The sequence below is a fragment of the Brassica napus genome, chromosome A9 (genome assembly GCF_020379485.1).
Source record: "Brassica napus cultivar Da-Ae chromosome A9, Da-Ae, whole genome shotgun sequence".
NCBI lineage: Eukaryota > Viridiplantae > Streptophyta > Magnoliopsida > Brassicales > Brassicaceae > Brassica > Brassica napus.
Genome location: NC_063442.1, coordinates 26,247,918 through 26,392,096, shown reverse-complemented (window position 1 = coordinate 26,392,096; position 144,179 = coordinate 26,247,918). Strand labels below are relative to the sequence as shown.

The 144,179-nt window shown below is 32.8% G+C and overlaps 12 protein-coding genes, 1 long non-coding RNA gene and 1 other non-coding gene across 23 annotated transcripts; 6 read left to right on the top strand and 8 right to left on the bottom strand.

Annotated features, from left to right (window-relative positions):
• Positions 1–17,968: 17,968 nt before the first annotated feature.
• On the bottom strand, positions 17,969–22,003 carry LOC106352361 (probable zinc transporter 10). Its single transcript, XM_013792006.3, has 3 exons — positions 21,028–22,003; positions 18,510–18,659; positions 17,969–18,389 (listed from the first exon to the last, which is right to left on the bottom strand). Exons 1-3 carry the CDS (start codon positions 21,799–21,801, stop codon positions 18,084–18,086), a joined length of 1,230 nt encoding a protein of 409 aa, XP_013647460.2. The 5' UTR covers positions 21,802–22,003; the 3' UTR covers positions 17,969–18,083.
• A 23,873-nt stretch (positions 22,004–45,876) lies between these two features.
• Positions 45,877–49,141, top strand: BNAA08G30350D (O-fucosyltransferase 29). Its single transcript, XM_013882248.3, has 10 exons — positions 45,877–46,325; positions 46,393–46,483; positions 46,654–46,730; positions 46,845–46,933; positions 47,025–47,214; positions 47,305–47,486; positions 47,565–47,667; positions 47,755–48,083; positions 48,368–48,714; positions 48,790–49,141. The coding sequence occupies exons 1-9, from the start codon at positions 46,134–46,136 to the stop codon at positions 48,705–48,707; spliced, it is 1,593 nt and encodes a 530-aa protein (XP_013737702.1). The 5' UTR covers positions 45,877–46,133; the 3' UTR covers positions 48,708–48,714; positions 48,790–49,141.
• A 102-nt stretch (positions 49,142–49,243) lies between these two features.
• LOC125577613 (pheophorbidase-like) lies at positions 49,244–50,716 on the bottom strand. Of its 2 annotated transcripts, XM_048739081.1 has the most exons (4): positions 50,141–50,649; positions 49,824–49,878; positions 49,750–49,769; positions 49,244–49,664 (listed from the first exon to the last, which is right to left on the bottom strand). In XM_048739081.1, the coding sequence occupies exons 1-4, from the start codon at positions 50,516–50,518 to the stop codon at positions 49,383–49,385; spliced, it is 735 nt and encodes a 244-aa protein (XP_048595038.1). In that variant the 5' UTR covers positions 50,519–50,649; the 3' UTR covers positions 49,244–49,382. The 2 variants fall into 2 exon arrangements, with proteins under 2 accessions (XP_048595038.1, XP_048595037.1); XM_048739080.1 differs by having other exon boundaries at positions 49,750–49,878; positions 50,141–50,716.
• Positions 50,717–51,439: 723 nt separating this feature from the next.
• Positions 51,440–52,310, top strand: LOC106442655. The gene is made up of 2 exons (XM_022712970.2): positions 51,440–51,448; positions 51,801–52,310. Exons 1-2 carry the CDS (start codon positions 51,440–51,442, stop codon positions 52,086–52,088), a joined length of 297 nt encoding a protein of 98 aa, XP_022568691.1. The 3' UTR covers positions 52,089–52,310.
• Positions 52,311–52,910: 600 nt separating this feature from the next.
• Positions 52,911–54,209, bottom strand: LOC125577612 (60S ribosomal protein L15-1). The gene is made up of 3 exons (XM_048739079.1): positions 54,068–54,209; positions 53,783–53,949; positions 52,911–53,510 (listed from the first exon to the last, which is right to left on the bottom strand). The coding sequence occupies exons 1-3, from the start codon at positions 54,069–54,071 to the stop codon at positions 53,067–53,069; spliced, it is 615 nt and encodes a 204-aa protein (XP_048595036.1). The 5' UTR covers positions 54,072–54,209; the 3' UTR covers positions 52,911–53,066.
• A 6,903-nt stretch (positions 54,210–61,112) lies between these two features.
• LOC125577611 (eukaryotic translation initiation factor 3 subunit E-like) lies at positions 61,113–65,436 on the bottom strand. 4 transcript variants are annotated; one of them, XR_007316025.1, is made up of 6 exons: positions 63,220–64,667; positions 63,029–63,141; positions 62,728–62,954; positions 62,596–62,640; positions 62,314–62,473; positions 61,113–61,768 (listed from the first exon to the last, which is right to left on the bottom strand). XR_007316025.1 is itself a non-coding variant. In XM_048739076.1 (6 exons), the coding sequence occupies exons 4-6, from the start codon at positions 62,827–62,829 to the stop codon at positions 61,394–61,396; spliced, it is 804 nt and encodes a 267-aa protein (XP_048595033.1). In that variant the 5' UTR covers positions 62,830–62,954; positions 63,029–63,141; positions 63,220–63,460; positions 63,563–65,416; the 3' UTR covers positions 61,113–61,393. The 4 variants fall into 4 exon arrangements, 3 of the variants coding, with proteins under 3 accessions (XP_048595033.1, XP_048595034.1, XP_048595035.1); XM_048739076.1 differs by having other exon boundaries at positions 62,314–62,640; positions 63,220–63,460; positions 63,563–65,416; XM_048739077.1 differs by having other exon boundaries at positions 62,314–62,640; positions 63,220–63,821; positions 63,904–65,416.
• A 9,645-nt stretch (positions 65,437–75,081) lies between these two features.
• Positions 75,082–78,961, bottom strand: LOC125577610 (protein argonaute 2-like). Of its 2 annotated transcripts, XM_048739075.1 has the most exons (4): positions 78,352–78,961; positions 76,958–78,158; positions 75,372–76,844; positions 75,082–75,217 (listed from the first exon to the last, which is right to left on the bottom strand). In XM_048739075.1, exons 1-3 carry the CDS (start codon positions 78,797–78,799, stop codon positions 75,380–75,382), a joined length of 3,114 nt encoding a protein of 1,037 aa, XP_048595032.1. In that variant the 5' UTR covers positions 78,800–78,961; the 3' UTR covers positions 75,082–75,217; positions 75,372–75,379. The 2 variants fall into 2 exon arrangements, with proteins under 2 accessions (XP_048595032.1, XP_048595031.1); XM_048739074.1 differs by having other exon boundaries at positions 75,082–76,844.
• Positions 78,962–79,915: 954 nt separating this feature from the next.
• On the top strand, positions 79,916–81,312 carry BNAA07G32070D. Its single transcript, XM_013796990.3, has one exon. The coding sequence runs from the start codon at positions 80,546–80,548 to the stop codon at positions 81,215–81,217; it is 672 nt and encodes a 223-aa protein (XP_013652444.2). The 5' UTR covers positions 79,916–80,545; the 3' UTR covers positions 81,218–81,312.
• Positions 81,313–84,990: 3,678 nt separating this feature from the next.
• Positions 84,991–85,141, bottom strand: LOC125578885. Its single transcript, XR_007316963.1, has one exon. It is a non-coding gene; the product is annotated as a U4 spliceosomal RNA (small nuclear RNA).
• Positions 85,142–94,637: 9,496 nt separating this feature from the next.
• Positions 94,638–97,360, bottom strand: LOC106393394 (transcription factor bHLH49). 3 transcript variants are annotated; one of them, XM_048739073.1, is made up of 8 exons: positions 97,124–97,360; positions 96,043–96,823; positions 95,752–95,964; positions 95,600–95,665; positions 95,446–95,514; positions 95,112–95,354; positions 94,923–95,022; positions 94,638–94,834 (listed from the first exon to the last, which is right to left on the bottom strand). In XM_048739073.1, the coding sequence occupies exons 2-8, from the start codon at positions 96,733–96,735 to the stop codon at positions 94,797–94,799; spliced, it is 1,422 nt and encodes a 473-aa protein (XP_048595030.1). In that variant the 5' UTR covers positions 96,736–96,823; positions 97,124–97,360; the 3' UTR covers positions 94,638–94,796. The 3 variants fall into 3 exon arrangements, with proteins under 3 accessions (XP_048595030.1, XP_013689550.2, XP_048595029.1); XM_013834096.3 differs by having other exon boundaries at positions 97,074–97,359; XM_048739072.1 differs by having other exon boundaries at positions 96,043–97,020; positions 97,124–97,359.
• A 7,071-nt stretch (positions 97,361–104,431) lies between these two features.
• On the top strand, positions 104,432–108,311 carry LOC106349171 (protein argonaute 2). Of its 2 annotated transcripts, XM_013789099.3 has the most exons (4): positions 104,432–105,041; positions 105,235–106,435; positions 106,549–108,021; positions 108,176–108,311. In XM_013789099.3, exons 1-3 carry the CDS (start codon positions 104,594–104,596, stop codon positions 108,011–108,013), a joined length of 3,114 nt encoding a protein of 1,037 aa, XP_013644553.2. In that variant the 5' UTR covers positions 104,432–104,593; the 3' UTR covers positions 108,014–108,021; positions 108,176–108,311. The 2 variants fall into 2 exon arrangements, with proteins under 2 accessions (XP_013644553.2, XP_013644552.2); XM_013789098.3 differs by having other exon boundaries at positions 106,549–108,311.
• A 3,709-nt stretch (positions 108,312–112,020) lies between these two features.
• On the top strand, positions 112,021–114,130 carry LOC106349170 (TLC domain-containing protein 4-B). Its single transcript, XM_013789096.3, has 8 exons — positions 112,021–112,376; positions 112,540–112,695; positions 112,770–112,858; positions 112,938–113,076; positions 113,149–113,223; positions 113,304–113,501; positions 113,593–113,652; positions 113,787–114,130. The coding sequence occupies exons 2-8, from the start codon at positions 112,564–112,566 to the stop codon at positions 113,919–113,921; spliced, it is 828 nt and encodes a 275-aa protein (XP_013644550.3). The 5' UTR covers positions 112,021–112,376; positions 112,540–112,563; the 3' UTR covers positions 113,922–114,130.
• A 7,792-nt stretch (positions 114,131–121,922) lies between these two features.
• Positions 121,923–125,107, top strand: LOC125577609. Its single transcript, XR_007316024.1, has 2 exons — positions 121,923–123,543; positions 123,643–125,107. It is a non-coding gene; the product is annotated as an uncharacterized LOC125577609 (long non-coding RNA).
• A 1,745-nt stretch (positions 125,108–126,852) lies between these two features.
• LOC106352359 lies at positions 126,853–131,043 on the bottom strand. 2 transcript variants are annotated; one of them, XM_022690939.2, is made up of 2 exons: positions 127,722–131,043; positions 126,853–127,322 (listed from the first exon to the last, which is right to left on the bottom strand). In XM_022690939.2, the coding sequence occupies exons 1-2, from the start codon at positions 128,491–128,493 to the stop codon at positions 126,967–126,969; spliced, it is 1,128 nt and encodes a 375-aa protein (XP_022546660.1). In that variant the 5' UTR covers positions 128,494–131,043; the 3' UTR covers positions 126,853–126,966. The 2 variants fall into 2 exon arrangements, with proteins under 2 accessions (XP_022546660.1, XP_013647458.1); XM_013792004.3 differs by having other exon boundaries at positions 126,853–127,362; positions 127,726–130,945.
• Positions 131,044–144,179: the final 13,136 nt, after the last annotated feature.

Here is a 144,179-nt window from a genome sequence, read left to right as displayed (position 1 = left end):
CCATACAAATATTACTCAAGCTTAAGACTTGTGTTTCTTCATTAGTCTGTGCATTTGGCAGATTCGGTACAGTGTCTCTTGCATAATACCAAGCTTGACACTCTCCCTCTACATACCTAACTAGCTCCAATGGATCTCTGTCTATACCTCTAAACAGTTTGTCATTCCTAGCTTTTCAGATGTACCAAATTATCCAAGGATAAGGATCTCTATCATCATCAGGCTCCATAATACTATTCTTTCTCCAAAAAAGGTAGTCCATATTAGCATAAATACTTGGTACCGGAAAAATTTCAGAACTCGACGGCGTTGATGATAATTCCCATGCTTGTAAGGCCGGAGGGCACTCGAAGATAGCATGAGTAACGGTCTCTTCTGGTGCTCCACATCTTGGACAGTAATTGTCACATCACATACTACGGCGTACAAAATTCCTTGTTACAGCAACCTGTCCAGATATAGTAGCATTTTCTTGGTAAAAAATATTCTAAAATGTTGTTAATAATCATTTTCTTTGGCATTAAATAAAAGTTCAAATAAACTATCACTTTTCTACTGTAGACATTCTTCAGAGTTCGGTGACATCAACATTGGAGCTCCCTTGTTATGGGCAGGCATATATAGAGCATAAATAAAATAACTAACACTAATCTTCAGCTGTGTTTAAATCGGTATCATGCCAAGCTTCTGAATGTCTATGGTGCGCATCGTTTCCTAAAATCATACCCCAATTAAATAGGATTATGAATTTTGTAATTACTAGCATAATATTCTCATATAATTAATTAGGTTATGATACTATGTTCATTGAACAAGATATGAGAGCAATACAATTCTTCCAACATATCTGTCATCACATTCCTTCAATTCCTTTTGAAGGCTGATTTCATCCAGTTCCAAATCCGGTTTAAAATCCGACCCAATAGCTCAAAGACCCAAAGAGAACGACATGCCCATAAAAAACAAAGACTCATCCCCAGCTTGGAAAAGAGTTAATACCTAGAGTCAATACAAAATGTAAAGAATCAATTGCTCCAGTGCTCCTGTCCGAAAAACAAATTATCTACTACTTCTGCCCAAAAAATTATTTAAATAAAACTTTATTTAAATCCAAAAAATAGGACCACTAAACCAAAAGAAACCTGCTTATTACAATCCAACCAAGGGCATGTCGTGGACTATCCAGACCCGATCCATAAAATTCAGATCTATTTTTCCATAACTTCTGAAAAATTAGTAAGAGTTGGTGTAATTGTAAACATTTGGTTTACGGTGCAACTTAATAAAACTTTAACCAAGTCGCACTTTTAGTAATTGTACAATTTAGTAAAAGTTCAACTAATTTTGATTGTATCTTTTACATTGGCAATATGTTCTATTTGGGATACAATGTTTTATTGATATATTTATTGAAGTTAAAATAAATAGAGATAATTTTATGAGGAAGAGTAGAGACATTACATTATGAAATGTATTTTACATAAACTTAGTAAAAATAGACAAAAATTACTTGTCATAACTCATAAACACACAACTAATCTTCAATTGGCCAGTCACGAGCAGTCAAATGAGTTTCATTGCAGAAGTCCCAAGCTGCACATTGCCAGAAACAACGATCGCATTTCCATCGTGTTCTTGATCCATATATGGAGACTACAAACATTGGTTCTATTATTGCGGAGCACCATCAATCATATGAGACGTTGCGATCTATTCTTCTCAATAAAGACATAAACATCTCAGGTTTATCGGAACTCCAATGTCCAGAGAGTGCCAAACTAGTGATCATGCGATACATCTGATCAACATATTCACAAGGAAAAGCATGATAGTTGTGAACCAATCCTCTATGATGAACGCTAAAAGCTAAGTTCATCATACCATCTACATATTTGGCCAACATGCATCCTCTCTCACCAGCAAGATGAATTTTTTCCCTTCCTTTATTAAGTAAATGTAGGATGAAGTATTCATACATACCTCGCAAGTAGATGGCCTCTAGATTACCCAGTTGGTAGCACCTAAGCCTGAATGTTATAACAGCATTGACGTCATCTGTATTTTGGTAACTTTGTGTGGCTTATGGGTTTCAATCGGTCTTGAAATATGCTTGGACCACGTTCTGGCATCACTGTCGATCGACACCAATGCTGTGTTATCGATCGAAAGTCCTTCATCTCCTCGACAGCTTCCTTTCGCGAGGCAGACTGACCACACTTCAGTAAAACAAACATAACTTATGCTACAGGATGCTGATTGACCTCAAACCGGTGGCATTAGAAATCTAACTCAAAGCTCTATATTGTGTCAAAAGATGGGCTCAATCTAATGGTGGGAAGGTTTCCAAACATAGCTAAACATATGACGCGTTTGTGTAGCTCTGCACATCAAAAGGCTACAAAAGACACCAAAATTACCACATTCCTCCAAATCGTCTCTGAATCTGTAAATACTCTAAATAGACTCTATATAGTACTAAATCTCCTATATATTAATTGAGGAACATTTGAAAAGATGTAACCTCAATTTTGTAATAATTAAAAAGACTCTTTGCTTATGTGTCAATCAATTAGGTAGTTACTTAGTCATACGTGTCAGCCTCACATTGAAATTGAACATGTTGGTTCAATTCGATTTTTATATATCACTAGAAATATTTAATACCAACTATATGATATTATATGATATTAACTAAAGCAAAGTGACTATTTATTATATATTATTTATGATATATATAGTAATTAATGATTTTAAATAATGAAGATTTGCTAATAATCTGTATGTTTTCTATCAATTTTGTTTAATTCTTTACTATTAAAATAAATTACACTATTACATTGATCATATATTAAAAATTTAGATTTTTTTTGTATATGTTGTATTTTGACTTTTTCGAAACGAGTATAAATTATTAAAACTGTTAAAAGTCTCACATAAACTTTTGTGATCAATGTTTAATTTTTTTCTATAATAAGATACAATAATAATAAAATCATATAAATAAATAATCTTATTTTAATAGGTGTTTATGTTAATATATATATATATATGTATATATACTTCATATCGTTTAAATTTAATTATATATCATATAAGATAGATAATATTGATTGTTTTGATTTATTTATGAGTGATTTACACTGCAGGGCAGTTTACAAGTTTCAATTTCACAATAAGACAGTTATTGCTACTTGGACAGTTTCTGAGTGAAATGTCTTAACTTGTCCCTGAAAAAGGTGTAACTGGTGGGGTAAACTTGGGAAAGGGTTTTTAGTTTTTTGGTTACGTTTTTGAATTTTAAAATGAGTGAGTGGACCTAATGAAAGAGACTTTAGGAGTTACCGGACGTATGAAAAAAATATTGTATTTTAAAATCCTAACTTTTGTTGGAGGAATTTAAATCTTCAGAGAATAGTTGCTTACAATTTTTTTTAGGTTGGAGGATGAAACAACAGAGATAGAGGACGTGATAGGAGAGCCATCGGAGAAACTAATTTTTATATATATTTTTCTTGGTTTTGGGTTCTAATATATTAATCTATATAATATGTACAAGTTCTAGAGGTAAAACGCAAAAACAATGAAATTGCATGATAAAAATCAATGGCGGCTGTGAGTTATATTTGCAGGAAACACAGAAAATCCTAATAGGAAGAAGATGAAGTTATTACAAAATTGCCACTCATTAAAAAAAATTAATTGATGACCACGTGGATATGTACATAATGCTAGTGTACACATGTTCCTGTACAAGGGTACATTGGATGACTACGTAGACGGGTACATAATGTTAGTGTATGCATGTATATGTGCACATAATGTTAGTGTACGCGTGTACATAATGTTTGTCTTTGGAAATATAAAGACAAGGAAGTGTGGTTTACGTCTATTAAACAACATGATTATATATGTACATGTGTACATATTTACATGTGCACAAACACAACAAATATATCTTTTATATGTGTACATTGTATATTACTAAGGCAATGTTCATAAAATTGTGTATTCTCACTAAAATCTTTAAATCATTTTTTAATTCTTTAATGCCCTGAAAAATTATAGGGAAAATTACTAAAAGAGAACAAAAAAACAAGGTTGTTGTCTCATTGGTATAAAACCAACATAAAGTTGTCTCAAGAGTATAATTTTTCTCATAATCCCAAAACTAACCCTATATTTAATCTAATTAAACACAATTTAAAAGTTAATTTGAATATAAAAAAAAGTTAATGGAAAAAAGGAAAAAAAAAACAGTTGAAAGGCAATCGAAAAAAAGAGGTATATATATATATATATATATATCATAGAGAATAAGAGTTTATGAGAAAAATCAAAAGAAAAACTATGGAAAAACCATAGATTGATGAAAAAGAGAATGGAGAACTGTTTTTTTTAAATTTTTTCAAGTAAAATCGACCATAACACGTTTTAGGAAGTTAGAATATTTCTAGGAGATTTTTAGAATATTTTCTTAACTGAAATTTCATTAATTTTCGCAAAAAATCAGGTATTCTTATATGTAGAAGGCGACTTCTAAAAGTTTAGAAGAATGATAAAAATCAGGTATTCTTATATTTTCTTATACTATTATTCTAAAATGATTGCGAATAAACAAGAGTGGTCATTTGATTTATATCTACATGTCAGTTTATTACATAATAGTAACTGATTTCTTTGTTATTTAATATATATAACTAGTTGATGTCCCGCACCTTTTGCGGATAAATATATCTGTACATCTAACCATTTTTAATTCTATTCTTTATAAGAAAAGACCTTTAATAGAATGCTAATGAAGCGACAGTAGCCACACAGGCGATGTAAGAGCATCTCCAACCCATTGCTATTTTCACCTCTATAATAGCATTTAGAGGTGAAATTGCTCCAACCCACCTCTATTTCTTCCTCTATAATAGAGATCTCTATATTTTCCTCTATTTATAGAGGAAGAAATAGCATTCCTCTATTTTTTACTCTATATGTAGAGATCTCTATTTTAGAGAAATACATTGGAGTAAAACCCACCTCTATTATAGAGTTCCTCTATTTTAGAGGTAAAAATAGATAAATACATTGGAGATGGTCTAAATGGCGACAGTACGGACCGAGTGTACGGCTCCTCCGTGCCGGCTCTTTTTTGGCCTGAAAACAACAGATCTGGATAGTCTCTGCCTCACTGATTCTTCCCCATCATCCCTCGCTCTTAGCAGCTGAAGAGTTTGGCGGAGATCTGTGAAGCTTGGACACCAAAATCCTCATTTTGTCACTGGTGGCCATCTTGCTGGAAACCAACTCCGTGAAAGCCACCGCCTCCATTTTCACTCTCTCCATTGTCTTAATCCAGATCTAGCGAGGTCCTTTTCAAGTTAGAGTAATTGGCTTTCCTAGAAAAGTTAAGTCCGAGCTCTTAAAAAGGACGGTGGTCTTCGCCGGAGCTCCGCCGTTCTGCTCGGGAATCATTTGATTTTACTGTTAAAAAAAAGCAACGTTTATAAGTCGTGGGTGACTAAAACGTTTTGCTTTCTTCGATCTGAACAAAGTTTATCAAACTTCAAAGATCTCTTCGTAATTTCAAACTCTCGTTAATGAGTAACCATGGTGAATCTTATTCTAAAGAAGAATAATAATGCAAACCAATCAGTCTCACGGGCAAGAGGAAGAAGATGATGACTTGATTTTCTCAGATTTTTGATTCTCAAAAGCTGATTTGTAGTTTGAAAAAAAAAAAGAAAAAGAAATTACTATCTCTTCGCTCAAGATTTCTTTTCCTGGTGGTGATTGAATCTTCGTGGAGCTACGATAAAAACTACGGTTGCAGCAACAAAGCTTGCAGGTCTTACATCCCGGTGATAAAGTCCATACAGGCTTGCTTCCATATCAACAAGTAGTTTATTCTGGCTCATTACATTAGTTTTTTAACCGATGTTGATGTGTCCAGTATACATATAAATCTCTTGAAACCAATAATTTTAAAATGAATGCGGTGGCATAGAATTGTCAAGGAGTGGGAGCTGATCTAACGAAGGAACATCTTGATGAGTTGTATCATTGTTTTCTTCCTAGATTTTTATTTCTATCAGAGACAAAAAATAATCGACATGTTCTGCAAAATTTGCAAGTATCTTATGGTTATGATCAAGTTTATACCGTTGAGACTCGTGGACGAAGTGGTGGTCTAGCACTTTTTTATATGGATGATCCTTCGGTTACTATCTTGTATGCGGATGCTCACATGATTGATATTGAAACAAGATTTGAAGGACATGATATTTTCATGACTTTTGTGTATGGTGACCCTGTTGTTAGGCATCGAGACCTAGTTTGGGAACGATTGTCACGCATGAGTACAATAGGTAGTAAAGCTTGGTTTATGATTGGAGATTTCAATGAGATCACTGGAAACCATGAGAAGACGGGATGAAGACGTCGTTTAGAGAGCTCTTTTCTCCCTTTCCGAACCATGTTAGAAAATTGTGGAATGCTTGACTTCCCTTACAAAGGAAACTCATTCTCGTGGGTGGGAAAAAGACGATCCGGGAAAGTTAAATGTAAACTCGATAAAGCAGTGGCAAATGAAGAATGGCATGCTTTATTTACTCATTCTGTTGTAGAATTTCTACAACTGTGGGGATCTGACCACAGACCGGTCCTAGCACGGATTCAGTCTAGTGTTAGGAGGACACGAAAAAATTTCCGCTTTGACAAGAGATGGATCGGAAAACCAGGATTCAAGGAAGCGGTAATCTCGGGATGGGGACAATTTGATGAAATTCCAATGAGGAATTTTCATCAAAAAGTTACCTCATGTCGGAAAAAAATTAGTTCGTGGAAAAAGCAAAATCCTTCAAACTCTTCTATTTTGATTAAGGAGTTAAAGGATAAGATAGACTTGGCACAAGACGATGAATTCACCACAACATAAGAACTGGAGGATTTGAGGAGACAACTGATTTTGGCTTTTCAAGAAGAAAATTATTTCTGGGAACAAAAAAGCAGGGATCAGTGGCACAAAGATGGGGACAGGAACACAAAATTTCATCATGCCACTACAAAACAACGAAGAGCTCAAAATCGGATAGTTAGTATCAAAGACAAACATGGGAAGCTGGTAGAGAGTGAAATCGAAGTGGAGAACGTGGCTGTTCAATACTTTCGAGACCTTTTCTCTACCTCCTCGCCAACAGAGCTAGATACCTCCCTCCGTTTTATGTCGGAAAAGGTGTCTGATACCGACAATAGGTTACTTTTAGAGGAACCGTCGGAACAAGAAATTAGAAGAGCTCTATTCGACATTAACCCGGATAAAGCACCCGGTCCAGATGGCATGACTAGTAAATTATTTCAAAAAATTTGGCGGGAGATGCGGCAAGACATTATTAGACTTGTCCGAGATTTCTTTGCGACGGGTAGTTTTGACCCATTATTGAACCAAACCAATATCTGTCTCATTCCGAAGAAGAAGAAACCTCGAGACATGTCTGAGTTCAGACCTATTAGTCTTTGTAATGTTAGCTACAAGATTATATCTAAGCTTTTATGCAAGAGACTTAAGAGAGTTATCCCGCGATTGATCTCAGAGACACAATCTGCCTTTGTGGCAAAACGTTTAATTACTGATAACATTCTGATAGCACAAGAAAACTTCCATGCCCTACAGACAAACCATCGATGTAGGGAAGACTTCATGGCTATTAAAACAGATATGAGCAAAGCTTATGATAGAGTGGAGTGGAGTTTCTTAACAGCTTTGATGCTGAAGATGGGCTTTGATGAAAGACTGGTTGACCTCATTATGTGTTGTGTCACGTCGGTCTCATATCAAGTCTTAGTCAACGGGCAACCAAGAGGGAGAATCCTACCAAAGAGAGGTTTAAGACAAGGAGACCCCCTCTCCCCCTTTTTGTTCATCCTGTGTACAGAGGCGTTGATCTCACTTTTGAATGGAGCGGAAGCAGAAAAAAAGATTGTAGGTCTCCGTGTTGCTAGGGCGAGCCCAAGGATCTCTCACCTTCTTTTTGCAGATGACAGTCTTTTCTTCTGTAAGGCGGAATTAAGCCAATGCAAAGAGATCATGGACATTCTAGATATATATGGGAAGGCATCAGGACAACGGCTAAATGCGTCTAAATCATCGATGTTTTTTGGAAACCGAGTGGAGTATTCCCGGAAGCAAGATATAAAACATGTCTTAGGTTTCTCTTCAGAAGGAGGCATGGGGATGTACCTTGGATTACCAGAACAAATCGGTGGCTCGAAGATGAAAGTATTCTCCTTTGTACAAGATCGGTTCAATGGGCGAGTCAACACTTGGTCATCGAGACTCCTTTCCAAAGGAGGAAAAGAAGTTCAAGTCAAGTCTGTGGCTCAAGCAGCCCTGACTTTTGTTATGTCGTGCTACTTGCTTCCACAAGGCATTACCAATAAACTAAGGAGCACAACGTCTAATTTTTGGTGGAGTTCAAAACAAAACAGCAGAGGTTTACATTGGATAGCATGGGACGAGATCTGTACCCCTAAGGATTTGGGGGGATTAGGTTTTCGCGATCTTCATGATTTCAATATAGTGCTTCTTGCAAAACAATTGTGGAGACTAATTCATTACCCGAACTCCTTATTAGCGCGTGTGCTAAAAGGAAGGTACTATAATCACACTTCTCCTTTGGAAGATAGACGTACATACTCACCATCATATGGATGGCGTAGTATCATGGCAGCAAAACCTCTACTCATATCTGGTTTACGGAAAACGATCGGCACAGGTCAAGATACGAGAGTTTGGAGTGAGTCTTGGGTTCCAGATACAGTGGCTCGACCACCTAAACCCGCCGACCACATTGTATACAGACTACCTCAACTTCTTGTTCAGTCCTTTATTAGGAATGATACCAAGGAGTGGGATATACAACTTTTACGTGAGTTCTTTCACCCAGATGATATCCATTTGATACTTGGGCTGAAACTTCCTCGCTCTCGTGTTCCGGATGGATATGTTTGGAACCACACAAAGTCAGGAGTTTATTCAGTTAAAACCGGCTATGACCTACTCCAGATGACCAAGTTGAGTCTTTCACAGGAAGGGGTTTTGGAACCAAGTATCACGAGCCTACAAAGTCATGTGTGGAAGATAAAGGCCCCAAGTAAGATGAAGCATTTTTTGTGGCAGGTTATCTCGGGTTGTGTGGCGACGGCCGAAAGGCTCATGTATAGACACCTGGGCACCGATAGGAGTTGTCCTAGATGTGCTGGCCCAGTGGAGTCGATTAATCATCTTCTTTTTGAATGTCCCCCTGCTCTACAGGTTTGGGCTTTATCGGACTATCCGTCCCTTCCGGGTTACTTCCCGAGTACATCAGTATACCAAAACATGAACTTTCTGTTTTGGAAGAGAAAAGAGGGGGCTCCGCTGAGACCACAATTCGATACCTTCCCATGGATCTGTTGGTACATTTGGAAGGCGAGGAACGACAAACTCTTTAATGGTAAAGATGTATCTCCATTGGCTACTCTCCAACATGCGTCTCTCGAGGCAGAATGTTGGAAGAAGGCTAATGAGAAGGAGGAAACAAATGAGGATCATGATGTTCCCCTTACTACAGAGGTTGAGATACAGCCCTCCTGGATACCCCGAATCCCTACCTGTCAAATTGATGCATCATGGATCAATAATGGCAGCGTTAGTGGCTTAGGGTGGAGTCTTAGGGATGAAATGGGCTCGGAGTATTGCGGATTACGAGCGTGTAACCGGAGCCTCTCAGCTTTGCATGCTGAGATGGAAGGTTTACTTTGGGCAGCCTCATGTATGCGAGACAGAGGAATAACCTCGATACGGTTCGAGACGGACTGCTCAGATTTAGTGGACATGACAACAAACCCGGTGGATTGGCCAGCATTCGCAACAGAGATTGAGGTGCTCCAGAGGTTACAGGAAAACTTCGAGGATGTGAGTCTGTCTCATATTCCTCGGAGTAGAAATAGCCGAGCAGACGCGCTAGCAAAAGAAGCAAGAATGAGAGGCTATGCTTTTTCCCATATAGATCAGACCCGGACGGATGGAGATGCTCTTCGGAGAATCGACACGTCTGTTCTCCACTTGATCTAGTTTAGATGGGTAGACGACAAAAAAAAAAAAAAAAAAAAAGATAATAATAATTGAATTAGATACAAATTTTAAATTATTATAAATTATAATATTTCAATATTCATATTGGTAATCAATGTATTAAATTTTATTATTTTGTTTCATATTTTTATTTATGTGATGTTTATTTTGGATCAAAATATTTTTGTAGTAATAACTAAATTAGGAAATTTTGTATGTGAAACTAACACATATTATATTTGGATTGAAAAAAAATCATGTGGTACTAAAAAGATTATAAAAAAATCACAAATATAAAACATTAACAAATAACAATAGTTTAGGAGTGTTCAGTAAAACCAAACCATTCAAAACCGAACCAAACCGAAATAGAAAAAATAGTCTGGATTTGAAAGTACAGAGGATGTTATGTTTAAAAAGCATCAGTATATGAATATGGTTCAATATATTAAAGGATCAAACCGAATAAACAAAAGAAACCGATTCATTCAGATATATTAGTATATTTATATATAAATTTTATAATAATCTATATTTGATCAATATTTTCAGTAAGAATCAGAGAAATTGGCTATAATATTAGTCATTAAAATTATAAAATAATAGAAAAGTAATGCTGATATTATTGGTAGATATTGTTTATATCTATTTATTAATTCTTAAATATCATGATAATTATATATTAAAATATATTTAAAAATAATATTAGTATATATATATATTGGTAAAATATGTTTGTGTGTATTAATTATTTTAAATATCATCATAAATATATAGATATCAAAATAAATAAATTAAATAATAATATTAATTAAACTAATGATTTATCATATAACTATGGAAAATATGAAAATAAATAAATTAACTAAAGAAACTGATTAATTCAGATATATTAGTATACTTATATATAAATTTTATTATAATCTGTATTTGATCAATATTTTCAGTAAAAAATCAGAGAAATTGGCTATAATATTAGTCATTAAAATTATAATTGAGAGAAAAGTAATGATGATATTATCGGTATATATTATTAATATTTATTTATTAATTGAATATCGTAAATATCATGTTTATGATATATTAAAATATTTTTTAGAAACTATTAGTATATATATTGGTAAAATAGGTTCATGTTTATCATGATTTTAAATATCATGATAAATATATAGATATCAAAATTTTAAAAATTAATAATAATATATATTAAACTAATGATTTATCCTAAAATCATGAAAAATATTACAAGTAAGCAAATTAACTAAAATCATGGAGAATGTGACAAATAAGCCAAATCACTTCATAAATAATAGTATAGATTATTATTTTATTATTTCATAATATGCAGAAAAATATAAAATAAGTATTTATTCTACACAAGGTACATATCTTAACCTAAGTATGTATCTCTTTAATAATTTTGAATCTTTAACATTTCCTAAATGTCAGACCAAAATAAAAGAAAGAAATGAGAATAAATTCAAAAATCAATATTTATATCGAGCAATAACAAAAACGACACAAAAAAGAGAAAAATGCCAAAGATAGATAGGATTGGCACGTAAACGTAAACTTCTCATAACCATAATTATCTTTTAAATTTCTAAATCATGATATAAAGCCGAGCTGACATAGTTTCATTGTAACCAAATAGTAGGCATGAAATTCTTCGCCCTAAACGTTAAATTTATATGCGATAAATAGTTTTTTGACCTAAAATATTTTTTAAAATGAGATCAGTTCATTACTAAACAAATTATGTAATTAACAAAAAGGTTTAAAAAAATTTTTTAAGAGCCAAATATATTAATTTGATCAATAGTATAAATTTTTTCCATACGATATTTCTTAAATAATTTTCATATAAATTTACCTTGCGCAAGGCGCATGTCTTATCCTATTATATATTAAAATACTTATAGACCGTGGCTAAAAGTGGGTAAAATCCATGGTCTATCAACTTTGTTTAAAAATACGTATAACTTTAGTTGATAAAAATATATAACTAATTTAGATTGTCTAGATATATGAAACTAAGCAAAATTTTAACGATTTAGATAGTCTAAATATATGAAACAATGTAAAATTATAAGAAATTTAGATATTTTATTGTTATATTTTGCAAGAAATGATAGCAACAAGTAGTATCGGAGACAATATTCTACAATCCTCATTTGACGTGACACGAGTTCATCATTACACTTGCATTTAAATGCCACAACACTAAACCATCTACAATCATCATTACATTTGCGTTTAAACTGCACCGCAGTAAATTAAAACGTCTCCTTCACTCCGGATAGAACATTTCTATGCAAAATTCACCAAAAAAATATTCATCATCTCTCAACAAACAATATGATACACTACAATAAGCTTTATGAAGTTTCTTATAACGAGGAGATCACGTCTTGGCGTTTCAGAGTCAAAATACACATGATCTACCCTTTCTATTCCTATGTTACCGGCAGCAGACCACACTGGATTTATAAGATGTAAGTTTTAAATCATCATCATCTCTCAAGTTTCTAATATCATGTAACAATGAAAAATAAAAACTTGATCCTTGAACTTTATTTATGCATGGAACCAAGATGGAGATGACCATTTATGAAGGATATGAATATATGTTTAGAGGCCTAGAGAAGCAAGAGGGAAAATGGGTGGAAATCTTTCGGGTAAAAGTTCACTGTGCCTATCCAAGTTTACAGGCAACAAACTCTCGGTTCACACTAAATGCTACACGCCATACGCAAGTCCACATCATCGATCCTCTGAACAATCGGCTGAACTTCAAAAACATCCATGAAATCCCTCACATGAACCACATGGACCGAAACTATCTCATAGGTAAGAATGCTAACTACTAAAATTAAAATATATTTCAGATATTTAGATGTAAGTAACAGAAGCGAAAACACTTATCTGATAGATGCAATGGGAGTAGTCTTCAACATCGAAGTCCATTTTGATGACCCTGCAAGGCCAAATATGGTGATTTACATAAGGGACAACATGTAAGTAGAAAGTAACATATGATCAAAGCAAAATTTATACATTAGTGTAACTGAAACACCTTGTTTTATTCATCATAGTGAGAGTTGGATAAAATGTATGGCAACTGGCGATTATGGTTACTCCTTCTGGGATGGTCTTAAAAACATGAGAGGTCGTGGACAAGTGATTTTGGTCCTTAAGATGTGGAGGGTCTGGAGATTTTCCAGTAAGTGTTGTTTATGTGTTTAGTTTTAAATGTGATAGTTGCATAAAACGTTTACTAAACTCATTTATACAAGTTATTTCGGTTCTAAACTATGGCTTGAGACTGAGGGGGGGGGGGGGGGGGTTATCTTACTTCATGTTCAATCCGCTTTTGCCGCATGTTGAAGAGTGACAATCGGTCAATAACAGTGATCCTTATGTTCTGAGGCACATGGTTATAGGGCCTTTGTAAGGTTTTATCAACGTTTCTGAAACTTGTTAGTGTGTGCTGAAACTTGGTTTGTGATGTTGAATGCTCTTATTTCATGTTGGGTTTGTGCTAATGTGTCTTAAAGCTGGTTTTCTTAACTTTTGTAATTATCCAACTGCGTAAAACTAAGAATAACTTGAAGTTAACATGAAGTTCGTGTTCGTATAAGCATATCAAATTTTGTGTTAGTTTTACTTTCTCAATTGTCCAACATCGTAAACATTAGATAAAAATTTTCAATTGACCAAACTTCGTAGTAGTCCAACTTCACATAACTTAAGGGAAACTTACGAAAAACTTAGAAAATTAGAAAGTTTAACTTTGTCACTGGCTTTAGGAATTACTTGTACATCAAAATTCCTAGAACTACAACGACACTGATGATAATAACACAACCTCCTGATATCATTATTTTGGGACCTTCGCTCCTTATTGTTGCTTTGAGCAATTGAACTTCTTCTTCTAGGATTCGAACTTGGTTGTCCAACTGTTGAATCTCATAAGTGAAAGCTTCATCAACCCATTTGAAGACGTGATCGTCATTCTCGAGCTACAACATTTTGTTTAAAAAATTTAAATATACAGCTCAAGAGAAAAAGGCTTAAGAGAACTAGCCTTCGATAACTAAAGCTAAACAAACATACCCTCCTTTTATACGCAAAGAGACACCGATAATACTGGCGATATGGATTTGGACCGGATTTGGAGATGAGCTCGATGATGCTCTCCCCGCACCAACACCTACTAGGTATTTTCGGAGTTCTTACTCGTCTCTGACCATCGGTAATACCCCCAGTCGTGGAAGTGGAAGATGAAGCATGCGTTACTGGGTTTGACATTATTTCTTTTTTGGGGTTGAGATAGAGAAATGGGGAAGAGAGAGAAATGGGGAAGAGAGAGAAAGTGGAAGATAGAGAATGAGGAAAACCAAAAAAATAAGGGTTTTAATACTTAAGCCAATTGGGAAGGGGGGAAGACTGAAATTAGAAAAGCTGGTGGGCAGGAAATTTTTAGCCTAGTATTTTTGTGATTGAAGTTTCACCAAATTTGCAAATTTACATAAAACATCTAAGTTCTACTTTATATTTTTTTTTCCATTTATCTTATTTTTACTCTACTTGAATGCCTGATCTTATGGTTATATCAGTTATGTTATGTATCCCAGATTCATTTCTCATATGATCATGTAAGCATAAACTCGATTTAATGCCCTAGTAAGTTTCCAAATGAGACAAGGTGAATATTAACAAAAAAAGTTATAAGAAGACAATGTAAATCCGACTACATGATTACTAATAAGCAACGAGATGTAATTTTTTTTGTTCTGATTAAATCATTAACACAAAATAACTCATAAAAAATGCCATCTTAGTACTTGACTTATTAACAATTTTAAAATTTACAATCCTATTACTCAGTTTACCTATCGTACTTATACTAGTAAAGAAAAAAGTTTCACTTAGTTGCACAAACACAAAACACAAATCTCACTTTTCAACGTTCCCATACAATAAAAACATTCAAACTGAAAGTGAAAGGTTTACAACCTACTCCTCTTGTGTTTTTTGTGGGGATGTTCATTGTGTTCCTTCTGTTCCAAACCCAGTGCCCACATTCTCTTCTTCTCCATATCCACTCTCACACTCCCAATAGTTCCAACTACATGAGCTTTCTTTCTCAACTCTTGATAGTTGCTCGGTTATTTGAACTATTTTCAATTATTTTATGTCCTCTACATGCAAAATACTTCTTTATCCACCGATGTTAGATAAACAAACACATCTTCATCATCCAAAATATATGATTGCCTCTTAGGTTCCACTACCAATGGAATGTAACCCAAATTCAGCCTCTTCGTAAACGGATCTATTCTCATTTTCCTGCATATCCTCTCCTTAACAACGAATAAGTCATCTCCTCTAATGATGATGTCTTAAAGGATATAGCATACAAACGAGCATCGGTTGGAATCCATTCATAATCATCTCCAGACTTAGAATAGTGTCAATCATAATCAAAGTGTATGTTTGTGGAAGAAAGACACATTTGCAATACAAAAAAAAATTAAACTAAACCATTAAGTTATACATGGTTATACAATTATAGCATTTAAGTTATACTAACTTACTAAGTTATACCTTGTTACACAGTTTTTTCAGTAACCAACTTTGCTCAACTTTGCCCAACTTTTTCCAGTTCTTGCTGTTTTCTCCTCTTCAATTTGTTTCAATAGTTATCTCGGAGTTATCAGCTTTGATTCCCGACTTTCTATCTTTTCTTATGATTATACAGTTGATGGTTATACAATTCTCTAATAGACAGACCATTCACCCTTTCTGATTCTCGATTAGTCTAGTCCAATTACAACTACGAATCTTCTAAATCGAAATCTCTATAAATCGATCATCTATGGTGGATTTTTAAACATTGACTTTAACGACGATTTAAGATACATAACCTGTAAAACGAAATCAATAGCTCAATGATTCAGCATCCAAGCGACGAAACCGAGTTAGCTCAATCCGATGATAGCGAGAAAGAAGAGAACGCCCAAAGAACCCGAAGAAATCCGCGGGTGAGATGAGAGAGAGAAAATAACAGATTCGACTACTACCGATTTGGAAATGAAATAATAATTTTTGATTGGTCATTCAATCGGTCAAGTAGAGAAATGGCACTTTCGACATTAACCATCCATATGAAGAGTATCAAAATAGATAAGAGTATGACATAATGAATTTTGCCTCATTAAGAGCATCTGAGCGTTTCACCCAATTGTAAAGAATATCATAATATTAAAGATTATCTTAATGGCATCAGATACTCATCGGAGATCTCGCTGTTCCGATTCTCGTCCAAAAAATTATAAAAGGACGACAAAGGTGTGGAGATACAAACTCCTTGCAACAAAACTACACACATTAATCCACTCTTGAATTCACTTGTATTCTCTTACAGATTATTCATCGATATTGTATCATATTGGAATATCAGTTATAAACACATTTCAACCTTCAAATCATTGGCCATTGGTCTCTCTTTCATTACTTGCTAACTACGTTAGATCGAATCCTACCCTAATTTCTAAGTGGATCTTGAGATCCATCAATTCTCGTTGCTAGTTCTATCATCATGATCAAGATTGCACTGTCTATGGAGAAACTTGAAGAATGGAAGGTTGAAGTGGTTTCTCTAAGAGAGAACAAAGTTGCTTATGCAACTCGTAAAAACTCACAAAGGATAAACAATATTGGATAAAAAAATATAAAAAGTGAAAAGAGAGAAGGAGATGATCTTGTTTATAAGTGGTATAATTTTCATTTTTAATCAAGATTTAATCATAGTAATATATGTTTTGTTGAAAACCTGTTAATAATTCTTATACGGGAAGGGAACGCTTCTCTCTCTCTCTCTTCTTCATGTTCTCTCACTAAAATCTTTCACAGGGAAAGAGAAGAGATCAAGTTTTTTGGTCTAAAGTTCTGATCTTTCATTAGATCAGATTTTTTGTTTGTAAATTACTTTCGATCAATCGATCAAACTTTTCTTTCGGGTTAGCCAATGTTGTTCTTCGATGTGGCGATTTTGTTGTGTCTTCTCGGTTCTTCCTCGAAGCTAATCTGCAAGCTATTCTTCTATCTTCGATGGAGAATGATCAAAGCGCTTTCCGCAGATTTTAACTGAACCCTGTTGGCTACTGATCGGATATTTTCTCTTACTGATTCATCTAAATCACTTCTCAAGAGAATCAGTCTTTCTCTATTATAGCTATATATGGCGTTTGAAGAAAGCATCTCTGTGTGGGAACTGATTGGATTTAATGGAGTTCTGCAGTCATCTTGAAAGAGATCAAGAAGAGTTGGCGTTTACAACGGTCCAACAAATGTTCTTTTCTCAAGCTGACTAAATCCTCCTCGGTTTTAATCATCGGTGAAAGTGGAATCTCTGGTCGGAAAGTTGCGGTTGAGGTGGAAAGCAGAACGAGTTTGGGAAGAAATTTGTTAATCGCGATGAGGCACTAAACCTGAGAATGGATTGGCACTGAATCAAATCAAGACGAAGAAGAACTGTAGTGGTGGATCAGTGGCTGAGCGGTGCCGGAGCTTGCGACTGGTGCATGAAAGCCACATGTCCAATACGTGTCACTGGAAGCCCTAGAGTCAAGCATGTGTCTTGAGTTGTGTCGTTTTTTTCTTATAAATGGGTTTAAAGTTGTAATTTATTAGTTTCTTTTGGGCCTAAATCCCGACTCTTTGTAAACATGCCATTGGGCTGTTATAATCAAATGAGTTGACAAAAAAAAAATTTATACAGGAAGGTTTCTTAATCATATTATTACGGAGAAAACAGAATGAAATTTATTTATATATATATATATCATCTGCATCACTGAATATTTAATCCATCATAATTTTAACAAATTTTTGATCAACTGATCACATAACTTGGATAGTATCATTTTGGTTACATTAACTATATATGCTATGAGTCCATAATTAATGATGTAGATCAAGCCCACTTAGCCATGACGGCCATGCCACCGGCACCAAGCAAAACAGCGGCATAAGACTTTAATTGAAGTTTGATGCTCCGTTGCATCTTCTGTCCCATAAAATCAGCAGCGAGAAGGTCGACTAGAGCCATGTAGATGAGTAGTCCAGCCGAGGAAGCGTTGAGAAGTCCAACGGTAATGAGCGAGTCAGGGCTATTCTCTTTGTACGTTTTAGATAATGCCATCCCTAGAGCCACTCCAAAAGGTGTTGTCACCGCGAAAAAGAAAGCCATCACCCCTTTTTTCACCCATCCGTATTCTGCCTGCGCGTGTTCACAAGTTCTCATCAAATGATTTAGCAAGTTCTGAAGAAACTTATTTTAGCCATATACTGGACATGACTAAACCGGACCTAAATAGTTACATGGAAGGGATGAATTCACCTGGAGGATGCAGCCACCGAGACCCATGCCTTCGAACATTTGGTGGAAACAAAGAGCAGCGACGAGGCCTTTGATGGTGCAAGTATTGTTAGTGGCTCCTACAGAGAGTCCTATCACTATCGAGTGCACCACTATTCCTAGCTCCAGTACCTGTTCCATTTTTGCTCATTTCAGCTACTCACTTATCACAATGCTCATGCCGCAGTGGCTGCAATCAGTCTCATGATACTAATCAACTCTGTTTTGCTAGATTTTTTTTTTCTCCAAGGTATCAAATTTTTAGGCTCTACTTTGAAATAATATTTACCATTTGGAATAAAATAAAATGTATTTTAAATCATAATCAATAATATTAAAAGGGAAAGAGTCTAAAAAAATCTACCTATAAAAGTTGTTTGGACCCTTTCATTTAATTCATTATTTTTTTGTCTTACCTAAAATATATACTAACAATATGTTACCATATATTTCTCCAACAATAATTTAGTCAATTCTTTTATTTATTTAAATCTCACTCCTAAATCCTAATCATTACTATTACTATATTTATCATTTTGATTTTTAATCGTAAAAGCATTGAAACTAATGTTTTATATTATCACTTTTATCATATAATATATGATTTAAAACAAGATAAATTACAAGACATATATGTGTACATTCTAACTTCCTCTTTCATTTATAATAAAATAATCATATCATATATAAACTTTCCCACTAAAATCTCATATCATATACTAAACTTTCAACCGTTTATAGTTTGATAATATTTTCATATTTAAAAATGATTTTTCTGAATATTCATGTTACCTTCACAAAAATGAAAAAAATCATTGGTTCTATTAAAGCTAACATGACTTCACGATATCAGTATTGATTATTCAAGATTTTGAAAATTATTTATTTAGATATTATACTTTTATATACTTTTCACTTAAAACGAATCAATACTATTAAAAAGGAAAGAGTTTTAAAAAGTCTAATATAAAAAAGTTGTTGGAGTTATGTATAACTATTTATTATTTTTCTGATAATAGATTAATTATTCTAAACATACAATATTTTAAATATTTTTAACAGATCTTAATATTATTTCTTATGATACTTTTACTCAGAAAAATATTTCATCAACCATGTTTATATCAAAAGGTTGTTGGACCTGATATGGACGTAATGGGTCCACATATGTTCGGGTATTTAAGATTCTAAAAGAATTTGAAATATATGAAAAATCTGAAAAATATCTGAAACATGAAAAGTATTTGAAACTCCAAACAAATACCAAAAAAATTCAAATACCTAAAATTTTAAAATCTTATTCAAAATCTGACACGATGAACTGAAAAATACCCAAAATTTTATCAAAACACCCAATTTTTTTTTTTAATTTGAAAAATTTACGTGAAATCAAAACTCTAATCGTAAACCAAAAACTTAAAAACAATATCCATAATACCGGAAACATATTCGGAATATCCAAATATACCTAATAAACACATATTTATGTTCGGGTCTAGGGTAGGACCCACTCAAACAAAGACCTGCGGGTCAAAAAAACCCCAATATGTTATCTTCTCTGGACCTGAACTAAACCTATAATTTTGGGTCGGTGTGGTTTGTTTTTTTGATCCGGATATAATTCTCATGTCAAAAAGAAACTTACGTAAAAATGTACATATAAAATCTCAAATAAACTAATTTGTAGATTATATAGCTGTTAAAAATTATGTTTTTCGATATAATAAAACTTTGTATTATAATATAATCCAACAACCCCGCGCTTTCCAAGCGCGGATCAAAATCTAGTTAGTAAATTAAAGATGGATTGAAAATTTTCTAATCACCAATCTACTATATAAAACTAATTGATAAAAATACGGATGGATGTATGAGTGGTCCAACTTCCCATACCCTTCAACTATATTTTCTAAAACCATTTTAGGCAGTTAAACTGTCTAATATTACTACTAAATTATGTCATTTTTATGATCAATTTTTTAAATGTCATTTAAATTAAGAAATCTCAATCCAGTACTGCAACCTACTTGTGATAAACCAAAACCATAAAGAAAGGCCGATCGGAAAACTATATCAAACAAAATTAAGCTACTGAAAATAAAATAAACCAACTAATTATTATTATTTTTTTTGGTAAAATGTCAAACGATAAAAAAATTTGCTAAAAAGAGACTAAATTCAAACTGAAATAGCAAAATAAAAATCATATTATCAAAGATACTTGTGTCTATAATTCATAAATAAAGTAAAATAAACAAAAAAAGTCAAACCCGAGAAGCGGGAAAAATGGACATATTAAAGCCGTATTATGTGAATATTAATCAATCTAATTCATTTCTTATCGGATGTAGATCTAAAATCGCTGACTATTTTTAGTATTTTAATTTTTTTTTCAAAACAACAGAAATTTTCCCAAGTGTTAGATTAAAAATGGATCAAGATCAAGTTAAGAGGTTTACTTTTGAACTTAAAAGAAAAAAAAGATTGAAGAAATACTAACAATGGCAATAACTCTATATCGCAGAAGCTGTAAGGAAGAACCAAGCTCCTTCTCATTGTCTCCACGAACGTCATGATGAAGACCATGACCGTGGCCATGATGAAGACCATGACCGTGGCCATGATGGGGTGCGTGAACCTGCACGTGCCCTATCTCTTGGTCAGGAGTCTCAGCTGACGTCACCTCAGGGCGCAAGTCCTTCCTGCCAGACTTGGTGAAAACACTAGTGGTGATAGAGTCAACCATGAGTGTGAATATGGCGGAGATCATAGCGACGAAGCCAGTGAAAGGAAACTTGTGCCAGGGGTTATCGCCAAGACAAGGAGACGAGAGCATATCAAAAGAATCAGGCAAGACATGCATAAAACCAGTGGAGAGGATGATTCCAGAGGCGAATGATTTGACGATGAGGAAGTGAGATTTCTCGGGCTGAAAAGCGGGAACGGACCGGGCGAAGAAGGGAAGGCAAACGCCGATAAGGCTAGTGATAAGGATGCTGAAGATTGCTATAAGTTTGAGATCTAATGCTTTGTTTTTGTCGATACATGTGTTGTTGGATACAGGTTTGCAATCATTTTGGGATTGAGATAGAGCTACGGGGAAGTGGAAGATGGAGAGGAGGAGGAAGATGGCGATGGTGACAGAGAAAATGAAAGGACTTTGAGTCTTTCTCATTTTTGCGTTCTTGAATGTGATAGCATATTTCTTGTCATCCTTATATAAGAGAAATTTGAAGCATATCTCAATAAAAGAGAATGTCGACATTAGTGACATTGCTATTTAATTAATTACAACATGTTTTGTTTAAAAAAAAAGAAAATTGCATTTTAAACACTCAAATTATCACTTTCTGACACTTTAAACACTGAACTTTTTTGACTAGCATTTTAAATCTTCAAAGTGACATTTTTATCATAATAAACCTTCAAAAACGTTTTCATTTTCATAGACGACCGGTAATGTTCATTTTAAAAGTCAAAATAATGATGTGTCAGTTTTTCTTTTTTAAAAAAAATACAGAAAAATTCAAATGAAATTGGAAAAAATTGCAAAAAATTCTAAACAAAATTAAAAACAAAGATCTAAAAATTTTAAAAAAGTAAAATTAAAATTTCAAACTTAAAAATAAAATAAAATATTCAAAATTCTAAAAATTCAAAAATAAGATCTAAAATTAAAATGTCAAATTAAAAAAAGAGAAAATAAAATTTTACAAATTCAAAAATTCTAGAATGAGAGCTAAAATATTAAAAAAAATTGAAATTTTTCTTTATTTTTTGTATTTATATATTTAGAGCATAAGAGTATTTTGCATCTTTAATGAAACATTTTGGTCATTTTCTTTCTTAGAAAATCTTTTTGGGACAAAACTAAAAATAATCTATTTGAAAGAATTATTAGCCCTTTGTAGCCACCATCAATTAACATGGGGTGAAATTGGCAACCCCCGAGATGCTTTCTGCGAAGTGTACTTAGGCGTTAGTCGGGTTATGTAAGGTGTCAGGATATCTGAATTATCAAAAAAAAGTTTTTGATGGTAGCAAGTTTTGATATATTGTTTTTGATGATATATTGTTTTTGATGGTGGCAAGTTTTGATATCATCATAAATGACATTCACTTTCATTGGATGGAATTTTAAAATAAATATAATTTTTTGGGTTAAATATTTACAATTTTAATTTTTAAGTTTGAATTTTTAATTTTAGATCTTATTTTAGAATGTTTAGAATTTTTAAAATTTTATTTTCTTTTTTAAATTTGACATTTTAATTTTAGATCTTATTTTTGAATTTTTAATATATTATTTTAAGTTTGAAATTTTAACTTTTATGTTTTTTTGAGTTTTTAGTTTTTTTTAAAAAAATTTGTTTTGAACTTTTTATAATTTTTTCCAATTTCATTTGAATTTTTATGTATTTTTCTGTTTAAAAAAAAACCGACACATCATCATTTTGACCTGGAAACTGAACAGTGTTGGTCGTCTATGAACAGAAAAACGTCTTTAGAGGTTTATTATGATAAAAATATCACATTGAAAATTTAAAGTGCTAGTCAAAAAAATTCAGTGTTTAAAGTACTAGAAAATGAAGTTTTTAAAATGCAATTTTCCCGTTTAAAAAATATCGAATTGCTAGCTAACAGCGGCAATGCATGTTCTCGACAGACGCATATCAACTATTTGAATTAGCTCTCACTTGGAAATAGCACAATCAAGAACTTTTAGACGAATTAAGAGAGAATATCTTTTGCCTTAAGAGTTTTTCTTTATTAGTTTCAAAAAAAAAAAGAGTTTTCTTTAAACTTGTGAATAATATTTCAAACCTTTTAGATTCTTTCATCTAATAAAAACAACACCTAAAATGAAATTTCCTCTCCTTAGTAGGAACGTATTAAAAAACGTATTCCATCCTTTACCAGTTCTTGTGAAATTCCATTGAAATCATTTAAGCTCTAACTAGTGATTATTAAAAAAATTACAAAAAAGTGATTATTAAAAGAATAGCAGAGTGAAAGCATCGTGACCTAGTGGTTAAGGTTTAAAAGCTTCTATATCTAGGTCTAGGGTTCAAATTTCAGACAATGCAATTTCTACAGGAAAAGGTCCGGGTTTCAATTCCCGAAGAATGCAAATTATTCAGAAAATTAGAGAAAATGCATACAAGAGATCTTCAGCATGGCGCAAGGAGTACCGTCAGAAATGGATTTCATAGGGCTACTCAGGGTGATGCAGTCAGACATGAATTCTCATAAGGAGTAGAATTGCCGGCTGTAATATCGTCTATGTAATGTTTCTCATACATAATAGCATAATTAACGAGACAAAAAAATAATAGCATAATGAAAAAAAAAAGAAAGAAAAAGCATAAAATAATAAAAATGAAGAGAAATATATAGGGAAAATTCTAAAATACCCTAAAAGGAGTTTTTTTTTACTAAAATACTCAAATAAGAAAATGACCAAAAATGTTTGAATAAGGAAATAAAAGACACTTATACACTTACTCTATAGAGATATAAATATAAATAAATATATAAAAAATCAGTTCAAAAAAATTATCGATTTGTTTTTTATTTTTTCAATTTTATTTAAAATCCAAAATAAAATTGGAAACTATTTTATAAAATTATTATTTTAAATTTTACTTTAAAAAAAATCATAACACCCACCCCAAACTTGCTCATTAAACTCTAAACCTTAAATCTATATTAGTGTACTATAGGGGTATACGTATCTTTTGTTTCTTCAATAAAACATATTTCGATCATTTTGATTCTTATATGTTATATTCGTAATAAAAAAATTTGTATTGCTATCCTATGGTATTTCTCATGTATATTTTCAAAAGAAATTGACAAGAAATTTAAGAGACTACTCAAATTTGTCGATAGTAATTTCGTGGTAAGAACTAAAAGATGAAACTTAATCAACTTTATGGTGTGATGTTTAAGACCAATTATTACTACCGGAAATTGTCATTGAAATTGTAATTGAAATGAACAAACCTAAAACAAATCTATAAATTGACGCAACGGATTAGGTTTAGTGGGCGGAATCTTGTTAAGCTAAATTTTTTTTGTGGTCGAAATGTTAAATTTGTAAGCTAAAGTTTGATGGACTTAGGTTTGAGATAAAATCTCACTATGTTGACAATGCCAGCAAGAAGTAAATCACAGAGGGTTATGAGATTTACGATGGATACCCACCAACTAGGTCGCTAGTAAAGGCGCCGAGATCAGTGGAAGATGTACATCCAACAAGCATTACGATGTAAAGGAGCCAAGATCAGAGGGTTATGAGATTTACGATGGATACAGGATACCCACCAACTAGATCTGCCCCTATGCATTTCATTAAAAAAAATTGTTTACTATTTATAATGGATTTTGGAGCGATTGGTCAAGTTTGTCTCCCTTAAAATCTCAAACGTAATTGCCATCACTCTAAATAAACTTAGTTCGCTCATGATAAATGATTTGAAAAGAGTAAAAAGAGGGTTCAGGTTTGCTCTCCAAATTCTTCTCCAAAGCGTGTAGAAATAGATCCTTCTCCCTTACAAGATTGTTCAAAATTGCAAATTTTTCAAGTATCTGTAAAGTAATGCAAAAACAAAAATGTCGCATAAAAATAAAATAGAAAATAATATATTGCAGGTCTGTGCGGCTTTAGGGAATGTAGTATCCCTAGGTAAAATCCCAGATATTTGAAAACTTCCTTAAAATCTGGTTTACAGGCGCAGACACTCCTTTCGTAAATCAGGCTGAGAATTTTCCAAATGCATTATTTTCTGTCTGTTTTTCTCCAAATAATGCACAAACCCAAAGCCAACTTTAGACTTTTAATTACTTAAAAAAACTCTAAAAAGATTTGAAAACACTTTAGAAAACATTGTAAGAATGTGTTAATAACACAATAAATCATCTGGATCGCTTAGCTTCTAGAATCTGCTTACCACTTTTAAAAAAGTTTTGGTAAAAAGTTAAGGATTATTTTGTGTATTTTCTGTAACATTATTGATTGGTTTAGTTTTAGAATCTCTTACTCTGTCGTTCTAGGCCTCTTTTATTTGAATAATGATTCTCATTATTGTACTACTTAATGTACTTGAGGATAAGCCATTCTCCGTAGTATATTATTTTAATATATGCTGTTCTCATTTCCCAAGTATATGAACTTGTACGATACTTAGTCGTAAGTTGACTTCCAAAGAAAAAATCCATATTCTATGTTAGGTGCTAGTCGGGCGGTAATCTCGGACCTAACGAATTACCAAAAAATTGGGACGTATTAGAAAATTACACGGAACCTAATTTTAAATACAATTTCATATATTTATAATATATTTAGTTATTTTTAAACATGATGACACATGTTCTTAAGCATAATTATATAATTTTTATATAATTTTAAATATATTCTTTCGATTCGTCGAACATTTAGATTATGGTGAGTTTGGTATAAAAAATCCTTAAATAAAGTAATTATGTTTTTGTTTTGGGTTTGATAGCTAATTATAATTATTTAGTAATGAATAATTACACAAAATCTGTCAATAATGAATAAAAATAATCAACTGTATCTCAACTTTACATGGACAAAAAAAAAACTTAGGCGGTCTAGGCGGTAGGCCTGGGCATTCGGGTCGTCGGGTCGGATTCGGGTCGGGTCCTTTCGGGTCCGGATCTTTCGGGTCTAAGAGTTTAGGACCCGATAGGGTAATTTCAAATTTTCGGTTCCGGGTCGGTTCGGGTCGTGCCGGGTCCTGGTCGGGTCGGGTCTTAGATAGTTAGACCCATTCGGGTAATTAGAATTTATCGGTTCGGATTTGGTTCGGTTTCGGGTCGGGTTCGGTTCGGGTTCGATCTAAAAAAGACTTAAAATACAAAAAAAATATCTGAAAATATTTATATATCCGAAAATATTCAAAATTTTATTCAAAATTTGTGTTTTTATTATATTAAAATGTGTCTATATACTAAACTATGCAAAATACAACAACAATTCGTTGTCTCCTAGTGGTTGACCCCATGTTCTCTAGACAAATAACCCGTCTTCGATTCCCCCTTGATGCATTTTATTTAATTTACATTATTAATTTGGGTACCCATCGGGTTTCGGGTTCGGGTCGGGTCGGGTCCAAGACCCGCGGGTCCTCTACAACAAGACCCGATAGGGTAATTTGATCGGGTCGGTTCCTACCCGAACCGGGTTTTTTCGGATCGGTTTCGGGTCGGGTCTTCGGGTCCGGGTAAAATGCCCAGGCCTACTAGGCGGTCTAGGCGGTCAACGCAGGAATTAGGCGGTCTTACGCGGGTCAACGCGTAGCTACACCAATTTGGGCATATTTGTCACGGTCAACCTCTGAACAACGTATAGATGGCTAGGCGGCCACATTTTTGAACAGGACGGCCTCGTTTTTGAACAGGGCGGCCACATAGGCGTTGTTCATAAAACTTAAAATGATTGATTTGGCTACCTATATCATCAAAGTTGATTTATATTTTCCGTCACACATCCGTTAAGAACTCCAAAGTTAAGTGTGCTTTGGATGGAATAGTGAAAGGATATGTGACATATCGGGAAGTGATTCGCGATACTGTGCGAGTGAGGTCACAATACGAGAAAAGGTCGGGAGGTAATTGCAAGGTCAGTAAAAAACGATTTTGAACCTTAGAAAAATTAGCGCACCAGCCGTTGGAACGGGATGGGGCCCACGGTCAGGCGTGAATATCCCATTAGTTGTGGACGGTCGGGCGTTATAAATGGTATCAGATCTGGCTAGCCATCTCGGTTCTGACCCGAGAGGCATCTTGAGATTTGTCGTGGGGCACAACGAGGACGTTGCATTCATTGAGAGGGAGTGAACCGTAACATCCCAAGTTGTGATATATGAATTTTTTTAAAAGGATTTGAATTGGCTATCTATGTCACCAAAGTTGATTTACTCACATCCGTTAACAACTAAGCGTGTTTGGGCTGGAGAAGTGAAAGGATGGGTGACCTATCGGAAACTGATTCGCGATACTGTGCGAGTGAGGATGGGTGACCTATCGGGAACTCTAAAACACGGGAAAAAGTCGGGTGGTGATTGCATGTCTGTAAACAATGATTTCGAACTTTGAAAAAATTAATGCACCGGCCGTTGAAACAGAATGGGATCCACGGACCGAGAGAACGGACGTGGATGGCCCATTAACCATGGACGATCGGATCGTTACATATTTAAGTTTTGATATTTGATTCAATTAGCGAACTTTTAGACCCAAAAAAATGAAGATTCAGTTTTTTTAACGAAAATCTATAACATCATAGATATTACTGTCAACTAAATATTAAATTTGAAAAAAGTTATGTGCGCCTCATTAACGGTTAACTTTTATATGTATAGTACACATCAATAGCAGCCCTACATATTTTATTTCGTCAACGTTTACACAAATCAATGGTTGGGCATAAGAAGACAAAGACGTTCCAACGTCAAGATAGGTTAACTCTTTTCGGGTTAAGATTGGTACAACAGGTACTTAAAACTATGTCATATAAGTCTGTTATTAGGGGAGAGAATCAAGATATAGATAAACATAGTAAAATGCAAATGGAATACTTCCAGTTGACCAAAATATCAAAATAATTCGAGTCCAATTTCTATAGATGGACACATATCGAATATCCAAGTTTTTTAAGGTATTCAAGATCTGATCCGTTTCGTCCGAATAATCAATTATCAAATTCTGATTTGATCTGTATAAAAAATACTAATATTTTATAGATATGTACTTTTAAAATTCTAAGAACTAAAATATTAATAAATATAAATATTGTAAAAATATATAAAATATATTATTATATAATTAATATATATAATTATTTAAATATATGTATATATATGTATATAACGGATCAGATCGGATATCCATTCTTAAAAATATTAGTATTTGAAATTTGTTTTGTTTCTTACGAATATTGCATATTAGTCTTTGCTTTGTTTCGTAAAGTTATGGATACCCATAAATTTTGGTTCGAATCAAGACGAATAACAAACTGATTCAAAATTTACGGATATTTTAACTAGCCCTACCAATTGGTGTATGTTAATTACTTGTGCATTAAAAAGAGAATATGTCTTGAATAAGCTACCACTTTCCATACTAAATTATTGGAAATCTTTTTGTTGGGTCTTAGATCAATTTTATTGTAAAGGTTTTCAAAATGGGTTATAGACAATATAATAAAATATTTTAATTAAATTTAATTCAAATTAAAATTTAACATTGAAAAGTAAATTGAACCACTTAAAACAAGACAATTGTGTTGAGAGTTTTCATGAGGTTCTTATAAATTCTCATTTGAAAACTCTTTCTTAATTTTTTATTATTGTTGAGATACTTAGTGAGATTTTTCCCATTTGAATATTCTTAGAGACGATGCTATCTCGATCTGAGATCTCAGGAAGAGGGATGAAGATACCTCGCTCCAAAAAGTGTATGTCATGTTATATATCGGATGTGGTTTTTATTTAGTCACTATTATTATATTTATATATGCGAGTGCATTAGTTTTAGGACTTGAATCGGGATAAAAAATTTGTCTCGACCCTTCCATAGGTTCTTGGGGATTATTCTGGATCGTTGGAGATTAGTCTGGGTTCTTGGGGATTACTATGGGCCTTTGTAAATGAGATGTGTTTTTCCATAGATTTTACATACTCCCAGGTTAACCAAAAACATAATCGGGATAATTTTTGAAAATTATATTCATCTCCGTTTTAGATCTAATAGAACTGTTCGGATTAAAAGAAGTTTCATTAACTGTAAAAACAGAGTATAGCAACACTTCAATAGTTAAATATAACGAACAAACAACTAAACCAAAAAAATAAACTAAACGACTCAAATTTTATATAACCAACATTAAACTGATTCATGTATTTCATTACTCCCCCTCAAGATGGAGAATAAAGGTGATGAATTCTCATCTTGGACAATAGATGATTGAACTGAAACCCAGTGAAAAGTTTGGTGAGTAGATCAGGGAGTTGATGTTGTGTTGCCACATGAAGTGTCTTCAAGAAACCTGAAGCTACTCTTTCACCAACCATATGACAATCTCTTTCAACATTTTTGGTGCGCTTGTGAAAAATAAATTATTTGCAATGTGCAAGGCTGATTGATTGTGACAGTAGAGAGTGACCTTGTCTTCAAGTGTGATCTGCAAATCCTTCAACAAAGAATGCAACCAAATGGGTTCCTTAGTGTCTTTATCCATGCTGCGGTATTCTACTCCAGTTGCGGTCTAGCTCACAATGTCCTGTTTCTTGGATATCTATGATACTAAATGAATCACCTAAGAAGATACATATTCATGAGATTGAGCAACGAGTGTCTATACAAGTTCCCTAATCTGCATCAGCAAAATCTCTTGTATGCATCCTTGTCTCATTTTTCTTAGTGGTTGACGCAAAAGGTGATGAAGATTCTTCTAGTACGTCCTTTAAACCAGTGGCTAACAGATGCGCTATCATCCTCTTCTTCAACAATGATAAGTCTCCCTTCCCATCAAGCAACTCCACCTCAATGCTTGTGTTCACCATTTAAATCAAATAACACTTGAGATCTAATACCACTTGTTGAGACTGGATGGCTGATATAGTTTGACCTATAACAAGAATCAAACTCACAAACTCGATGACACAATCTATAGTGAGCTCGTCAACATTTGTATATTATAAGTTTGTAGAATTGAGAACAATAGAAGAAGAACGAGAAACATTAGAAATAGACACAATGCAATTGTTTAACTAAAGTTCACTTAGAGTGGCTACATCTATGGATCCTTGCAAGAGGTAATCCACTGTAACCGTCAGAACAAAGATTAAGCACATCTTCTCTTTCCCTCAAGCTTAAAAATTGGCTTAATTGCATAAAGGAAGAAGAGACCACACAAACTTTTCTTATAAGAAACAAAGGAAATAGGGCGGATCTCGATGATATAATCATACAATTAAGATATCTCTAGATTTGGAAGTTATAATCATCAGTTTTTGATTCGGTATGTTATCTATATCACTCTGGTTTAATGTGGTGGATTTGGATTTGGGTGTGAAAAGATTTTAGTTTCCGATTTAGTAAGATTATGGAATAGAGATATGATTCACTGGAATAGTATCAATTACGGAACCCCATTATTAGTAATGTGTCATCAAGGATCTAATGGATTGAGGGCAAGAAGGAAACCGTAATCGAAATCAAAAATCTTCAAGATTTGATTGATGATAATATCTTTATATGGTATCTTGGGTTTATTGGACCAAAGGGATCTTGTCTTTAGTGGCTCTATTATATACAGAGATAGTAGTGCAAAGGTTTTTCATATCACTTTTCATAACCATTATATCTATTCTAAAAGTTCTTACATTTTATTTTGCTTTTGGTTTTGTTATGTCTCAAGGTCAGTGGATTGCGAAGTCTGGGAGAAAAAAAGGTGAAATGGTAAAGCCAAGTTTACGTGTTACAATTCCACAGTTTGATAACTGCCAGGGATTAGGTAGTAGTTGGACTTTCAGTTATCTAAGAGAAATTTGGTCAAAACATAAACCAGTTTTTCTTTTTCTCTCGGAAACAAAGCAACAATTTGATTTTGTTCAATCAGTTCAGTTTCATTTCGGTTATAGTCATCTTCATACGATAGATCCCTGAGGTAGAAGTGGTGGTCTAGCTCTCTTTTATGATTCTTCCAATAAGTTTAACATTATTTCACCAAGCAATTGAATTATTGATGTGGAGACAGAGTATGAAGGGAAACAGATTTTTATATCTTTCATATATGGGGAACCTAACCAAAGTCTAAGGGACCACGTCTGGGAGAGAGTAACACGAATTCGCATCGCTCGCGATGAACCATGGTTTACTATTGGTGATCTTAACGAGATTACGGGAAATCATGAGAAACAAGGTGGTGTTCTGCGTCATGCAGATACTTTTTTGTCTTTCAATAATATGATTGAAAATTGTGGTTTGCTAGAATTTCCAGGTTTAGGTAATACCTTGTCATGGAGTGGGAGGAGAAAGAAGCAAGTGGTAAAATGCCGGTTAGATCGAGCACTAGGGAATAATGAGTGGCATAATCTGTTCCCATGCTCCCATCTAGAATATTTGGGGATGATTGGTTCAGACCATATACCTATTGTGGCCTCTATTGATAACAAAATACTCAAATTTCGTCGGCGATTTCGGTTCGATAAGCGATGGATAGGGGAAAAAGGTCTTATTGAATCTATCACAAGAGGTTGGAACTTGAGGAGTTGAAGGGGGAAGTAGGGGTCGCTGAAAATATTCATAATTGTAGACATGAGATTTCGGTTTGGAGAAAGGCTTATCCGCCATCCGGAAAGGAAAAAAATAAATACATTACAAAAGGCACTTGAGGAAACTCAAAATGATTTCTCAAAGACAAATGAGGAGGTTCTGGAGGTCTCTCGAAAATTACAGGAAGCATACCAGGACGAGGAACAATATTGGGAACATAAGAGTATGACGAAATGGCATACTTGCGGTGTTCGGAACACAAAATGTTACCATGCTCTCACTAAAAAAAGGCGGATTCAGAATAGAATTATTAGTTTATATAATGAAGATGGTAACTAGGTAAATTTGGAATCTAAGGTAGAGGAAGTAGCAGTTAAGTATTTTACTGATCTATTTCGTACGTCTTCTCCAGAAAAGTTTGATAGCTTCCTGGAGGAAGTTCCGACTTCGATAATGGAAGCTTAAAATCAAAAAAACTAATGGCTAAGGCAACGGAGGACGAGGTGAAAACATCACTTTTTATGATGCACCCGAAGAAAGCCCCTGGTCTGGATGGAATAACTGCACTTTTTATCATCAATCTTGGTCAATCATTAAAAAGGACTAGGTGCTGAGACCCCGCGCAAGCGCGGGGCTGGTTACTTTGGATATTGGTGGGGCGGTATGATTTACGGGATGTTGGTGTTGTTTAAGATTTGTGCAAATTAAAGAATAAAATTTATCGGAAGTAAGACAACAAAATTGATCCTAGATTTTGACGATTAACTCAAGTTAGAGACATCTCCCAAAACGGAAGGAAAATTCAAAAAGTATAATTAAGGTGAAATATAGAGAATATAAAAAAGCCCTAAACATGAAACAGAGAGCTAAACATGAAACAGAGAGCGTGGAACAACGGAAAGAGAAAAAGAAGAAGATGAAGAAGCTTAAAAAGACAGATATTATGACAGCGCAGCACCAACTTATTTGGGAATCCATATCAAGTTATCAACTTTGTATATATCCGTTGTTTGAATAAATACTCAAAGTTTCAAACTACTTGCATTACAAAATTATTTTATTTTTTCAAAATACACATTGTTTGCTAGTACTTGTTAGGGAGCTCAAGGACCGTAGTAGCATATTTTAAAGCTACACTAATTTTCATCGCTAAGATCACACATTGTCTACATCCTCAACGTTAGGACTTAGGATATTCCAAGTAACACTTCTCCTCGTCTTCTTCGTCACGGGTTCCATCTTCATCTTGTAAACTCCAAGTAACCATCTTCCAAAACGCAGCACTCCACTTCTCTTCCCTCTTTAGGCTTAGGGGTGGTTTGTGACAAAATCCAGCCATTGGATTGAAACAGAGCTCTTATATTGGCTTTGTGGTTTATAAGAGTTTCAAGAATGGGGAAACTGGAAGCATCGTGGCGAGTGGCTCCCCTTCTAAGGAGATCTGCCCTTGTGTGAAATAGTTTAACAAAACATAAAGATTAAAATAGTTTAACAAAACATAAACGAAAGTTGACGTTTTTATATTATGAAAAAGTAATTGTGGGTTTAAAATGTTTGGGCTCAAATTATGTTGGGCTTTATGTCTAAAACATGATTTGAACTTAAAAACTAAAAATAAAAAAAACGTTAGGTTATCTTTCTTTTTTTTTTCTCCGTCGTCGGGACAGCATGACCTGTGGGATCCCTGGCATGATTAGAGCTTAAGTTTGTGAGATTGGGGAGCGATAATAGTGTGATGTGTTATTGAAGAGGAGTTTACTTACATCAGTTAGGCTTCGTCCGCATCATTCCATTGTCGTCAGTCCTCGGGTGCTTCGTCGTCGTCGTCGGAATCTGCAAAAGAAAAGGTTTTAATTTGTTAAGTAAGATGTCTTTTATTTCTTTTAGATTCGGTTGCTAAAAACATAATTCATTCAGTTTTCCTGTTTTGTTTGGAGATTGCAGAGATGAAACCGTAGATCACAAAATCCTGTAAGAAAAACAGAGAAAAATCATTAGTTGTTCATAAAAAAACTTATAGACAAAACCAAAACAAAAAGATGAAGACATGTTTCATATATGAACAAAGAATAAGCAAAGAAGAGTTAAAGTGATAAAAAATAAGTTAGAAACAATCATCACCAGTTCATCAAGGAGGAGAATGGTGATGCCCATAAACTCTCCATTCTTGTTAATGTTCCTGAAATCCTAGAATCGGATGAGCCGACCAACACTAACGCCGGAGGGAGTTGAAGGTGGAGTAGGGAACGACGGCTGAAGCGGCTGGAGCAGCTGGATAAGTCATTTTCGTGACAGATGTGAGAAAGTAAAGCGATCGGAAAACTGAGAAAGAAAAGTTTGAGACAAGATGGAGCTTTTACCTCGAGCGATTCTATATATATGAGAGCTCTGAAGGCGTTAGAGGAGAAACTAAGCATTTGGTAGGCGCAAAACGTGCGTAGAGACTTAAAGATTGACCATAATAGTTGATTGCCGGAAGGGGAATCGCAAGCGACGAAGGAGATGGTGAAGATGGCGACTTCCCTAATCTTCTTAGCTTTGTCCGTATCACCACTTTGTGCAGATACAAAGCCTAATAAACATAAAATCAATAAGCCCAAAGCCCACTTTTTGTCGAAGTCCATTCGTTACCCATCACTTAAAAAAAAAAAAAAGAGGTGGAGACCACAATGTTATATTAGTTTTCCACCTTTCTAATATATATTAGTTTCGACCGTCAATGTACAAAGTATCCTTTAGTGCAATAGTATAGTTGTGGGTGCTTATATCTCAATTACCCGGGTTCGAGCCACATATTTGACATTTTTTCATACTTTTAAAAAGTGGGACCCACAAACCGCTGACGTGTCGCATCAGGAGGAGAGAAACTCTCCTATTATATAATAGATTTGGTGGATATAGTTAATAATTTCCTTACGTCGGGAGTTTTTTTATGTCAAACTAAACATGACAAATATCTGTCTTATCTGAAAAACGGCTAGACCAAATAGGATGACTGAGCTGAGACCTATCAGTTTATGCAACATTGGATATAAAATTCTTTCAAAGATACTATGTCAGCGGCTCAAAGGTTTATTACAAAATTTGATATCAGAAACTCAGTCTGCTTTTTTATCTGGAAGATTGAACTCTGATAATATCCTCATTGCTCATGAGATGTTTCATGGACTCCATACAAACAATTCATGCAAGGATAAATTTCTGGCAATTAAGACAGACATGAGTAAGGCTTATGACAGAGCGGAGTGGTCTTTTGTCAAGCGGTTACGGTTGAAGATGGGTTTCTATATTGATTGGGTGGCCCTGATGATGCAATGTATTTCTTAAGTTAATTATAAGGTCCTTCTAAATGGACAACCAAAAGAGCATATTCTCCCGGAGAGAGGCTTAAAGCAAGGTGATCCATTATCACCATACTTATTTATTCTTTGTACTGAAGCCCTTATAGCTAATACTAGGAAACATGAACGAGAGAAACGACTAACGGGTTTAAGAATTACACGAGGAAGCCCATTTATTTCTCATCTCCTATTTGCGGATGATAGTTTATTCTTCTGTAAGGCTACTACGGAAGAATGTGGTGTTATATTACAACTCCTTAAAGACTATGAGGCAGTGTTTAGACAACAAATTAATTTCCAGAAATCCTCTCTGCAATTCGGTCACAAGGTTCCATATAATATAAGATTGGATATTCACAATATCTTTGGTATTACTAATTTGGGAGGCATGGGGAATTATTTGGGCATACCGGAGAGTCTAGAGGGAACAAAAATACAAATATTTAGTTTTCTAAATGAACGAGTAAATAATAAAGTGAATGATTGGACAATTCGTTTTCTAACAAGAGGAGGAAAGGAAGTATTAATTAAATCAGTGGCCTCACCGATGCCAACACATGGCATGTCATGTTTCAGACTTCCTAAAGGCGTAACGAAGAAAATAACAAGTAGTCTTTAGTAGTCTTTCCCATTTTTGGTGGGGCGGTGTAGTGGAAACAAAAAAGGAATTCATTGGCTTTCATGGGACAAAGTATGTGTCCATACGAAGGAGGGGGGGGGGTGAGTTTTAGAGATCTTCAAGATTTCAATACAGCCTTGTTGGCTAAACAATTCTGGCATCTATTAGACAAACCAGAATGTTTGTTCTCAAAGGTTTTCAAAGGACGATATTTTCGGAATATCGATCCTCTGGACGAACACAGATCTTACTCACCCTCTTATGGGTGGAGAAGTATCTGCTCAGCTAGATCTCTGGTTAAAAAAGGGCTAATCAAAAGAGTGAGAACATGACAATCTATCTTTGTATGGATAGATCCGTGGATCGCCGCTCCTTTCCCGAGGTCAGCACTACCAAGAAATACTACTCAATTCTTAAATCCTTTTTTAAGGGTGGAACATCTCATCAATCCGGTTGATCGTTTATGGAATGTGGATTCGCTCAATGCTTATATATATCCTGATGACGTGAAACTAATTAGGGGTCTGGCTGTCAGTAGATCCCCCAAAAAAGACACAATTGGATGGAGTTCTACAGAGTATGGTAAATATTCAGTTAAATCAGGGTTCATGGTTGAATATTATATCCAAATAGAGTTCAAAGAACTCTATATTTTGGACCAAGTGTAAAACCTTTGTTGGCGTTTTCTTGGAAACTGAAGTGTCCTCCAAAGTCGAGACATTTTGTGTGGCAAATATTATATGGTACGCTACCAGTTTCAAAAAACCTTAAGGCTCAGGAATCGATTGTGACACACGCTATAGCATGTGTGGGGCAGATGATGAGTCCACTAACCATGTGATTTTTGAATGTCCACCAGCACTACAAACATGGGCACTTTCCAGGATTCCCTCCTCTCCGACAATTTTTCCATCGTCTTCGGTTTTCACCAGTATTGATTATCTATTTTGGAGACTGCCGAAGGAGGATGACTTTAGTTATTTCCCTTGGATATTATGGTATATTTGGAAGGCAAGAAATGATAAGATCTACTCAAACAAGAATGGAAACCCGCTGGAGATTCTTCGGCTGGCTGATGTGGAATGTACGGTTTGGACGGAGGCTCAATTAATAGTGAACCGATCTTTTGAAAATTCCCAGCATGGGAACTTACAACAGCCGGATTATCTATCCTTGGAAAATACCAGAGTTTTTTATATTGATGGAGCCTGGAAAGAGGATGACATATTTACGGGACAAGGGTGGTTCTGCCGAAAGAGTGGCTCGACAGATGTTATGATGGGGCGATGTATCTTCGTAGAAGCCTGTCACCCCTGCATGCTGAGTGTGAAGCACTAATTTTGGCAATGGAGTGCATGAAAACCCTCTAATTTTCTGATGTAGTTTTTGCGACGGATTGTTCTCAATTGGTGAAGATGGTGTCGACACTTGAAGAATTACCAGCTTTCTCTACACACATGGAAGAATTTAGCCACATTAAGACTTTCTTCCCTGACTTCCGGATCAGACATATTTCAAGAACACAAAATACCTTGGCGGATAAATTTGCATGTGATGCGAAGAATTCTCCTTCATCTATGCTTTATGTATTCTATTCAACCGATTTGGCTTGCTTTAATAGTTCTAAATGTTGTTGTCAAAAAAAAAACGAATGTGATAAGTCAAGTGGCCTTGCATGAAATGAAGTTACAATACTAGATTTATGAACATACACACTACGCCTATGTACGGTCAGTAGTACATATACCGTAGTTTTTGGGATTTCAGGTCAAAATTATCCCAAAAGGAAGATGAAGAATTAATTATGAGATATGGCTGAAAATCATATTAAACAAAAAAAGTCAATGGAATTATTGAGAGACAAGATGGGGATATTGTAGATTTTTCTAGTAGGTACATATATAGTAAACGAGTCATTATTGATTAATATAAAAATTCATTACAACTAACACAGTTTAGAAATAAATAATAATAATTTAACTTAGCTATGTTGATGTCAATATTAATTGTTAATACAAAGTTGGAGGGCGTTATTATTAGGTAATTTATAGACAAATGATATACAGTAGAACCTTTATAAATTAATATTCGATAAATTAACAATCTCTATAAATTATTAAATTTTATCAGTCTCAACTTGGACCGGTTCAAAATTTGACATAAATCGATAAAATAATAAAATAATATTTTTTTAGAAAATTCTATGTAAATATATGGTCCCATTAAATTATAAATTAATAATTTATATGTATACATAATTTATATAGGTAAGAACATATTATTATATTATATGTTTTATATTCACCATGGAACTATCTTTATATTTCTTTAAAACTTAATATATTTTTGATGAGATTTAGTAATATTATATCTAAAATCACATTTAAGTTCTATGCAATATATATTACACACAGAAAATAATATAATAAAAGTAATATAAATGTCAAATTTCAAAAAATAATAATTAATTTCTATACACTAAAATCGAATATTTTTATTATCTTAGAATACATATATATTAAAATAATAAATCTAAATAAAGAATTTTTGTAAATTAAAATCTTTATAAATTAATAAAAATTTAAATTCTCAATATTAATAATTTATAGAGGTTCTACTAGTAGGTTTTAATATTCTTAAGAGTTTGCGTTGTTTAAAAAAAAAGGGTTTTCAGATGGGGAATTATTTCTTTTCATTATTACTTTATCATTTTTATTATTTTTCAGGGGAAATTTCTTATAAAAACAGTGAATTTGAAGCTTTATGCACAATTGAATATAGACAAAATATGAATATATCGAATTTAAAGGATAATTGTTGATGGCCAATCGTTCAATTTTCTCTCGTTTCCTCCGCTGTTCCAACATTCTCTCACCCCTCCGACCATCGTTTTCCTTTATCAGAGGGGTGTCGGGTCTTTATTTTTCTTTCTTCTCGCACAAACATTTCTTCCATTGGTTCTCTTGAAGCTTCAGTAGCATATTTGGTAGTGGCCTTTTTCCTTCTTGGTGTGGACGCTTTGGGTCTTTCGGAGGTTAGTTGTTGTGGTCCTTTGGTAGCTCAGATTCTTCAAATATGTGATCTGGTTTTCTGGGCTTCTCTCTTTTGCTTTGGGTAGATCATTATGTTTTGGTGGGTTGGCTTTCTATCAGTGTCAATGGGTTGGCCCGTTAGTCGGTGGTAGTTGGATCTTTCCCGTCTCGCCAACATGGAAATGGCGATGGTGTGCTAAGGTTTTTTGGTTGCATGAACCTCATTCTGAATCCCCCATTTTGGGTCCGGCGGGGCTCTTGAATAAAGGCTCGATGGCGGCTGATTATGGGGACGATCCATGAACAATCAGTGTCTAGCTCTATCTTCATTCGCGTGCTCCTTTAAGCGGTCCTCCCCCTTTGTGCTTCGTCTGTAGTTAGTTCTCTCTTTTTCAAGGTGGTGTTCTCATCGATCGGGCTCTAGGTTCCTAGCTGCTCCGTTGGTGGCTTCCCTCATGTCTTGATGGCTGTTTCAGCTCGGTTGGCTAGAGTATAGCGTAGTGGTGCTAGGGTTTTTCCTTTTATAGTGATTCAGGGTTATGGGCTCTTATTTATTTCTTTTGAAACTGGGTTATGGGCTCTTATCTATTGGATTGTTGTTAATTAGGCCTATATGTATTTTTATTGTGGGCTTTTTGTTGTCTTTTATTTTGGTTATGTTACCATCTTTCGTAATTTATAAAACCAAAAAAAATATATGAAGAACTTTAAAAAAAATTAAAGGATGATCAATTCGTTCACACATAAATTGATTAATTATTGTCGTTGCTAAAGTGAATGCTACGAGAGTAATTATTTTTGTGGATGTGATTTACACATAAATTACTTTATGTTTTCTACTTCCTCTAAAAATATATATTCTCCAACGTCTTGAAATCAAAATAAACTTTCCACTGTTTTACAATTTTAGTAAGCCAGTCTTTTACCATGTGAAAGATTTGCAGAGGGCTCAAAATTGTTGTAATCATAAATTGTTTTAGGTTTTCTACTTCCTCTAAAAAGATATATTCTCCAACATGTTGAAATCAAAATTAACTTTTCACTGTTTTACACTTTTAGTAGGCTAGTCTTTTACCATGTGAAACAAGTGTATTTGCAAAGGAACCAAAATTGTTGTAATTTTTAAAAGGCATCTCCAACCACTAATACCATTTTTAGTGTCAAAATCACACTATTTTACTCTAATTTCAACACTAAAACCAAGGTTTTCTCCAGCCATAACACTAAACTTCACACTAAAACTATTTTATAATATTATATGTATTAAGTTTTTTATTTATCATTTATCTAATTGTATGTTTTAATAATAAAATAAGTGAATAATATTTTAGTGGGATGAATAGTGTTTTAGTGTGGTGAATAGTGTCATATCAAATTTGGTGTCAATTTTTAGTGTTGTGATAAAATTGTGTGATTTTTGCAGTTCCATTGAACATGATTTGGTGTAAAAATCATACTAAAATAGTGTTTTGCAGTTAGATTGGAGATGACCTTAGAACTTAGAGTATATTTGGAAATTTAAGACCTTTTGGAAAATTATTTAATTGTTATAGAAATATAAACTCTTTTTGAAAAATTGCTTTAATTTGTTCTTATAAATGAAAATTTAAGAGTCTACTAAATCAATGAGACAGGCCTGAATTTTAGAGATCTTATTGGATTACGAAACATACTGCACACCAACCTCACTAGAGCCCACCTTTAACAAGATGGACGTACGTTTGAGAGAGCATTAACAAATTTGATGGCATCTGTTTGTGATGAATTTGGAGGGTCGAAGTTTTGGCTTTGAGCATGTGTGACATTTCATTACAGGTTTCGTACGAGTTTTATCATTGTCCGTAAGTCTTGAGTGAATGATTCACAACTTCATATCCACCAACATAAATGCTATTGCATTTTTCCATTGAAAGTTATCAAGTGATGTTACAAAGAAATTAATAGCATTTCAGATACTAGCTAAGACTTTCCTTCCAACTTAGGCTCATTGAGAAGCTTATTCAGGATCGAGAGAATTATCATTAGAGAGAGAAATTTAATCATTATTATATGATTCCTTTCATGGTGACTGACTTGTTATACATACCTGAAAACATCACAAACTGAACTGGAGGATAATCTATGATGCTAGTCGGCTTTTACAGATTTTTTTCAGCCTTATTATTTTTTTACTACGATCCTCCGTGTTTAGTTAGATATCCATATAGCTTGTAAATGTTTTACCTATTATTTTCTCTGACCAATAAATTTGAAAGTTCATCCAAAGAAAAAAACAGAGATAATTATTAGCAAACATTTTCTTTTAGAATATTTCATTTTTATTGTAAAATATAATGAAATAACCATTGGAGAAGGTTTTAAATACAAAATCTAAAAATAGATGTCTAATTTTAAATAGAAATTAAAAATATTATCTGAAGATATTACTATAAATACTCAGATATCTGAAATTTTTAAAATGATATTAATAGGAGTATATCTTCTATTTTATTTTTTAAGATACTTACTTAAGATACTCCTCTTAAACTATTGAAGATATTTAGGAGTGAGAATTATATTTACTACTTGGTCGGTATTTGGTCCGAATAGTCGGGTATTTGGTTTGACTAGATCGAGTATCAAGTAATCTATTTGAATTAGCAAGTACATGATAAGTATCATGTATTGAAATAAAAGTAACTATTTAGCGTTGTTTGGCTTGTTACTCATTTTTGTTTTTAATAAACAAATATACATTTTCCTAAACCATAGTAAAATAACTCATTTATACTTCATTTCCATAAGTGATATATTTATATAAGCATCTTGAAGTTTTCTCTTTTTATAATTTTTTTCCCCGTAATGACTAAACAATAGGAAAAATAAATGAGATATTTTTTTTTATAAATAATAAAGTTATTTAGCTTTGAATTCTAATGAGTCATCAAATATCTTACCAATAATTATCAAGTAAGTTGCCGTCATTAGATATTACTTATGTAACACCATCTCGTGTGTTTATATATTTATAATTATCAAAAATCAACATATAATTTTGATAAATATTATGAAAATACATGCACATTTAACCGAGAAATAAAACTAATTTGATTTAACATAATTAAAATAAAATATATTATAATTGAGTTTTAATTTGAAATAATATATGTACCTCAATATATATTCACAACATGACTAACTCGACTAATCCAACTTATATCCAAAATCAAAGATATCTAACTACAATAAGAAAATATACTTGTATAATAAGAATCTATTTATTTTTATACATAGAAATTACAGGATGACCCAAAACATATTAATAACTAAAAATAAAATATTAACTAATTGTTACAATATAATTTTATATATATGCATGAGACTTCAGAATATTATTGTTATATTCATTAATGTAATTTGAATCAAACATTTCAGTTTATTTTTTGTTTAATTCTAAGCACAATATATATTACATTATACATAATCTTACTAAAAATATATTTACATATCTAAGAAAATAACCAATCTAAATGAAAATAAGTATTTAATCAAAATTAACTATATTTGGAATAAAAATATTATAGTTGAATTCGTAAAAATAGATGCAATCCAATATATCCAAGAGATAAACAAATCGATTGTTGACCCAAGAGACAACCAAACCAACTAGATATAACATATCCAAAATCATATGTCTAACTAAAATAAGATAATATTAATAATATAAATTATAAATTGATTTAAAACCAAAAGTAAATATCAATTAATTCTAATTATATTAACTTTTTAAATATTTATACTCGTGCATTAACACGGAAGAATCACCTAGTTATCAAGTAACTTGCAAGCAATTTACAAGTAATATGTAATAAACAAGACAAGTAACTTGCAAATCTGTCATTTTTAGTAAATACTTGAAACTGCAAATACTTGTTTTTAAGAAACCAAATACGAATCCAAAATTTTACTATTCATACAAATCAAACTGAGTAACAAGTATACCAAAATACCAAGTTTTCGGTTTGTGCCCACCTCTAAAGATAGTGTTAGTTTATAGTTTTCATTTACAAAGTGTATGTTTTTACTAACACACATGAATCGAAGATTCATATTGGATGTACTATGTTGTTGTGTTACTAGTTTTTTTTCTTTCAACTGAAATTTATTAATGGGACAAAGACCCAACTAACGACAAAATCCAACACAATAAAAACAAAGCAAAATGCCTAAATAACGGGTCAACTATACAAAATTCTTTGGGCCTTCAGCCCAATATAAGAAAACCGTAGTGGAAGCAAGTCGACATAGTCAACCACATGTCTGGTTGCCCAACAACCAATGAACACGCGTCAAGATGACGGCAAACATGCTTCTGCCGGCGAAAAAAAGTGGCAAGATGAACCTTCACCGATAGCGGAGTTTTAATGGAGAAGAACTGCCCAACCCGAACAGTCTTCACTGAATCCATGTCACCCATTACACCTATGATTCGGAAAGAAACCAATCAACATCAATCGATCAACTAACTATTACCTTTCCGGCATGCAATCCAGTCACCTTTAATGATAAAGGAAGAGCTCGAAGATGAAATAGCCTCAGACGAAGAGAGGAAAGAAACTTATGGTGGAAAGGAAGGAGAGTCGATTGGACTGAGCCATATGAACCGTAGACCGAAACCTAAATCAGAAAAACTTTGTGAAACCGCCGTCAACACCAAATACAGAGTATGGCGAGGAGAAAAAAGCCAACCATTATTTTCCAGAGAGGAAGGTGAGAACGTGGAGGCAAAAGTTGTCTGTCGATGAAGACATAGACAACGACGGAGTAAGCCGATGAGAGGCTTGACGTGAACGAGCCACCGTAAAAAAAAAACCAGTCTCTTCTCTCAAAGATTTTGAGGAGAGAAGAGAGAGACCTTCAAAAGTCCTTGTATTGTGGTATTAGAGCAACATTATCGGTAGGAATCTTTAATATTTTTTTTTGTCCGATTAAAAAAATTAAAAACAAACCAATCGCGGACCGCCACATGTCAGTGGAGTCCGCGAACATTACAAGGACCAAACTAAAACGCCTCTTATTTAGGGATTTTTCTCCTCGGTTTTGGTGTTTTTATGGGTCTCCTCCCCTTAAAGGACCAATCCAAAAACCCCAATAATGTTGCTCTTAGCTGATTTTCACTATTATGGTGATTATATTTTACTATGCTGGCAAGGATTAATATTAAAAGCAAAATATAAATGCGGATAAGTAAGATTTTCATGTTCCTTAGTAATTCAAACTCCAACGTAATCTATACTATACTAAAAGGGGGATATAAGCCATGGAGAGGGTGTCCACATAGGATAGAAAAATCAACCAATCAGAGAACCCGAAATTGCCATGTCATCTCATTTTTTTTCGTAAAAAATAAAAAAACAATGCGAAGGTGAGGATCGAACCCGGGTTAGTATGATATATATATAGGACAGTTACCACTAAGCCATTGAAACTTTCTTGGACACATATACAAGAACCACTAAGTATATAATCACAAACTCTTATGTACATTTACAATAATATGAATTCAACTTTCAAGACTCCGATACTTTATTTTATAAAAAAAAATAAGTAAGTGACTAAGCTAATATATTCTTAGAAAGTGTGAGAACGTTGACAAGTATGAAAAAGCATAGATTTTTGTTTTCGTGACAAAGTTAAGAATTTTGTAAAAGTAAGTTTAACATATAAATTTTCGTGACAAATATGAAAAACCATAGATTTTTGTAAAATTTTGACAAAACAACTCATAACATACTTCTCTAATGTCTTAATAAAATATTATTTAAGGGTGCAATAATTAAATATATTAATTCAATAAATTTTGTAATTTATAGACAAAACAATAACAGAACAAATTTTGAAACATTTGTTTAACCTATCGATTTTTTTTCATGAGAATCCAACTAAACAAGATAAAAAAATAATCAGATTTACAAATATTTAATTACCATTTTATTCAATTTTGATTAATTTCAAATTATCATAATGTATCTTTTTGAAGTTACAAATATGAAAAAGCATAGATTTTTGTACAATTTGACAAAACAACTCAAAACATATTTTTCTAATGTCTTAATAAAATATTATTTAAGGATGCAATAATTAAATATATTAATTCAATAAATTTTATAATTTATAGACAAAACAATACCACAACAAATTTTGAAACATTTGTTTAACCAATCGATTTTTTTTTCATGAGAATCCAACTAAACAATTAGATTTACAAATATTTAATTACCATTTTCTTCAATTTTGATTCATTTTAAATTGTAATAATGTATATTTTTGAAGTTACAAAAAAATAATGTTCTTTTTTATTACACTAGAATTATATATAGATTATATATACACAAAATAAATATATTATAACAACATAAATTTACTTTCCCCGATTCATATGAAAACTTTTTAAGTTATCCACCAAAGCAAATTAATTAAATCAATGAAATTGTTAAAATACAGCAAATTAATATATTATTTTATTTTAAATTAAATTATTTAAAAAGTGTATTTTGTTAAAACAAAATAATAAATAAGTAAAACTGATTTGATGGTAATTTTTATGATATATATATATCAATTCTGTGAAAGAAACAGAAGCTTAATATGGAAAAAAATCTTAAATACAAAAACCTCTAAAAATTAACAAAAAAACTAATAAATTAAACTATGATATCACTTAAAAGCTTCTTAGACCATATTAATAAAATATTTAAGCGATAATTAGACAAATTTGATTTTTTTTCCAGCAAAAAGTTTATTATTAATTAGCATCAGTTATTTCAAGATGTTTAAGAAATGGTGGACAAAAAAATAGGATGGACATTAATGATATATGAACTATGAATAGTACTTTGTGAAGCAGACTTAGATAACATATATGCACATACATTTTCAGTCCTTTTTGACCTTGGAATATTCGGCGTGATTGTGTTGATTTGGTTATCGTGAGTAGTAGTTAACTAATTTAATTAATTCAGGTGATTAATAATTTTCTCAAGAATAAATACTTTGCTCGCTTTCTGAAAAGAAAACAAATACTTTGCTCGGACAAAAAGGCTACGCCTGCACGCACTGTCTCTTCACCATCTCTAAAAATCTCAAAACTTTACAGAGTGAGAGAGAGAGAGAGAGAGATCCTTACACATACTTTACTCGCTTTCCTCAAAACCCTAATCCTCCGATCTGCACAACCTCAGATCAAGAACATTCCCGATTCTTGGTGGGTTTCGGGGGAGGATGGCATTTCAGTAATAATGAAAGTGGTGGTGAGAAGTCATTTGAATCAATGGGGGTAGCTCAGCTCAAGAGCGGGGGGTTATGGAAGTGGAGATCTTTCTCGGGGCAGCCCAAGAGGACCGTAATGTGTAAATGGGTTTGCGGTTTCATGCTTTTCTCCTTGGGTGTCATCTCTCTCTTCACCGGCCACGTTGTCTCCCACCTCGAGTGGGCTCAGCAGCTAAGCAAACGGAGCTTACTGGTATACCCTTTCTTTACTTTCATCACTCACTCTTCTGTTTCTGATTATTGAGATTGGATGTGTTCAGGATATTAGCCGTAAGGAACCTATTGATGTGTGGAAGTCGAAGTACTCCAAGTTCTTCTATGGATGCAGTGAGAGAGGAAAGAGCTTCCCACGTAAGTGTTAGATCATAAAGTGAAAAGTTATGTCTTTTTTCGAATTAATTTTGGATTCTAGTTGGAGAAAGTCTGTGACTTTATTGATCTACTAGCAAATTTGGCTCTGCCCTTTTTGAGTTTGGTTTTAAAAAAGGCACAACTTGCTAATTTGTTTTCTCATCATGCAGCTGCTGTTCAGGAGCATAAGTCTAATGGGTATTTGCTGATTGCAGCCAGTGGAGGTCTCAACCAGCAAAGAACAGGAGTAAGTGACGTTATTTCTCAAAGATTAAATGTGTTAGGATATGCCCAATAGAAGAGTATACATGTTTGTATTGCTCATTGTCTTTTCGAAACTGAATGCTTTCTTTATGATCAGATAACAGATGCAGTGGTTGTTGCACGGATTCTTAATGCTACTTTAGTTGTACCTGAGTTGGATCACCACTCTTATTGGAAAGATGACAGGTAAAAAACTCTAAGCAAGTTTTGCTAAATGGAGATGTTCAGTTACCTTATTAGGCATCATCTGAGTTTGTTTTTTTTGTTTTCTGTGTAGTGACTTTAATGACATTTTTGACGTTAACTGGTTCATCTCTTCCCTCACAAAAGATGTAACTATAGTAAAGAGAGTTCCTGACAGAGTCATGCGGTCCATGGAGAAACCTCCTTACACCATGCGTGTGCCTCGGAAGTCTACTCCTGAGTATTATCTCGACCAAGTATTGCCAATTCTCTCGAGAAGACATGTAAGACTCCGCTTCACCCTAAGAATCTATTTGTTTATGCAGTCACCAAAAGTTCTATTGTTTTGTGGAGCTTATTCATGTTTCTTGCAGGTTTTACAATTGACAAAGTTTGACTACAGACTAGCAAATGATCTAGACGAAGACATGCAAAAGTTGCGGTGCAGGGTCAACTATAATGCTTTAAGATTCACAAAGCGGATACAATCAGTTGGAATGAAAGTGGTCAAGAGGATGAGAAAGATGGCCAAACGTTTTATAGCTGTCCACTTGAGGTTCTCCCATTTTAGATTTTTCTTCTTAATGGTCTTTCCTTCATGTGATGACTTCATTCATACATTCGTTTATTGCAGGTTTGAGCCTGACATGCTAGCCTTCTCTGGTTGTGACTTTGGGGGCGGTGAAAAAGAGCGAGCTGAGCTGGCAGAGATAAGAAAACGATGGGACACTTTGCCTGTGAGTGCACCAATCTCTTCTGCATAACTTTCTTACAATCCCAAATCCTTTTCTTATGTAAACATCTCACTAAGCAAATCAATGCAGGATCTGGACCCTCTAGAGGAAAGGAAGCGTGGGAAATGCCCACTTACCCCTCATGAAGTGGGCTTAATGCTGCGTGCTCTTGGTTTTGCTAATAACACATACATATATGTTGCTTCTGGAGAGATATATGGCGGTGAAAAGACACTGAGACCACTCAGAGAGCTGTTTCCAAACTTTTACACAAAGGAAATGCTTGCCAATGATGAGCTCAAGCCTATGCTTCCCTTCTCTTCACGCCTTGCTGCCATTGACTACATAGTCAGCGACGAAAGTGATGTCTTTATTACTAATAATAATGGAAATATGGCCAAGATTCTTGCAGGCCGAAGGTAACAGTCCTTCCTACTTGTTCCCCCATTAGAGCTCTTGCGTTAACACATACTCTCTCGTTCCATTAAGATAGATGTTTTAGAAAAAAATTGTTTCACAAAGATAGAATTTTTTTGTGTGTTTTGTAAACTTCAAGAAAAATAATTAGCTAAAAGTTATTGACAATAGTATGTGTTTTTTCAATGTGTGAAAGCACTAAAAAAATCTATTTTGTGTTGGAGGGAGGGAGTATATTATTAATCATCAGACATGAGAATAACCACTTTTGAGTATGTGATCGCAGGAGGTACATGGGGCATAAGAGGACCATAAGGCCAAATGCGAAGAAGCTTAGTGCATTGTTCATGGACCGGGAAAAGATGGAGTGGCAAACATTCGCCAAGAAAGTGAAATCTTGTCAGCGAGGATTCATGGGAGATCCTGATGAGTTCAAACCAGGACGGGGTGAGTTCCACGAGTACCCGCAAGCTTGCATTTGTCAGAGACCTTTCTCTTACGACAAAACCTCAACGGATGATGAAGAAGAAGAAGACATACCAGGAGAGGTCCACAACAACACCAGCTCTGGACATGGTCATTTGTCTTCAGCAGACAGTGAGCGCGACGAAGTCTTTCCAGACTAGTAGATTGGTTCGTTGGATTTTACTGTAACATACTACCATTATAATCTACATGGTTTTAACTACAAGTGTTATTTTGTTTCAGCTGTGTAAGGAGAGTTGATCAACAACACATTTAGAGGAGAGAGGTATATAGGAGCTTCCCATGTAGCTACTTGTTGCTTCAAAGTGTTTATAGATACTTCTATCGAATAGGCATACATAACCCACCTCTCTTTTGTTTCTTTACTGGTTTTGAACCATCTAAACTATCTCTTGTCTTGTATTTTGTCTTATATTATTACTTCAAATCTAGTTTTTTTTTGTCTTCAACCGTTTGTTTTTTTTGTATTTCCTAGATTTCCTGAAGTGTAAAATCAAGTTTTCCTCTCTGATCCCTAACATTTTCTGTTTGTATTTTTTTCTTTGGAATCAAAGAAACATGTTGGTTTTGTCAATTCAAGTTTGATTATTTTATTTTGGTCCTATCTCAAGAGTCTTTGGAAGCACTGTGACATGGTTTGTTTTCAAGCTTATTTAAACTCAAATGAGACGCATACTAAACGAGAAACTACTTGATAAAATAATAATCTCACAACAAATCACCTCCCAATAGTTATTCCCCAAGCCATTCCTACCATTGAATCAACAGAGTGTACAGAGAATGAGGCATGGTCAAACAAAAAATGAAGTTTGAAATTATAGCTCAGGAGAAAATACAGCACGGATGAGACAAGTGAACAAGGTAGTTGGGACAGAGAAGAAAGCAGAATGGTCACTCTCCTCCAGTGTATACAACTGAGACGGTGGCCACTTCTCCACCATACGGTCTTGGAGTATAGGGTCACATAGGTTATCCTTAGCAGTCTTGATGTAAACTCGAGGAACTCTCTCTGCTTCAGGGTTTGGAGGCAGCTTATCAATACCTCGCAAAGCCCTTACCGGAGACGGTCGCAACAGCTTAGACGCCAAAATTACATCCTACCAACAATGCAACAACAACCATATATATATATATCTGATCACCGCACTGAAACATGATTAGAGAAGTAAGTAAGAGAGTAACCTCAAGAGGACTTTGGCTATAGAAATAATGCCGTCTATATTCTTCTTTCATTTGCGCACTAGTAGGTGGTTTATCATCGCCTTCACCATATGTAAACTCCCATATGTCTTCCTCTTCTCCCACAGACATCTTTAAAATATTCACAATAGTTTAATACATAGATTTAAAATATGTCATTATCAAAACCAGTGTTATAAAATTAGGTTAATATGTAAACTAACTTTTCAAGACGGCCCCTGGACACTGATTACCACTTAACAGGTTTTTAGACATTGATCAAAAGATTCAAAACCAATTAGTGCAAATGTTTTTTAAATGATTAGAAAGTCATGGGCTCGTCCTACATAAACCATGTCTAATAAACTGATAAGTCAAGAAAAGAGTCACTCACTATTGAATGAGGAGGAGATGTGGTTCCGGGTTGAACCATGTCAGCAACGAGGTAAACGGCCATGGAGATTTTGTCTGAGAACTTGCAGAGAGCTGCGGTGACACTTGCTCCGCCGATGCTATGTCCCACGAGTATGATCTTGTGGTGATGAGGGATATCGGAGAGGAGAGAGAAGAGAGGACGGTTATAATGGTCGAACTCGAAGACGGTGTTAGCGTCGGTGAGGTTGATGCCGGCACTGGTGAGGTCGACGGTGGTGGCTTTGAATCCGGCGGACAGAAGAAGAGTGGTGAGTCTATACCAACACCAAGCACCGTGGCAGGCTCCATGAACGAGTACAAAGTGAATTATTGGCTCATCACCCCCGTCTCCTCCCATCGCAGTCACTCACACACTTACTCTAGAGAGTAGATGTTTGAAGTTAAGTTTCGTCCACTTAATTTTAACACCAAAAGTGAACGTGGTTTGGTTCACATTTTGGAGATAACGATTACAACCCCTTACCTGTTTCTCCGACCTGTGGGACCAAACTTATCGTCTCTCTTATAAAAATTGTCCAAAGGTCCAAAACAAACAAAAAAATGAACATTACAAAAGATTATGTTTCGATAGTGAACTTGAAAAAGACTAATAAAAAAAAAAGGGCAATTATCAATAGCACCTTTTGAAGTTTATGTCTCAAAAATATCACTAGAAGGAGAAAGTCACAAAAATAACATTCATTAAAGGGTAAAATTTCCCTAATATCATTGATTTAAAATTAAATAAACAAACAAAAATAAATAAAAATAAATAAAATAAAAATAAAAAAAATGAAAAAAAATAAATTTTTTTATAGTTTCAGATTATGTGTTTTCAGATTCGAAATTTTTATAATTTTTTTTTTTGAATTTTTTTTCGAATTATTTTTTAATTTTTTTTTCAAAATTTTTTTTTATAATTTAAAAATACTTTTTGAAACTGTTTTTAAAATTTTATTTTTTATTTTAATATTTATTTTTTATAAAATTTTAAACCCTAATTCCAAAACCCCACCCCTTACCTCTAAACCCTAAGGAAAAAAAAAAAAAAAAAAAAAAAAAAAAAGAAAACTCTAAACCCTAAGGTTTGGATTAATTAACCCAAGGGGTATAAGTGTATATTTACCTCTTTAATGAAACCTATTTTTGTGACTTTGAGCCTTGAGTGCTACTTTGGGAACAAAAACTTGGTTTGGTGATATCCTAGTCTTTTTCTCAAAAAAAAATCTAATAATACATGAATACTGAAACAAAAAATTCCTCTATTTCGGATTAATAGATGTTTTATGTTCTCAAATATTTTTTTTTGTCACGAAGTTCTCAAATATATTAAAATAAAAGATTAATTAATAAATTCATCATTTTATTTTTAAAATATATTTTTACTAATTTTAAATTTATAGGGATTCAATAACATAATTTTAATTAATAGAATATATAAATAATATATATTTTTTTTGACAAAAAAAAATCTTGTAAAGACATTCATGAGGCAGTATTATATTATGGGATCCAAAACTATTAGGCTCATTAATTAGGTTTCGGCTCACTAAGAAATTGTAGTAAGGATATATTGGGCCGTAAAGTAAAGGCCCATTAGAAAAAAAGACGATTCTCACCGGAGAGAAGTCGTCATATAGAGAGATCTCTTCGTTTGGTTTCGTCACCGGGCGGCGAAAGGTGAAATCCTCTTCTCCCGACGTTATTATAATGCCGGTAAGTTCCTCGCTCAACGCGTAATCCCATATCTCACATTATCTGAGCCTCGGAGTATATTCCGGTACTTGATCGGAGCGGCGGTTATGATGATCGGCGTCGTGTTACCGGTTGGTTACATGATGTTCCGCAACAAGCGCGTCCCCTCCTCGTCTTCCTACTCTAAACGCTTGTTTAGGGTATTATTATGTAGAGGAAGGTTTGCTTGCTAGTCAAGTAACTCTGAGAGTTTTATCATCCTCAACGATTGTTACTAACAGTCTTGGCTTTTACTTTTCAGGAACAAAGTTTTGATTTTTGACTAGGATGATGATGACATATTGATATCTACGATTGTGTAAAAGTCATAAACCTAAGAAAATGTTGATTTTCTTCTTGGTTAGGTTATATTCGAGATCTGTTATGTAACACAACCTCTTGTCTTTGGTGGAAAGATAATATTTTTTTTTTTTTTTTTTTGTCATCCTGGAAAGATAATATTTGATATTGAGATTCGTTCATTTTAATGTACCTTCTTGTTTTGTAATTTGATTCTTCTGTTTTTCTGCGGTGTTAAAACTAGAATTATATTCAAAGCTTCAAAATAGTAGATCAATAGGGGTAGGAATATAGGTCAAACTACAAAATCTGTTAACTAGAACATGTCAAAGATTTGGAGTAAGAATTGCACCTTGTTTGGTAGGATGACAATGCTAAGAGACTAATGTTTGTGATTGTAGGAACAACGAGTTTTCGATGCTCTTGTCAACTCAGTGAGCAGACAAAATGTCAAAACTCAAAAGACACCAAGTGTTTTGTATCAAGAGTAACTCTGGACAATGTGACACAGATTCATATTTTTCATAAATAGCAAAACCTTGTTTGATAAACATTAATTTGTTGTTTTTGTTACAACTAGAAGAAAAATACAGTATATTGATCTAAAACTGAGTTTTTCTACTAATTTACATACTTGTTAAAAATTATGGAGTTAGTCATCGCTGATATATTTCGATTGCCCATATATATATATATTTCGATTGCCCATATATATATATAAAGGTATTCGTTTAAAACCATAATCCGAAGGCAATTGTATAGTCTCCAAAATTTGCAAAAAAACACAAAGTCATCATCAAGCAAGAGATAAAACAGTAACACAACATGTAACCTAAACGAAGATAGAAGTAACAACGATCGCAAAAGAGCAATCAACGGTAACGGCGAAGGGAGAGAGAGTTGTTCTTCTTCCAGGTTGCTCTGCGAGACGGGCGGTTCTTGTGGTTGTTGTGACCTTTTCCGCGCAGTCCTCTGTTCTTCTTTCCCTCAGACGTAAGTCCTCTGAGCTCACGGTGTTTGTGCACCGGGTTGCAGATCCAGTTGATTCTCGGGTCGTTACGCACTGCGTTGTGCGCCGGGTCAACCAAGATGATCTCGTAGTACTTGTAGGTTGAATCCTCGTTGAGCCAGTAGGAGTTGACGACTCTGAGGCCGCCCAGTTTCCTTCCAGCACGCTCCTCAGCAACGGAACGCTTGCTCCTCTGGAACTTGAGTTGGGTGACTCCCTGGTTTGTGGGCTTACCATACACAATTCCCTTTGGCACTGGCCTCTTGCGTCCACCACGTCTCACTCGGACACGGTACACCACAAACCCCTGTCATTCATTAAAATCCCAACACGATTAGTAACAGAGTTTAAGGTACCAATCAGAACAAGAGCTAGATTTTCAGACAAGTGTAAATCCAGCGAGTGAGTAAGAATAAATGTTTGTTTAAAAAACACAATAAACATCAATATCTCTCCACTAACAAGGCAACTTCACAGGAATATCAAAAACATGTTGTAATTATCTACACTCCTTTTACCAATAAAAGTCATGTTTTATAGAAAAACAAAACATATTTTGGAAGCAGAACTAAAAATCACCTGTTTGGCTTTGTAACCCAAACGACGAGCCTTGTCGGGACGAGTAGGCCTGACGAGACGGACGATCGAAGGCTGCTGTCTGTACTCCCAGCACCTAACCCTCTGCACGAACCTCATGACGTCGGACTGCTTCTTCCTCCATAGCTCAGACACATACTTGTAAGCACCTAGTGTTCACCAAAATCCATCTAATTATTAAACTAGCTCGTAATTACAGATCCATAACACAACACATCATTTGAAACGCTAAATCGATCTAAAGGAAAAATGAGAAGAAGGATTTACCCATTTTCGAAGTTTGCGCAGAGCCGCACAACAAAGAGTTTTTCCCTGGCTTTAAAGAAAAGGACTAGGGTTTTAAAGAAACTGGGCTTACTGATTAATGATATAAAAGCCCATTATGTATGGGCTTGAAAGTTTGGATTAAACCATATAAAAGCAAGAAGTATACTAGCATGGTTGATTTGATGGTTCGGTTCCCTCGTGATAGATATTTATTTACGTTTACATGTTAGCTAAATGACACTGATTAGAATAATCTGTGTCTTGGTGTTCCATCTTTTTTTTCTTGGAATATTTATTCGGCGTTCTTTCTCTTGTTTCCTTGGATCCATTTTCCAATGCACTTTTGATTTTGGGAGATCTTGGTGTTGCAAAATGCAAACTATAGTTTTTTGCCAGCATTTTTTTCAAGACTCTATTCTGCTGAGTTTCGGTTCCCAGTGTTTTTATATTGTTTTGGGATTATTATGGCAACAACTACGGAGAGAATAGCTATTATGAACAACTAGATCCTTGTCCGCGCTATGCGCGGATTCTATATTATAAAAAATTTAGCTTTTAAATTATTTTGAATATTTAAAATTATTTTGAATTAATTTAGAGAAAAAAAGCTTGGAATGTTTAAAACAATAATGCAGGTGATTATAGATGAAATATTTCATTATAACTTTTAAAGGGAAATTTTCATATTTACCACCTGGTACATTATGCATGTTTACCTTCAATAAAAAAATATTTTTAAAAAAGAAATTTTCCACGTTTACTACATTATTGGTATCACTATTCATGTTTACTTTCACTAAATAGACATTTTCAAAAATACCATCTTCATTAAGAATCAAAAGACCTTGCTTTGTATATATAATAAATAATTATTTAACTAAATAAAAAATTATGTTTTTGAATTATACTTTTTCAAATTTGAACTTTATAATAAATTTTTTTTGAATTTGTTTTTTAATTATCTTTTGGAAACTACTTTTTAATTTTCTAAATAATTATTCGTTTATATATTTATTCGAATCCTAAATTCCATATTCCGAAAACCTAGTATTAGGAATGTGGTATTTTTGGTATTTCCCTTTTTAAAACATTGTTATATTGATAGATTTTGTATTTCAAAATTTTATTTATTTGTTTAATAATTTGATGTTTTTATTGTTTTATTTTCAATATTTTCTCCATGTATCTTCTTTTCTCTTTCACTTTTATCAGGTTAATTATATTGACAACTATTATTTTATTTTGATATATTCAATTTCCGTATGTTTGACATAATCTTTGATTCATTTAAAAATATTTCATGTTATTTCTTCAAAAATTTAGCATAGATATCAACTAATTTTAGATGGTATTTTCCTTTTCTAATTTATTTTTACATTGATTTTTTCTTTTTGATAAATATGATTATTTTTAAGTTGTGCATTCCTTAAGACATGTTTAAAAAAAAACTATTAGCTAAACATTTTCATGTTTCTTTTTCAAAGAGCTTCCATATCAAGTTAAATTTCTTATTGATGTTTTTTATTTGTTATTTTTTCTAATTTAGTTTGGGAATATGATTATCATGTAATCTACAGTAAAATAAAACTTGTTAACATTGTTTTGTTGTTTTGTTGGACTCTTTTGAAGTTAGTTTCGATAAGTTAGTATATATATATATATCTATTATTTTTTTAGATATTTTTTTTAGCAAAATTTTTTTTTTAAATATTTTTCTTTTGATTTCTTTGGTAGCTTATTTTGAGAAATTGTTTAAAATATCATTAATTAGATACTACATTTAAAGATGATTTTGTCAATGAATCATATAGTGAGAATGGGACTTGAACATGTCTTTGCTTGAGTGGTTGCATAGAAGTTGGTGAGACTGTATAAGAAGTTTGGTTTCAGGCACGTGAGTAACAGTTGCCTTTCAAGGCGTGGACAATGTTTGGGATGGAAACTACATTAGTTGTTAATGTGTTTATTATTTAGAGAAGGGATGAAAGGGAGAAGTTGCATACATGTTTGTTGTTGCTAATATTATTAGAGCAAGATGAGTAAACCACTTTTGTTTGATTCTGCACTTTCCATAAACAGATGACTCCCAAATCCAGTTTTTCATTGCATTAGTCTGATTTGACACCACTGAAAAAAATTGTTTGCCTCTTGATCTCACCTAAAAAGAATCCATAAAACCTTACTTGAGTGGTCATCTCCTTTGGCATCTTCGTACCAGTGTGGATACTGTAAGCATATAATAAAATATCAAAACAACTATAACAGATACATATCATTAGCAACATGAGACAAACTACTTTAAACACTTTAAAATTAACCTGCGATTTATAATTCACAATGCATGTTATCGTAAGAGCCAGCTAATTGTTCTTAAAGGTAAAATAAAATGCAACTTTATTTCAGAATAAAATATGTTGTTATAGTGTTTTTGATTATCAAAAGTTATGTCATAAGAGATCTTACTATATGGGGCTTGTGGTCGAAGAAAATCATGCAAGTAACTACCACCCATTTGCTTGACATTCGTGCTTCTTGTCTGTAGGGCATCGTCAATCTCGTAATAATCAACGAAAGCTGTCGTGTGTTTCCAGAGAAACCTAAATCCTCGATTTCTAAATTTACTAAACTATACCTTCAGGTCATCATTTGAGACACTCAGGCTTGTTCTGCCCACTCAGAAACTCTTGCAAGGTTTTGCCTGCAAAAACAAAAGGTCCATCAGAAAGTGTCACGATAATATCATTACCAAGAATAGAGTCATGATAACATATGAAGCATCTCAAGGAATTTAAACACATACCAAAAATAATTTCAAGAACATTTTCACTAATTCATATCAATTGCAATTAAGGGGAACAAATTTATTGGTTTGAGAATATGAGGCTGTACCTTATCGTCAAGGAAGAGCAGCTCAATGCCAATGAGCGTCCCAAATTTCACTGGAAACTGCCGATGGAACCATGAAGGTTGATTTTGAAGCCATAAAATCTGGAATCTTTTTTGCTGGCCTATGGAGTAGTGCAAGATCGATAACCCGAGGAATATATATATATATTGCTGGGGAAATCGAAGGGGCATCTGACATTGGAATGTTTAATTATTAAATAAGGTTTTCAGGAATCTAAGTGGTCATTACGGAGCTGCTGAACGGTTGTCTTTAAGGTTTTTGGATTGTCTTTAGGAGCTATACTGGAAACGTTAGAGAAATGAATAGATACAGATTTAATGGGGTTAGATGATGACATGTAAATCTTGATGATGTGGCACTTTTATTGGATATAAATATTTTGGTTGATGTGGCATAGTCTATGAGTCTCAAATTTAGTACCTTTTATATAGTAGGATTATTAGTACTAGATCGTTTTTCCGCGCTACGCGCGGATAATATACTTTTAATTTTTTTTTCATATTTTTTTCACATGTAAATTATTATCTTAATTTTAGTTTAAGTTTTTTTATTTAATCAATTGCAACTTACTATTTTTACTTTTATGGTAAATATTTTGTATAAATGAGGAAATTTAGTTTTAAAATTTTATTTATCGTTTTAAAATTTTATTTATATTAATCTCAAATAAGTTTCAATGATATGAAATGAAAAAGAGTAACCTGACGGTCATTAGGCGCTAGTTGGATCCTCTCGAGGCTCAGAACAAACAAATTTGTTCAATAATGCACCTGCATTTATTATTATTGTTTTACGTAAATTTTATAAAATTGATGATTGATAACTGTTTTAGAACTGAAACTGTTTAAAATTTATCTATGCATTATTAAATAGTAAAAATATTAAATTATAAAATAATATTAATATTAATTAGAAGTGACGTAAAAATACTATTATTAGTGACCAATAATTTAATTATAAAAAAATTATTGATCCGTACTTTGATATTTCTTAGAAATATTATTTATTCACCAACCAATAAAAGTCTGCAAGCTCATATTCAGTAGTTGAAAAAAAAGAAACAAAATAATAGAATTTGCCAAATTATATCATATATTTTTTTAAGTAAAAATAAATAAAAAATAGTACAAACCTTTTCTAACATTGTTAACGCCGTCATCAAAACAATAAACCTTAAATCCTAAACATTAAACCCTAAAAACTAAACCTTAAATTTTTAGGTAAATCCTAAACTTTTGGGTAAACTCTAAATCCTTGGGTAAATCCTAAATCCTTGGGTAAACTCTAAACCCTTAGGTAAATCCTAAACTATAGGGTAAATCCTAAACCCTAGGGTTTAGGGCTAAGTTTTAGAGTTTTGCTGACGGCGTTTAGAATTTAGTGTTTAGGATTTATTGTTTAGTTTTTACGATTTAGTATTTATGATTTACCCAAAGGTTTAGGGTTTAATGGTTAGATTTTAGGGTTTAGTGTAATTTTACTGACAGCGTTAATAATGTTTTAAAAAAACTCATTTTTTGCAGCTTGTACTATTTTTTTAAAAAAAAATTTTACTTTTTATTTTATTTTAAAAACAAAATATGACTTAGCAAATTTTTGTTATTTTGCTTTTTCTAAAAAAAAAAATATGATATGACAGGCTCTAGGGTAAACAAAAAAAAAACTCTTCTTAGAGTGTATAAATGTTGTTTTTGTAAATTTGTTCTAATAGAATTTTGATAACATTATAGTAAATAAGTCTTATGTGGCTTTGGACTTCTGTAAATTGAAATACAATTATATATGGATAAACTTTTTTCTAATTAATTACAACGCATAATAGTGTATGAACCAAAATTTCTTTTGAAAATATAAATTTAAATATATGGAAGGAAAAAACATTAGAAGCTGCAATCAGACAAGAACATCCTTTTTTAGAATTTTTGGAGAAACAAATGTATGTTATGATTTCTGAGAGAATTTTAATTTTAGCTTTTACCCCAAATTTGATATCATTATTTAAATTTATCTTTAAGATATAACTATTTTCATAAATGCTTTAAATTTCTGAAAAAAATAAAACTGACATTATAAATCATTTAAAAATGTATAAAATCATTTATAAAATATTTTTAAAGGTTCATAAATTCAAACCCAATCCATAAATAATGTAACCTTTATATTTATAGACTTACTTTTAATTTTTAAAATATTAACTGAGATACTAAGGCAGCATAAAACAAAAACTGATAATATATTTTTGTCAGCCGTGACCATGACTGGAGCAACATCAGGACCACGACTATTTCTCTCTGTATCTTCAATAGTGCTCTGGAATCGTTTATCCTCAAAGATGACGTTATTGTCATCAGAAACATAGCTTGTGTGTGAACGCGATGAAGCCAAGCTTGACTGTTTCTTGAGCTGAACAGCTATCGTTGACATCATCTTTAATTGGCTGCTGCTTTGCTCTGCCTATTTTAGCAAAGGAATCATTCTGCCTCATCTCCAATGAGTTATCTCGAGAATGACCTTTCTTCCATGAAGCATGTTATGATTGTTCATCAACATTTTTCTTAGAAAGCTCTGCCCTGGTAGTAGATTGATCTTCTTCTTCCCTGCAACTGCTTCTTGGCATTTCTTCTTTAACAAAACCTCCGCTTTGCACATTTGATCTACTATGTCTATGTGAAGGTTCATTTCTTATATTATCATAAGAGGATGAGTTCGGCGACTCTGTGAAACTCTGCATCGTCATCCTCATCCTTTCTTTGCTTGAAAGCTCAGCAGCTGCACGTGCAGCAAAACTTAACTCGCTCTTTCAGCAGACTTCTATATATTATAATTTTGTAATCATTAATTTGTATTTGTTTATAAAAAAAATTTAAACCATGGATCATAAAATTTGAATGTTAGATTTTTTACAGTTTTAATAATTTATATTCGTTTTTAAAAATTTAAAATATAACATATACAGAAAATTTATTTTTTATTATATGGTTAATGTGGTTGTTTAATTTATTTTAATAGTTCAAAATTAAACAAATAAGATAGACGATAAAGTATTTTTTATCAAATCTTTATTATTCAAAATCATTAATTGTCATATATACTTTAGCCACATTAGGCAATTTCATAAGTTCTAGTTAAGGAAATAATAAAGAACATTAATAATGAATTTATGGTTAGTTTAATAAAAAACTTATTAATAATTAGATGAACCAATATATTTATCTTGTGATTTTAAGAATCATCATAATGATGACATGTGGCTACAAAAAGAAGTTATAAAGTTTCTCAATTAATATATAAGGGATGTTATTTTTACAAAAGAAAGCTGTAATTTTTGCACAGTGTAATTTTGTTGCAGTTGATTAAGTTTTTTTTATTGTGTTCTAATTCGTAGGGAATATTTACCACATGTTAAAAATTCAAATATTTTTAAAAGGGGGAAATGCTAATTTCAGTAAAATTGAAATGCAATTTCTTTTGTATGATAATTTTTTTTTTGAGCCCGTATAATTTAATTTAAATGTTAATGATGCAAGTGATAATTTTGAGTAAACCATACATCTTTTTAAAATGAAACTAAATTCATTTAAATTAATTTTTTGGAAATGAATTTTTCCTAATACAACCTAAATGTGCGTGAATTTTAAAATATCAATTAGGTAATCTAAAGTTTTAACCCATGTAAATTATTTAATATTTATCCTAAACTTCTTATCCTAGTTGTTCTCAAAAAAAAAACTTCTTATCCTAGTTCCGTCGACTCCTTTGTTCCATGCTGCGTTGTCTACAGATATAGAAAATACATTTCTATGTATATGTTTGGTGAAAAGTTAAAAACACTGAAAGTTAGAAATGATAAGGTTTATGTTAAGAGACAGACAAAACATATGATAAAGAAAAATGTCTCCAGTCACGTCAAACACCACCATCTGATCATGAATTACCATGAATTCATAAAAAGAAGATAGGCTTTAGGAAGATAACTCCAGAAATATTACGTACTGAGACTGAGATTGGTTTTCTGATCATTGCAGTTTCAGTTCACATGCGACTCTGCTTGGCTCGTGAATGTAGTAAACAATATAATGTATCACTAATTTTTTTTTATTTAAAACTCCTATTGGATTTATCCTGTGAAAAAATGTATAAATGAATTGTTTGTTTGATAAAGAACTTCTAAACCGAAATTTGGAAAACTCGGTTAAACCAAACAGAATGAAGAATCACGTGAAACATATCATACTTCTCAGGCTTCACATGCCACAAAAAAATGCTTCTGTACTCTCTTCACTCTCATCTGCAATTGCTTATACCTACGTTCCAATATAGACATCAAAATCTTCTTCAAGTTGGGTATATCTTTCTCCAACACAAAAACCGCAAACGACTCCCACTTCAAAACCTCGAAGAAAGGTGGCACAAAGTTATCAGATATGATTACTGGAACACAACCATAGAAAATAGTATTTGCTCGTCTTCATGAACTGAAGATAGTTCTTGTTTCCTTTAGACCTCAGAAGCTTCCCGAAAATTTTCAGGTCAGGATCTTTGTTGTTCACCCCAGTAAGAGAGTAGTATTGGCCTAACGTACCCGTGATCGGGTTGACCAGCAAATTAAAGAAAGCTACTGTTGGCCTTTTGGACGCAGACTTGCCACCGATGTTACTTAGTGGTTTCTTGGGATATCTAACGTATGTCTCCGGTAGAGATGTGTCCTTTCCAAAGACAAAGCCTTCTTTAACATCCGAGTTACACAACGCCCTTATAGTCTTGGAAAAATGCTTGCGTGTCTCCGATGGAACCTGAAAATGTAACAAAACGACATACATTTATTAGTAAATGATCTAAATGATCCAACCGTTATAACCTCATATAGACGAAATGTCACAAAACACCATATAATATTCTAAAAAAATGATCTCAAATCTCACAATATTTACAATGCCACCAAAATGTTACAAACGACATGCATTCGTCAGAAAAATGATCTCAATGATCCAACCTTCATAACTTCACATAGATCTCAGAAAAATGATCTCAATGATCCAACCTTCATAAAAATGATCCCAAAGCTTAATTACAACTCCATAGCATAATGTCACAAGACATACATGTATCAGACAATGATCTCAGTGATCCAACCTTTATAACCTCGCATAGATAAAATGTCACAAAAGACCATATACTAATTTGTTCTCAAAAACTCACATATTTACAACTTACATAGAGTAATTTAACAAAAAGACATTACGGTTTCAGAAAATGGTCTCAAAGATTGCATCTACATAACTCAATAGATATATCAGAAATGTCTAAAAACATTCTCATGTCAAGGAGGAGACGTTACCCAGTCATGGCAGGCGGCAAGGAAATGATCAGCTCCAGAAGTTCGATTCCAAAAAGGATATTTTGTGGAAATGAAGTCAATATAGTCTTTTAGATACTTAATGAGATTGCGGTGTCTGTGTGAGTTCTTTACATATAGTGTCTCCTCGAGCATCTGGGAACTGAATGGTAAGTAGAAAAGATGAGCTTTTGTAGAGAGAGAAAGAATCATCATGAAGAATGATGCATCTCTCCTACGAACATCAGAGAAAGGAAAACAACAACACAAGCAACCAAAACTCACCAAGCGGCTCACACCAGAATCGTGACTTCTGCAACCCAACAGCAGCTGAAACAAAATCTTTGCCAATTAGTATCTATAAAATCACATCAACAGGGATCTCTCAAAAGGTTGGAAAAGCTAGAAGAAGCAGACTTTTGAGTCAATAATATCCTTGAGACGGTTGAGCTCTTCAAGCGCAATGTCCCAGTTCTGCATCAATATCTCAGATGCTAGCTTCCCCCACAAGGCACTCATACTTCTCTCAAGGTTAGAGCAAAGAGTCCTGTACTGGAAAGATAATCAGCGGCACCTGAATAATTCCCACATTCAAACTGAAACTTGGCGTACTGATTCAACGCCTCAATCTGGTCTGGACCAATCTGATAAAAAAATATTATACATCAAAACTGAGTTCCTCATACTAAACACAAACGAAACAACACAAAATCACAACCTGGTAACGTTCTTTCAGCATCTGGAGATTGTATTTCTTATCACCTCTTAGCTCCTGGACAGCATTAGGGTTCAAAAGGAACGTCACGAGCAATGCAGCCGCTTCCTCCATATCTATCACCAGAAACATTCATGATAAACCAATCAACCAACAAAGACGAAAGAGGCAAACTTTCACAGAGATTATTATACCTTGGGGAGCGTCTTCTGTGTGGTCGAGACTCTTGTGGATGTCCATGGCGTAATCAACCATGTTGGTCTTGTTCAGAAGCTCGATCTTGAACTTGAGGATCTGCTCATCAGGGTAAAGTTGATGCTCTTGAAGGAACTCGAGTATAGGGAAGACCAGGTGTCTGTACCTGGCCATTTTGGCTTGATTGACCTCTTTCTTTGAATTTGCATCCCCACCTTTTGCTGATCCCTTTGTGTCACCCTATTGATAATTAAAGAGAAAATGAGCGGCTCAACTGCCATAATTGACGTAGTCGTTTTTGGAGGGTGAATGACAATTTCGAAGTTACTTCTTTTCTCTCACCCTTCGTCCTTCCTTTTATATAAACCTTCCTCTCCTCGTCCTCTTTTCTCATCTCCTCAAGCCATTTCAAAATCAAATCTAGTTTGAGAGAGATAACACAGACGAAACCAAGCTTCTTCCATCTCGTTGCCGCAGATCAAACTTTCCTATTCCTCGGATAAACCTCTCCTTCTGCGGCGGCGAAACAGAGGAACAAACCTCACAAACCAACAAAGGCAATTCAATAAAAATTGATACTTCTCTGAAAACTATCAAAGATCTGCATCACCCAAAAGATTTTCTCAGTAAAAAGCCTTAACTACAGAGAATTAGAACACAAAACAGGATCAAAAGACCTTAACTTTTCAATCAACCCACCAAACCGCAAAGGAGACTCGTCAAGGGAAAAACACATTTAGTTTCTTCACCATTCCTCATCTCAACACCCACCGACTCGAAGGTATCGTCGGAGGAGGTTCGGAATCAGGTTCGGGATGGCCTTGTGGATTCATCATTGGAAGAGAGACATAGAGAGAGAGACAGAGAGGAAGAGATAGAGACAAAGAGATGTTTGAGCAAAAAAAAAAAGAGACGAAGAGATGAAGAGAATAGACGGCTCTTCCACACCCTAATTAGGTAGGACCGTAGGAGGCGTTGAAGAATGAAAACTTGAAGAAAAAAAAACAGTTGGAATCGAGGAAGATGAATCACAATCGAAGTTGGTTTCCATGTTTTGGGCTAAAATAGCATACGTGGTAAAAAGAATAATTCTTATTGGCTGATTTAAATTGAGGACGTGGACACTCTCCCTGTTGATTATATATCCCTTTTAATATAGTATAGATTAAAAAAAAGAAGAAAATCAGCATTACTAATTTGAAACAACGTCGAGTGTTGAATTATAGGAGTACAATCTCAATCGAAATTTTTGATAGAAATAATTGGATACAAAAATGTTGGTATACAATATTTTTTTTTGGCATATATTACAAGTATATTTTAAAGAAAATCAGTAAAAAAATTGTAACTATCCAATTTTAAACGAGAGGAATTTGCTAAAAACAACCTAAATATTCATTTTAAATCAAAAAGTAGCACACATATTCAATAAAATGCAAAATCAACCTAAAAGATGGTAAAATATTATTTAATTCTTATGACCAAATAAAAAATAAAAAATTATTTTATGATTCTGTAATTCATAAGTCTACACGTAACCAAAAAAATCTAAATATCTGTAGACCTTCAGAGAAATCTACTTGGTAGACTTATTTTATAGTCTACATCATAATTTGATCTAATAAATCAAGGGGAATTGCATCATACATCCATCAAACAAATTATAATTCATCCACTACTTAAAAATCATGGTTTTTCAAAATACACTGTACACATTATAGATTATTGACATATTACCCTTTTCAACCTACCGGTGAAACATACTAACAAAAATAATTAAAAAATATATAAAAAAATTTTAGCCACATCTTCTAATCCATCACCACCACCGCCACGTCTCTACTCCACCATCTCTTTCCAGTGTTTCTCTTTCTTCTTCAGATTATCAACAAAATCATACATTTTCTTCTGTCACATAATTCTTCTCTTTCAATACTTCACCAAAAGAACAATCAATTGTTCTAAAGAAAAGACAACGATGAAGTTATAGACGGTGAGCACACACAATAACTCTTTTATTTCTTTTTTTTTAAAATCAATTGATTTTCACAATCATGCTTTTGTTTTTATTTATGTTTTTGTTTTAAAGATCCACTGGTGAAGAACAGACAACGATGAAAACGTAGACGGTGAGCACACACAACAACTCTTTCATTTTTTTCTCAAATCAATTGATTCTCACAATCATGATTTTGTTTACATACTATGTTTTCGTTTCTGTTTTTGTTTTACAGATCCAGTGGTGAAGAACAACGACGGCGATTCGGTAAAAGCATCATCGTGTCGGGAAAAAGAGAGGAGATGAAGACGATCTCTATATGGTGGTGAAGAATAATGATGGTGAACAAAATGAATGTGTATCAGCCTGCCTAAAAAGAATAGAATTGAAGAAGATGAACTCGCCGTCTATACTATATTTGGTGAAATGAATAGTATAGTATATATTCTTAAGTATAGCTACCTATGTACGGTTACCATACTATTTGAGACATATTTCTATACTACTCCTTAAAAATGTAATAATATGTCATGTTTTTAAATTTGATAGGTCTCTTCTTTGTCATTTTGTGTGATTGATTGTAATATGAAATTCATTTTTCGAGTGTTGGACAAATTTGATTATTTGAAATATTCGTTTACTATACTACTTAGACTATATGGAGTATAAGATATGCAACATGCTAACCAAGTAAATGTGCTTTCAAGTGTTTAATATTGGAAAACAATTTATAGATTGTATTTGGATTTATAGGTTCCTGCCTAGGGTTTAGATTTACTAAGTAAATGTTTGGATATAGTAAACCTTATTATATACATTCTATTTGGGTTTATACTTCCTTGATTAGCGTTTAGATTAATCTATTTATTTAGGTTTAGGGTTTATGGTATATTTGGATTAGGGTTTAGTGACTAAAATTTAGGGTTTAGTATTTAGAAGGTAAGGGGGTATGGTGGGGTGAGCATTAACTTCTTTCATGCACTCATAGAGATTTTATAGTTTCACCAATATGTACTATGTTATTTATTTTGTTTCATTCTATTTGAGTTTTGTGTTTATATTTGGATTTAGGGTTTATATCTGAGTTAGGGTTTAGTAATTAGAGTTTAGGGTTTAGGGTTTAGTATTTTGAAATTTATGTTTGGGTTTTGTGTTTATATTTGGGTTTAGGGTTTATACACTTTTTATTTTTAAAAAATTTATGTTTCTATCCACTCATTCTACTGCATATAGTATATAAATATGTTGTAAATAAATTTGTGACATGAGTTATTTTAAGTGATGTGTTCGTAAATAATAGTGATTCATTATTGACCAGCAATATAAATTTCTTAGATGGATTAAATTGGTATGTGGCTGCATGTGTTTCAATCAAATAAAATACTCTTAATTTAATCTTCACCCTATGTTATTTTAACTAAGTCATATCTAACAATACAATATTACCGGATGATTACAGGAATAAAGAGCAGAACCGGATAATAATTGACATAAATGATAGCTATTACATTACGTCAAAATCAATGCCACTCACTTAATTTTGATGCCAAAGTTGGTTATTCAGCAAATTCACCCATAAATTAATTTTAAAAATGTAAGAAAATTTTTTTTTGTAAATTTTTTAATTAATCATCAATATAAAGGTTAGTATGAAGTTTATTAATTAACTTTATATAATTTAACAATTTAAAAAATATATATTGATTCGGTAACCATGTGTTAGATAACTTTTTATGGTTTAGCAACAAAATGTTCTAACATGTTTTATCTTTAAGGGTTAGATTTTAGATTGAGATTTTTTTTTGTTTTATTAATTTAAATTTGCATATCAGTGTTGAGTAGTTTATATTTTGTATAAGTAAGATTAGCGACTCGTGGGAAACCCACGGTGGGACGTCGTAAACTTTGATTTCACTACGGCACACACTTCTTCTTTTCTTCCTCGTGGTTTTGTGCATCCGCTGCAGATCTTAACCGTGTGGTACAATGTATATACTTATTAGACACAAAGTATTACTTATCGGTAGTTGGAAGAGATCCTAACTAATATATAAAATAGATGGGTCAATCCACTTATTACCAATTGGTTTTAGGTTGAAAGCCATCAAGCTTAACATGGTAACAACAAGCATTATTTTTGTCTAAAATAATCATAAAATAAAATTTAAACTTTATATACATATTTCAAATCAAAATAATAATTTAAAGGTGATTTATATTAAAAAAATGATTTAAAATATACATATATTCAAAAATTTATTTTTACTAAAATATTTTCCAATAACCATTATAAAAATAATGTTTTCAATATATATAATTAAAATACAATAAAAAGTCCAATTTCATATACCAACTTAAATTATGGTTTTTATATTTCACATTAAATTTTAAAAATATTATATATTATTTTATACGATGAAACATATAAAATACTATTAATTATATAATTAAGTATATGATGGTACATATAAAATACGATTAATTATATGATGACATATATATGATATATAATAGTGACTAGGGGTAGGATTTCGGGTATCCATTCGGATTCGGTTCGGATTAGTTTGATTTCGGGTTTCCGGGGTCAAAGATTTCAGACCCATTCAGATATTTCTAAATTTTGGTTCGAATTATTTTCAGATCTTTGCGGGTTTGGGTTTGGGTTCGGATAACCTATTTAAATTATTTTTAAAAAATTTAAATTCATTATATACTTTAAATTTCTCAAAATCTGTAAACAAAATAAAATATTACATATAAATTTGAATAACATATGTTAGAATACCTAAATTTAACATATAAATTGGTTTGTTTTAAATATTTGGATCGAGAATCAATAATTATTTTAAATATTTTTGGTATTTTGAGTATACTTTAAATATTTTAGATATTTATTTTTGACTATTTGTAGATAATCTCAAGTATTTAAACCAACTTAAAAGTATCATTTGTATTATGGATGTCTTTATATACATTAAATTTAAAAATAATTAATATGTATAAGTATGTAAACCTTTTTCGGATACATTTGAGTATCCGAAATACTTCGGTTCGGATCAGATTTTGAATCTTTAAATATCAAAATTTTGAATGATTTGGATATTTAATCAATTTATATTCGGTTTTGGACTACTTTTTCGGATTGGGTTCGGTTCAATTTTTCAAATTTGGATTTTTTTATCAAGCCCTAATATTGACATGAAAACCAAATATTAACATATTTTGAAAAATACATCTGCGCGGGCGTGCAGGTCAAAATTTAGTGAGTCTTTACGAAAAAAAAATAATAAGGAAAAAGAAAAGAGACGGAGCGAAAGGAGAAGTTCATTTGAAACACTAGTTTTTCTATGATAAACTTCTAGCACACGTATCTTATATCCACTATAACGACCAATGTTTTTTTAATGTTAGAATTATTTTATGGAAACTCTGCGATGCTCTGATATAATATATTTATCTTGGTCAAATTTAAAGCAGCAGGTACTAAATTGTCGGATTCAGGAGTTACCATATTTAATTATGGTGTTCCAATGAACGGACCGAGATAAGTTTGTTGCAAATCAAGTTATCAATCACCATCTTCAATTTCAATGTAGAGAATGGACGCTCAATGTGCCGTCTATTTTTACGATCTCGACTGAAACCTAATGTATAAACTATAAGATGTGAATGATAGAGAAGACAGAACTGATAGGGCCTTGAGTGTCCCATGAGATAATAACGTGACGTCTTTGCCCACATGTGCTTACTCGTTACAACCACTTCTCTTAGTTAAGTGGTCCAACAAATTTGCTCGTCATTTCTCACGGAAGACAGAAACAAAACGATCTTATATAAGATGTACCCATCTCTAAAAAATGAATATTTAAATATTGTTTTTCCAGGATAAATTCTCTCAAATAACATAAGTTTTTAATTTATTTATTCTTAAATCAGTTATTATCAATAAGCCACATTGTTAAGACAATCATCAGAGATATCTACTTTCTCTTCTTTTCCTCACATTCTCTGTAAGAGCATCTCTAACATCACTCTATTTTTCACTCTAAAATATAGTTTAAAGTAAAAAATACTTCAATGGTACTTTATTTCTCACTCTAGAATAGAGTAAAAAATAGATTTACTCCAAATATAGAGTAATTTATTTATTTTTTGTTCATCATTCTATTTTCTACTCTAAAATAGAGTACCATTGGAGCAAACTCAAACTCTATTAGAGAGTTACTCTATTTTAGAGTAAAAAATAGAGTAAGCCATTGGAGATGGTCTAACATTCAAAGACAATTTTTTTTGTTAATTAGCATAGAGTATGTGTGACATTTTAGAGTTTAATTTTAGTAATATATGACCTTAAATCTTAGTTTTGACAGTGTACAATTTTTCTTCTCAAACCAAATGTATTATCAGAGGAACCGTGTGATTAAAGTTTAAAGGTATGTTTATGTTAGTAACATGCATAGCCGTGCGAACACCTGTGACTAACAGAAGCGTGGGTAGAACAAAATGTCCAAAATTTTAAATTACAGTTACAAAATACTACTGTTACATAGCAATCTGTTTTTAAAAAATCAACAATTAAAATGTTCATTTTAAATTTCTAATTATAAAATTTTCTTTTCTGTAAAATTAATAAAAAAATCAAATGTTTTTGAATCATTTTTAGTGCAAAAATTAACCAAAATTACTTAATCTTTTTCTTTATCTTAAGTTTTATAAGATTAACAACTTTTTATTTATTTATTTTGGTTATTTTACTATTAAAACTAGGAGAATGTCATTAGGTAGCCATTGGAATATTATAACCATAACAATCGACATCTATGATTCTCTTCATCTAGTCTGTATTAAGCTTACCCAAATTACTGACATAACCCATATATATATTTCTATTATGTAGGATTAAAAAAATAAAATTAATAAAAGATATGATTTAATCAGATTAATAATTAATGAAAGTTACCCTGATGATCCAAGAAAAGGTGCCCTATAAATTTCGTAAAAACTGATGCCCTTAGCGAAAGCTTCATTTTTAACAATGGATGCGCAGCTCTGGTAACATGTGAACTTGGATTATAACTTTAACAGTGGGAATTTTATCTATTTCTTAAAATCAATTATTTTAATATCCAATTTATTTTAAGAAAAATCTAAATCAATTTTGCACGTTTTCCATCTTATTTGTTTGTTTTATAAAAAAATATGATGGTTATGCTTTTAATTGTTTTTATCTCATATCAGATTTGAATATCCATAAGATATTTCTTACTTTTATGGATATTAAATTTTGGATATCCAAAAAAATTGATCTGGATCCGGTAATCAAACTGAAGATCCAATAAAATTAGAGATGGGTACTGGAAGTTTTTTGAATATTCGAAATGTTTCTATTCCTAAGCCATCAAAGATAGCGTAATTTAAATATCATATATACCAAAACTTTAATAGAATTAATCCCAAATAAAAACTTATGTTAAATATGGACAATAAAAATGTGTAAAACGAAAACTATAGGTACGTGATTTTGCAATCTATAAGAGAAACATATATATTAGTTTCTTTTGTCAACGATATATTCATAGTTAGATGAATAGTTATGATTTGACCTACGTGGAGAGTTGGTCCTTAGTAGAAGCTGCTAGCTGAAGCATGCTGTGTGCATGGGCTTGGAGCCAATAGGTTATAAATAGATTTCAGCCGATTTCTATGTGGAATATGAGACACTGTTCATAAATATACTAGAGGTTGATCTGCACATTCGTGTGAATATTTTTCATTTTATAAATATATAATTTCGATGTTGTCATAAAGGTTTTAAATAATATATAACTTACATTTAGGGTGTTATACATTGTAGTGATCTGTTATTTTTTGTTATAGAGTGATTTGTTTTATACATTTCATATTCTTATTAATTGTTATTACTTATTCATATATTTTTGAGTTTGATACATAAATTATAATCTGATCAAATCAAATATATAATCTCCTTTGCTATATCATCTTAATTTATATAATTTGCATACAATACATTTTAAAATTTATTTAGTTATAAAGTAGAGAGATATTTGTTTATGATAATTTATATTTCCATGTTGTGTTTACAAAATAATACTTTAACATTTATCACTTTGGTATTTTGCGAGATTTTATAAGTAAATACATTGTTATGTTTAAATAATATAGCTCTATTTTTAGTAAATTGTATAAATACAAGTATCTATCATATTATTTTAATAAATGTTATCAATATATGATCTTTTTGGATGTCATGGTATTGAGTTTTCTGATTTTTTATTATTAAATTAATATAACAAAATATTCTATTACTTTTAATTTTTACAACATATTTTTTGTGTTACATTTCAAAACATTATATTTTAGCATTTATGATTTTATATTTTATAAAATTTGGAATCATTTTGAGTTTTTAATTTTATTTTAAAATTCTATATTTGGTCAAGAAAAATATAGAAAATTACAAAATTAATTTTTTAGTTTGGAAAATTAAATGATTTTTGAAGTTTTTTGTCACTAAACTAGTTCAGTATTATATAAAAATATATTTGAATTTTTGGTAAATGTTTTTATATTTTCTCAACAAATTTTGTTATAATGAAAATAAACATTAATTTATAAGTAAAATTAATTTGTAATTTATATTTTTAATTAATTATTAAAAATTCAATATTTTCTAGTAACAAATTTTGTAAAAAATACATGAACTAAGGGTTAGTTATATACAATTATATTTTATATATAATTATTTATATATAATATATTGCCGTGAATTTCAAGTTAAATAAAATGATAATATATAAATATAGATATAAAAGTTAAACATATGTTAATAATTTTAGTTTTTGTATAAAATATTATTTAGTTTATGAATTTTAACACGTTTTTGGACGTTGATTGATGATTTATTAAAATGAAACCGTTTAAAAAAATCTGTTATTCTACTAATTAAATATAATTTTTGCATATTTAATTTATAGTGAATGTATATTTTAATATAATATAGACTATAATTGTAAAATTTATAAAATATCAAATAATTTTTATTTTGTGACAAATGTTTTAATTATTATTAATTTTTAATAAAATTACATTAATAATTACGAAATTATAATGTGTTATTTTATTAAAAATGAAATGTTAATTTATAATTAAAACTAAAATTGTTTTATTATTAATATATTTATAACATAATACCATGACATAATTCTTTGTTTCCCATATCCCATGGGTGAAAACTTCAACGTTTGTATGCGTTGCCATGTCCTTTGTTTCTGTCAGGATTTAATTTATCTACAAGGATTTGGAAATAAAGAATCCTAATAGGAAAACTTGAGTAGAAGTTGAATAAACGGTTATTGATCCCATTTACTAATTGATAATCAACAGATAATTTATAATTGGTTATTCTTTTTTTTCTTTTTAAATATGTTTTGTAAAAAACTCATCCACTGTTATCAATGATTAGGAAATATATTAATTAATCATAGTTTTGCCAATTGGTCTAGGAAAAAAAAACTATTTTCTTCCTTACGAGCAACTGTACATTTCTGATTATTATCATCTCTAGAATAATAACAATGATGCACTAATATTGTAACAACATTTCAATAGGTAAAATTCATAAGCAAATGCGAGAAGAAAGCTGAGAAGAAACAAGGTAGGAGGTTCAACTTACCAAGCTCTAGACAAAATATTTCACTAGAAAGGGAAAATGAAAAAGAGAACAAAATCTGACATTGGCTCGTCCAACTCAAAATTTGGTGTCGACTGGATTTCAGGGTTTTGGTGCTATCAGTTTGAGGGAAGAAAGAAGCGTTTTGATCAAAATAAAAAAAGGAGTTAAATATTTCAAAAATAAAATGTTTTTTTTTCAATATATAATATTTGTTTTGGTTTTTTGATATTCGGTTTGATTTGGTAATAGTAGTTCATTGATTTGAACTTAAAAAATCAGTAATTAAGGTTATATAAGTTAAAAATATTTTAGTATTTTTGGGTGGCTCATTTTAAAAATAGTTTTAATTTATAAAATTAATATGTAGTTAAAAAACAACAATAATAAATTATTATTTATGATTTCATTTGAAAATTCTTACGTATTATATATCTTTTTGAAATTTTATTTGTACACTATATTTATTATTAATAAATAAATCTTAAAATCACTCAATATTATCTTTTCAATTATATAAAATTAAGAATTTAACTTGATTAATATTTGGTTATGTGTTTTAATAAAACATCTTTTAATAAAAATGTTAATGTTTTTAACAAACATAACTAAATATTAATCAAGTAAAATTCTTAATTTTATATAATTGAAAAGAAAATATTGAGTGATTTATAAGATTTACTTATTAATAATATGTATTTTGTCTAATTGTTTTTTTAAATTACAATATGTAATACTTTTCAAATGAAAACATAAATAATAATTTATCACTATAGTCTTTAATTAGTAATGCATGTATTAATAATTAATTATAAAATGTTTATGCCTGCATGCGCGGACGAAACACCTAGTATTTTGTATTTACCAAAAATAGAATAGTATTATATACTATATTGTTGGTAAAATTTAGTAACACATATATTATACTCTCAAAGAGAATATTGTCCTCTCAAATTTATACCAGTCACATGTAAAGTATATAGTTATTTATTTAATTTTTTTCTCTTATGTATATTACACTAATTAACCAAAAAACAACTATGTAAAAAAGCTGACAGTTAAATACTTATTTTAAAATTAAAAGGCTAGAATTGGGCATTTAATTTGATATTTCCAAAAATGTATGTTTATAAATATATTTACCTTTTTGGGGTAAAATGCTATGACTGATGAAAATTTGTCAAACTTATGTTAATGGGTGAGAAAAACAAAATTTGTCAAACATAAATGAAAGTAATAATGTATGTAACTGGTAAAATGACATGAACCAGACACTAACGAACCGAATGAAAATAAAATAAGCATAAAAATATTATTATACATAATTCGATTCGTGTGAATCACTTCGACTACCATGTCTTTTTCATTTTCTTGGTGCATCTTTCTTCAAAAGATTTGGTTCCATATTTTTCTATATAATATACGAAGATAGGAAGCTTATAACAAAATAAAGAAGAAGCTGGTATTGGTATGTTATTAGATAATACACTGAATTACACCCAAAAAAATGATTTTCGTTATATATATATACATATATATTTTTTTGGCAACGATTTTCGTTATATAGCGAGTGAAAAACGGCATGTGACACTTCTTATAACATACAAAAAAGCATATGACGAATCCTACTGAAAATATAACATGTTTTTTTGAAAAAGGGCATGAAGTATAACATGTTAAGAAGAATAAAAAGTTAGTGTACACTGATGATGGGATTTGGATGTAGTAGATGCCATTTGTGCAAAGCAACAAACCAACCAATCAATGAGATTCTTTTTAGCCCCATTCTAAATTTTCAGTAATAAAACTTATGGGATAGTCCAAAACCACCATCAATCATGTATATGAAGTCAACATCTACCTCATGGTTCATGGTCCCATGGAATATCAGAAAAAACAGAGCCCATAACTGAATAAAATCTATGGCAAATGTGTTATTTTGTGTGCATGTCTCTCATAGACTCATCCTCAATGTGATAAGACATTGCATGATCAAACGAATGATCATAACCACAAGCAAATTCTAGCAGAAGTTGTAATTTAGAAAATGCAGAAAGCCAATCAGTATTCAGACACAAACAAACATGCAACAGCCTTCGTCCATCTCCCAGACTCTAAAGCTTTAGCAAAACTCATAAACAGAAATGCGAGGGATGATTGCACAATATGAACTAATTACGAAACTCAGATTCTTGATTATAATAAAACACCATGACATAAGTAGTCTCCGCTCAAAAGAGTAATACAATACCAAACACAAAGTGCTTTCAACACAACGACCGAAACAAAGAGAAAGAAAAGAAACACACTGCAAGAAACGAAAAAAACCCAATTAGATTCACGCACAAACTCCTTGAGATAAAAGGAGTAAAACTGCGTTATTGGGACTATTCCGATATATTCAATAATAGCAATTTTAAAGTTCAGCTTAGGGACCCAAAACACAAATATATAACCCAAACCTTTTTGTTCACACGAAGAACATGACGTTCTCCAGCTCTTTGTGCAGCTTGAAAATCGCGTTGTCGTCCACAGTCAGAGAAGAGAACGAAGAAGCAAGTGAGGAAGAAGACGCTCCCCGTGGCTGCTGCTTAATGTTCTTCTCCCTTGAACTCGCCTCGTGGTACATCCTTCCTCTATACGCGACCATGTCAGCATAATAAACCGGAGGAACGAGAGACACAGGTTTGGTGCAACGAGTAAAAGTAAAGCACATCTCGAAGATGAGCTTCTGAACCTGATCGGAAGTGAATCCAAGTTCATCCCACAGAGTATAGTAATGCGTCGGCTTGCTCGTCCCAATGCCTCCATGGTGACTGCAAAGGTAGAAATCATACTCAAAGGGGTGAATCACTTTAGTATCAACCACCGTACCCGAAGGCACGTTTCCCTTGTCGCTCCCATCATTGTCTGTAGCAGGGAAGAAACGAGTCTGGTGACGTTTCTGCGCCACGATAACAGTTATCTTCGGATTGTAACCATTCTTCTCAAAAGTGAGCTTCACGTCAAGCAGCTCCACATTGAGAACCATATCGAACTGACCATCACTGACACCATCACGGAAGATCACAATCTTGTTAGGCCGTTTCCCAGTGGACTGAACATGAGCTTTAACAAGCTCCAAGCACGTTTCACCAAATCCTTGTATCTCCTCTTTCCGGTGCGGCTGGGCAATGACCCTAGCTGCGTAACGGTTAGCTTCAGGCCAGTTTAGTGTGCCCACTACAGCAACGATGGACGGGCTCATCTTGTCGCGAGAAGCTGGATGGTTGACGTCAGCGCCGATGAACATGACCTGATCATCTTTTCTGAAGAAAGAGAAAGTATCCATCAGCTCAACGTTGCTTCCACCGACCTTTGCATTGATCTTGAGCGCAAGGTTTGCCCGGTACTGATCACCTCCTTTAGTCGCCGAACCGGTTAAGAAACACTGAGTAACCAGACCAAGTTTGGTCTCAGCTATCCATTTCAGAGTCTTGTACCCATCAACCCTCCCAGTCATTGCACAGAGAATAAGAGTCGGACGAGCACCACCATGGTTACGATGAGCCTCATCAATCACGCTTCGAAGCAGCTCCTCGAGAGCATTAGCATTAGAAAGCGTATCCATTCTCGACGATTTGTAAACGATGGGAGGCTCCAGCTGCATCCCAAGCGTCCAGCAACGGTTGATAAGGTTGTTCACAAAGTCATTAGGCATCTTGTTGAACCTCTCAGACGCAGTGAAGTCAAGCACAGCCCAGTGTTTGACTACCGAACCCCTCGTGACTCCTTTCCTCATGAGGTTCCACTGATTGTTCTGCCTCGGGTTAGGTTCCTCCCGGACAGCTCTGCCTCTCTCTGCCAACTTCAACGCCGGTGCCTTGAGAACCCGACCTTCTACACGTGTCATGTTTGTGTCAACTTTCATTCCAAAGTTCCCAGTGATTTCTCCACTGCCATAGAAACAAATACATAATCAAATTTATAAAACAAAAATTAGTTAATCTTTAATAAATAATCTATAGGATATACGCAAAAACTATAGGATATAAACAAGTACACATACCCGCTTGGTCCTTCTTTAGACTTAATCATCTTGAGTATATTATCCTTCCTTTGTCGTGGATTGACTAGTGACAACTTCTTCAACCACAAGGCAGAATTTTTATCCAAGTCGTCCTTTGGATAAATCTGCCCTTCGACCAAAACGCAGAACTCCATGGGAACAAGATTTTGCCGACCGTTTTTCCCCAAATCCAAGCAAGGGATGTCCTTGTGAACAATGTCTCTTCCGTACTTGATCCTGAAATACTCAACGATGGACGTTCTCCTCGGCGGCTCGTTACCCTCCGGATCTATAATATCGAACTTGATATCCTTTGTGTCTTCTCTACTCAGTCCTACGATAGTGAGCTTCTGCTTGTTCTTTCTATGAGTGACGGTGACTTTCAACCCAGTCAGTTCCTTCTCCACGTTACGTCTAGCATTCCTAAACTGACGCAAATCAGGCCAGTCAAAGTAGAGTTTCAGATACTCGATGACTGACATTGACTTCCGGAACGCCAACACTGAGTAGTCCAAACACAATGATAAGCCTTGTTGTGTCGGCTTTAGAGTGTGTCTGTACCCTTTGGCAGCTGCAATACCATACCCAAGTTCCTCATCCCGCTCAGTTTCACGAGTGAAGAAGCTTTTACCGACGGTTATCATACACTTGGAAGGGTGCTCCTTCATCACAACATCCATCCCTTGCAAGACATCGCGAGGGTTGAAAGAAGAACCTCCCGACATGTACTCTTTCAAGTCACGGAGCTTAAGCTCATTCACCCGGTTGATGGTGAACGTATAGCTCCGAGCTCTAGTCTCATCCGTTTTAGGGAAGTCCACCTTGAATGACCCGGTAGGCAACTCAGCTGCACTGAAGATGTTCTTCTGACCATCGTATGCTGTCATGGCAAAGGGAAACTCGTGGGGGTTGTCGGTGAACAGCTTGTCCCTGACCATAGATAGCTCGAATCTTGATATCTTCTTGGTGGGGTTCTCTCCTTTTATCTCAACATCGTAATGTCTTATGACAGTTTGGGGATTGATGTTCACTTGGAAATGGTTGACAAGGAGGTTTACACGTCGCACAGCTACAACACCGCCTTTGTCAGGACGTTTCATCGGTTCTTTTCTAGCAGAAGAAGAAGAAACAACTTGAACTTTCTTGTCAGAAGAAGAAGAAGAAGCAACCTGAGATGGCCTTGGATTCGTAATTTCAGAGCCTGTCAGATTAAAAAAAAAGATAAACTCGCTTGAAAAAAATATATTCAAAGAAACATTCCTCAACGGAACAAAAGCTATGGACTGATTCATATAAATATAATGAATCATAACAAGTTCCAATGTGTATCATAATGAATCAGCTAACTCTTGAAATAATAATAATTAAAATTTAGGTTTAATGTGCATACATACCACGAGCCGTTTCAGAAACCGCGACGGTTGACGATGCAGAAGGTGGAACCGCCGCCGTATCAGGAGAAACCTGCAGCTTACGACCCCACGCGCCTCTACCTACGCCTCCTCCCGCAACGGATTGACTCACTTGAGCCTGTGGCGGCTGTTGAACCACATGTGGTCGAGGTTGCTGCTGCAACTGCGTCCCAAGGCCAACTTGACCCGGAGGTGGTCCCCACTGACTCTGGCTTCGGAAATCCTGTTGATCCCCACCACGGCCACCGCCTCGCTCAGAGGCACGACCTCCATAACCACGACCTCGATCTGCGCCGCCGACGCCGAAACCACGACCCCGGTCACCACCGCCGCGGCCATAACTACGGCCTCCACCATCCCCGTCACCGCGACCTCGGCCGCCTCTGCCGCGGCCGTCAGCACGACCTCCTCGGTAACCACCTCTCTCCATTCGATTTGTTGATTGGATCTGATCGGGAAAACACTATCGTACGATAATTAGAGGAAACTTGTCAGATCACTTTTAACTTGTGAAGTAACGAATCAGAGTGTTTAAATAAAAGGAAGAAGACAAAGGTGTGTGAGAGAAGCTTATTAGCGTACAAGAGGAGAAAAGTAAGACTTCGTAACGTTTCTCGAATGTTCCTTGAAATACCCAATAAGTCAGGGTAGTACAACCGTCTTTTAACTTTTGTTTTAAGCAAAAAATAATTTTACAGATAAACACGATTAAATACTGTATTTAAAATTTATTAATATGGCTTTTGTAAGATTAATAGTAAGTATTTCTCCCAAAGTACTTTGGAAAGTGTTTGTTGTGTGAGCTCAAAGACAGATTAAGCTAACTAGATTTTTTAACCGCGCTACGCGCGGATAAGATATTATATGTATTTCTCAATTCTAAAAAATAATGTATAATATTGTATTATATTATTTTAAAAATATAAAATATGACTACATAACATAAATATATTTTTTAAATTTTCTTTGTGGAAATCATTATGTTGATTTATGCCGGATTAAATAAATGTTGCATAGATTGTTTATTAGTCCAAATAATGCAATCGTTTGTCCCCGACGACGCCAAGATCAGACAGTGTTAAGCTCTGTTGCTACACCAAAACAGTATTTGTCTGCTAAAAGCTTAGCTCACTCTATTCTACTAATGTATGCATCAAAAATATTATCAAGCTTTTAGATAATATTTGCGTACACAAACGCTAAAGTTTTTTTTTTTTTTTTTTTTGATAACTCTGGTTACTGGGCAGCCACATTCTCAACTATCCCCCGAAAGGAGTCCAGCGCCCCAACAACGGAAGGGATGTTAAAGGGGTACACAAACGCTAAAGTTTCTTCGTGCATGTGACTTATCTCATTTTCATGTGATTCTCTACCATTTGCCCAACTTTTTGTATTTCAAATCCATGAAGCTCGTAAATGTATGTATGTCTGTGGATAAGTTTGTTGCTCTTTTACTCTGGCGGCGCGTGACTTTCACAAGTCTTTTTGAAACTTTACAAGTGGCTTCATGGGCTGCAAGCCTCCAACTGCTTAAACAAGTCCATGTCTAGTAAACTTTCACATGTCTTTGAATATTTTGTTAGAAATGGGATTGTTAAGTTATGGTATGTTGAAATATATTGGGTATATTCAGTATTTATACGATAGGAAACTATATTTTCAATCTCAATTAATTATGGAAATTTGGCAATGACTAGACAAACTAATCATTGTTTTCATAGACAAGAGACAAAACATTGCAAGGAAAACAAAAAAGAATTCTCCAAGTTACTACATTTCATATATTTAAAATATTAAGAAAAATGAAAAAAAATTATGTTGCTACCACTATTGGTTGAATGTCCACATAAAACCATATACTAAAAGTTTTATATTATTTAAAAAAAAAACAAAAAAAATATTTTAATTAAACATTTAAATGAAAAGAGGCATGCATTTAGAACGGTCTATAAAAATAGGAACCTGTATCAGTGATCTCCCTCCCCAATCGAATATTCTACCGATCGCTTTACTTTCCCAAATTCAAAAATTTCCCGGAAAATTTGTAAAGAATCGTTACTTTCCCGATTCATTTCCCCAGTGATAACCTAAGATCTTCATCGTATTCAACCTTTCGTACATAAAAACCAGAGCATTAGCTTTTTCAATCATCACACGGTAACAAAACAAACAAAACATGACGACGAAGCAGCTGGATGACGTGGAGGCGGAGAAAGCGGAAGCGATGAGGAGATACAACAACCAGAAACGTCTCAGGAACATCGTACGAGCAGCCGCCCTATCTTTCTTCTGCTACTTGTGGTTTCCCACGCTACAAGCTGCCTGCGATTGGTTTAACCGAACCGGACCGGTTATTAATTTAACCAATCGCGCGCTCGTTTTCTTCTTCGTTAACGTACTCGTCGGTTCCATCTTCCTTCTATCTCGCGATCACGGCGAGGAAGAGAGTGGGAGTGTTAGGACCAACGAGCCAGATCTATACGATCAGTACACCTCCTTCTCCGCCGTAACCGTAGCCGTAACCGCCTCCGATGATGATGATTCGAAAAAGAAAATCGTTCCGACGTTTATCACGGAGGTCCACGAGGAGGTGGTTGCGGAGAAGCAAATCGTTTCGGCGGAGGAGGTGGTGGTTGTAGAGGCGGTTACAACGGAGAATAAGGTTATCCGGAGGACTGAGTCGGCGAACTCGGCGATCGAGAGGTTGAACAGCGAGGAGTTTCGTTTGAAGGTGGAGGCGTTTATAATGGAGAAGAAGAGATGTCTTGTTCAGGAGGAAAACGACGTCGTTGGATGGCTAGAAGATGGTTCTTCTGGACTTGAGCTCGTTGGTGCTGACTCTATCTAAAGTAGACGTGCAGTAATGTGATGTAATAACCTCAATTGACTGAGAAAAAAGTTGTTCTCTTTTTAGTCACGAAATGGATGACCACTTATAATGTAGTTCTCTCTTATATTAAAACTAACTAGGGGTATTCCGGCGCTACGCGCCGGGTTCGTACGTTTTGTTATCTAATAAGTTGTTAAGGATTTGGTTGAGTCATTTGGTATTTGATTAGTGATAGTAATATATTTGTCTCTTTTGAAGTCGTTCATCGAAAAGATGAATATTGTAGTTTGCTGGAGATTGGGGTGAAAGTAATTCTTAGATCTGTTGGAGCTTGGGTTGAAAGTTATTGTTTTATAAGGACGTAGGTTCAGAAGATATTAGAGCATCATTATTGGTGGGACTTATTTTTGAGCCTTTAACATTTTTTTATTATTACTTTTATGTTTAGGGACTAAGCTAAGGACTTTTCTAAAAATAAGTAATGACATATATAAAAGAGAAGTTTAAAATAAAACATATAAAAGAAAAGTTTAACATTAAAATTGAAAACACAAGAAAAATTACAAAGTGACAAAAAAAAAACATGCGTTTGAAGAGATCGATTTCGAGATCAGGTCTTCGCCATCGAAGCGAACCGACGCAGGTCGACTGAAACATCCCTTAATTAAGGCCCGTTTGCAACGTCCTTTTATCTTTTTTGATTTATTTTCAACCCAAAAACGATAAGGGTCGGGCCCAAGGGACGCCGATAATGATGCCCTTATATGGGAACAGAAAGAGAAGGGTTAGTAAGTATAATATATTATTGATTAATTGTAGTTTTGTTTGAGCACTTTATAAGGGATAGCAAACAAAGCATAGCGGTACAAAGTGAAGATCAACAGAAATCTAGAATTCGGTAGCATCGGTACAAAGTGAAGATCAACAGAAATCTAGAATTCGGTAGCATCGATCCGTTATCATAAGGATACGATGTCATTGTTTGAGAGCTTAACTTGGTACTTCGTACATGCTGATTATACCAAGATAGATTTTATGGCACTGGTGATTTATATTTGTGGTATGTAAATTTGAGTTTCTGATTTGAAAACGGAGTGGTTTAATAAATATAGAAATTTGTAATTTTGAGAAAGTAAAATATCTAAATGGTGTGAAAGGGATAGAAAATATTAAAAAGAAAATATCTTATTGAGGACAAAAATGGCAGAAGTCATATTGTAAATGAGAACCCAATAAAGCCTTTTATTTTATTTTTATTAGGCAGACATCATATAATAGTTGAAAGCTTATAGTATCTGCAGATGTTATGTTGCGTTTTGTTTTTCGCTTTTTAGCGGATAGAGCCAGTGTTGTTCTAAACATTGATAATATCATAATACATAGAAGTCAGTATAAATAACACAGATCCTTAAGTTCTAAACGTATAGAATAATGCAAATGGTTGACACCTTAGAGTAAAAACGATCAAAATCAAACAAAATCAAAAATTTATTATATTTAGTTAACCGTTTCTAAATCAAACAAAACAACAATCTAGTATAACTGTTCTGAACTAAATAAAACTAATAAATATGAAAATTATAAACAGATCTGATTTCAGTTTTTGTAATCATAGAATGAAAACAAAACGAACCGAGTTTTGTACCCCACGTTTCTCCATGGGGAAGTGAAGAATAACAGCATCAGAATGAGGAACAAAAGGGGTCCCTGGGAGAGATACCTTGCCAAGGAAGGAACGTCCATTAGTAGGTCTGTTTTGACTATAAGCCTGACCTTCAAGAGTGAGATAGTGAAGTCCAGATGGATCTGAGATGTTGAAGAAGAAACTCTCGTTCCAAACCGGGGCTAAGTCTCGATCGTTGATGGTTGTTCAGTGCTTCTGACCGTCGAAGTATAGTTCAACGAAAGCGTTTGTGGTTCCTTGACCGTCTCTTGGGAAGAGATTGTGTGATCCGATCACGTCTACCCCTAGCTTTAGATTGCTCGTCTTCATGAGATCACCGATCTTATTTTGTTGGATTTGATGAAAACTTATGAAAACGATTGCTCTTTGGTATGTTCTGTAAATAAAGTTGCAGAGCATACATTGTGACATGTTAAGTCTGTTTGGAGGGTCAGAGGAAGAGCAGCAGCGTTAGATTGAGTGCGGGTCGAGTCATCTACGGTCTGAATCATTACACAAATGTCATTTAAAATGGAATTCTTGACATCTTTTTTTTATATACGTTCAATTCATATTTTCCTTTAAGCAGAACATTTCTGACTGAGTACCAGGGCATAAGCATATGAAAGACGCAGATCAATTATGGAGCAAGGTATGAGCAGTCATGGTGCTTAAACATATAACAGCTGTTGACATTGTCCACATTAAAGAAATGTTTGAAAAAATTCATAATTATATCCGTTGTTCAAAACTTCCACTATCAAAACAACATCTCTATTGTGACTCCACCGATCTTCGAACATGGGACTCGTAGATGTATCTTGAAATTAACAAAGAATATTTAAGGATGCTATCTATTGTTTATTGGTTAGATCTTTAATTATTGGAGCAGGATAGTATGTGACTTACTTGTACTGGAAGACGACGTTACGGCTCGAGAAGGGGGTGGTGTTTCGTCAGGGTGTGGGTTAGGCGAAGAATCAGCCGGGAGAAGAAGAACGATAGGATCCCTAATTCAAATGGGGCACAAATAGAAAATGGGCTCAATTTTTTAAAAAAGAAGCCAGGCCCAATTCTAAAACACAGCATTTCACCGCAAAACGGATCGCACGTGAACGGTAGGGATATCAACGCTGAGAAACACCATTATCACAGGATGTCGACAGGTGGCACAAAATGCCCCTCCCTTCATGCTGACGTGGCAGCAGGAGGTGAGAGAAAACCCTGTTTTATATATATAGATACTACCTTTCAATGGTATTTATAATGAACCTAATAACGTAGCTACCAATCAATGTTATCTTTGTATGAAACGACCAACTCGTAATCTTGTGAACTTATTGTCATTAGCATTTCCACTTTGTTTTTTTTTTACAATATTTCTCAGAAGTGTTATCGAGGAAGAACCAAGGGTGTTCTGTGTTCCCAAAGAACAACCAATGATATTTGTCGTTACCAAACTATTTGGCATCGATTTTCTACAAGTACATACTAATGTTTTGTTGCACGAAACAAATACATATTTAAAACTCGTAGAATAAGCATGTTACATACACATTATTATCCTCGGATTCTTACCAACTGCTTGATCGTTGAATTTTATTTTGTCACATAACTTGTTTATGCTTTGGGCTTTTGCATGTGATTATATAGATTAATAAAACTTTAGGGCAGGTTCATTATCCACTTACGAAAACTGATGAAGCAACTCATTGGGGTACTACATAAACAAATAGCAGCAATCTGAAGTACAGCTTAGACCATCTCCAACCCACCTCTATTTTTATCTCTATATTTTCCTCTAAAATAGAGAAACTTTATTATAGAGGTGGATTTGCTCCAATGTATGCCTCTATAATAGAGTTCCTCTATTTATAGGGGAAAATATAGAGATTTGCTATTTTCATCTCTAAATATAGAGGTAAAAAGTAGGATTCCTCTATATTTTCCTCTAAAATAGAGGAACTCTATTATAGAGGCATACATTGGAGCAAATCCACCTCTATAATAGAGATCTCTATTTTAGAGAAAAATATAGAGACATACATTGGAGATGCTCTTAGAAGAGACTACTGAAACCTAAGTAAATGCAAGGCTACGTTAAAAAATTTAACTTAGAAAATTGTAGGGCTTTACCCCGGAGGGAGCCCTTCCAGAAATTCTCGAAGGCCCAAGACAAGCTTAGGCCCAGGAGGGGGTTTGGAAATAGTTTTCAACCAGCAATAGACGCGCCTCGGTTAGTACCTCATTAGCTGCGTCATTGCCCCAAGCGCAAAGATGTTTTTTAAGAAGGCACGCGAGTCCTTATTTATAGCGCATGTTATTGAGTTAAGAAAGTCTCACAAGCGATGTGGGATATATTAACGCACCGTCTCATATACACAAACAGGCTTTATACGTCTTGGGCCTAGGATTCGTCCCATTAGTTTCTTTTAGGCTTAAGTGGTAAAACAAATAGAGATGGGTTCTATTGCTTTTTACATTTCTTTGCAATTAATTTAACATGAAATTTTGATAAATCGCTAGGCGCTGTTTCTCTTGTTATTATTTCAGTCATTTTGTTCTAATGGATATTTTTTTAATTTTTAAGATGTTTATCATGAATTTGACAATAAAAGATCTTATGGTTTTTGTGAATCAATAATTCAAAACTTAACAAAAAAAAATCATAAATTAATAAGCTATGCACACATTAAGCTACTTATATATTTTATACATTATATACATTGTTTTATTCCGGGACAATGGGTTAAGTGTAGAAGTAGTGTTCCATCTCGAAACTACACTTCATTCTTCCACTATGATCCCTATAAATACTTGTTAATATGTGTATTTCCTTAGGTTAAGCTTGGTTTGTAACTGTTCAAAATTAACTCTCCACTCAGCTGTAAGAGCATGAGCATCAAAGGTTCATAAGCGAAGCTTTCACACATAAAAAAAATATATTATAATAATAGAATCTGATGAACTCGTCTTGTAGGGATGCCTCCGGATAAACCCGTTTCATCACTGTTTCGCAGACTCCACGCCATGTGGCAGCCCGCTATTGATCTGCGTATTTTTTTATTTTTTTTAAATCAAACGAAAAAGATTAATAAACAATTAAAGTTTGTGAACCTCCGGTTCGTTGATGCGCATGCTCTATGTCCTAAGACAACAATGTACTAATCTTAGACCAAAATTTATGAAAGCTACATGGAAATACGGATCACTGATTTATATTTTTGAATAAATCTTAGTATTAACTTACCAGCTTCATCATATCGCTCTTTATTAACAGCGCGTGCATATGTTTGTACTCTTTCGCATCAAGGCAAGCCTCTGCCCATTTGGTCAGTTTCCTTTTGTTTGAAGCAAAGCTAATTCATGAATCTTTTATTAAGAAAAATAATTATATTCAGATGCGCGTATATATGTGATAAGGTTTTTTCAGATTTTTGCCACTTTTAAAGCTTCGATGTCGGCTGCTTCTATGCCTCCCTCACCCACTCTCAAGACTATCCTCTCCCCCATTTGTCTTTTTTTTTTTTTTTTTTGTAAGTGTCCCCCATTTGTCTTTCTTTCTTCATTTGTTTTTTTATCACTTAGCGTATTTTTACATTTCATTTTTAGCTTACATAGAGCATCTTATGTTTAGGTAACTAGGTTTTATATAAACACACAAGAGTATCATTATAACCAAATCGTTTCTCTAAAGTCCAAGTTGGGTTAATTACCACACTTTTTTTTTGTCTAAATTTAATTACCACACTTGAAATGACGCTACCGTATCGATACATAATTAGGACGGGATGGTGACTTAAAACAATTTCTTATTGCGTAATATATTATTGGACTGGACTAATTATATCAGCTAACTTAGCTATGAAACAATTAACAAGTTATCATTATATGCTTAAATAATGAACTTGATATATCTACAGAGCCAGTCCTTAGAGTCTGAGGCTATAGAAGTATAGACCGTGTAAGAAAGATTTCTACAGTTTGGAAACCTAAAATTCATTTTTTATAAATTTAAAAATCTATTTATATATAATTTTTAAAAAATTTTGGGAATTTGAAACGAATGTTTCATCTGGCAACCCAGATGGCCTTGTATATCCATAAACTTCGACAACAGTCTCAGCGACAACAAAATAGTATACCTTATTTTTTTAGAAGAGCATGAACCTCATATCACGAATACGTTGTCTTTTTGACTACTTTTTAAAACAATTATTAGAAAATGATTAAGGCTTTATATTTGATACGTCGATGATACTGTCTTACTTCTGTCTTCAACAATCATGAGACACGAATTCTAGCCACAAAAACGGAGACAAAGGCCATGCACAAGTTTGCAAGGAACCACACACCGTTATACGTAATACCATTAATCATATGATTTGTATTATGAGTATTAGTGTATAATATATATATATTACTATAGTTATGTCATATGTGCATATAGCATATATAAGGGCAAATTTTCTGTGTGTATATTGTGTATATGTTTAGCTCGCAATCGAATTTTATTTTAATATTCAAGATATGATACTATGATAGGATCAGTGTTTCGAAATCCGATACGGACACTGAACCGGATAATTTACCGGATCACCAGGTTATTGGGTCGACCGCGAATTAATAAATTAATTAATTTTGTTATATAATAATATATTAGCTATTGAAACATATAAGAAATTTTTTATGTATTATAAAACATTTGGAAAAATACTTAAATTTAGTTTTTTCCATTTCACATACAAAATATCAACAAAAAAATTAGACTATTTAACAATTTTGTAACAAGTTACGAGTTATGACATATAATAAAAATATATCAAGACTTAAAATCTGTAAGTATCTAAATATTTAATGTGAATAATTAAATTAAATTCAAATCCAAAATAAGCCAAAAGTTAAACATAAAATTTAAGAAATTATCACTAATAAACTAATGGTAAATCACATCAACTAGTTTTGTTAATAAATTCATAATCCACATGATTATATGATCTTTTTATTTTTGAAAAAAACTAAAAATTTAGCTTTTTAATTAGAATTGAAATCAGATTCTAATAATTTAACTAAAAAAATAAAATTAAAATTTATGTAATGTTTTAACCGGTAGCCGGGTTTCGAGTTTTAACTATTTTTTGTAGGTTTTACCGGGTCTTTATATATATAATGGGTTTTTTTCTTAAAATCCAAATTGGATTACACACCAAGCCACCATATTTAGCGGTTCGACCGCATGTCCATGTCCGATTTCAGAACACTGGATAGGATCATTCATGTCTGATATGCTGGTGTCTGGAACTTGCTCCTCAGAGATTATCTTGGATTGTTAATTTTCCGCTTAGTTATTCTTCGTTCTTGGTTTAAAAAGAAGGCTTCTAGAATTCACATATCCTTTTAGAGCATGTCTTTTGACCAAAAGAATATCCCTTCCAATTTTTTTAATAGGTAATTCGTTAATATACCTTAAATTATATGAAAGCACCAATCATTAATTTGATTATGTATTTTTCTTTTGATATCAACATTTTATTAGGGGTGGATCTTTGATTTTCCCTAGTATGGTATTGTGGCAAATCACATTGGTAAGCTTTTCATCACATGTGCTATCTTGGAGAATGGATCAAGCTTAATCGATTTTGGAAAATTCTATCCATTAGTGTAATTATGAGATGATAGGACAGTAAAAGTAATTCTTCACATTTTCTGTTATTCTTTTCACGCCAAATGTGATAGTATTGGAATAAGTTAGATTTCCTAATAGATATATGCAAATATGTAATCTTACCTTATTTCCTAAGATTTAGGATTCTCTGTATTGTATAAATACATGACCTTATGGTCCGTGAAATACAAGTTAATATTCTCTAATTCATAACTTGACATGGTATCAGAGCACAGATCCTAATAAAGTTAAACTCCTAATTAATATTAACCCTACCCGACCGGGTATATAGGTCGTAATTGACTCGCTCGACCGAGTATAACTGTCTTAAAAAGTTTCCGAGACTTCTGGCCGATAAGAGCCATCATCTCGAGGAGGGGTATTAAGGGATATGTATCCCACATTGGAAAATCAATGGGACATTAAGTAATATATAAAGAGTTTAGGGTCAATCCACTAATTGCCAATTGGTTTTAAGTTGGAAGCCCATAATAAACCCGAATCTAACATGGTATCATATTATTAATCGCACGCCCTCTGCCCTTCTCGACAACAAGACTCCATTTGAAAAGCTCTATGGCTCTGCTCCTTCTTACAAACATCTTCGCGTCATTGGTTGCTTGGCATATGCTCACAATCTTGATCATAAGGGTGATAAGTTTACATCAAGGAGTCGTCGCTGCGTGTTACTAGGTTATCCATATGGTAAGAAAGGCTGGAAGCTTTATGATTTGGAGCGTAAGGTTGTGTTTTCTTCTCGTGATGTGGTGTTCCGAGAAAAGATATTTCCCTTTGCAACCTCGACTCCATCTTCTCCTGTTAAAACTGTTGTTAACGCTCCTGTTGTTCATATGGATGATAATGACGATGATGATGCATCTGATAGTGTGTCTGATCAAACCCCTCCGTTGCTACCCGAACCAGTTGTGGTTCAGACGAATGATCCTGCTCCAGCTCCAGAGCAGCCCACAGAACTTCTCGGCAGAGGACACCGAATAAAGAAACCTTCTACCCGTCTGCAGGGTTTTGTTGCTAATGCAGTACGTATTGATCCTTCTCCTCTCTCTCTCTCTACACCTTCATCCGCACCACAGCATCTCTCAGGTCCAGTGTATCCTATCTCTGACTATCTCTCTGCAACTAAATTCTCTGACAATCATCGCAGTTTTATATCTGGTTTGTCAGCTCAGGTCTTACCACGATCATTTCATGAAGCAATGAAAGATAAAGTTTGGCGTGATGCTGCTCAACTTGAGATCGTGGCATTGGAAGATCAACATACTTGGGATTTAGTTGACCTTCCCCCTGGTAAGAAAGCTCTTGGCAATCGCTGGGTATGGACGATTAAATACCTTCCTGATGGAACTGTATTACGACATAAAGGTCGCTTAGTGGTGTTTGGAAATCATCAGAGAGAGGGTTTGGACTACGACGAAACTTTTTCGCCTGTAGCTAAAATGACAACGGTTCGTTTGTTCTTGGACTTTGCAGTTAAAATGAATTATGAAATCCATCAAATGGATGTGCATAATGCATTTCTACATGGAGATTTACATGAGGAAGTCTACATGAAAATACCTCAAGGTTTTGGTTCTCCGAATGATACACGAGTTTGTCGCTTGCGCAAGTCTCTTTACGGCCTTAAGCAGTCTCCACGGTGTTGGTTCTCAAAATTAGCTGATTCACTTCGCGCTTATGGTTTCAAGCAAACACGGTCAGATTATTCATTGTTTGTATACTACAAAAATGGGGTCTCTCTTCGGGTGTTAGTGTATGTTGATGACCTTATAATCTCGGGTAACACACCTTTTGCGATTCAAGAATTCAAGGACTACCTTTCTACATGTTTTCATATGAAAGATCTTGGCCATCTCAAGTATTTTTTAGGCCTGGAAGTGGCTAGGAGTTCTCAAGGTATTTACTTAAGCCAGCAGAAATATGCAACCGATATTGTGTCTGAAGTTGGTCTTCTTGGCTGTAAACCGGTTGGGTCTCCGATAGATCAGAATCATCGGTTGGGTCTAGCTACTGGGCGTCTTCTTGATGACCCACAGAGGTACCGACGCTTGGTGGGTCGGCTTATTTACCTTTCTGCAACTCGTCCGGATCTTACATATGCGATTCATACTCTTTCGCAATTTATGCATTGTCCACGGGAGGATCATTGGCTGGCAGCGTTAAAAGTTGTTCGTTATCTTAAAGGAACACTTGGTCAGGGAATTATTTTTAGTGCCAAGTCGTCATTTCATTTTACAGGCTGGTGTGATTCGGATTGGGCAGCCTGTCCTCTAACAAGACGTTCTCTCACAGGTTGGATTGTTCAGTTTGGTTCTTCTCCTATTTCTTGGCAAACAAGGAAACAAGATACGGTGTCATGTTCCTCTGCAGAGGCAGAGTACCGAGCTCTCAATGAGGTTACTCGTGAGTTGAAATGGGTCAAAGCACTGCTAAAGGAGATGGGATATGATCATATTGGACCTATGTCGATCAAGTGTGATAGCAAACCGGCATTGCACATTAGTTCCAATCCAGTTTTTCATGAACGAACAAAACATATAGAGGTGGATTGTCATGCAGTTCGAGATGAGATACTTAAAGGAGTTATTCGACCATGTCATGTCTCCACCAAAGACCAATTGGCTGATATTCTAACAAAGGCTTTGGGAAGAAAGGAATTTGAGGCATTCATTTTCAAGTTGGGCATTACTAACTTGTATGCTCCAACTTGAGGGGGGGTATTGGAATAAGTTAGATTTCCTAATAGATATATGCAAATATGTAATCTTACCTTATTTCCTAAGATTTAGGATTCTCTGTATTGTATAAATACATGACCTTATGGTCCGTGAAATACAAGTTAATATTCTCTAATTCATAACTTGTCAGATAGGCAGTTGTTTGATATACATATCTTACTATGAATGTTTTGAAATGATAAATCCACGCTATAAAATTTATATGTCAACATTTTTGCCTTACTACCGAAGGAAAAGTTCATGGCCGTACAAAGCTAGGCAAGAAATCTCGAACCCAAAGTTGCAACATCAGATTTGATGTGATTGTAAACAGAAAAAAGGTCACGTAGGTTTTTCTTTATAATGAATGGCAGTATGTAAATGATGTCAACTGATATCATAAAGTCGTTTTCTATATATTTGAGGCATATTTATGATCTGCAACGTGTGTCCATAAATGTTTGAAATTATCTTAGGATTTATTTTTGGGAAATTGTAGCGATTAGTCTACCATAAAATAAATATTTGTGGTCTATAGCTACGGAGAACAGCTAGGAATTCTTATAGAATCATCCAATTTTACCTGAAATTTAACTTCATTAAATCAAAAACCATGTTTTTTTGGTCCACTCTATAAAAAATTACTATACTTAATAAAGAATCATTGTTTGCAACCTAATGATTTATGCTAATATCGTAATGATGTAAATTTAATTTCTATAATTTGCATGTGTGAGTTGTGACAAATATAAGAAATTGCAATTTATTATAAACAAAGAAAAGAGAATCACTAATTGAGTAGAACAGTCTAATAAACAAAACATAATGATAACACCATTTAAAGACACACAAATATGGTATCATGACCTTGTTTTAAATATTTATATATTTATTCCACATAATTCTTATCAAATTTAAAATATACTATTTTCTTCATAGTATTGTAGTTTTAGAATAATTAATTTTATAAATTCTAATTATTAATTTAAATATTTAAATATTCTAAGAGATCGAATTATGTTAAAAAATACACCAATTTATGTTGTTTTGAGTGTATACTTACTTAATATTGATTTAAATATATATATAAATATAATTTAGTGTTATTCAATTAGATTTTTTTTTGGAATTAGAATTATAATTATATATGTTGGACATGATTTCTAATAACTCCACATATAAATATTTTCAAAATCATTTAGGCTTATATATCGATGCATTTTAGTGAAATATTTTATAATTAAAATTGAATAACACCAAAATTTTAAATATATAATATATCAATCATCTAATAACATTGAATTTTTAAAACATATTAGGTTTATTTATTAGTCGATTATGAATACATTTATACACCAAACATAAATTTGATTTGCAAAACAAAATTCAGTTGTTTCCCTCTTTTTCTGATTCATCTCTCTTCTCGAAAGAGAGAAACTTAATGATAAAAAATTCAAGAAAGATGGAGACGAATCTCCAGCGTCTCTCGCAATGTCTTCTCGACACGCTCTCTCCAGACTCAGAGCTTTGTCGAGCAGCTGAGACGTTGCTATTGGATTCTGCCGGTTTACCTGACTACGGCCTAACCGTTCTCCGGCTGGTGGTTGACTCCTCAGATGATCAGACCCGTCACGTCGCTTCTGTTGCCTTCAAGAACCATCTCCGTTCACGGTGTCTCTCTGACGGTATCTCACCGGTCACAGATTCGGAGAAAGAGCAAATCAAGACTTGCATAGTCTCCCTTATGGAGTCTTCTTCTCTATCCCATCTAGAGCCAGTTGAGTGAAGCCATGATTTTCATTGGTCAGAAAGATTACCTAAAATCTTGGCCTACCTTTCTTCCTAGTCTTATCTCCCAACTTTAGGTAGCCGCTTCAGCACACGATTATGCATCCGTCAATGGTATTCTTTGGACAGCTAATTCGATTTGCAAAATTTTTGGGCACAAGTACATTACCGATGATCAACTGATTGATTTGAAGTATTGTCGTGATACATTTTCTGAACCGCTTATCAACATGTTCCGATTTACTGATTCATTTTTTCAAACGACTGGGACCTCTTCTTACACAGTGGTGAACCTCAAATCTTTGATTGAGTCCCAAAATTTGTGCTGCTCCATATGTTTGTGATGGAGTGGAAGCAATGATAAACAGCTCGACCAAGGGGTTATGGAACCATGCTTATGACATGCCATCTCAACCAAGAGATTCTAGAGAATCCTCGCTTGGGACATGTTTTTTGATTGATGAATCTAATCAAATTAATATAAGAGATATATAATATTATTCTACCAAAAGCTAAAAATCTTTATTAATCAAATAAAAAATGAATAAAATGAATGCCTATTTATAATAAAGATATTTGGATACTATCCAAATATTTTACTGCATCAGGTTTCGCCGTCCAAGAAAGATTTGTCCTCGAATCTTCAAACGATTTTCCACATATGATTCTGCACAGAATCTTCGCAAGTTGAATCTGCACGAGCCAAACTCTTCATAGAACTGGATACACCTTACTTTTGATGTGCTTTCTTGATGTACCTCTTAGTGTATAATGCCGATCATGAGTATGCTTAATTAGGAATGCCATCTGATTTTTTTTTTGGTGAAAAAAGTTCATGATTTAAAACTTATCTTCTTCTTTTTTTTGCTTGATTTGAAACTTATCTTTAAAACGCTTAATTTGAATGTTTTTTTACTAATCATATAGTTTCTGGTTTTCTTTCGATGTGCAGACATATCTTGGGATTCAAATCTTTAGATTCTACTTCAGGTGCACCCCTTGCATCCGTCAATGGTATTCTTGGGACAGCTAATTCAATTTGCGAAAAGTTTAGGCACAAGTACATGATCGATGACAAGCTGCTTGATTTGAAGTATTATCATGATCCGTTTTTCTGAACCGTTTATCAACATGTTCCGATTAGCTGATTCATTTTTTCAAACGACTGGGACCTCTTTTTACACAGTGGTGGAGTCCCAAAAGTTGTGCTTTTCCATATGTTTGTCACTCAGCTTTCAAGTCCTGCGAGAGTATTTTCATAACTGTATGGAAAGTCTAATGTTTCAACTTTCTAGGTACTTACAATCTTTTGCCATTCCAGAACTCGTAGAAGTGGTGAATGATCGCAATGTTTTCTGATGGTTCACAGAAATCTTGTGTATTTCAAATATTTTTGAAATATAACTTATGTAGCTACTGCAGCATTACACTATTCATCTGAAATACAAATGATAATGTTAATCTATTTTTTTCTCACATCCTCAACAAATTTATTTCGAAAGTTTGAGAAATATGTACATTTTCAGGCATTTCTCCAAGGACTCTACAATACAAATACTCAAAAAAAAAAAGGTTAGATAACTTATATAGAACTGTCTTGAATCGTTGGTGTTTTTACTCTTAACTGCGTAGTAGTACTAGTAGGTTCGTATTCGTTAATAGTAACATCATTATAATACAGAAAACAAAGTAATAGAAAAAAAAGGATTACAAGAATTTAATACTCTATCTAACAAGAAGAAAATCTCATGGCTCAACCTTCATGTTTGAAGATGGAAGAGATGCTGCAATAACTAAATAAAAACACAGTTTTAGTAAAACAAATATTATATTTTGTGGTGAAAAGGTTAAAAAGAGGTTTCAGTTTTTCACCAGTAGCTGTTGCTGCCGCTTCAGGGTCAGATGGGACATCACCAGCTCCATAGTTAATGTGTATCACATTTTGCAAATCACCTTCCCATCCATTTGTTTCCTATTTAGAAATATGAATCAGCAAAACACAATCAGATTATGATCTCGGATTAGTTCAATCTCCACATTACAGACCAGTTATTACAATACCTGTCGCTTGTATCCACCATTCATGGGAGACAACGGAGAGGTAATGTTCCTTCCAATGCTTGAAAGGGTCTGTTGCATGAATCCATGTGGTAGAGGAGGACAAACCATCGGCATGTTTTGCGGAAACGGTGTTGCAGATGAAGAACCACCTCGTAGCGGAAGCTCTCTTACATCTTTTGCAAGAAGAGCTTCAAGGTTAAAGTCCATTTGTGGGTTCACAGTTGCAAGCTTCATCGATAAAAACTGCTCAAACACAAAAAGAGAAGCAAAATGAATTACAACAAGCAACACACATAAGAGTACATACATAATTGAGAATAAGGAAACTAAGTACCTCAACTTGGCGTTGTAGAGACTGCACATAGTTTATAATTTCGTCAAGCATAACTGCCTTTCCAGTCACCTGTAAACATACATCTCTCTGCATTAGCTTTTGTTTCTCTTCTTATACATCAATGTTCATCAGCATATATGAAAAGACTCCATACCTTGTTGCAACCAGGTACAAGATCTTGAAGAAACTTCATCCTCTCACTAATTTTTTCTCTCCTCACCTACAATCACAAACAAGTAAATTAAATCATAAAACCAGTAAGAAACTGCTTCCATTTAACTTCCAAGATGGTTTAAGAAACTGTACTCTTTCTGCAAGACTGTGGCTATTTGTAGCCTGGCCTCTACGCGCTCTCACATGAATGTACCCATCTTTGGGATCAGACGCTTGTTTGCCCTGTTGTTTCCCACTGTTAGTTTTGTTGCCAGGCGAGTTTGGACTTTGCTCATCATTCCCCTTCTTATCACCATTGTTCTCTGCTTCTTCCTCAGATTTCTGTGACTGTTCTGCTTCAGAATTCTACAAAACAGAAACATTACCAAAATGTTAAAAGAAAACTAAGAGAATCAAAAGTATAATACAACTTCAAATCTTCACCTGTCTATTTCTTTTCCTCTTCTTTGAGTCTTTGGAAGAGGTTTCCCCACCTTTCTGACCACTAGACTGAGTATCCTCCGACACATTTGGTTTACTAGCTTGTTCACTAGATCTAACATTAGGGTCTTTCATTGCTGTAGTAGCTACACCAACATTTACTTCACTACTCGGACACTGCCCTTGAAGAAACAAACCAACAGACTCCGGATTCCCAAGTGGTTGGTTCACCATATCACTAAAGAGCGAAAACCTCGCTGCACGCTCTATAAACCCTGAATCAGCCGGGAACTGAGCCATGCTAGGAGGAAGGAAGCTACTCGCATTCGGCAAGAAAAGACCATTGCCTTTAGGAGGCAACAGATTAGGCATACTCCAACCCATTTCAAGAGATCTATCCATATTACCCCTAAGGCAAGAAGACGAAGAAGATGAGGGGTGACCACCACTGAAACCGCCATAACCCACAGCTTGAACATTTGTGGGATCATACCAAAGAGTTTGCCCAAACGAGTCCATCATTTGAGATGGAGAACAAGACGCTGTGATCAGATTCTCTGTAGAGTATGAGCCAAAGGGCGGCGCAGAAACGGGATTAGAACCAGAGATTCGCCAATCTGATGGATGATTATCAGCTGAATCGTAACCAGTGTTCCTCTTCTCTCCTGAAAACTCTTCTTTCTCATTTACATCCATCTCTTCTAATAACACTACAGACCAATAACACTTCCCACACAAACACAACCACTTTGGTCTCTAGAGATGCAGAGAAGGCACACTCCACCTTGTAAGAACAAGAGCAAAGCTCAATCAATAGAAGCAAAAGTCTCGGACTTGATAGTACAAAACAAACCAAGTACTTAGAAACCCAAAAGACACGAGTGAACTTAAGGAATCTCAGGAGAGACCAGTCAACGGAACAGAAAGGATCATGCTTTTTTCCGTACGAACCCCCAAAAGAAAACAGAGCTTTGACAAACCCTAGACCAGATTTAAAGGAGGTAATGAAGTTAAAAGAGTCAGGAGAAAGATACCCATTTACAGAATCAGTATAAAGCTTCAAACTTTTTGCTCAATTTCTCACCAGAAGCTTTACAGAAATGGGTCCTTGAGTCAGATAACAAAAACCCTTTTCTCTGTTCTTCAGCTGCACAGAGAGGAGAGAGAGGGAAAGATAGCAAAGGAGTGGCTTTTTAGAAGAAGGGAAGTGAAGAAGAAAGGGAAAGAGATTTAGCTTAGACCCACGCTTGCATAAAAATAAGAGCTTTTTGATCATTTAACATGAACACCGCCATCGCCAAAGTAATAAGTATCCAAGCATTATAACTTTGCAGAGTTTTATTTATTTTCCTTTTTGTGAAAGGCTGCCTTGGTTACTATAATTTTAAAATTGATTGATTACAATTAAAAATAAATACTCCCTTCGTTTCATAATAGATGATGTTTTAGAAGATTTTTGTTGTTTCAAAATAGATGATATTTTGATATTTTTATGTTATTTTTAACTTTATTGAAAATTGTGTAACCAATTAGATGCTATAGTCATTTCTGTAATTGGTTAGATGATTTTTAAATTATATTTTTAAAACTATTTTTTAGAGAAAATTAAATTTTTTAATTTTTGTGCAATAAATAATAACATCATCTATTTTGAAACGGAGTAAATATGGTTTAACACGTAATTATTCCAATTAGAGCAATCGGCTGACAGTGACAACTTTCATTTTGGGGATTTTTCTTTTATCTTTAAAATCCTCGAAAACAGGCTTTCATGATTTCTTTTCTTGTTTTCATAATTAATAAACTTAGGTTTGACTGGTAAAAACATTTCCTAAACTCATCTAGCCTAAGCCTACTTTATAAAATTATCTTTTCTATCTTTCGTATATCACATTATATTGACATTTACTGAGATAAATTATTATTATTTCATTTTCTTCTATAGTAAATTTTATTGTATTTAAAAAAAAACTGTTTAAAACAAAATAGAAATCAGAAGAAAAAGAAAGTTAAAAATATTATATTATTTTATTTATTAGTTTCAAAAATTATAAACTGTATTATAATCTATAGAGTTTATAAGAGATCTCTTACTAATAAACATATATGGCCGGATGGCCCTATAGTCTTACTATTATTATGAGCTTAATGTTTGACATACTTATTTTTGTGTCAGACATGTGCAGTTTCAATGTTGAATAAGTTCAAGTTTTCATATTAAAATGTTTTTCAGCGTATATAACAATATATTATATTATATAGCGTAAAATCTCAAATCTTAGACTCCGAATGGTAACTGCGTTTAAGCAATGCGGGACAAGCGGTTTAACTGTAGTACGGTTTTAATAGTTATAAAAACGTATAGATATATGGTATATATAAAGATTTTTGTTACTGTTAACTGCGATGCGGGACGAAGCGGTTCGTAACATTCAAAGCCTTAATGTTAGATGGGTTATAGACACCCACATCTTAGTTTACTAGATGTAGATGGATATGAATGAACTGGGAGCACGAAACCACGTTCGACGTGAATTATCTTTGTATTCAGAAGTAGAAACATTATAATGGACGATGGGCAATAGAGAATATGCTTTAACATTTAGCATGTCAGAGCTTTAGGACAGATTGTAAAGAGCTGATTGATATGAATATGATCAAGGAGCTTCATACATGGTCGAGCTTTATAACATAATTAGAAAGGATTGAGATTCCATGTTTCTTGGACTTCAAGATCACATGTGTTCTACGAGCGCAAAATCAGATTTTAAACTTTCTAGTTAAGACTGTTAATTTTTTTTATTTTATTTGTTGCTATGTTCTGCTTGGTTAACCAGATGCACTTCAAGTTTGGGAAATAGAATAACCATTATAAAAAAAATGTTAAATCTCTCTTTTGTCCAGTGTTGTGGTATAATGCTTGTGAATAAATCATAACCATTATTGGTTTCATGTTCAGTGTTTTGGATTTTGTACCGAATCATACGTAATTCTTAAACAAATGAGTTTTATTTTCATGCACGGTTTTAATTTCGTGTCTTTTGACCGCTTGCTTTCGCTAAAGAATAATTTTGCAGCTCAAGTCTAGTTGTAAACCGTACTGCTAAAATATTCATAGCAATTATTTACTACTATATGTCGATAAGAAAAAATATTTCAATAATAGACATATTGTTAATTAGATCTTATTTACTACTGCTTGGAATAGATTAATTAGATAATCAAATTGTTACATTATGTCAGCTTAGGCAACTTTTTTTAGGCAACTTGAGACCCTTTATTCAAATGAAAATGATTCTTACAATCTTTGTTAGTCAAATAATCTATGAGATCTTCGTGGTAGATAGAGGCCTTTTTAAGTTAACAATTATTTTGTACAATTATGTTTGTTTTTAGGCTGTTTTTTTTAAGTTCTCCAATATGGATTTGGAGAAACTGCATTGGCCAGACGATGCATCGGTCTGAGGGGGAGCTTCTATAGCTTTGCGTGGCTCATATGAAGTCGTATCCAACGAAGACTGGAGAAAATCTAAAACATGTTTACCAGTTAATATATTAACTTATTTCGATTTCCATCGGATTTTTTTAGTATATGTAAGCCCATATATTTATGATTGTGAATGACTTATGTTTTATTCTATGGTTTTGCTGATAAAACATATGTAAGTTTTAGGTATCGCTAAACGGATTGATAATTTAGATGTTGAGGTGTATGAAGTGTTCATTTATAGTAACAAGATATTCAATCTCCAGAATCGGTATTTCACAATCAAAATACAATGTAAAAAAAAATCTTAGCATTTTGTGAAGGACTTGCAAGCACTCTTTTTGAAGACCACTATACGCTTTAGTTTGTAAGAAAAAAAGATCATTCTACTGTCATACAAATATAATAATGGACCTATAATAATTTGAGCCTACCAATTATTTTTTGCATATTCCAAAGCTCCTTCGTATGATACCAATGAAGTGATAACGATTTCCTTCGGTGCATTTATACTACTACTATTCCATAGCTTGCGATGAAGTCAAAGATCAAAGCACACGCAACAGTGTGCAAATTGATAACATGAGTCATGAGCATATTGGAATATTAATTATGTTATAACTGCTAACAGTGGTAACTTAAGATGATTTAAGTTAAATTATACTTTTTCTATTATGTTAACGTCAACCAGAAACAATGGCAATATCAGATTTGAAAACTGCAACAGTAAAAACGATTATAGTTGAATAAAGAGGATTTATATATATTTGATGGATCAACTAAACTTTACTTTGTTTCGATTTTTACATTATAAGACAACAACTTTCAAAGTTTCTCTATCAACTTAATATTTCTATCATAACTACAAATATTAGGGTGCAGCTCACAAAAAAATGTGTAGCTAAGATCGTTTAAATCAATTTAAAATTGCACTATAATCGTTTATGTTTTTTTGATAATTTTTTAGTATAAATGAAATTTTGAATAATGTTTTTGTTGGTGTCAAATTAGATTTTAACTGTTTTTTTATTCTTAAGATCGGTATGCAAAACTTTAGTTGGTGTCAACATAATTTTTTCATTAAATGTTTATTCCATTAAATGTTTTTGTCGGTGTCAACATAATTTTTTTCTTTTTAACATGGTCACCAATTGAAACCTTAAAATTTAGTTGTTCCTTTTAAAAAAAAAACTATTTGTTGGTGTATTTATTAGCTAGGTAAATGATTATTTGCGCAAACTTTTTGTTTATTCCTAACACAAATCCTTTGGTGATCTTTTTTTTTCTTGATCAACTTCCTTTCGTGATCATGGACAAGTGTAAAGTAAACGTATTAACAGGAGTACTACACAATAGAAGATTTTTAAATAAAATAAATAAAGAAAGAGTAGATGGACGGTCCGGTTAGCGCAGAGATCGAGGTCATTATTAGTTGGCCTTGGGACTTGCAATTTCCAAAGACCTAAGAAAACCTTATTATAATGAAACCTCCAGCTAGGGGTGGGCATTTTACCCGAAATCCGAAGTGGCACCCGAACCCGATCCGAAAAACCCGAACTGAAATCCGAACCGAAGTAGCAAAATATCCGAACGGGTATTGAATTAGGAGAGATTGGATATCCGAACCCGAACGGGTAATATCCGAACCCGAATGGATATCCGAAAATAACCGAACATATGATAATTAACCTTATATTTATAGTTTACATCTTTCATTTTATATAAAATATTTATATTGATACTACACATACTTTAAATTCATATGATATACATACAATTACGTAGAAGATGATTTGCTATTCGCTTAAAATGCATGTCAAACTTCTTATTTCAGCAATTAACAAAAAGTTACATCCAAAATTTAAAAACAATAACCAAATTAATGTCTTTTTAGTTTGAAAATGTTATGTCCAAATATATTAACCATGCAATATATTAAAAATAAAAAATAGTTAAGTGAAAAGTTATATATTTAAATACAAGAAATTTGAGAAATGAAAATTTTCATTTTTTTTTCTTCAAAATCTAAATATCCGAACCCGATCCGAAATAACCGAAACCGAACTTAAAATACCCGAACCCGACCCGAAGTACAGAAATACCCGAACGGGTTCTATACCTCTATACCGAAATACCCGAAAATCCGAAATACCCGACCCGAACCCGAACGGGTACCCGAACGCCCACCCCTACCTCCAGCCCACACCTTCACTTTATAACTCTTTTTCTTTTTGTTTGTCCGATAGTTTAACCCTATGCGGCAGTATTAATATTAATAGTCAATCTCTTTCGTTTGTTTATTGCTACTATGTACCTACTCTTTTTCTAATTACAATAATGTAAGAGGCCATGTAAGACTTGAAATTATTTGATATATTTAATTTTACCAACTAAAACTCCACCCATCATCACCACATGTGATAATACTCTTTCTATTTTAAAATTTGGTTGATATTTTCAACTTAACTAAACACATATTATTTTGAACTTTAAACATATTTTCCATATATATTGATGTTTTACACTTTTTACACATGTTAAAATGTTAAATAAATTTTCTATTTATTATTTTTGATAGCTGTACAGCTACACCGTTATATTTTAAATAAATGAATTAAAAGTATTTTTAAACATCAATTTTAAGTACAAAAACACTATCTAAAACATCAATCATTTATATACGTATGAGATATTACCAATTAAATTGACAATATACTAAATATTTAATCAAAAACATACTAAATTTAATTTCTCTAAAACCAACTGTTACTTATAAATCCAATAATATGTATTTTTATTCGGCGAAGTTCAAATTCAGTCACTATTGATTTTTTTTTTTTTGGGCAAGTCACTATTGAAATTTATACCAAATTTATTAGAAAAGTTTTCAATAATTATAGAAGTAATTTAATTCTAAAACACTATCAAGTAGATTTAAATCATGTTTACGGTTTAATTCTGGTATGGTATGGTGATCGAAAAACTGAAGGGAATTCTTCTGTAATTCAAAATAGTTTAAAATAAAAACTTGTAGATGCAAAAACAATGTTCTAACTATATTATTTGGATTATGTTAAAAATGTAATATCTTACATATTTGCTTTTGGATTCAAAAATGAGTAGAAAATGATGATTGGGTAAGTTGAGCATCAGAGTGGGTCCTCACACCAACCTAAGGCAGCCGCTCCAGACGAGATGAAGGCGAAGCGAGGTGCTGTTGCGGGCTGAGCACCCGCTCTGGACGAGTCACCATCCTCGACAACTTTCGAGAGCCAGAGAGACGAAGTGGAGCGAGGTGCATCAGACACGCACAAATATTTGGAGTATCGAGCAAATGCTGGAGCGACCATCCAGCTGTGAAGCAGAGCGACCGACCGTAGCGACTTCACTAACCCGCGTGGCATTTTCTACTTGGTCGAAATTTTATGTTTTGTTGGGTTTTTTTAGACTTGTTGACTGGACCCCGCTAGATTTTTAGAAATCCTATAAATACATCTTAGACCTAAAATGTGGACTTATTTTGTTTTCTTCCAAAAATATTCTATTACTTTGGTGAAACCTTGAGCATCTATTAATCTAACTAGAGCTTTTTTCGGGCTACGCCCGAGTTGTTTATAATTTTTAATTTAATTTAAGTTTTTAGCATTTATATTTGAATATATATATATATATATATATAATAGTATCGATTATAAAAATAAAAATCGTCAAATTAATATAAAAAAAATTAACTGTTTCTGTCAACAAATACAACTGTTAAATTTACAACTAATTTAAACATTGTAATAATTGAATTTCCATTTTTCTACTAAAATAAGTTTTTACTTACGCTATTGAAAGTTATATTCTCTTTTGCATTTTTATTCTTTTATATAATATAATTTGAGTATCTATATCGATTAGTTTTTATCTCTATTTTTTACTGAATCAATTAATTTTTATCTGCCTTAAGAAAGTGGTGGAATTAGGAATAATTGAAATCACAGTGATTAAAAATACAATGGTCATGAGAATGAGTTGTAAGAATCATGTCCTTATTTTCTTTTCCATGCGAGGAAGAAATATAGAACAAAATATCCTAGATAATATTAATATTTTGCAACATTTATTTTGTATGTTTCTTCTCTAATAGGTCCATTTCGCTGTTTTTTTTTGTGTGGAAGCCTATGGTATTTGGAGAAAATTCAAAAATATTAGCCAAAATGGGAAATATGTCATTTAATACCATGAAGAAATTCGGCGTAAACAAGGTCATGATATTTAAAGGATAATACCATGAAGTTTAATATGGTATATCATTTAAGAAGATTGATAACTGTAAAAATGTCTCATTCGTATATGATATGTCTATAACCGAGTCCCCAACATGAGACAAGTTTGTTTAAAAAGTAAATAATTTTATTTTTCTTATATTATATAATAAATATATATTATTTACTGATAATAAAAATATAGTTATTCATCTATCACAAATATCTATGCAAATATGTGAATCAAGTACAACAATCAAACAACATAATGATTTCCACAAAGAAAATTTAAAAAATATATTTATGTTATGTAGTCATATTTTATATTTTTAAAATAATATAATACAATATTATACATTATTTTTTAGAATTGAGAAATACATATAATATCTTATCCGCGCGTAGCGCGGTTAAAAAATCTAGTTAGCTTAATCTGTCTTTGAGCTCACACAACAAACACTTTCCAAAGTACTTTGGGAGAAATACTTACTATTAATCTTACAAAAGCCATATTAATAAATTTTAAATACAGTATTTAATCGTGTTTATCTGTAAAATTATTTTTTGCTTAAAACAAAAGTTAAAAGACGGTTGTACTACCCTGACTTATTGGGTATTTCAAGGAACATTCGAGAAACGTTACGAAGTCTTACTTTTCTCCTCTTGTACGCTAATAAGCTTCTCTCACACACCTTTGTCTTCTTCCTTTTATTTAAACACTCTGATTCGTTACTTCACAAGTTAAAAGTGATCTGACAAGTTTCCTCTAATTATCGTACGATAGTGTTTTCCCGATCAGATCCAATCAACAAATCGAATGGAGAGAGGTGGTTACCGAGGAGGTCGTGCTGACGGCCGCGGCAGAGGCGGCCGAGGTCGCGGTGACGGGGATGGTGGAGGCCGTAGTTATGGCCGCGGCGGTGGTGACCGGGGTCGTGGTTTCGGCGTCGGCGGCGCAGATCGAGGTCGTGGTTATGGAGGTCGTGCCTCTGAGCGAGGCGGTGGCCGTGGTGGGGATCAACAGGATTTCCGAAGCCAGAGTCAGTGGGGACCACCTCCGGGTCAAGTTGGCCTTGGGACGCAGTTGCAGCAGCAACCTCGACCACATGTGGTTCAACAGCCGCCACAGGCTCAAGTGAGTCAATCCGTTGCGGGAGGAGGCGTAGGTAGAGGCGCGTGGGGTCGTAAGCTGCAGGTTTCTCCTGATACGGCGGCGGTTCCACCTTCTGCATCGTCAACCGTCGCGGTTTCTGAAACGGCTCGTGGTATGTATGCACATTAAACCTAAATTTTAATTATTATTATTTCAAGAGTTAGCTGATTCATTATGATACACATTGGAACTTGTTATGATTCATTATATTTATATGAATCAGTCCATAGCTTTTGTTCCGTTGAGGAATGTTTCTTTGAATATATTTTTTTCAAGCGAGTTTATCTTTTTTTTTAATCTGACAGGCTCTGAAATTACGAATCCAAGGCCATCTCAGGTTGCTTCTTCTTCTTCTTCTGACAAGAAAGTTCAAGTTGTTTCTTCTTCTTCTGCTAGAAAAGAACCGATGAAACGTCCTGACAAAGGCGGTGTTGTAGCTGTGCGACGTGTAAACCTCCTTGTCAACCATTTCCAAGTGAACATCAATCCCCAAACTGTCATAAGACATTACGATGTTGAGATAAAAGGAGAGAACCCCACCAAGAAGATATCAAGATTCGAGCTATCTATGGTCAGGGACAAGCTGTTCACCGACAACCCCCACGAGTTTCCCTTTGCCATGACAGCATACGATGGTCAGAAGAACATCTTCAGTGCAGCTGAGTTGCCTACCGGGTCATTCAAGGTGGACTTCCCTAAAACGGATGAGACTAGAGCTCGGAGCTATACGTTCACCATCAACCGGGTGAATGAGCTTAAGCTCCGTGACTTGAAAGAGTACATGTCGGGAGGTTCTTCTTTCAACCCTCGCGATGTCTTGCAAGGGATGGATGTTGTGATGAAGGAGCACCCTTCCAAGTGTATGATAACCGTCGGTAAAAGCTTCTTCACTCGTGAAACTGAGCGGGATGAGGAACTTGGGTATGGTATTGCAGCTGCCAAAGGGTACAGACACACTCTAAAGCCGACACAACAAGGCTTATCATTGTGTTTGGACTACTCAGTGTTGGCGTTCCGGAAGTCAATGTCAGTCATCGAGTATCTGAAACTCTACTTTGACTGGCCTGATTTGCGTCAGTTTAGGAATGCTAGACGTAACGTGGAGAAGGAACTGACTGGGTTGAAAGTCACCGTCACTCATAGAAAGAACAAGCAGAAGCTCACTATCGTAGGACTGAGTAGAGAAGACACAAAGGATATCAAGTTCGATATTATAGATCCGGAGGGTAACGAGCCGCCGAGGAGAACGTCCATCGTTGAGTATTTCAGGATCAAGTACGGAAGAGACATTGTTCACAAGGACATCCCTTGCTTGGATTTGGGGAAAAACGGTCGGCAAAATCTTGTTCCCATGGAGTTCTGCGTTTTGGTCGAAGGGCAGATTTATCCAAAGGACGACTTGGATAAAAATTCTGCCTTGTGGTTGAAGAAGTTGTCACTAGTCAATCCACGACAAAGGAAGGATAATATACTCAAGATGATTAAGTCTAAAGAAGGACCAAGCGGGTATGTGTACTTGTTTATATCCTATAGTTTTTGCGTATATCCTATAGATTATTTATTAAAGATTAACTAATTTTTGTTTTATAAATTTGATTATGTATTTGTTTCTATGGCAGTGGAGAAATCACTGGGAACTTTGGAATGAAAGTTGACACAAACATGACACGTGTAGAAGGTCGGGTTCTCAAGGCACCGGCGTTGAAGTTGGCAGAGAGAGGCAGAGCTGTCCGGGAGGAACCTAACCCGAGGCAGAACAATCAGTGGAACCTCATGAGGAAAGGAGTCACGAGGGGTTCGGTAGTCAAACACTGGGCTGTGCTTGACTTCACTGCGTCTGAGAGGTTCAACAAGATGCCTAATGACTTTGTGAACAACCTTATCAACCGTTGCTGGACGCTTGGGATGCAGCTGGAGCCTCCCATCGTTTACAAATCGTCGAGAATGGATACGCTTTCTAATGCTAATGCTCTCGAGGAGCTGCTTCGAAGCGTGATTGATGAGGCTCATCGTAACCATGGTGGTGCTCGTCCGACTCTTATTCTCTGTGCAATGACTGGGAGGGTTGATGGGTACAAGACTCTGAAATGGATAGCTGAGACCAAACTTGGTCTGGTTACTCAGTGTTTCTTAACCGGTTCGGCGACTAAAGGAGGTGATCAGTACCGGGCAAACCTTGCGCTCAAGATCAATGCAAAGGTCGGTGGAAGCAACGTTGAGCTGATGGATACTTTCTCTTTCTTCAGAAAAGATGATCAGGTCATGTTCATCGGCGCTGACGTCAACCATCCAGCTTCTCGCGACAAGATGAGCCCGTCCATCGTTGCTGTAGTGGGCACACTAAACTGGCCTGAAGCTAACCGTTACGCAGCTAGGGTCATTGCCCAGCCGCACCGGAAAGAGGAGATACAAGGATTTGGTGAAACGTGCTTGGAGCTTGTTAAAGCTCATGTTCAGTCCACTGGGAAACGGCCTAACAAGATTGTGATCTTCCGTGATGGTGTCAGTGATGGTCAGTTCGATATGGTTCTCAATGTGGAGCTGCTTGACGTGAAGCTCACTTTTGAGAAGAATGGTTACAATCCGAAGATAACTGTTATCGTGGCGCAGAAACGTCACCAGACTCGTTTCTTCCCTGCTACAGACAATGATGGGAGCGACAAGGGAAACGTGCCTTCGGGTACGGTGGTTGATACTAAAGTGATTCACCCCTTTGAGTATGATTTCTACCTTTGCAGTCACCATGGAGGCATTGGGACGAGCAAGCCGACGCATTACTATACTCTGTGGGATGAACTTGGATTCACTTCCGATCAGGTTCAGAAGCTCATCTTCGAGATGTGCTTTACTTTTACTCGTTGCACCAAACCTGTGTCTCTCGTTCCTCCGGTTTATTATGCTGACATGGTCGCGTATAGAGGAAGGATGTACCACGAGGCGAGTTCAAGGGAGAAGAACATTAAGCAGCAGCCACGGGGAGCGTCTTCTTCCTCACTTGCTTCTTCGTTCTCTTCTCTGACTGTGGACGACAACGCGATTTTCAAGCTGCACAAAGAGCTGGAGAACGTCATGTTCTTCGTGTGAACAAAAAGGTTTGGGTTATATATTTGTGTTTTGGGTCCCTAAGCTGAACTTTAAAATTGCTATTATTGAATATATCGGAATAGTCCCAATAACGCAGTTTTACTCCTTTTATCTCAAGGAGTTTGTGCGTGAATCTAATTGGGTTTTTTTCGTTTCTTGCAGTGTGTTTCTTTTCTTTCTCTTTGTTTCGGTCGTTGTGTTGAAAGCACTTTGTGTTTGGTATTGTATTACTCTTTTGAGCGGAGACTACTTATGTCATGGTGTTTTATTATAATCAAGAATCTGAGTTTCGTAATTAGTTCATATTGTGCAATCATCCCTCGCATTTCTGTTTATGAGTTTTGCTAAAGCTTTAGAGTCTGGGAGATGGACGAAGGCTGTTGCATGTTTGTTTGTGTCTGAATACTGATTGGCTTTCTGCATTTTCTAAATTACAACTTCTGCTAGAATTTGCTTGTGGTTATGATCATTCGTTTGATCATGCAATGTCTTATCACATTGAGGATGAGTCTATGAGAGACATGCACACAAAATAACACATTTGCCATAGATTTTATTCAGTTATGGGCTCTGTTTTTTCTGATATTCCATGGGACCATGAACCATGAGGTAGATGTTGACTTCATATACATGATTGATGGTGGTTTTGGACTATCCCATAAGTTTTATTACTGAAAATTTAGAATGGGGCTAAAAAGAATCTCATTGATTGGTTGGTTTGTTGCTTTGCACAAATGGCATCTACTACATCCAAATCCCATCATCAGTGTACACTAACTTTTTATTCTTCTTAACATGTTATACTTCATGCCCTTTTTCAAAAAAACATGTTATATTTTCAGTAGGATTCGTCATATGCTTTTTTGTATGTTATAAGAAGTGTCACATGCCGTTTTTCACTCGCTATATAACGAAAATCGTTGCCAAAAAAATATATATGTATATATATATAACGAAAATCATTTTTTTGGGTGTAATTCAGTGTATTATCTAATAACATACCAATACCAGCTTCTTCTTTATTTTGTTATAAGCTTCCTATCTTCGTATATTATATAGAAAAATATGGAACCAAATCTTTTGAAGAAAGATGCACCAAGAAAATGAAAAAGACATGGTAGTCGAAGTGATTCACACGAATCGAATTATGTATAATAATATTTTTATGCTTATTTTATTTTCATTCGGTTCGTTAGTGTCTGGTTCATGTCATTTTACCAGTTACATACATTATTACTTTCATTTATGTTTGACAAATTTTGTTTTTCTCACCCATTAACATAAGTTTGACAAATTTTCATCAGTCATAGCATTTTACCCCAAAAAGGTAAATATATTTATAAACATACATTTTTGGAAATATCAAATTAAATGCCCAATTCTAGCCTTTTAATTTTAAAATAAGTATTTAACTGTCAGCTTTTTTACATAGTTGTTTTTTGGTTAATTAGTGTAATATACATAAGAGAAAAAAATTAAATAAATAACTATATACTTTACATGTGACTGGTATAAATTTGAGAGGACAATATTCTCTTTGAGAGTATAATATATGTGTTACTAAATTTTACCAACAATATAGTATATAATACTATTCTATTTTTGGTAAATACAAAATACTAGGTGTTTCGTCCGCGCATGCAGGCATAAACATTTTATAATTAATTATTAATACATGCATTACTAATTAAAGACTATAGTGATAAATTATTATTTATGTTTTCATTTGAAAAGTATTACATATTGTAATTTAAAAAAACAATTAGACAAAATACATATTATTAATAAGTAAATCTTATAAATCACTCAATATTTTCTTTTCAATTATATAAAATTAAGAATTTTACTTGATTAATATTTAGTTATGTTTGTTAAAAACATTAACATTTTTATTAAAAGATGTTTTATTAAAACACATAACCAAATATTAATCAAGTTAAATTCTTAATTTTATATAATTGAAAAGATAATATTGAGTGATTTTAAGATTTATTTATTAATAATAAATATAGTGTACAAATAAAATTTCAAAAAGATATATAATACGTAAGAATTTTCAAATGAAATCATAAATAATAATTTATTATTGTTGTTTTTTAACTACATATTAATTTTATAAATTAAAACTATTTTTAAAATGAGCCACCCAAAAATACTAAAATATTTTTAACTTATATAACCTTAATTACTGATTTTTTAAGTTCAAATCAATGAACTACTATTACCAAATCAAACCGAATATCAAAAAACCAAAACAAATATTATATATTGAAAAAAAAACATTTTATTTTTGAAATATTTAACTCCTTTTTTTATTTTGATCAAAACGCTTCTTTCTTCCCTCAAACTGATAGCACCAAAACCCTGAAATCCAGTCGACACCAAATTTTGAGTTGGACGAGCCAATGTCAGATTTTGTTCTCTTTTTCATTTTCCCTTTCTAGTGAAATATTTTGTCTAGAGCTTGGTAAGTTGAACCTCCTACCTTGTTTCTTCTCAGCTTTCTTCTCGCATTTGCTTATGAATTTTACCTATTGAAATGTTGTTACAATATTAGTGCATCATTGTTATTATTCTAGAGATGATAATAATCAGAAATGTACAGTTGCTCGTAAGGAAGAAAATAGTTTTTTTTTCCTAGACCAATTGGCAAAACTATGATTAATTAATATATTTCCTAATCATTGATAACAGTGGATGAGTTTTTTACAAAACATATTTAAAAAGAAAAAAAAGAATAACCAATTATAAATTATCTGTTGATTATCAATTAGTAAATGGGATCAATAACCGTTTATTCAACTTCTACTCAAGTTTTCCTATTAGGATTCTTTATTTCCAAATCCTTGTAGATAAATTAAATCCTGACAGAAACAAAGGACATGGCAACGCAAACAAACGTTGAAGTTTTCACCCATGGACTAGTTTTCAATTTCAATCATTTATCTAATCAAAAAACTTACATTCGTTTTTATTTGGTTGCTAATTTATATATTTTATTCATTAAGGATATAAACAATATTAATCACTCTAATTTTTAACGTGAAATCTCGAATGCGGAAAATTACTTCGCAAATAATAGTATAGATATTTCTTAATCATTGATAATAGTAGATGAGTTTTTTACAAAACACATTTAAAAAGGAAAAAGAGAATAACCAATTATAAATTATCTAATAATTATCAATTACTAAATGATATCAATAACCGTCTATTCAACTTCTATTCTAGTTTTTTTATTTCCAAATCCTTGTAGATAAATGAAACTCTGACAGAAACAAAGGACATGGCAACGCAAACAAACGTAGAAGTTTTCATCCATAGACGAGTTATTAATTTCAATCATTTATCTAATATAAAATGTTACATTCATTTTTATTTTGTTGCTAATTTATATATTTTATTCATTAAGGGTATAAACGATATTAACCACTTTAACTTTTAACGTGAAATCTCGAATGCGAAAAATTACTTCAAAAATAATAGTATAAATAAAGAGAGTTATATTATATATTTACCAAATAAAATAAAACACACCAAAGTAATATCTAATTTGAAGAAGAAATTAAACTGTACTATTAAAATAAACGATATATTATAGATTAAAAACTTAGTGTATGTAATCTAAATAAAATTTATAAAAATATATGTCTGTTTTAAAAATTTCAAAACATGGTAAATGTAGAAAAAAACTAAGTTTTTAATATGCAAAATACAAAACTAAATAATTGTATTAACTAAAAAAAAAACTAAAAGCTATTTAAAATGCAAAGGAAAAACATGATTGTAAGAAATGACAAGAAAAGGAAAAAGAAAACAAAAATAATCCTAAACATGTGTGGATGTAGGGATAATATGGAAATTAATGAAAGGCTATATACTCTTAACCATTGAATTGTAATGTGCATGGACTTAATTATAATTTTTGGTCGTGCTATATGCTCAAACTTCCCTCTCTTTGTTTCGGACACATAATTGTTGTTGTTTTTTGTTTCTTTTGTTATCGTGCACCAGCTGTAGTTTTTATTTTTAAAAATTATTTAATATATAATAATTTTTATTGAGAAGGAAGGAGTGTTTCCTGTGTTGTCTCCTCCTCCTCCTCCTCCTCCTTCAGAATCACGTTGATTAAAGCTAAAGCCTTCATTGATGCTACTTCTCATTCACCCTTCCTTTCTCTCAGTCTCACTTTTCTCGCCGTTTCTAAACTCTTTCCTTCGCGTCCATTTCTCCCAGAGATTTTAATTCAGATTTCCCCCCCCTAGAAGAGAGGTTTACTTGGCGATTCCTGAATCTGATTTGACTTGGATCGAATCCGAGTTTCGCTGATTTTGAATCATTGTCTAGGATCGTCCCCGTCTAGGTATTCGAATCTGCATTTTGTTTAGTTTGAAGATTTGAGATTAGGTTTCATACAAGATGATGATGTTGTTCTTAGATTGCGAGCCTTGTTGGGGGTTTATCATAGATTAGGGTTGATCAAAGTAATATTTTGAAGTTTGAAGATTTTAATCTCTTTGATGCAGAGTTGTTGATTCGCTCTCTCTGCAATGTCGTCGCCTTCTTTGCAAACGATCAAGTCTTATCATCATCAAGCTCAGCATTTGGTTAATAGCTATCTCTTGGCTGATCCCTTCATTCCCTACACTTCTGTTCTAACCGGCATTTTCCTTTGCAAAGTGGTATTATACTTTCCCCTTTTTCTCTATATAGGACAAAGCTTAGATCCTTTGTGTGATTCTTCTTCTCTTGGCAGGTCTATGATCTTTGTCACTTTATCAGCAACTCCCATTCCAAGACCTATATCATCCTCACCAAAATTCAGAGAATCGAATGGAACAACCGGTTTGTCTTTCTTGTTGATCCACATTCTTTACTCTTTCAATTTGTTGTTTGTTGATGTTGTCTCCTTGTATTTTGGCAGTGGTATCTCAACAGTTCATGCTCTTTTTATCTCTGCTCTGTCTCTCTACTTTGTCTTCTGCTCCGATCTCTTTTCCGATAGGTGGCATAATGATCTTGTTGTTTTCCGGAGCTCACGTCTTTCCTCTCTTGGTTTAGGGGTAAACATCATTTTTCAACTTATCTTCACTCTTTGAGACAAGAATGTTTTAACATATATATATGATTTGCAGTTGTCTATTGGTTACTTTATTGCTGATCTTGGGATGATCTTCTGGAAATATCCTGCTTTGGGTGGACTTGAGTATGTAAGTACATTGTTCTCAACCAAAACACTTTATTATGAATGTATAAAACTAAGATAGAGAGAATTTGCATTTGATTTCAGATTGTGCATCACTCCCTATCTGGGGTAGCAGTGGCCTACTCCTTGTTTTCCGGGGAAGGGCAGTTGTATACCTACATGGTCCTCATTTCCGAGATTACTACCCCAGAGATCAACTTGAGATGGTACCTGGACACAGCTGGTATGAAGAAGTCAATGGCATATGTTGTGAATGGCGTTTTCATCTTCTTGGCTTGGCTGGTACATTATAAGAAATAATCAACACTGGACTCATTTTGATGCACAGCAATTTGGTGTCTACTTATCAGTCTTAAACACTTTCTCTTGTCAGGTTGCTAGAATTCTACTATTCATATACATGTTTTATCATGTGTATCTCCACTACAACCAGGTAGAACTCATAATCCCATTCTCGGCTGTCACTTCACTACCTGACTAAATTTAACACACATCACAATGCTGTCAAATTTCCAGGTTTACTTTGCTTGTTTAATCTGATTGGATCCACTTTGTTTTGGGGTATAGGTCATGAGGATGCACATCTTCGGATACGCTCTGGTGTTTGGGGTACCCGCTGCACTAGGTATCATGAACCTGATATGGTTCGGTAAGATTGTGAGAGGGGTGAAGAAAACATTAGCAAAGAGATGTGAATGCTGAGATTGGCGAGAGTCCACCTCAACAATGTTGTACCATCAGACCAGTCATCATTTTCTTCTACTTCTTTCCTTCTGACATATGTCTCTTCTCTCTAGTTGTAAGTAGTTTTTGTCTGATGGAGATAAACAAAAATGAAAACGATCCTCTGACGTCTCTGTTAATGATCTCTTTACGTTTTTCATTATACGAAGTACTCTGTTTTCATTCTAGTAGATTTCTCCCTAGGGTTTAATGTCTCATACATAAGTTGTTTAATCAGAAAAATCGATACAGTAAGTACCAAGATGATGAACAATTCTGGTTTACGTTTACGCGGAGTGGTGGGTGATAACTAGAAGAAAATCGTGGAAACCAGTTTTGTGAGATGCAAGATTTTGGAGCTTTAAACGACTTAGTAATCTATTATATTAAAACAGAAATCACAACTTCTCTTCATGTGTGATTTTTTTAAAATGGATCTTCCCTAAAAAATTATATTTCATTTAATTCTAATTAACATTATGACATCATTAAAATATCACATCTTAAATAATTGACATATGTAACAACTCATCTATAAAATTGTCTTATTTTTTAGTCATCAAAATATGTTGAGAAAAAATCTACAAAATCTTATTAGATATTTTAAATATTATTATAAAATGAATCATTGATTAATTTCGTGATTAGTACTCTAATATTATTATAAATTAATGTTAGTTAAGATTTTATCATAGAAAAAAAATTGTATACTATTTTCTTAAAATTTCTAACTATAGTCTATATTATCTACTAAAATAGAAGTAATGAATTCTTTCATGTATTGTTTTATAATTTGGACCATCATTTAATTTTTTTATTAAATATATTTTATTAAGACTAATAATATATAGAATCTTTGAACTACGTTAATCACAAAATCTTTTGATATCTTTTCATTTTAAATATAAATATATATTTTAAAAGTTCTAACAAGTCGGTTTAAAAGATTTTAACAAGATCTTAATTTTCAAAAATTATATGTAAATTATTGATCATTTTATCAATTATATAATCATAATCAATCATTTTAAGAGAAATTATTGATTATTATATTGTGCTAAATATTATTAAATTATATTAAATTGTTAAATTTATATATTTTATTTTTTGTAAGTATTTATATTCGAAATATAATATGTAGGTAACATGTGTTAATATTAGAAAACTATATAATACACGTATATAAATTAACATGTATTTTATCAAAGTTAATAATACAAATCATTTATGCATGATATCTTTTTATTTTAAATATAAATATAAATAAATATATACATATATGTATAATTTTTTTTTAACAAATCTTTTGAAAATATTATAACGTTATCTTAATTTTCAAAATTTTTATGTAAATATTTCAACTAATTTCGTAATTAGCAATGAACTATTATTATGCATTAATATATACATATTTAGTTATCATTTATAAAATAAAAAATTACCTTTTTAACATTTTATAATAATAATAGTTCATATTAAATGAGATTATTATATTGAACTAAATATGATAACATTATATTAAATTGATAAATTTGTAAAAATAGCTTTTATAAATATAAAATATTTATGCTATAAATATAATACGATGATATAACGACTTAACATTCAAAAACTATATAATACATGTATAAAAATCGACATATCTTAGACTTTTGTATATATAATAATATATTATCTGAAATAAATAAATGTAAAAATATTGCTAATAGAAAACTTAGTTTTGAAGGTCGGTGGGTCAAAACTAAATATAAATTAATACAAAAATAATATTTTATGTTTTTAATGCATATATTAATTTGTTAAATAAATATATATACCATAAATGATGAAAAAAAAATATTTATGTATATAAAATGAAAATAAACACCCGCACGGTTGTGCGGGTCGAAATCTAGTTTGTTTTAATAAAGTATTTTTTTTTTTACAAATTTAACTTTCTTCGTAACATAAACACTATGATTGATATAAATTAGTATTTTGAGATTATACATCTATACTATTAAAAGGGAAGGAATCCTAAAAAATTTACCTATAAAAGTTGTTTGAACCATTTCATTAAACTACTAATATTTTAGTTTACAGAGTCAATATGAGTCTGTAAAGTTGATGACAAAAAAAAAAAAAACTACTAATATTTTGGTCTTATTTTAAATTTATACTACCAATATGTTACCATATATTTCTCTAACAATAATTTAATCACTACTTATTATTTATTAGACCTACATTTTTATACACGTTGATATCAGATCTTAACTACATCTATACTTTATTTGGTAGACCTTATAATACACGAAAATATGGAAATGCTCCTGCAATGTCACATGTTTACCTAACGTGTTTTTAATGCTTCTCTTTGACTATGGACAATGAGAATGCAGCCATATATGATGTCAATACTCTTATTCAAATTTGACTTATTCACATAAAAACCATTAGTGTTACAGAGCACATCGACTATTATTACTTTCGATACATACCACAAGGTCCACAACTAACTCAAGATCCATTTTGGACTATAAGAATTAAATCAATATTTTGGTTCACTTTGTATTTTAGTAGGCTACATGAATAGATAACTGAACACTGTTTTCATTATTATTTCTATCTCACCATCTTCTTAAGTGTCAAACAAAAAAAAAACTCAATACCAAAAACACCTAAACCCTATATAGATTATATGGAATCTCAAAACTATAATTTTTTAAAACTTAATAAATCTATATATTGTCAGATTCATGAAATATTATAGGATATATTTAATAGTTCTCTCAAATTATTAAATTCTTCCTAATGAATTTTAATTTAAAATATAAATATATAAATAAATGCAAAAACATAGATTTTCGTGACTATTAGCTTTTTTTTTACAATTAATCTACCAAATTGATTTTGTATCATGTTGATATGGTTCACGCGAAACATTTTAAAATTTAGACGGGATTTACACAATTATTCTTCTGTCTAGCAACTTATCAAATATACCTATTTACTGTTAATAAATATATCCTACCAACATTAAGAATATAAATAGTCAAATTTATATCAATCATAAATACTATATATTAGAATAGATTTTGAAGAGATTTTAGCTAAGAGAAATATTCTGAATTGTATCACCCTATTGATACTCATTCATTCATTTCTTACGTAATTAAATTTACTAAAATTATCTATATATTCCCTTAAAAATTATATACATGGTTGAACTGTTGCCCATATCGCTGATTATATAAGTTTCTTTTTTTGACAACACATACTTATATTGTTATACAGTATCTTATAATCTAAAATATGAATATAATTTATTCAAATTTTGTAAGAATTAATGTAAGTTATATATTCTGGTTTTCAACGTGTGTAAACAGTTGTACATGATATATATCATTTGTGATCTATTTTAAAATAATTATACATACATCATAACACATATTCATATATTTATAATATACTTTACTTTTAAAATATAAAATTTCAAAATATTAAAGGTGAAATAATCAATTTTTATTTATAGTTTAAAAATATTGCAAGTCAGAATATTTATAAATAAAATTAATGTATTTTGTTTGATAAAAATAAATTGTTAACTAGCTAAAATAGGTTAAACGAAAGAGACTCATAATACGAGTCAAAATTATCCAAAATCTCTAAAATTATAGTTCAACTAAAATAGCAAAATAAATTAAATACAAAAATTTAAAAATAAATCATAAAAAATGTTAAAACATATAAATTATTTATAAAATTATACTTTTTATAAGATATATGGCCTCATTTGAAAATATGGAGAGAAGTTCCGTTTATCGACAAAACACATTGAGATTGGTATAAACTTTCACTAGGTTTGGAATACCTAAGTTAAACAAGATTTTTCTTTTTTGAAAAAGTATTAATCTCGCGCTTCAAAGCTTGATTCAAAAGTTTGAATTAATTTTTGAAAAAGTAGCATCCGATTTATATGGGATTTTATCGGGTCAACCAATATTGGATTGCGGATTAACGATAGATTTTTATGTTTTCACCGAGTTTTATCAAATTTTTATATATAAGATTTTGACAAAATTCTTACCGGATTATATATAAATCACCTGATTTACTTCTGAGACTATAGGTTTGGGTCACGTATGAAAACACTGCTACAAATATTAAAAATTCTACAAATATATACTATTAGATTAGCTCAAAATCTGCCAAGTAATTTTTTTTGTATCATCAACTCAACAAGTGTAACTCTTACAAAATACACACAAAATGCAATGATGATGTTGTAACATAAGAATGTACATATATATTCTAAAATAAACTATTTGATAAATTATATAATTTTGTAACTTAATAATATACTTCAAAACATCAAAACCAAAATAATAATTCATATCAAACATTATTACTATTCGGAAAAAAATCCGCGCTTCAAAAGCGCTGATCAAAATCTAGTTATTAAGTTATAAAGTGAAGCAGGGAATTTGTTTAAAATTTATATAATTTATGAAGTAGCTTGTTTGAGATTTTGTATCCGGATCCAATAAAATCAACCAAAACCCCTGTTCGGAATCGCGCTAGGCGCTATCCGTGCGGCAACCCCGGACCTATCGAGTTACTTAAAAATTAGGATAAACTCGGGGAGTACGCGGAAACTAGTTTTTAGTAAGTTATAAGTTTAAAATATGTAAAAGATTCATCAAATATCAAACTAGATCATATATCATCATTGTTGTTTCTTCTTTCATAGGCAAGAAGGTAAACTTTAGCCACTATAGAGCCTTGCCAATCCACAAAGAAGACTGATAACAAGTATAATGCCCAACCAACCCATAAGCTTCAGTTGAGTAGAGACAATAAAGTTCAGGTTTTCTACATAATCCAAATATATGTTACTGGGACAATTAAGCTTTTTAATGGAATGGGCCAAAACAATTTTGGGCCAAAAACGTATTAATCCGCGTAAGAAAAAGTTTTTGGACCCAACGTTTTACTTATTAAACGGCCGCTTAATACACTTCCACGCTCCACTCGGGCTTAAATCGGACAGCCGTGTAATGGAGACGAGTTGGCCTTATTCGCCACGGCCCACACCCGTGTCATGTAAACGCGGATGTAAAAGCGGCTACGCGCCCGTATTTTAGAACAGGGACCAAAACCAATCCAAAAATATAGATTTGATTTGAGTTTCAATCCAGTGCAAAGTATCTATTGGATATTTTTTGACATGTGGATCTCGGTTCGGGTCAGAATTATACCGAGACTCGATTAGTACACTCAAAATACCTGAGATATTTTGTGTGTATTAGGTAAATTTGGTTAGTTCATATATGTTTTTGGTATCATAAATATTCTTTTCAATTTCAAGATCCAAATTTTCCGTTATAGTTTCAAGTTTCAAATAAATTTCAAAATTTTAAGATATATTTCAAATATTTGAATAAATTATTGGGTATTTTGGTTCATATGGTTAGATTTGGAGTAAAATTTAGGGGCTTTTCAGATATTTAAATTTTATAGAATTTTTTAGATTTTGGATATTTGTTCGGGTTTTAAATATTTTTGGATTTTCTGATATCCAAACCTGCTACGTATCCAAAAATTAAAGTATTTATAGATATTTGAACTAAACCAACTCAGACCACATGGTATCATCATTTATATTCATCTAAGAGTTTCTAATATTTGGATACTAAAGACATAAAGGATACATCAGCTACTATGAGAATTTGTAACTTAAATATTTAAAAATGAGAATGTATTAATTCAAAGTGTTATTTTCAGTTAGATGCTTAGGTTTTTGGTTTTAAGTTTACTAACAAAAATTAATCTTTATTTTTGAATTTGAATTTTTGGTTTCTTAAGATTTCAAGGACTCTCACCCACTTTAGAGACATACGTAACGTAGAAAGTGTTAATAAAAGTCTATCAAAATTTAGTTAATCATATTAAAATTATAGTTATTTTTGGAGATTTCAAAATAATTGTTAAATAAATATTGGAATATTTATGGCTTGACAAATTTATAACAATACGGTTGAAGATAATAAATATTGTTAGATATAAAAATAAAAGCGGCATATGTTGTAAAAAAATTGTAACACTTTGATTTTTTCATGTAATTAAAAATTTTAAATGCACGAAAGATACCAAAAATTGTAGATGTTTTGTTGAATAAATATTAACATTTTTTATATAAAAGGTGTAAGTCGCACAGCAGCAACGTGACGTCTAAGCCTCATGGACTTTGATAACCGTTTATGATTAGTTGTTAGTTACTATTTTATTACGTTTTTGGGCATATGTTGTAATTATTAAAGCAAATTAATGACAAAATCTTAGGAGGATCTTATAGATTAATAATAAATTAATAATGTTGTATAGTTAGAGAAAATAAAGGTAAGATAAAAAAAAATAAGTTAGTGAAAGGGTCCAACAACTTTGCATAAGTGGATTTTTAAAAAAAATTTCTCATCTCTATAATATTATTTGACAAGTCAGTTTCTTACGTGTCGCTCTCATGTTAATTCTCACGATGGTTGATTACAATGATACCCTTAGTGAATTAAAATATTATATATATATAATAAAAAGTAAATATTTTATAAAGTAAAAAAAACGAATTGGAAAAACGAAAATATTTGTATATATTTTCTGATTTCATAAAAAAAAGAAAGTTCACAAAAAAGTAATATTACATTTTAAAAATATTTTTAAATAACATAAGATATACTTTTTAAGTAGTAAAATACTTCCTTTATATCTATATTTTCTTAGATGAAAAATATATATTTGTATATCATGTGATTCCATTAAGAACAATTTATACAGATAGTCTTGATATTAGAAAAATAAATATTATTTCTATTAAAACATAATTTTAAACAATACAAAAAATTCAAAGTAATAGAAATATTTTTATATATCTATCTATTTTCTTAGATAATTACATAAAATAAGTAAGTAACATTAACTGATATATGTTTAATTGACTAAAAATAGTTTATATTTAGTATTATTGAAGTCTTTTATTTATTTTTCATATATTTTGTTGACTATAATATATTTCAATTACAGGAAAAAATATTGATAAATTATATTTTACTTATATAATGTTATTTTCAAATACAATCACAATTTTGTTTACTGCTTATTTTTTAAGAAAACTAAAAATATTTTTTTTTTAAACATCGTTTGATCAAATAGTTACAAAATAGTTTAACCAGGTAGATATATTATATTTTCTCATTATTAAAATTATTTCTTTTCTTAATATTAAATTTGCTTTTAAATCTTATGTTTTTATGTTTGTGGAACTTAATAGAACCATGATCAAAATAACAAAGCAAATCCGAATTCTCATTTTTAAGATTATTTAAAATAAATTTTAGTTTCTATCCAATAAATCAAAGGTATAAAGTTATTTATAATTTATAAAATATTTTAATTATTGTAAATATAGATATGTGTTCATGAGCTTCCAAAAATGTATCGGTTACTTATGCATGTAACTTTCTATTGATCATCGCTTTATTTTCTAATACTTTTTTAAAACATCAACATATAATTTGATAAATATTACGAAAATACATGCATATTTAAACGATAAATAAAATTAATTATATTTGACTTAATTATAATAAAAATAAATATACTTCACTTTAGAATTTAAAAGAATATATGTAACTCATACTCACAACACGAATTGACTTATCCAACTTATCTCTAAAGTCATAGATTTAACTATGATAAGAATATATAATTTTATAAGAATAGTAATTTATTTTATAAATATAAATCATAGGACAGCTCAAAAGATATTAAAAATGAAAGTAAAATATTAACCAACTGTTACAATTTAGTTCTTTTGTAATATTTATTTATATGTATGAGACTTCAGAATATTGTTGTTATATTAATTTATGTAATTTGGAATCAGACACTTTAGTTTATTTGTTTTTTCATTCTAAGCACAATATATCTTAAGTTATACATAATCTTCATAAAATATATTTACATATCTAAGACAACAACCACCTAAATGCAAATAAGAAATTAATCAAAACTTTAATATATATAATAAAAAAATATTACAGTTGAATTCAGAGATGCAATTCAATTTATCCAAATGATAACTAAATCGACTATAAAAACAAAAACAAAAACAATTAGATATAAGATATATAAAAATCATATATATAATTAAAGTAATATAATATTATTAATATAAATGATGTATACAAATTATAAATTAATTTAAAATTAAAAATAAATAGCAATCAATTATTATATTTTATTTATTTTATAAATATTTATAACCGCGCATGATCACGTAAAATCACTCTAGTAATAGTATAGATAGTTCGCTGTAGTATTAGTATTTTAACGTTGTTAGTGAGGTCCATTACATTACTAGATGTAGTGATCGGCTTATAGGCCCATCAAAAATAATATTACGGGTGGTGCATAAACCGCTAGAGTAAAATGCTCATAATATATTATCACAATGAATACTTGTCTCACAACAAATGCTATTCGTATGTCGACATTTGAATTCTCTTTTTAAGCAAAAACTAGGGCAATGTACAGATAGAAACAAAGCTACGTAGCTGATTGTAAATATTTAATCAGAAATACATTATTGCGTGTTTTTATTTTGTTATATATTTATTTTCTTTTGTTTATTTAAAGCAAAAATGAATAGTCTTCGTATCATTCTTTTCACCAAAAGAAAGTGTTTCTTACTAAAATTAAACTACTAATAAATCAGAAGACAAACGTGATACAATTATGTAAATGTTTGGGTAAGAAACATGCTTAATATAAAGTTGATTAAGAACTAATCATCGGGTACTGCCAATTCTACCGGGTTCAGTTCTCGGATTAACTGTGGTTCCAATTTTGTGGCAAGAGTTTGTGCTGAGTTTGGTGTAGCCTATGGTCTTGTTGTTGTTTTGCTTGTAGATGTTGTTTGCCTTGTTTAGCTTAGATTAAGTTGATGTTTAGCTTAATTTCTTGCATCTTCTGCTTCTTGTAAACTCTGTATTTCTGTCTAAAACTTGAAAATGGTAATAAAGCTTTAACATTGTTACCAAAAAAAAAAAGTTGATTAAGAATTTGTTTCTTTTTAAATAAATTTTCGTCAAATTTTGTTAATTATAAGATTATGTATTTTTATATAAGATAATCTAATATATTTCCAATTTTGTTGATTTTTATGTTTTAATGATATACGTTATGGTGGACATGATATTAAAAGAAGTATGTATACTCTTAGAAATTGTGTTATGAGCTTTAAAATATCAAAATGTAATTTATTTGTTATTCGTAATATTTATTATATTAATTTTTAAATTCTTAAATGTAACATCTATACTTGAAAAATAAACCAGGCTTTTTAATGGATTTTGAAAAATATTTTATATACAAAATAAGCCTAGTGGATAAGGGATGGGTTCATTTGGGTCAAGATGGAGTTTTTGATACTGGCAACATGAGCATATCGATTTAATTAAAATGCTTCGATGAAGAAAAAAAACAAATGTTTCTCTGCAAAACTTAAAAAGACGATTGAGAGTTCTAGATCCATCGACAACCCACCTTCTCTGATCTCTACTAAGTAATCTTCTCTTGTTTTTCTTTATGATTGATTATATAGACTTAGTTCTATGTTTACAAATCTCTGTCATCGATACATATCAAAACATTTTCATTTCAGTAATGTTTGCATGTCGAATCTGAAGCCATCTGTGTTAAAAACGATTAGTCGGAGAAGGTTATCTATTGGCTTCACCTTTCCGATATACAACAAAGTCATAAGAATTTTCAGAAGACAACAAAATGGTAAATCTAATCTTATGTCTTCCTTTTTGATTAATAGTTAACCGTCAAATCTGATTTTTTTTCAAAAATTAACTATTGTGATTTATTTTTCTCTCATTTATTTTTGATGTGAAATCCTATGAGATTATAACTATTCGAATTGTTCAAATAATAACTGAAGCACTGAAAAGCCTTGAGAAATTGAGAAAAGCTCTAGAAAAAACATCCAAATGATGTTCCACGATCGAAAGACTTAAATATACCAAACTCTAGAGGTTTGTATTCAAGAATCTATTTACTTTTTTAAAAATTCTTTATTTTAAATTATCTTTTTATTTTAAATTTTTTGTCTGAAAGAAAATATTAGTATGTTGTTTAACGGTTTGTTTTGTTATTATACTTACCATCCTTTATTTGTCTTCGAGATTATTGATTATCAAGATGCTTTGGATTGGTTGAACATCCATTCTGATTGGCTTTAAAAACACATGAGCTTACTCGAAACTGAGCCTAATTTGTTTGAGTTTAATTTTTTCTCGTTGAGATTCTGCTTTAATAGTATAGATGTCTACACTAGAATTAATAGTTGTAACTAGGAGAGGACATAATATCCAGTTCTAAAATCCGAACCCGAACCCGAATACCGATAAAAAATATCCGACCATGTATTGAACTAGAGAAATTTGAATATCCGATGAATATCCAAAATAACCAAATATATATATATATATATATATATATATAAACTGTACTACTGTACATAGACCCCATAAATTAGGGTTTAAAAAAAAAGATGACTCACTGATAATATGTTAATTAAAATGATTATGTGACTTGTTGGAGTTGGAGCACCAAAAGAAACAGATTCATGGTACCCTGGAAGGCTACGATGGACTAATGGGAGCAAGGACCACGAGAGCGAGTCAGTCGCCACTACACTCAGAGATAGAGGCCCTTATATAGGCAATGGAATGTATGAGGAATCTTAGACAAACATGGGTTACTTTTGCAACGGATAGTGCTCAATTGGTGAAGATGGTGTCGGAACCTAGAAGAGTGACCAGCCTTTGCAAGCTATTTGGAAGACATAAAAGTTTTAAAGAGGAGTTTCAACAGCTCAGAGATCATTCATATACCACGGACACAGAACTCAAAGGCGGACAGTCTCGCACGCAGTGCAAGAAAGCAACCGTCGTTTGTCGTCCATATGGATGCAGAGCTACCGGGATGGTTCACAGAGTCTACATGAATCTGCTTTGTTTGCTGACAAAAAAAAAAAGATACAGATTCATGTTCCTTCTTCCAAACATAAAATTTGCAGGGAACAACTAAAGAATGGCAATTAGTTACTTTAACTGAAATTCAGATCAGAGAAAATACAAGTGAACCGCATATATCCGAAGAAAAGACACGTGAATCAGGTAGATCAAAAGAAGACTAAGTTTGTTCTTGTTTTTTCACAAGGTCATCACAAAGTTTGGATATTCGGTTATATTCAGAATAATTGAACGCGGAGTAAAAGTATTTGAATCTGATTTGATATATAAAAATATCCAAACAGGTTTTAGATCTTATATTGAAATACCCAAAAGCTCAAATATCGGATCTAAAATCGAAATGATACCCTAACACTCTAGTCCTAAACAACATAGATTTTGTCCTTTTCTGTATATCAGTCTCAATAATCACTTTTAAATCACATAATAAGATTCTTATAGATTTGATTTCAGGTACAATTTGGTGTATCGTAACGGACAGGTCTCTATCTAAAATGTTTTTTATTTAATAGTATGATCATTATTTCAACACAGCTCACTTTCACTGTAGAAAAGCTGCATCTGAAGGGTGTGGGGGAGAAAAAGAGAAGCACTTTTGGCCATAGATTACAACAGTATACTTCATTTTCTTTCTAATTATATTTTATATATTTATATTGCTTCTGAAATTGGCCCATCGTGATTTATTGTCGTGACCCCTCATGGGTGCTTTCTATTTCCTCTTTTCACTAACAAATAAAATATTGAACTATCATATTCAAAGGATGGACCTTACGTGTGTTTATAGGATCTGCATTGACTCTATATGTAAATGAAACATGGTTATTCAAGTCTGACTTTAGAGTTATTGTTTTCCATTAAGTACAATTTAGATTTTGAAAGTATAATTAAGAGAACTAATTTCAAACCCTACCAAAGCCCCACTAAGATATGAAATTTTAACTGTGCAGTGGTTGGAGTATGTGTGTGGTTTGTGTCCAATTTCTTCATTTTTTTTAAGTACAATAGGATGGCTTCTGAGTTTTATAATGTTAAGAGAGTACGCGGAAATGTAGGTCTTCTGAACTTTGTTATAAAGCTAAAATTAACTATTCACGTCGTTTATCATCGACAATACACCATGTTCGTTCAAAAACAGTTTTTGCAAAAAAAAAAAAACTGTATTAAAATAGAAGTTTTTGTCACAACTCATGACACTATGCTTTGATGCATTGAAGAGAGAGAGAAGAATGAGAAAGGGAACCAATAATACTCCAATAATACTCGCAAGAATGGCCTCCACACTCTTCCCCTTCCTTTGACTGCTCTCTCTGCACACTTTGACCACTTTCTCTCTCACTTAAATGCTTTCCCTACGCGATCCTCTTTATGCGCGTTCACTCTCACGCTCTTCATTCCCAAAAGCTCTCATACATTATAGGTCCATAATTAGATATCCACGTACTCCGATCTAAGTCTTTTAGGTTTAAACCAATGCTAAGTTGAGTGGTCAGTGCAATTTTTTTGGAAAACCTATCAAACGGTCCAAATCACAGATACTTTAATTTGTATAACCTCTTATCATGCACGAATAAAATGTAGTTAACTCATTTCAAACGATTAATAAAATTAAGATAGGGTCTTGACCTAACTAAACAAGAAAGGTCTTCTTGACCTACTTAAACAAGAAATTTACTAAGCACCTTAACTTGGTGTATTTATTCTGTAGAAACATAAAATATCATAAGTCATAATCATATTTTATGAATCAAATCAAAACTTATCTCAGAACATATCACATTCTTATGATAGTAGGTATAGTAGTAATCAACAGTTGATAAAAAAAGTAGTAATCAACAATCATATTTCAATTAATATTGCATGGATTCACAAATTCATTTAAAGAGTAAGACTTAAATACCAATTTACGTACTCAAATCGCTTCCCTAATCAAATTTATGATATTATGATGGACCTCCTTGATGCTGATTATTATGGTGAGAAGAAGAAGCGAAAGCGAAAATGGAGCTCGCGAGCTTATTAATGGCTTCCACTAATCCATTCATCCCTTCTCTGTTAATCTGAACATTTGATTCTTCGATCATCAATCTCCTCTCTTCTAAGCTCATGACTTCTTTATGTCTCCGATCTTGTCTCTCCTCACTCTCCCTTATCGCGTTTGCGATCACAGACGCACTTCTGGAAAACGCAGCAGCCACTACAGTCTCACCTTCCTCCGTTTCTGAGTTACCTCTGGTGGCGCCGCTTGGACCGTCGGTTGTTGTCGGAATTGTCCTTCTTCGCTTCGCCGGAGATGTGTCTGGATGTTCACTCGTATCAGAATCTGAGCTAGTATCCTTCTTCAAAAATATTTATATTTCCAATATAATCCCAACCAAAATACATACTTGTCAATATCAGTTATTAATAATGTAATGAAATATTCTTCACATCGAAAATAATAAAGTGATTATTTATGACTTGTGTAAAATAAAAGAAGAACATTAACTTTATAAATTCAAAAGAAATGAATTTGATTGTATACTGATAAATTTAAGGTCCATCCAAATACTAATGGTAAATTACATGTCGACGTTTTAATGTTGTCTAATTTAAGAAAAATGCAAACTTAACTAGAGCAATATTGCTAGAAGTTTTTTTTTTTTGGAACTTGCAATATAATATTGCTAGAAGTTAAGAAGAGAAAGAAAGAAGGTACCTACTGTGGGCAGTATTGGCTGCGCATGAAAGGAAGGCGGTGGAGGCGGTGACAAAAGTAGTGGTCGTGGTTGCAGTGCTTGAGACGGTGGAAGTGGGGGTGGTGGCGGGGGATGAAGAGGTAATAAAACGTGAGGCTGAATCATTTGATGTTTCTGAACAAATCCTAAACCTTGTTCTTGTTGTTGTTGTATCATTTTTTGGATTTGTAGTCCACCGCCTGAACCATTTCCACTTGCTGCTGCAGCAGCGACTGCTGCGGTTACATTGGTTGCGGCGGTCGAAGAAGGGTGCGTTTTACTCTCCACCACATCAAACAGCGCTTGGTATGTTTGAGGCGACATGTTACTCGGTAAGTTCCTCTCTTTCCTCTCACTCTTCTCCATCGTCCAATACGTCCCCGTTTCCGCAGCAGCTGAAGATGAAGACTCGGCGGCAAAAGACGATTCTACCCTTCGTCTCTCATACTCTCTTACCTTTTTGTAATCTCTCATGAGGTTGTCCCACTTGTCATTACACTGATTCTGACTCCTCATACAACCTTTCCTCCAGCAATAATCTTCTATCCATTTCCACCGTAGCTCCGCCGGTTTATTACCACTACTACTCCGGCTATCATGTGACTGCTCCGCCGCCGGGAGGCCGATGGACCGCCGCATCCGCCTTTCATCATCCATCTTCTTGGCTTCAATGAGCACCATCGTCTCATTCAGTGTCCAGTTCCCTTTTCTGTACTCTCTCATCATAGCCAGCCCCCCACTTTTGTCAGCCATGTGAATCTTGAAATCTTGAAAGTTCAAGAACTAGAGAGAGAGATTAGTTTTAGAGAGAAATTGAGGCTTTTGGTAGTAGGTGTTGGAGAAAGGGGAGAAGAAAGGGATTGTTTTGGAGTGGGGATAGGTGTAGTGTTGTTAGTGAGTGTTTAAGTTTTAGGGATACTTTTATTTGATTTGATTTGATTTATTTTCATGTGAGTGAGAAGACTGGTCAAAATCTTTGTACGTACTAAGATTGTCACCAAGTGCAATAAAAGGACAATTCTTGCAAAATTGGGAGCCAAGTGAAAAGGGAAAATAGAAAATCTAAGTAGCTATCCCATTCATTCATTAAATAAAATTTGCTCTTTTTCTTCTTCTTTTTTTCATATAAAATTTTCAATTATTCATTCATTTATTTCTCTCTGGGGACAGGAAATCTTATGTGAATCTAGCATTTCTAAATATGTAGCATATTCAAATAGAGAGCAAATGGGTCATGTTTCATAAAATTTACACCTTTTGTTTCTTTTTTTCAGTATCGTATTTGTATCATATATTTTTACTGTAAATTCTGACTAGTGTAGATCATAAAACTTAAACTAGGTATTTGGTAATGTTTGTAAGTAAAAGATTAGGGAAAAAGAACCATATGCACATTAATATCTTCAAACACAATGATGTAATCAGATTCAAGTCGATAAAAATAGAATTATACATCAAAGTTGAAACAATAAGGGTTACAAGGATTGATCGAATACAGGAAAGAATTAACTAAAGCTGATGAACAAAAGATGAAGTCTACGTTGATATTAAAGGTAATACCTGTGAGGTTCAGAATTTCTTCAACCAGGCTCGAGGTCGAAATCAGGGTCTCTCAAAGAATGGGTCTGTCCTGTCACTGGGCCATGAATTGGGTCTAACATTTGTCCCTCCGTGTTTGATGGGTTTCGATGATAACCTCGTTAAGAACGAGATCTCTTTGAATATTTTCTTCCCGCTGAGATAAGCTTCCAAGATCCTCTGTCAATTTTCGTGGGATGTTATCTATGTCATTCAGGTATGATTTTCCCTTATCGCGATCTTTCTAAAGAAAGACTGTAAAACTTGCAGCGATATATACCTTTAGTTGCATTCTTCTCTTAGCTTGTTCTATCCTAGCTCTGTGACACGATGACTACCAGGAGAAAACCCAACCCGCGGGAATTTGAGAGGATCCACAGTAGAAGTGGTGTAGGTGGTTCGGATTATCGGATAGAATTTGTTATGGAGATGTGAGTGGTGCTCTCATGGAAGTGCTGAGAGAGGAGATGCGACTTCCTCGGCTGCTTGGCGTCGCCACCAAGCCTATAAATGGAATAATGCATTTATTTTCATTCACTATACTATTTTCACTTTAAAATGAAAATGAAATAAAATTGAATTATATTATAAAATTATTTTACTTTAAAAGCAAAAACGGAATAATATATTGGAGATGTCTTTAAATATATGGTGATGAAGATGTACAGTAAATAAATGATAAGAAAGACGAATAAAAAAATTAGTTGAAATCGAAGACATATATATATCAAATTTTTCTTTGTCGTTAGGTTTTCACATAACCATTGTTGTTACATATATACTAGAAAATTATGTAGACCGAGCTAGAGCTATAAATACGATATGTCTAGGAACGAAGAACGACAAATGAGAAAAATGCAATTCAATGTTTTTAATTAGTTTAGTACCACATAGTGTTGAATCTGAGTTTGGTTGGACTCAGTACGGATGGATGGTGGATTATTTCAAAGGTATTTTATTGATCGGTGAGAGTAACGGTTTACAAGATGTGAGAACAAACGAAAAAGTAACCAGTGCTCGTTTGAGCTAGCCGGTAAATAACAAGTAGGAGAGAACCACAAACGAGTAAAATTCTAATTTCTAGTCGCCAAATGTGTGTGTTCAAGTGTGGATCCCTCTCCCCATCGATCTTATTCTTTTCTTATAGATCAAATTTCCATTCTTTTTGCCTAGGTCGTCTTGTCCTAATGGACTGAGCCTCCTTTCGGACCGAGTAACTGGACCGAGCAATTGGGCTGTCAAGCCGAACTAGTGCAGTAAGCTTGTGGCACCGATTAAATTAGTCTTTAGCTGATTGTGAGCGTCGTGCCGGTAGTCGCTGAGCTAAGCTGATTCGAGCCGATCAAATAGATCAAATCTCCTTGTGAAACGATGTAATCTATTTCATACGCATAGTATTTCATAAACAGTCTTAACTAACAAGACAAATGCATGAGTGATGTATCTATTTTAAAACTAATAAGATTGGAAGATTTTTTTTAATCAAAAGAAAAAAAAAAGATATTGGAAGATTTTGGAGGCATCCTATGTAGATCTCATTTCCATTTTAATTGAGAAATTAAGGGATATATACTTTTCTCAAACTTCGAAAAACTATTGGCTTAGTATGATTGCTTCTCATACTTTCTTTTCAAAAAGCTTTGATTTACGAATCTCTAATTCACGTGCACAAGCTATAAGTAAATTACTTACCTTTTTAATGTCATATGGCTACAACACTTGAGCCTTATAAAGTACGTGAATGCTTACTTTTCATATTTACATAATTTCAATATAGTTGGAATACTCTAGTTATATTCCAAACAAAGGGAAATAGTTTTGATTAGATTCTTTTACACAAAGATTATGAAAATTTGTTCAATTTCTTTCTGTACATTTTGTTCATTTTCATGGTTACCAATTGAAACTACTTTTTCTTCTATAATAGAAATCTTAAAAATAGAAATGAAGTAGAAATGCTATTAAAGGCTAGTACAGAAAGATCGCATAACTAGTAGCATTTCTCTGAGAAACGCATTGGACAAAATACTCATCCCTATTTTTCATATATTACTAAATAGAGATTTTTAAAATAGAAATTAATTGGAGACTAGTATTGAAAGATCGCATAACTAGTTCGAGCATAAAAAGAATGTAATTTCTCCAATTCTAACCGTATATACATCGTTTGGTTTATCGTCTCAACAATTTAATGTTATTTATCTAATGGAAAATCTTCATTTTCTACCGATCTTGAGGTGCTTGCGGCCATCACATAATTTTGCAGTGATTAATTAAGAATATGTCTAATGCAAATTGATTTCTAATCTGCGATTTCTATTAATTTCTAGTACCAAAAATGACATATGTTGGTTAAAATTTTATTTTATAGGTCGTAGAGCGACATATATAAATTCTAGAATCCAAATAAATTTACAGAAAACATATCGTGCATTTACGTTTTTTTTTTAAGAACTACATATATGCTATGCTTTTCGAAGTAATTAGATAACACGATCGATGTGTAACAGCATACTACTGCACTCTATCATCTTTTTCTATATAGTAAACATTTTAATTAGAAACAAAAAAGTATCATTCTCAAAAGCGACTTTCTCGGCCAAAGAATGATAATGTAGATTCTAATTTGTGTACATCACGTAACTTGCATGGCATGGCGATGGATATTATTGCTCTCATATGGGCAAACCGTTCATCATTGTCTGCAAAATACGACATAAACAATCAAGCTCCCACGTTACAAATCTACGATACAGAGGTGTAAGTCTTTTTAAAAAGTCTTAAACAAATGATTTCTTAGAAGAAGTTTTTAATTGTTTTTGATTTCTTGATATTGTAACAAAACAATTATATGTTCGGAACATACTTTTTCAAAGAGTTCAAATATTTTTTAAAATAGTTCAAGCCGATTTTCACGAGAATATATGCACAACTTCTGCATATTTTTTTTATTCTTTTTGCTTAAACATATAACTAACTACATATCTAATCTATTAAAATATGGTCCTATTTTTATCTACTGTAAAAAAGTTGTTAGACCAATTCATTAGAAACTTAATATATACTCCCCTCCGTTCCTTAATGATATACTTTCTAAAAAAAACGTTTGTTTCAGAAAGATGTATTTTTTTGTGTTTTCTGTAAAAAAATTGTAAACTTCAAGAAAATTAATTGACTTTATGAAATTGCTATTGGTTAAAAGTTATTGAAAATTAAAAATTACAGAAAACAATACATTTATTATAGTAGTTTAATATGTTTTCTTAATATGTGTGAAAATACTAAAAAGTCTATATTTTAAGAACGGATGGAGTATTACTTAATATTTTTAAAAAAATTAAAAAGATATTATTCTCCTACATCGTAGATATTGTGAACGTGATCTTAACAATAGTTTGTTAAATATTATATATTTAAATAGTAAATACATTTATTTGAAAGAAAAATATATCTGGTTTACATAATCTTAGGTATATATATATTATATATTTATCGTATACATATCTACATAAGTTTTTGCATCTAAATATATACATAATATTTTGGGATCCCGTGTTTTATTTGAAACAGAAAATGTTGTTATAAGAATAGAAGAACATATGAAAATTTTAAAAATAGACTATGAAAACTATATAGTGATGAAGGTTTAAATTATTGTAACAAAAAGTAAAAATTCACCTATATTTTAGTTATATTATATATAATATTTATTTTTTTAATAAATTCAGTTACATTACTATTAGTTTAAATTTTGTAATAAAAATGAAAACAATATCTACGCATCCGCGTATGTTAGAATCTAGTTTATAGAATTACTTTCGAAGTAACAAAGTCGATGATAGATCTGTAAAATTAATAAAAATGAAAGTTGAACGAAATTAAGGAAGCAGGGATCTGTATATCGAAGCTTGCATGGAGGTAGTGGATTAAATCATATGTACTTCTGCATGCATGGATCGTATCCTTTCTGTAAAGATCGTATCTCTTGAAACCTCCAAAGTTCATTTACTTCTAAAATATAAATCCAATGAAGTATCAAAAGCATACATGAATCAATAACAAGACGGACGCCACAACATTAGCAATCATTAAAATGCCAAGTCTCTCTTTCTATCTCTTATTATTATATTTGTTTGATGGTTGACATGCATGACACTATAATTAGCTATGTCAAAACAATAAGACCCTGGGGTAGAAGGATACTCGTTAAAAAGAATTAGAATGGATAATTTTGTTGTTATATTAAGTTATTGGTATTCTCATAAGCCTTTTACAAGAAAAAAGTTATTGGTGTTAGTTTTGTTCCTTTTTAAAAAGTACTTCAAAATAACGCAATTGAAAGTTTATATACTGTCTAAATTGCAAAGGAATTGATGGTTGGGCGTTCAAGTTCCAAAAGTTCCGACTCAAGACCATACAAATAAGTATAAAAAAAAAGAATATACAGTAGATACATAGTATTATGATATATCATATTAGAATAATGGTATACTCCCTCCGTTTCACTATTACTTGTCGTTGTAAAGTAAAATTTCTGTTTAAAAATAAGTTTCGTTTTATAATTTCAGTGCAAAATTTATCAACTTTATATTCCAATTTATTTTTCCATTGGTTGAAATGTGGTTAAGTGTATTAGTAATGATGTTTTTATTTAGTAAATATACAAAATTAAATATTTTCTTAATTCGTGTGCACAAGTTTAAAATTACAATTAAAATGAAACAGAAAAAGTATTTATCATGTGCCTGCTATAAATTTTCACTAGACTATATTTATCAATATTGCTTTAAAATGGTGCAAAATATTAAATGTTCTGCACGCGGGATACAGAGACTCGATGGCTAGCTAAAGAAACAAGGAAAAACGGTTTAGTGGTGAGATTAGAGGTGGACAAAAATCTGATATATGGGTCTGGAGGTATTTGTGAATCGTGATCCGATCCGTTTTGTCCAAATAATCAATTATCCGATCTGATTCAATCCGTAGTCATTCGGATATTAGGTATCCCATATATCCAAAAAAATTTAGATTTTGAGCGAATATCCGATTTGATCCGTAAAATAAATTAAAAATCCAAAATAATATAAATTATAATATTTATTACAATTTTTTTTTACTTTTTGAAATTTTAATAACTAATATAATAAATTTAGAAAATAAAAAATACTGTAAAATTTCTATAAAATATAATATTTATATCTTATATATATATATTTAAATATATGTATATATTTGCATATAACATATCAGATCGGAAATTCGTTCCTAACATTATTAGTATTTGTAATTTTTTTTGTTTTTTTACAAATATTGCATATTAGTATTTGTTTTGCTTTGTAGAGTTACATATATCTATATTTTTCGGTTTGAATCAAAACGGATCATGAATCAAATCAAAATTTATTAATATTCTTTTTAGTCCTAGGTGAGATAGGTGACTGTACGATAAAAAAAAGTCGTTCTCTCTCTAGGCTTTCTTCTCCGGTTGATTTGTGGTGGTTCCAACGGTGGCGCGTCTTCCGCGTTGCCGTCGGAGCAGTACGTCTTATCCTTGTGTTTAGCTGTTCTATTTCTTTTCTGTTCAAACCTACACTTCTTTTTGTATACTTTCTCTGGCTTTTGATGGCTTAGATTGCTTTTGTTAACCACTATTAAAGCTATTTGATGACAGATCTGTGATTCATTTTCGGATTTGTTATCAAGCTTTTGTAGATCTGGGTTTCTTGTTGTTACAGATTTGTCAAGTTGTTAGATATGTGCTTCTCTGTCTCAGATCCGGCTGGAATGATGAGTCCACTACGGTAGTGAGGCTGCTGGCTTTTCTTCTCTGTTCATGCTTCGGTGTCTCAGCAGAGAGAGTTCTTCAGTTCTGTCCCAGTCGTCCTTCCGCCTTGGTGACTTCCTCTGGCCGAGGGATTATGTGTGGTTAAGCTCTCTTGGGTTCTCGAACTTGTGTTTGATGGTCTTTGATTCTGCAACGGTGTAGCAGTGGCATGGGGGTGTATGGTGAGCAGTTGCAGGTTTTTGTCCTTGAGTTGTAGGTGGTTTCAGAGTTTATTGGAGGCTTTCTCCCGCCTTTATTTTCAGTGTTTATCCGAGTCTTCCTTTGGTCTCTGGTTTCCTCGTGGCTTCGTTTGAAGCAATAGAAAGAGGTTGAGGCATGGAGGCTTCCAGATTAAGGTGCGGTTGAGTATGGTGCTCTGGCGGGTGTTGTTACATCCTGGTTTTATGTCTTCACTTCGTTGAAGTGGTGTGGGTGTTATCATTATGAACAGGTGGTTCAAATGAAGTTCTGCTCTCCATAAAGAAGTCCTCTACGTTGCTTGCTCTCTCTTGTTCAGTTCGTTGCCAAGAGTTCCAGCTAGTTTTAGTTCATTAAAGCTCTGTTCTTTTATCATTGATAGCTGGGTTTGTGTTTTGTAAAAAGAGTGTAGGTGGTTCGTTTAATCTCTAGATGTTGGTATGTCACCCGTGTTTGTTTGGGTTCTTGTTTTCCTCTTGTGGGCTTAGCTTCTAGAGATTTCTTTGTGTTCTGCCGGTTTTAGTATCTCAATCTTGTATCTTTTTTAAGTTATCAATGAAAATCAGATGGAAAAAAAAAAGAAAAAGATAGGTGACTGTAAAAAGAATAATGTGAAACTTGACGTTCTTGATATTTCAGAACAAATTAAAGTTGACCAAGACAGTGAAAAACTACAGTAAAAAGCCTATGAAGAATGGTGGTATTATATATTCCAACCCTCGAGTCAATGATGGATTTGATGTAGGTGTGGAGTGGAGAGGACAACATGGGAAATAAACGGGAAAAACAAATGTCTAGCTCGTCCTTTAAGGACAGGACACTGAAAAGCCTGTGTCGCCACGTCGGCGTCTCCTTTTCTAGTAATTAGTAGTGAGCCAGCTAGGCCCCCAACCCAAGTATTTGCTTTGACCAATCAATTTACACTGTTTCTTTTTTGAGCTTTTAATTTTACAATAGGTTGTATTTTGTAGCTAAGGTAAATGATTAAATTTTTTGACGACAAAATGATATAATAGCCATATATATGTATAAGTTGTTAAAAAAAAGGCATATTTATGTATATTTGATGAGTGATAAAAGATCACTCTCATTGAGGATTAGTTCATTGAGATTCTCAATATATAAGAAAAGCAAAAATACAGATTCCATTACGAAACCAAACATGAGTTTTCAGTTTAGCAGCATAAAAAATTTTAAAGTACAGACCAAAATACAGAGTTTTTACTATGAAACCAAGTTATATATCATCCTAATCGAGATGATAGGACTATTTTCCCGAAGTGGCCTCTTATCAGTCCAGATTCTCCTTATGGAAGTATGCAGGCCCAGTGAAAACAAATTTTAGAACAGTTTAATTCAAAAGACTTTCGGGATTCATAGCGTGAAGGCCATACATAATTTTTTAAAAAGCTTTTTGGGTCTATGCCAATACTCGATGATCAGTCCTAATATATTCTTTCAACAAAAATTAGGACATAGTGGAGTTACCTATGGTTCAAGAAAGGCTACTACTCCATGGGCTTTCTTCTAACATGCATACAATATAATATGACAGGCGGAAATGACCACCATTTATTTAATAGCACATGGGCAAGTTTGCTCGAGGATTGGAAAACTATTTTAGCAATTCCGACTGAATTTTCAAGAGGTTATATATCTATTTATCTACCTATACTAATAAAGTTATATTTTCTCCTTTCTCGTGCAGCCACATCATAAAAAGAGTAGATAAATTTTGTCACGTGGATTACTATTTTCGTATGGGCATTTATTATTTGTAGGTTATACATGGCATGTTTTCTATTAGGGTTTCAGTCAATTGTGAGCATGAAGAATTTGCCCCTGGCTTCGTGACCCTTCCTCTTTCAACACTCCGACCATTGTCTGTGTAACGTCTTCTGTTTTAGCCTTACATCTCTTTTAATCTTCGCATTTACGTCGTACCCACTACTCATCTTTTGCTCTTGCAATTAAACAGCACCAGAATCCTCCAAGGTAACCACTGGAAGCTCTAGACTATAAATGTGTTCTTTTTCTGCGATGAACAGCCACAGTACTATAAAATCTCAAAGTTCAATCAATCGTATGTCTTAGTGGTATGACTCTTGATTCCTTTGTTATCATATAGATTTATTGAAAAATGCTAATCTTTTTGTGGTTTGCTTCATAGCTCTTTACGAGAGGATCGAGCAGTCCTTCTGAATGCCCTTAAGGTCAGTTTTATTTAGACGTAGCAGAGATTTTGGGTTCACTTCAGGGATTTGTTTTACCTATTAATTTGAACTCCATGATATGCTTCTATCTAGGACGTAATTGTTTGTGAAAATCTGTGTTAATCCATTCAAAAAGCTCAATTTTTACTCTATCTAGGATGTAATTGTCTGCGAAACCACCATTGTAATGCTTCTCTATGCTTTAGTTCTGTCATGCCAAAGGTTTTAGCTTTTGTTGGTGTAGTTATTACTTATATTCTAGCCTCTGTAATTTGGTATTGACAAAGATTGATGTAACTTGGTTTTGTTTTAGAGGTATATGCAGCACTACGATGATGTTGGACTGTCTACCCTTGGGATGGATATGTATGTAATCTCTCTCTCCTATACATTCTTCTCTGTATATTGAGATTGTAATAGCCTTTCTACTGATAATCTCTCCAATCATAAGAATGTGCAGCCACTGCAGACGCTGTTACTGTTACTGAAATACTAAAGAAGAGTAAGTATCTTTATAGTGATGAATTCAACATATTATATATTATAAATTGGAGGTTTTGGCAACTAAGCTTTGTTTGGGGGTGAATTGTTCGTTCTTGTTATATAGATCAAGGCTTCCACGGTGGATATCAGTTTTGATTTTAATATAGAGCCATAGATTAAAGTGAAAGATGAAATAGAATATAAAGAGAAACAAAACCCACAAGCTCAAAAGGAAGAGGATCTTCAGAACCAAGAAAGCTGATGAGAGAACCTGAATCAACATGTTGAATCAACAAAGGAGAAGCTGCTGCAATTTGAGTATCAAAGAATCCATTTCCGTTTTATGGAGTTTCCGAGTGTCATGACAAAACATCAAAGAAAGAGGCGTTGATCAAAAAAGATTTTGACTCTTTTCAGTTCCTTACCGGTTTGACCATACACATGTCTAAACCCAAAAATTGTGTTTGTGAAGCTAAGCAATCTTTGTTGTATATCTTTTTGTATCAAAGACTTGAGTGTAAGTATCCTTACTCTGTGTAATTCTGGTTCATACTGTATAAACAAATGTTTTCCTTTAGTTTCATAGGTTAATTATGTTGGTTCTTTTCTTACAAACTTTAATACCCTGAAAAGAATAAGTATTTTTCTTTGTAAGCTATAATTAATCAATTTTCCTTTATTACGGTCTAAACTGAACGTTGCAAGTTTTTTTCCTGAACTTTGCAAGTTGTTATTTATATTTTTTTTTGATATTGTTACTTTTTGGTTAAGTACAGCTGAAATAATTTAAAATATCTTTAATTTAAATATATTTTTCTCTTGAAAAAAAATAAAAAAAATCGAAAGAAATACATGGGGGATGTATTAAATTTAGAAGCAAAAGGGATTTGATTTTAGTAAGTTTTTAAATGGTTTTGGAAATTTAAAGAATTAACATGATTTAAAAAAATTATTCTAGAATTTCAACTAACTAACAGATTTACTTTTAAACTAAAAACTCCACTAAAAACACTGTACAATGACTGAAAATACAAAAAAACTACAACTTTAAAATGTTTTAAAACAGTTAATTTCAAAATAGTTTATGAAATAAACAAGTTCCATAACACTTTAAAAAATTATGTGTAAATAACAAATGATTTTTCACTTTAATTTAAATAACCTCATAATTAATCAATTTTCTTTTCTTTACAGTTTGAACTTTTCAAGTGGTTAATTTTGTTTGATTTATGTTGTTTTACTGGATATTGTTTAATAAACACAGCTAAAATATATAAAACATATTTAATTTTAAACATTTATATGAATTTTGTTTTTGAAACAAATAACAATTTTAAATCAAAGAAATATATAGGGGAATCTATTAAATTTAGAACAAGAACCGATTTTATCTTTAGTAAGTTTTAAAATGATTTTGGAAGATTTAAGAAATACACAGATCTAAGTTAAACTACTCTAGATTCTTATTTATTATTATAAGATTTAGTCTTTAGTTTAAACTAAAAACAGTTTACAATGAGTGAAACCTACTAGAAATTACAATTTCAAAATACTTCACAACAGTTGAATAGTTTATAAAATAAAAATTCAATAACATTTTAAAATTCATGCTTAAATAACAAATAATTAATAATTTTAATTTAAATTACCTCAAACTTCTAATTAAATAGACCTTTTCAATTAACCATGATTATTATAATTCTAAAAATAATTTTTTGAGAAATATACCGTAATTCTAAAATATATATTATAATTCTAAAACTATAATATAAAATTAGGTACACAAAAAATGTATCTATGATTCTAATATTTTTTTTAAGAAGTTGGCAAAGAAATCATCACCTAAAAACAAAGTGAAATTCATCAATTCAAGGAATCGAAATGACAAATTCAAGTAATTGTTATATGTTTTAATGTTATATGTGGTCTATAATTTTTTGGTTTGGTTATTATTATTGAAAAATGAAACTTTTTATAAACTTATAACTCTATAATCTCAGCATTATTAATTTATAAAGTTTTTACTGTTGAATTTGTCCAGTTTCTCAAGTAAATAGCTTAATAATATACATATTAACACTACATTACTAAACACTTAAAGTGAACTATTAATTTCTATCTAAAATGAAAAATTTCTACAACTTCCATAAGGCAAACTATTACACTTTAAAACACAGCTGCATCCACGTAAATTACTCTACATCAGGTTGAATATCAAATTAAAATACAACTAGACTTTGACCCGAGCGGGTGTACTTTTTCAAAAATATGTTGCTATTTTTTTTCATATCACTATTATATATCATATAATTAATCTTTTTTTTTGTATGTACCATCATATAAGTAATCATATAATTTATAGTATTTTATATGTATCATCATATAAATAATCACATATATTATATTTTTAAAACATAATGTGAAATATAAAAACATAATTTAAGTTGGTGTTTGAAATTAGGCTATTTTTGTTATTCAATTGAAAACATTTTTTCATAATGGTTATTGGGAAATATTTTAGTAAAAATAAAATTTTGACTATATGTAATTTTTGAATCAATTTTGATATAAATAAATTTTAAATTATTATTTTGAATTGAAATATGTATATAAAGTTTAAATTTTGTTTTATGATTATTTTAGATAAAAGATGTTTTTAGGTAACTATTTTTGTATATTTTAAAGCTAGTATAGATAGTTTCTTATAATATAATGGACTTCCAATTTGTTTTAATAACGTAAGCCCATTACTTTTTTTCTTAATATAATGTGTTATCTATGTTTACAAATAACATTATACTCAGTTTTATATTTCTATGCATGTTTCAAAACAATTCACAAATGTACATTCAGTTTTAATAATATAGATACCACCCAAAAATATTTTTATCTAAATAAAAAAAATATATACAATCTGCGTTTAGCATGGACACACCACTAGTACTATTAAATAAACCGAACAAGTTGATAAAAAGTACAATGACCTATTTTAATATGCTGTTTTACGAACTTCTTTCTCTCTCTCTCTCTCATCCCATCTTCTTCTCTCGACCCTAAGCGCGTATACTGATTTCACTCCGGCGTTCAGCAGCGCGTGCGCGCACGTACCGGCGCCGGAGGTACTCTCTCCCCCCTTTTCTCGTATTTTCTTTGCTCCTCTTCTGGATCTGCCGCCTCTTGTCGATATGCTCTCGGATCTGCGTCGGGATTTCTCTCCGGTGAGGTGTGCATTTCGTGACGTACATCATCTCCGGCGTGGTCTCTGTTAGTGGCTTCGTGGCGAGGCTCAAGCTGGTGTCTCCGGGGAAGGGTTGGATTTTTGGGTTTGAGCAGGTCCTTTTCAATTTTAGATATGTTCGGGTCTTAGCTCCGTGGCGGAAGAGCTCGGCTTTTGTCTATTTTGACTTTGATGACTTGTTGCTGGTATAGAATGAAGTTCAATAGGCTAAGGGGAGAGGTCTCAGGTTCACTGCGGCGTCGTTGTGGGATATAGTCACGTGTGCTCTGGTGGTTGTTACCTTCGGAAGCGGATCTCGAGCAGTCGTGTGCACGTGGAGATGGCCGACCTCTCAACTCAGGCTCGTGTGGCTTAATCGGGAGGTTATAAGCAAGCAGACGTCTATGGCTCTTGTGGAATTTTTCGATGCAATCCCTTCATGTGCGTTGTTCTCCGCTCGGATCTCGCTCGGGTTCTCTTGAAAAGGCTGCGGCTTTTGCTTGGATTGTCTCATGTTATGATTGTTCATGCCCGCTCTGTCGACACCGGAGTTGGGACTTAGCAGCTTGGTTTCTTCTCTTTGGTTCTTAAAGGGGTACTTGGCGAGTCGGTTCTCGGGAGGGTCATGAACCGGTTCGGTGTCTCCTTGTGGTCTTTGTTTGCCGAGGGTTGAGAACGGCTTTCGATTCCTAATGACTCTAAAGACGGCTAGCGGAATGTGCCGGATTTAGTGGACGGGCGAAATTAGTTTGTATTAGGATTAAATTAGACTATTTTGTTCAAAACGAGTTTAGAAGCGGAACTGATTTTCCCGATTAAGCGGGTATTTAATAATATATATATATTAAAAAAGGTGTAGTGACCTTCTAAAACTCAACCAATCAAACCACTATACATACTAGTTCCGTGTCCGCGCTACGCGTGGATAACATAATATAAATTTATTTATTTATTTTTGTTAAAATTAAATTAATTTGCACTGAAAAAGAAAATATTGAATGTTTTTTTTGATAGCATGCCTATAATAAATAGTTTAGAATATTTTTTTCTGCTAAATTAATTATTTTCAAGCAATCAAGTGAAAAATAATTTTCACTTTATTTACTCCAAAATAATAACTGTAGTTATCTCTAGTTAAAACAAAGGAAAACTTTACTTCTAATTTTATTTTTTTTATTTTTCCCCTTTCCTGTCATTTATTTTTCCTCTCCTCTTTACTCCAATTTATATCATTTAGAATCGTTGTCTTAAGATAAATTGACTTTATGTGATAGTAGAATCACACTTTTTTTTTTTACTTTCTCCACCTCATAACCTGTTACACATTCATAATATACGGTCATTCCTCATTAATATAAGGACGAATAGTTATTGATCAAGTGATGAGACCTCATCGTCATCTTCTTCTTCTTCTTCTTCTTTGGAAGAAATCGATGGAACTTTGCAGCTGTCATAGTTGGATTCAATGGAAGGTTGTGTGTGGATGGGAGAGTTCAATAGCAGCCGCATAAGATTATAAACTCTATATGTAAACTAATCTCATCTGCTACCATTAAAGTATATATATATATATATATATGTGTATCATCATGGCTGATGCCAAAAAAAAATACTTATTGCTATACAATGAAGAAAGAAAAAAAATTAAAATCATATTTTTTGTTCTCAAAAAGAACTGTAATAATCTGAGTTAAAACTATGCTTTTGTGGAGTGGAATCGTCAACCAATCTTGAAGCTGCACAAGAATAACCTTTCCTGAATCTAACTTTGTTCAGACTCTTAACATCAACTTCTACTGCAAATATTGCACAAACCGGTCTGTGATCTGAAAACCGTGACTCCCCCGGATTATAAGCAAGTTATATTCCTTCTCCTCTCCATAGAATCAGATCACACCTGAAAATATTCCAAATTAAAAAATATAGATTTCTAAGAATCCAAACACACCACAAAACGTGTTTCTAGAGTTTACAATAGTACCAAACATGACTACCTAGTTGTTTTCTTTTCTTAGACTTAGTGGCTTCTCCGACGTAAGCATCTGAGTTTCGAGACTTTTTATAGATTGGAGCAAATATGATTTAACTTCTTGAAATCAAGAGAAGACTCTTCATGGCCCTTTTTTTCATGTTGAGCTGAAGTTATCGCAGATCACAAAAGTTGGTTAACTGCAAAAACCAAAAAGAAAAAATGAAACTTGAAGATTTGAGTTTTTAAGATCATTTATACTACAAAACCAGGTCTTTCTCAAGAAGTGTGTCACAAATCATTGTCTTCTAGTAATACCCATGTCTCTTCATAGGTAAAGGAACTCTGTAATTTAAATCTCCAAGCCAAAGCACTCTGCTGCAAATTCCCAAACGATTCTTTCGGGTGCGCAACAGTTAGGGATTTTGATGTTTTGGGAATGGTGTATAAAATAGAATCTCAGCTACATCTGTGTTTCTTCTCATCTTGTCACCTTTCTCACCAGAAGCCAAATGACTACACACGAGCAAAAGCTTGTTATAGCAATTCATCCCTGTAAAAGCACAAATATTTAGATTCTTTTTGTGTGTTGCATAGTCTGGAATTTATAGAAAAATGGTTGTGTTACCTTGTTTCTCAAGCGATTCACGATTCCTATTCCAACATAGTAAGCCTAAGATGATATATATGTCGAATCAACTCTTTTGTATCCCAAACAGACAAAAACGAACCAACCGTTTGTTTACTTGCAATAAATCGATAACTATTTTCTTTAGGTAACAAAAAAAGTCATATAACAAAAGTTGTTCTTGGGCAGCTGCAGTATTGATTAGATTTCACTCCACAAAGACATAGTTTTCAACTAAGATAGTTATAATTCCTTTAAAAAAATATATATATGATTTGAGAAGGTATTATTTCTTCATTTTATATTTGTATAATTATATGATATTTATA

Coding starts and splice junctions, on each gene's coding strand:
- BNAA07G32070D (XM_013796990.3), top strand. CDS start 80,546: ATGACGACGAAGCAGCTGGATGACGTGGAGGCGGAGAAAGCGGAAGCG.
- LOC106352361 (XM_013792006.3), bottom strand. CDS start 21,801: ATGTCACTAATGTCGACATTCTCTTTTATTGAGATATGCTTCAAATTT. Junction 18,660..21,027: donor GATATAGAGTTATTGCCATT/GTTAGTATTTCT, acceptor AAAATGGAACAG/GTACTGGAGCTAGGAATAGT. Junction 18,390..18,509: donor TCGGTGGCTGCATCCTCCAG/GTGAATTCATCC, acceptor GAACACGCGCAG/GCAGAATACGGATGGGTGAA.
- LOC125577610 (XM_048739074.1), bottom strand. CDS start 78,799: ATGGAGAGAGGTGGTTACCGAGGAGGTCGTGCTGACGGCCGCGGCAGA. Junction 78,159..78,351: donor GGTTTCTGAAACGGCTCGTG/GTATGTATGCAC, acceptor TTAATCTGACAG/GCTCTGAAATTACGAATCCA. Junction 76,845..76,957: donor TCTAAAGAAGGACCAAGCGG/GTATGTGTACTT, acceptor TTTCTATGGCAG/TGGAGAAATCACTGGGAACT.
- LOC106349170 (XM_013789096.3), top strand. CDS start 112,564: ATGTCGTCGCCTTCTTTGCAAACGATCAAGTCTTATCATCATCAAGCT. Junction 112,859..112,937: donor AGAATCGAATGGAACAACCG/GTTTGTCTTTCT, acceptor GTATTTTGGCAG/TGGTATCTCAACAGTTCATG. Junction 113,653..113,786: donor TGTATCTCCACTACAACCAG/GTAGAACTCATA, acceptor TTTGGGGTATAG/GTCATGAGGATGCACATCTT.
- LOC106349171 (XM_013789099.3), top strand. CDS start 104,594: ATGGAGAGAGGTGGTTACCGAGGAGGTCGTGCTGACGGCCGCGGCAGA. Junction 105,042..105,234: donor GGTTTCTGAAACGGCTCGTG/GTATGTATGCAC, acceptor TTAATCTGACAG/GCTCTGAAATTACGAATCCA. Junction 106,436..106,548: donor TCTAAAGAAGGACCAAGCGG/GTATGTGTACTT, acceptor TTTCTATGGCAG/TGGAGAAATCACTGGGAACT.
- LOC125577611 (XM_048739076.1), bottom strand. CDS start 62,829: ATGAGTGCCTTGTGGGGGAAGCTAGCATCTGAGATATTGATGCAGAAC. Junction 62,641..62,727: donor AGGATATTATTGACTCAAAA/GTCTGCTTCTTC, acceptor ATTTTGTTTCAG/CTGCTGTTGGGTTGCAGAAG. Junction 61,769..62,313: donor TTGCCGCCTGCCATGACTGG/GTAACGTCTCCT, acceptor TTACATTTTCAG/GTTCCATCGGAGACACGCAA.
- BNAA08G30350D (XM_013882248.3), top strand. CDS start 46,134: ATGGGGGTAGCTCAGCTCAAGAGCGGGGGGTTATGGAAGTGGAGATCT. Junction 46,731..46,844: donor TCAACCAGCAAAGAACAGGA/GTAAGTGACGTT, acceptor CTTTATGATCAG/ATAACAGATGCAGTGGTTGT. Junction 47,668..47,754: donor AACGATGGGACACTTTGCCT/GTGAGTGCACCA, acceptor AAATCAATGCAG/GATCTGGACCCTCTAGAGGA.
- LOC106352359 (XM_013792004.3), bottom strand. CDS start 128,493: ATGGCTGACAAAAGTGGGGGGCTGGCTATGATGAGAGAGTACAGAAAA. Junction 127,363..127,725: donor CGCAGCCAATACTGCCCACA/GTAGGTACCTTC, acceptor ATATTTTTGAAG/AAGGATACTAGCTCAGATTC.
- LOC125577612 (XM_048739079.1), bottom strand. Junction 53,511..53,782: donor TGGGTTACAAAGCCAAACAG/GTGATTTTTAGT, acceptor AATGAATGACAG/GGGTTTGTGGTGTACCGTGT.
- LOC106393394 (XM_048739073.1), bottom strand. CDS start 96,735: ATGGATGTAAATGAGAAAGAAGAGTTTTCAGGAGAGAAGAGGAACACT. Junction 95,965..96,042: donor AGAGGAAAAGAAATAGACAG/GTGAAGATTTGA, acceptor TCTGTTTTGTAG/AATTCTGAAGCAGAACAGTC. Junction 95,515..95,599: donor TTGTACCTGGTTGCAACAAG/GTATGGAGTCTT, acceptor GTATGTTTACAG/GTGACTGGAAAGGCAGTTAT.
- LOC125577613 (XM_048739080.1), bottom strand. CDS start 50,518: ATGGGAGGAGACGGGGGTGATGAGCCAATAATTCACTTTGTACTCGTT. Junction 49,879..50,140: donor CATCTCCTCCTCATTCAATA/GTGAGTGACTCT, acceptor AATATTTTAAAG/ATGTCTGTGGGAGAAGAGGA. Junction 49,665..49,749: donor ATAGCCAAAGTCCTCTTGAG/GTTACTCTCTTA, acceptor CATTGTTGGTAG/GATGTAATTTTGGCGTCTAA.